Here is a 144,179-nt window from a genome sequence, read left to right as displayed (position 1 = left end):
TGCAGCTAATAGCACTTGTTTTTTTGGATTGCAGTAGGCAATTCATTCTGATGGCATTGCTGAAGTTGATAATGAAGTCCAAACACAAAGCTCTTGAGGAAGAAAAACCAACCCAACAACTATTTATCAGTTGTTAGTCATTGTAGACTTCACCATAGTCCAAAGTATAGCAGTAACCTGCCCAAAGGACTGCTACGTTCCTCCTTACACCAGTTCAGGGTCTCTTGATCTGTTAGTAACACTTCCTCTGTTCTATTTTCATTCTCTTCGTATCAGTTGTGCTGTAATAGCACTGTATGAGAGTTGGTTGAAATGTAGGAAAACTTAAATATGAAAAAATGTAACCTGTTTATTTTTTGTTTTCTTTGCTCAACAGTAAAATGTATTCAGTATCTTACTGTCACTTGGGGTTTTTTGCAAAATATTTTTGGAGGTTTTGCTTCCTGTTAAAAATATGTTGTTAGAAGGATGGTAAACTACGTGTTTCATTCATCTCGATTAGCCCATGAGATATACCAACCCTTGATGGTGATTCAGCCAGCAAGCAGCAGTGATTTCCTCGAAAGTATTCAAGGAATATTTTTTTTAATTATTTTTCAAAAGCCTTAAGTCACTGTGCCTCTTTTTTCTTTAGCCTTGATCAGACCTTGCTCCTGAAATAAATACATCTACACAAACTTACTTGACTGAGGAGCAAAAGCCTTGGCCTATTGGAACTTACCAGAAGGAACGGATAGTTGAATATGTACTTTCTTCTACAGACCCAACTATAAATAATAGGTTACATCTATTCATGTTATTCCATTACATATATATACACACACACACAGTGAAATAGCAATAAACTAGCATTGCTGCTTGATGACGAAGTAGGCAATACAGATTCATGCCACATACCGGTTTTACCCAGACAGTCAGGAGTGCAAGGTGGAGCAATGCTACATAATGATGTGCTCTTCCCACAGCAGGCTATGTAAGTGATCTGTCTACAGCAACTGTTCCCCTAATTTTGGGCCCAGGAGAGGGAACAAAAGCAATCTTGATTGGCTCTGAACCAAAACCTGTGTGGTTTCCTTAGATTTACAAAGAAGTGCTTTGGACACGAGAACTCAAATCCCAGTCTCCAGTATCAGTGCCACCATCCCATTTTGTGTTTATGATGAAATCGGAATTAAGATATCCTTTGGGTAATGATGATGTAGCCTAACAAATCCTGTGTGGTGGTTAATTATTCAAAATTACAACTTTCTTGTATTTCCTCAGCCCTGTGTCTGTTAAAATCATTGCCAGTTTCATTTTTTGACAGCTTGGAGCTATATCTGAACACCTGCTCTTCAAGCCCCAGGGAAAATGTCAGAAATGAGGAACATCGTTTAAATAAATATAGATGACAACAGTAGTGTGAAAAAGAAGCGTAAACAGAATTTGTTAAGCTTTTCTGTTTTAGAATGCTACAATTGATAAATTGCTGAAAGGAAGAGCAAATCTGGGCAAACACCACAGATCCTTCATTAATCTGGTACAACTAACACTTACAGATTGATGCTTAACCTCCTGGCATCTGAATTACTATAATCCCCATGCCCTGAAGTGCATTCTCCTGTATGCAAGTAACATTTACCATATTTTCCTTTTTCTTACTTTTTTTTTTTCAGAATTTAAACTTGCAGCTGATGGTGATGACTCACAAAAAGATTTTGTAGTGCTTTTTAAAGGCAAGTTGCATTTTCTTCCTGAGTGCACTGTTTGATGGGCTTTGTTCTGCAAAAAGGATGTATAAACATGGATTCTCAGTCCAGTCTGGAATTTGAAAAGCAATGCTCATTCATGTCAGTCCGTTGCAATTTTTAAATACAATCCCGAAAAATATGTGTTGATGTATATGTAATCCCAGATACTGCTGTTGTAGTGGACATTGTGATTGACATGGTACTTCTTCCTACCCCTCACGCTGGATGTGTGTTGGAGTTTGGAGTAGGTATTAAGTCATTTACTTCTAGTCCTTACTGAAAGTACACTCCAGTATTCTTATGCTGGCTGTCATGTACTGCTACATGGACGGGGAATATGGGAAACCAGTACAGCCACCCTGTTCTGAGAGTCTTCAGAGAGAGCATCCATTTATTCCAGAAAGTTTCCAAATTGAGGAGAAATTGAAAAAGCATCAGAGGAAGAGTATCTAATTCCTCTCACTACTTTGGGCACATGCATCTGCTTGAAACCTTGAGAAGTATGACATGATAAATAAAAGGTGAAGTAGTCAAGGAAGGAGCTGTATCTTGGTTTTGTCTAAGCTGCACATTGAAAAAGCAAGATAGACAGATTTTGTGCTCAATCAATTTTCACTGAGATTTACCTTCCATTAACTGTATCACTTTGGAAATATATCTGAAGTCCCTTAGTCACGTAGATGCCATCTTATAGCAGTCTCACCCCACGGATGATAAAGCTTGCAGATACAGAACGTTAAAACAGGAATATGCCTCCTTTTTAAAATTCTCCTTGGAATTATTTACTGTAATTGAAAATACAATGTTGTTTTCGTTAATCCCTGGAAAACTCAAGAATGTGTGGAAAAGCCACCCCATGTTTGCAGGAGATTCACTGGCAAGAATCATAGAATATCTTGAGTTGGAATGGACCCATAAGGATCATCAAGTCCAACTCCCTGCTCCTTGCAGGACTCCCTAACACTAAACCATATGACTAAGAGTGTCATCTAGACACTCCTTGAACTCTGACGGGCTTGGTGCTGTGACCACTGCCCTGGGGAGCCTGTTTCAGTGACCAAAATGAACTTGCTCACTCTGTAATGTCTCTTCAACTCTGTCCCTGTTTGTCTTCAGTACTACCCTTGTAGTATTTGAGCACTTTACTGTCTTTCTGTATATTTATCATAAAAGAAGTCATGTAAAATAGGTTGGTCCTATTGCCATTAAACACAGGGATGACTAAGGTCCAAAATGATCACATTTGTGACTCCAGCTGTAATAACTGTGATCTGTCTAAAACCAAAAGAAACTAAAAAAGCAACATGAAATTATGCATCAAAGCAGTTTGCCAATGTTTAGACCAGGCAGATTTACTTATTTTGATCTACTCACAGATCAAAATAGAGCTGGGACAAACTGGTATTGAAGATAGAAGCTTTCCTCTTTGTGATAAAAACAAGAACATTTATAACTCAGAAGTAGTTTCTCCTTGAACTTCATTTTGAATGAGTCAGAGAGGACAACAAGAGCCAGTGCTGTGGAACACAGGATGTGGTGTCTTCTCATGTGCTTCTGAGCTCTACCAAAGTGAGTTACTATTGCATAGAGCTGAGAAACTACAGTATGTGGTTTCTGAGCTCTACCAAAATGAGTTAGTATTGCATAGAGATGAGAAGCTACAGTATGTGGCATGACACAGAGTGTATTTCAGGTGATATTCATGTGTTTTGGCATAAATTGCAGGGTTTGACTTTTTTATATGAATGACAGTAAAAACTTTCAATGATCACCTCGCGCGGTATTGAAACAAGGATATTTGCTGTATGTACTGCTCAGATGACATGAGCAGTGGGAAGTTGCATACAATTAAAAAGCACTTTATTGTTTTGTGACATGCTCTACTTATACTTTAAAGAATTTTCTAAATAAGTTACTTTGCAGTTTGATTGTAATGTAATACACATTAAAATTTTGTTTGTATTGTGTAGTATTTCCAAAGTATTTTAAGAAACAGAGTTCAAGTCCTCAGGAACATTTTAAAAGGTTGAATTTTACATCAACATCCTTGGGACTCTATAGACTCTTCTCTAAAAGAAAGTCAAGGGAAAGAGAATTTTTTCAAGGTCTGCTGCTGTTGTTTTTAACTAGACTGCATAAATATAGCACAATTTACATCATCTTCACATGCTCTCATTGCTTCGACATAGCAGCATGCTAGTGGCTCTGATAGCATGCAAGATTCTTGCCTTAGAGCTCATACTACTGGGGAAGAGAGGACCTTGCAACTTCTGTTTTCTGGGCTGTATATAATTTAGTAGTAGAAATGTGGAATTGGAAAGTCATATAATCAAAACTCTTCCAAGCAAGATGGAGCAGGGAAAGACAGCAGTGAGTCAGATGGGAGTAAGAACAAGATTTTTTTTTCCCTCCCATTTGGGCTTGACCAACCCCACTTTATTTTCCAAGACTGATTTCCAAATCTCAACATCCAGGTTGTACCCAATCATATACTGACCCATCAGCACAGAAGAAACACACAAGATTTGTAGCCACAAGATTTGTCTTGTTAGCAGTGTAATGTGCAATCTTCTGGTTTGTCAGCAGACCTGGGCATATCAAAAAACCATCTGGCTAAAGTGAAGCCTTCCAGTTTGGCTATTGCTGGTTGGTCATTGTATCGTAGAATGGTTTGGGTTGGAAGGGACCTCAAAGATCATCTAGTTCCAACCCCCCTGCCATGGGCAGGGACACCCTCCACTAGACCACGTTGCCCAAAGCCCCATCCAACCTGACCTTAAATGTTTCCAGGGATGGGGAATCCACAACCTCTCTGGGCAACCTGTTCCAGTGCCTCACCACCCTCACAGTGAAGAGTTTCTTTCTAACAGCTAATCTAAATCGACCCTCCTTCAGCTTGAACCCATTACCCCTCGTCCTGTCACTACACTCCCTGATAAACAGTCCCTCTCCAGCTTTCCTGTAGGCCCCTTCAGGTACTGGTAAGCCGCAATTAGATCTCCCCAGGAGCCTTCTCTTCTCCAGGCTGAACAACCCCAACTCTCTCAGCCTGTCCTCACAGGAGAGGTGCTCCAGCCCTCTGATCAGCTTCGTGGCCCTCCTCTGGACTCGCTCCAACAGCTCCATGTCTCTCCTGTACTGGGGCCCCCAGAGCTGGACGCAGTACTCCAGGTGGGGTCTCACGAGAGCAGAGTAGAGGGGCAGAATCACCTCCCTCGGCCTGCTGGCAAATCCATTCTCAGTCCTCAGCTTCCTGTCACTCTAGGAAGTATTACAGATTGACAGCATTTTGTATTTTGCAAGCAGAATTAAGAATATTAGGCCAAATAATCTTTAATGTGTTTGTGACTCAATATTCCCAACTCCATCTCTGCTGGTTGAATAGGGGCCAGATTTCTTTTCCACACAGAGTAGTGTTCAATGTTGTGGTTCAGGTCCCATTAACTTCTCTTTTAAAGTATATCTGAACTTGCAAAGAATAAAGGAAAAATGCAGTCATCTTCCAGTTGGATTAGATGCTATCTCTTGGGTGAAAATCTCATGACTAGGTTACAGTGCACTCTACCAGAAGGCAGTCAATTTCCAAGATTTTTCTTTGAAGTGTTGCCACTGCCAAAATCCAGGGAGCCGTACATGTGCTTATTGAAGCATCTGTTTTTTTGGTAGAGTTTTCTAGATCTGAGTCATGCTTTAGCAAAACAGGATTGCAGTCTTTCGCTAATGAAGCATTCTTGTCTTTTGCATTAGGTTACTGCTTATGAATCATCAGGAATGGGAGAGGTGCACAGATAAGCCTTTGAAGAAAATAAAATGCTAATTTATAATACTAGACTCTTTAGGCTAGGTGTTTGAAATACGCCCACAGTGCATCCTCCTTCCTGAGGACAGGCTGCAGGTAGCTGTCTGGAGGAATGAAACCTTTCCTTCCTTGCTTTGCTCAGCGTGCTTTGAAAAGGTTTCAGGAGGGCGATGTTAGGGCACTCAGATTTGAATACCTTCCCTGTGACAGTACTGTAAGTTCTTTCTCCTGTAAGAAAGCACTGATACTAAGTAAAATTATGCAGTTATCTGAAATCTCAAATGAAACGTGATTCCATTTCCTATTTGTTATCACTTCCAGCAGCACAGCAGCCATTCTAGACACTTGCAATTGTACGTTCTTCAGTGACTTTCTGCAAGTCTTCCAACCACATCTGCTCTGATCAGGGCTTTATTTTATGTTGCTGCAGCTATTTCTCAGCTGGAGGTAGTGTCTGCTTCACTCACAAGCACCTTTTTCTCCTGGCCCAGAACATGGCGACAGCTGATATCCAGGCACTCACAAAACCAAACACAGCTAAGCTGGGTGCTTTTTGGGCTGGTACCAGAGGCAGTCTGGCAGCATAGGAAATTTTTCTCCAAAACAATCTTGTGTTGGCCATCTTGTATTTCGTATAATTATTTTAAGTCCATCAGTCCTACTTCGAATTGTACCAGCGCTACTCCAACTGACTGTTGCTTTTATGTGTGTTGGGCTTTGACAGGGGATCTGTGGCCTGGGACTAAACTGTGAAACATAAATTTAAACAACTGTGAGGAAAAAAGGTTTCTCATATAGTAACAATGACTGATGAACATGTGCTAAGCCAAAAAATGGTTCCTTCTCCAAGTAAAAGTAATAAAATATTCAAACATATGTCTTCTAGACCTTGGAAGAAAAGGAGGCTCATAACACATTCAGAGCAGCTTTGCCTGAAGTTTGCGGTCAATAGCCAACACAGAGTTACAAATTCTTTGTTTCAAAGAGTTTGAAATCAGCCAGCTTTCACCACAGCCTTGAAGGGGATGGTCTGCTCAGCCCTCAGAGCACCCCAGCCACCCTCCTGCATGGCCCATAGAGCTGTGACAGCTGGATCAGATAACTCCCTGAACTTCTAATTGAAGAAACAGATTAAAATATTTGTAATCTTGGTTTCACTGGTTTATTTTGAGCATGTTTTGTAAAATTTGGTTTGTTTGAAGAAAAAAGTGTAACCAAGAGGTGGAATAGCCTGCTGATGCTAGTTTGAACTGGAACAGGTTGCCCAGAGAAGTTGTGGATGCCCCATCCCTGGAAGCATCCAAGGCCAGGTTGGATGGGGCTTTGGGCAACGTGGTCTAGGGGAGGGTGTCCCTGCCCATGGCAGGGGGGTTGGAACTAGATGGTCTTTGAGGTCCCTTCCAACCCAAACCATTCTACCATTCTATGAAAACCACTAAAGTGGTGTCCAGTGAGAGACAGACTGGAGGAAAGGACCTGCCCTGCAAGCCAATGACTCAGGGAATGGAGTCATTGATGAACCTTTTGTTTTCATCTGCCTCACCTAAAACTTCTTCCTCTTCTGTTTATGTTGTAATAAACCAATAGAGACTGAAAATCCTGAAAACAGTGGTTCTTGGTATAGTGGCCATACGGAGAAGACATACATATATTGATGTCAAAGCTCTGGGTGATTTGGTATTCAGTCCTGAGATGCGACATGACTTAAGCACAGTGCAAGAGAGACTCCTACTTGGAGTCTACAGGTATTTTTCCAAGCACTGCTTTGCCTGCATGTGTGAAATTTCCATTTGAAAGATACCCATTAGCTGATGTGCTGGTCTGGCCCCTGCTTATCAATGACCATTGGCCAGGAGTAGGTGCCACATGTTTGATTGCCTGGTGCAGGACCGAAGCAGAGGCCTCTGAACTTGCACAGGTCGGGCACAGAAGTGACAGACGCCTTCTTATGTTTGCTGTGTGCAAGCGTAAAGTAGCTTCACTGTCCTCCTGGAGCAAATGAAACACCCTCCAGGAAGCAGTAGTCTCAAAATGTGGAAATTGCTTTGGTAGCCAAACTGAAAATTGCTTTGAACCATGTTGTGAAAATGTTGTCTTGACTAGCAAAGTCACCCATAAGTCATGTCTGTGTAATAATAATATATATGAATGCCCTTGCAGGTAAATTTGGTGGCTCTCAAAGCAAAATACGTGTTAGGGGTTCTCAACCATGTCCATAAATACAAGGATCTTTCTTGCCAACCTGTTTGGGCCAGCAGGCAGGAGACCTGGCTTATGCTGCTCTGAAAACACAGCCTGGCTTAACCAGAGGGATAGCTGCTCTTGTGTTGTCTCCCAAATAAATTTCAGTCTGGAAGTGCGATGATGCTTCAAATACAGCTCTGTCATGCCAGCAAAAATGGCCTTCACACATTTATAACACTAGACAACTTTTAGGCTGAATAGTGAATTGACTCCCCGAGAAGTAAAAGGAAAAATAGGGGAATATTTAGTGATCAAATCGCCAGTTTTGTCAGTATTTCCCTGACATCAGCAAATAGGCTAGCTAGATACAAAGCCTGTTTGTAGAGGACTACAATTTTGGTTGCAATGTATCAGCTAAGGAAAAATAAGTCATCCAAAAACTTTAAGTACTGCAAATTGGATTGACACAGGATACTTCTACCTATGTCAGCTAAAACGAAAATAGTAGTAACTACTAGTAACTACCAGAGCTGGTTGTGCCTATACTCATGCTATTCATGTCCAGCTACTGATATGAATGGAAGTTTTCAATTTTAAAATAAATTAAAATTAAAAAAGCTGCACTTGTTGAAAAGATATATATGCCTGAAACTGATGCTCTTCATTACTTACTTGGTACCAAAAAGTAATTTCAACCATCTTCTTTGAACTGATGACGAAAACTGCACACAAATTATATTTCAAGTTTTTTATTCTATATTAAAATATTAATTTAAATATTTTTTAGTTAAAATTTGTTGAGTAAATTTTCTAAATGGGTGTATTTATCCTCCAGGAAATGTACAGAGTTCTGCAACATGAAAATGAGTTGCAAACTCTCTATCTAGAGACATACCTTTTTGGTGTAGGGATCTGTATTTTCTTCAAGGCTAGGGATATGTTGTGCTCTTCCTTCTGACAGGGTTTCCTTCCAGAATATATCTGAAATCTCATAGCACACTCTGCCAGAAGCTGCGGGAGAAACTGGTAGACAGTTCCCAATATAGTTTGCTACACAGTGCTGGAGGATAGTGGAGTAAAAATATTATTGATTTAGAGAAAATATTTGATCGGTATAAGTTGGTATGTTGCTAGCATTTAGAACTGAAGGGCCCTGGGTAAAAGTGGTACTCCAGGAGTTCTTGAAGGGTGGAAAACAATTTTAGGTTATTGAATGTAAAGGACTTGAATTGTGTAGAAGCTGAAACAAAAAAAAAATAAGCAGCTCTGTCGCATGGCTCTCACCGAAGGGACACTTGGTGATGCTGGAGCAAAGGGCTGGCACACACGCTGCAGGCTGCCAAGAAGGACGGGGGCAAATGGCACTGGTGGCATCTTTGCTGGCCACGTCTGACTCAGGAGGCAGAAGGCAGTGTGGAACAAGGAGCCCAGCAGAAGCCAGGCAGGGGTTTGCCTGCAATCTCTTTTCTAATAGCTCTGCATCAGACTTACGTAAATTGTACTGTAATTGCTAGTTATGATTACCCTCACATGTTGAGGGTGATCAAACATATCAGCTTAAAAATACAAGGCTGACATTACAAGGAAGTGATTTATGCTGCCTCAATAAGCTAGTGCCTGTTGGAAGAAGGGAGCGGTTCCAGATCATTATGTCACATCTAATATTGCTGCTGTAGTGAAAAGCAACAATTTTCCCAAATCCATGCTGAAAAGAATCTGAACTGCCCTAACAGATCTGCTTTGCAACCTGATTGTACGGGAAAAACAACAACAGAAAAAGACTTAAATCTTAGTAAATAAAACAAAAAAGACAAGATTGAGCTCTACTGATACCGTATCTTAGAAACATTGAATGTAGATATTGCATATAATAGCCATTTTATGACCACAAATGAGGAAATATTTTTGCAGGTGATGAAGTTTTCATGCAGTGAAGTAGAAGCTCCCAGTTTTAGTCCTCCTCAGTTCCCATTCCCACAAGGCTGGTAAACGACTGGGACTACACTTACACATACACCAGTAATATAATGATGTCTAGTCATCTGTCAGCACAAATCAGAGATTTCTTGGCTGTGGATAAGCACTATTCATAATTTATAACAATCGTGATGCTCCTGAGTGCAGACCTGCTTATTCTTCAGTGTGAGACTGAAAACTCTGGTATGATGGAAGAACTGTTGGGTCTCCCATTGCTCAGCGCTCTGACCTCAGGCTCTGACATGTTTGAAGAACGGGAAAAATCTCTCGAAGGCATGACAGCCAGTAATATTATTTAACTTGATTGATCTAAATTAGGCAGATGGGATTTGCACAGATGGGATACCCAGCATCATTGGCAAAAAGTGATTCAGTTGCTTTGTTGGAAATGTTTTAAACCCAAAACAGAGCAGTACTCTTGCAATATCCACCAGGAGACTCCTTGTGCCAAGCAAGTGAGTTTCGCGGATGTTTTAAATACTGCTCTCTGCCGTATCAACAAAGTCTGTGTGAATGCATTTCATTTCAGAGAGATTTTTAAAAACGACAAGCTGGGGAAGAGAGTGCTCCTTTGCAATGCTTGTTGACTGTCAAAGAAAAAAGCCCTTGCAAAGTCTAGAAACTAAGAAAACCAGTGCTAAAGTTTCTGATGGAGAGTGAACGTGCTGAAGGCTGCAAGCTGCTTGAAGATGAAGAGTGGATAAGCAAGCTGTCTTTCCTCACAGATATTTGTTTTTTTCTTTGTGAGCTCAGTATGAGTCTCCAGGGGAAAGATTGCCTTTTGCCATGCTGCGTAAGGTACTTTCTTCTCTTGTGAAAAACATGCAGACTTCCACATAGCAATATAAACCACTTTCTTTTTTTACAACAGGTAATGACGGGAGGCATAAACTCTAGGAAATGAAACTTTTTCTCTCTTAAATTCATGTAGATCCGAGCCTGGGGACTTTGAGGCAGAAAAGAAAAAAAAAAGAAAAAGTTTCTGATCACTGCCTCAGATGCTGATGCTGACAAATGCACGGTGCTGGGATGGAGGGACCATTCCTGAGAGATGGGGTTACAACGTTAGGCACAAGTACGCGCAGGTTTTACTGTGTGGAAAGTTACACACCAGCAAAGGCGCTGGTCTTCGGTCTACAGAGACCATATTAAATTCCCTCCTCCACTCAAGAGGGCCTTCAGTTCCTCTGGCCTTTCTGTGCATCCACGCGGAGGGGAGACTGGTGATTCCCTGTTGCAGGAGCGGGGGGGATCGATACGTAAGGACTGAGCCACTCGTGGGCTGTGGTAAAGCACACACCTCCGTGGGCATGCTGAGGCGCAGAAATCTGGCTGCAAATAAGGAAGAAAGAATAAATGCCCTTCATGGGGGCTGCATGCAGCATGGACCCTGCTGGCCCTCGAGCCATGGGGAGGCGCAGGACGCGTGTCCCAGGGGGCAGGAGGGCAGCCGTCCCCTCCTGGCAGCCCCCAAGCAGCAGAGCAGGAAGCGCAGGGGCAATGGATGTTCCCTTCCCCTCGCAGGGTTGCACATTTTGAGGCGGCTTTCATCCTCTGTGCCACGGAGTCTGCCCCAGGGAAAGCATCTTCTGGATGTTTTTGTGCTATTTCAGCTTTTTGGAATGCAGCATGCCCTTACCCATAGGCTCCTTTTTTCTTCCTGAGAGAAAATTTTTAAGATTTCTGAAGTAACTGCTCAACTTATTGTGTCCTCTTCTCATGGTGTATGCATCTGTATAGGTTTTAGACCTGACATTGTGGTGGGTTGACCCTGGCTGGGGGCCAGGTGCCCACCAGAGCCGTTCTCTCACTCCCCTCATTCACTAGACAGGGGAGAAAAGGTATAACGAAAAGCTTGTGGGTCGAGATAAGGACAGGGAGAGATCACTCACTAATTGTTGTCACGAGCAAAACAGACCGAACTCAGAGAGGGAATTCATCTAATTTATTACTAAGCAAAGCAGAGTAGAGGAATGAGAAATAAAATCAACTCTTAAAACACCTCCCCCCACCCCTCCCATCTTCCCGGGCTCAACTTCACTCCCGGCTTCAAAACTTCCCCCCCTCAGCGGCACAGGGGGACGGGGAATGGGGGTTACGGTCAGTTCATCACATGTTGTTTCTGCTGCTTCTTCATCCTCAGGGGGAGGACTCCTCTCATCGTTCCCCTGCTCCAGCATGGAGTCCCTCTCATGGGAGAAAGTCCTTCATGAACTTCTCCAATGTGAATCTCTCCCACGGGCTACAGTCCTTCACGAACTGCTCCAGCGTGGGTCTCTCCCACAGGGTGCTTCCCATGGGGTCACAGCCTTCTTCGGGTGCCTCCACCTGCTCCGGCGTGGGGTCCTCCACGGGCTGCAGGTGGAATCTCTACACCCCCTCATCCTTCCTCCATGGGCTGCAGGGGGACAGCCTGCTTCACCATGGTCTTCACCACAGGCTGCAGGGGGATCTCTGCTCCGGCGCCTGGAGCACCTCCTCCCCCTCCTTCTGCACTGACCTTGGTGTCTGCAGAGTTTCTTACATCTTCTCACTCCTCTCTCTGGCTGCAAAAGCTCTCTCTCTCTCTAAGTGTTTTTCTTCTTCTTAAATATGTTATCACAGAGGCGCTGATTGGCTTGGCCTTGGCCAGCAGCGGGCCCGTCTTGGAGCCGGCTGGCTTTGGCTCTATCAGACACAGGGGAAGCTTCTAGCAGCTTCTCACAGAAGCCACCCCTGTAGCCCCCCCGCTACCAAAACCTTGCCACGCAAACCCAACACGCTTATCCATAAAAACAAACCCTTGCAAGCAATGTTTTTGGTATCTGTAGGTATCTATCTTCCCTTAGGGTAAGTGTAGAACCAGGTACTGTTTGCCTGTGTAAGCGAAGTAATTGAGACTTAACGAAAACATTCGAGACTGTCAATCAACCTTATTTGAGAGAGTGCTAGAGAGCACAGACCTTTAAGGTTCAGAGAGGAGAAGCTGAGGGTAAAATGTAGTCCATGCAAGATAGCTTTGCACAGTCAGCTGATTTCCATGTTTTAACAGGGGTACAAATAGCATGATTTATTTTCTTTACCATATTTATTTGCACCACTCTTGGCCATAACACTCCATCTCTGCACACTATCACAAGGCCCAAATGGTATTACCTGGAGTTTTGCTGCTGGAGAATTTGGGTTTACTCAAGTGAATGTGTATCAACAACAAACTTGAGTCGATGAAAAAATAATAATAACTTGCTGCAGTTGATTAGAAACTAAAATTCAATTACTGAAAGAAAGCACCTGTTTTCTTTGTCTTTAGGAGACTTATATACCTGGGCAGAGCTGGATACACCATGGTATGGATGCACCAGCTGTGGTATTAGACTGTTGCCATGTTGTACAACCCGCACTTTGCACAAGCCCAAGGCCATGCTCCTCTCACAGTGCCTTCGAATGGCAGGAGCAGCCTTTGCCTCTGCCAGCAGCTCCAGCGGGGGCTCACTGGGGAGGAGGAGCTGCAGCAATGGAGGGACACAGCTCTCAGTTGAGGCTGCCCCGCTCAGTGACTGACACCGACGGGCAGTGTTGTTGCCATCGTGCTCAGACGTGCTTTTGGAGGTGTTCCTCATGGCCAGGTACCACGCGTGAGTCCCACCCTAAACTCACGGGAGATCACTGCACCTCTTCCCATGTCAGACATCGCCTGTGCTCCTGGTGGAGACAGGAGGCAAGAGGGAGCTCCCATTTCTTCTGCAAACAGCATCCCCTGTGCCCAGCTCCGCGGGTGCCTGTGCCAGGACAAAGCAGCACATGGAGGTCTTCAGGCCCAGGATGGAGCCTGATGTATCTCAGCATGCTTTGTTGCCACTGGAACTGGGAGCGCTCAGCACCTCCAAGCAATTCCGCTTACCCTGTCTTACATTTGTCACCTGAGGAGTCTCCTTCCCCACCAAACCCCCAAAAAACCTGCTGTTCTCGCATCAACGCATTGTTTTCCAGAAATCAAGAGTAACATCTAGGCTGTTACATACATGCTGTTCATGATCATACACGCACATATGCATACATCTGTCTGTCTGTCTATCTGATTATCTTTCTGTCTATCTATCCACTTATCTATACACTTCTATTTGCGTAAGTACTTTATTTTTACCCATTTCACCAGACTCTGCAGCAGTGATTTCTGGCATTGTCTTTCAGCAGAGAAAGAAAAGTTGGGAAATGGCAGTCTCTCTGTATATGCTTTTGCCATGACACTACTCTCTGCTGCTGTTATTTGGGAAAAGCATTCAAATCCCTTTTTAAGAGACTCATCATCATGACTCACATTAGCTTGCTGCTGTCTGAGGTGCAGAAATATGCAAAGTGCACCAGACACAAAACATGATCTTTTCTCGCTCCTCTCAGATGTAAACCAGCCTCTCCCCAAGCAGCTGGAGAGCTTTGTAGACCAGCTCAGAAACAAGCGTCACCAGCTCCAGCAGGTTTCTGCTGTGTCTGTGCTCAGTGTTTCCCCTGGGAGCCTGCATGGAGGCTGGTGGGAACGGGTCCCCTCAGCGTTTTAGTGGTTATAGGGTTGCAGTGATGCCAGAGGGTCACGCGATGCCAGGGCCTTTGGGGACAGTTGTGATTCTCCACTCGTAACAGGCTTGTGCCTGCAGTTGAATCTCTGTATTGCATGACCTGCTGTTTCGAGAGGCAGCAAGCACCATCTGAGCACAAGGGAGAGAAATACTGTTAGCAGAATGACTTTAGCAATGAGACAAGGTCAAAGGCATGGGGGGGCTTTAAGTGAAGGTGAAAATACTTTCTTTTCAAAGAATGAGATGGTGGACAGGGTGGGGAGAGGAAATTGAGGCAGGAGCAGTAGCCAAGGAGTCCAGCCCAGGAAGCAGTCAATGGTGAGGCTCTTTTGGACACAGGGATGCAGGCTGAGACCGGCAGCTCCTCAGCTGGAAGGAGGATAAAAGAGGTACCTTGAAAAATATCTGTGGGGAAAAACTGGCCAAGAAGAAAAATGACTGAGGGAAATACAAGAGCAGGGCTGGTCAAGGGTTGGATATAACGACGGACCTTCCTTTGAGATTCATGGTTGCTGCCAGTATTATTATGGCTGTTGCTGGGAAACCTGATGCGACCAGCAGAAAAACATATGCTACTGAATTAGTGGCTGCTTTTGAATTAGTGATTTCTCTCTGAATTTCACCTTCCAGAGGGATTTTTGCATTGGCCAGATAGCTGTAAATGTGCTGGAGTCGATCCCTCCTGTCTCTCTGGCAGACCACCAGCCTCCAGCCCACCTGTGCACCCAGGTCCTTGCACCATCACCGCTGCTGACCCGTCTTTCCTGCAGGCGGTCCTGATTCTGGGTGCATCCCTCCATGAACACATCAGCACCACACACATGGGAGAAGTAGCTCGTGTCTCACATCATAAACAATTCTGGGGACATTTCTCCCTATTTTATAACTCTTCTACCAACAAATGCAGTCCTACAGCATCAAATCCATTGTTACCTAAACTGCTTTGCCTCAGATACAGTATAGAAATGCCCAGAAAAAGGTACCACACAACCATACACATGTCATTCCTTTACACATGTCGTTTCTTTACCAGTCTGATTTCCAAAATGTGCCTAGCACTGTGGGTATCGGCAGGCCTTTAAAATGAGAATGCAAAGGCAGTAATGCAGCCTCAGGGCAGCCGTTTTAAATTACAGAGCCACTGAAAAGAAGGAGACCACTGTTCCTTTCACAATGTGGATATTATTTTGAATGCTGCCCCTTGAGAAATAATGCCAGTGTTTTATACTATGGGCTCATCTTGCAGTGATTTGCAAGGATGGTTTGATGGGACTCTTCAGTGCAGGAGGGCTAGCCATCGAGGCTGTGGACACAAAATGACTCCTCCCTTGTGTAAAGTGTACTGAGTTAGCATTCTGCATTTTTTGGCTTGGCTTTAAAATAAAGAATCCCATATGACTGGAGCACCTACGGTCTTTTTTATTACTACTGCTACTGCCTGACCCCTTAAAATCAATAGTGCAACACAACTGGTAGGCTGTTTTTCCTTAGTTTGATAAACACACAACAAAGGGGCTGTCAGTGATGCCTGTTTTAACTGTAACAGCTCCTCCAACTCTGCTGGGGCATTCATAGCTCAGAGATTTCCTCTCGAGCCCACAGAGGTAAGGTTAGGTAAGGTCGAGAGAGGTTCCCCAAGGAACCTGCAGAGTTTGTGCTTTCCAAAAGGCTCTGAGACAACGAGGAAGATTTGTTCATCCTTCTCCAAAATTTTGGAACACTCCAAATTCTCATTTCTCAAACTGTAATGCAGGTTGTCACATGTCTGCAGTCAGCCTTAAAAAAAATAATCTCACTACTTAAGGTGAATATAAATATAATCTTTGCTAGTGGCTTCCTGAAAGAAGAAGAAATGTGTCCACCTGTCACAAGGTATCAATTTGCTTTAAAAATAGCAAATTAAACCTTCTTCTTGTAAGGTTGTTGGATGTTCTGGATGCTTTCTTTTCCCCTACCCCTCAGATAAAGGCATTGTTCTTATTTAACAACGAGGAAAACTGAGAAGCAGGATTACTAATGGACACTGCCAGACTGGCATAAAGCAACAATGCATGCATCCATCCATCCATCCATCTTCCTCAGTGTTTCTTCCACATCCTTCCCTCTAGTAATGGTCACTATTCTCCCACTTGATACTATAACCACACTCGAGCCCTGTGGTGCTTTGCCCCTGTGTCAGGACAGGTGACTGTGACTTTCCTGTGCTGCCAAGACACAGTGCCTCGGTGAGCGAGAGGATGCAGGGTGCTGGGGAGGAGATGCAGCTGTCACTGTGTCACTCCGACCTGGGGAGCAAGTGCATGTGCTGGGCTGGTACTGCCAGGTCCAAGCAGTGAGAGCATAGCAGCAGGTCTGTATTGAGGGTCACACGCGGTATAACCCACCATGATTGCAAAGACGCTGGCTGTAGAACACCATGCTCTGGTGTGTGACCACGGTTCCAGTCTTGCAGTATTTTCCTTCCCTCCCCCTGCAAAAACCCAAAGTAACATTGACAAGGAGTCTGCCCTGGTTGTGCAGAGGGTGACAGTGGCAATCCAGCCAGATATACAGGTCCTTGGTTAATCAAACTGATGGAGAGATCAGTGGTGGGAACAGTCACTTCTGAAGCATGGAAGGCTGCAAAGTTGCCCACTTCCACTGTTACAGATGGCGTACGTGATGCACAATACAACATTTGTGATCAACAGACCGTATACAGCTAATCCAATGAAGTCAGAACTGCACTAAACTTCAGCCCTCAACCCATGCCTGTCTCTCTCATCCCCTTCTCCTCCCTGTATATATATAAAAGATCAGGGAGTTTCTTCACGCTGCTGCAGGCTTTGCTGCCTTGCCATGGACAGCTGCCCATGGCATGGTTGGCTCCTCCCAGAGCTGGCAGGGGCTGAAACCTTGCGGGGCGGGCAGGCGGCTGTGAGACAGGAACCAAGAATTAGTGAGCAGTGGAAAAGAGCCTGGAAAATTCTCATTTTGAATTAGAACGCTAGTTTAGGTCAATAAATCAGTCTAGTGCGTAAAGATGAGCGCAAGTGTGGGGTTTTCTTTCCACAGGAGGACCCCAAACCAGTTACAGAAGAAGAATGCAGCAAGTTCAAATACCATATGAAGAAAGGCCTGAGCAACAGAGAGTGTCTTCACATTAGTATGTGTTACAAATAGTACTGAACATTTTGTCTCATTTGAGAGGTGTTTCAAATTCCCTTATTTCAATACCTCAGACATGACACTTATATGATATCATTTCTTTCCAGCTGCATGGATTCATTTATAATTTAGGTTTTCATCAAATTGAAATATCATCCAAGTTCATACAAATTTAATAACAGTGTTGAGGCAAAATAAAAATCAAAACATTGAGAAAGGGAAATATTGTGGTTCTAGGGGTTATGATCTCTTCTCTGACAACTTGACATCATTATTTACAAAGCCATGCACATCCTATTATCTGAATGTATTTGGATGCTATGGTTACTTGACAGTCTTAATCAGACAGAAGTGGCTTCAAGCAGCAACTTCAAACATACATAAAACCAGTCAACCAAGCAAAGAAAACCAACCTGTTTTTTCCATAATCTATAACAAATTAGTATTAAGGCATCCAGTTGATTATTAAAAATAACAAATGAAAAAAACACATTCATATCTTGACTTCCTTATTCTGTGTTGGCTTGGTATGTTCTTATTAAATTTACATGAGAGAGTAGAAATAACAAGGCTAATTGGTTGGAAAGAAAGTAGTGCCCATCGTTTACTGGAAAGACCATTGCTTTTTCCATATGGTTTTGCAGAATATGGGAGGCACAGGACAGACCACCAGCAACTCTTACACAGGCTACTACAAAGCCAGTTTCTGAAGGCAGTTAGTCATTTTATGCCCTTCAGAAGTAACCAGAGATGCAGGTTAAAAACAATGTTTGTTAGTATGTTGTCTCCATCTAAGGCTAAGGTTTGAGTGAGCTAAGTGATTCAGAGTGAAATAACAAATCTGAAGATGAAGGGCACGTCCAGCCAGAGCTTAACACAACCAGTATTGCCTGCCAAAATGTAAACCAGTGAATTTGTTATTTCATTTTAGACTTTGAATCTAAATACAGATGTAGAAATGCATTTAGAGTATTAGTGATCCTGGCCAACGGTAGTCAAAAGCACGAGAGGAGCTGGAGATCTATGAAAGCTGCCAGAAGCCAGGCCAGGCACAGGGTTAGGTGAGCCCTGGGCTACTGCAGAGGACCTCTGCATACTGAATTGCTTTTCCAAGGCCCTGCTGCAGAAGAGAGATTGGGTCAGCCTTCATGAGTGAATCCACGAGCATCCCTTGGAAGGACCCCGAGTAGTTGGCCGTATGAGCTGGCAGCACCTGACCATGGCACGGCACCTGACCATGGCACGGCACACCCCCCCCCACACTGATTCAGAGCAGGACAGAGCAGGTGGGGGAATTCACACCCATCACTGTAGTCTGCCTCTGAGTGTGATATTCATGTGGCCTCCTGGCTTTTCCCTAGCATAGCTCCCAAGGTACTTACAGGAGTCCTTCCTGCCCTATTCGTGCCAAATGGAATTACCTTCCCCAGCATGGGTTCATACAATATGGAAGAGGATGTCCCACACCCTCCCTTTCTCTTTCCTGTGCAGCATCTGCTATACTCAAAGAATTTCTCTGATGAAGTTTTTAATCCTAAGATTTCACTACTCAGCTTATATCTTTTATTCATTATTCCATGAATATACTCTTGGCCAGTTAGTTACTTAAAAAATTAGTAAAGTACTTCTGAAAAGAATCGGCAGAGGAAATAGTAAAACTATTGCTCAAGCTAGAGCATTAAAGACTTGTTCAGGCTGTTGCATTAAGTAGGTAAGAGTAAGTTTCTGGTAATATTAATGGCACTAAAGCAACATGAAGGTTCTCTCACTGACATGACTTCATTTTGATCTCAGAGTCCCAGCAAGCTTGTGAGATTTCAGGAGAATGGTCTTCATATTGCTGTTTGCTATGACACAAGCAGCTTTCTAGTAAAAATTCAACTCACTCTCACCTTATATCATTAACTCAAGCCAAGAGGCCTTCCTTGCACTGTGTGTAGCACTCAGACACACAGAGCCTTAAAAAGCCTTCAAAGATGAGCAGAGACAAAGCTAGGGAGAGCATGAAAAGCATTCTGCTTTCCTTCTTCAACAGAGATGAGTGCTGAACTCCTCAAGTTTCAAGATTTGTTTTCTATCTTTCTTCCTCCTTGTCCTCCCCTCACCATTGCCAGCACAGAAGTAAGAAGACTTCATATGTTGGAGATGTACTGGGGAAATGTGAGCAGCTTCTTCCAAACCTCTCCGCAAGGTTTTTAGTCTAGAACACAAAGATCAGGTATTATAGCTGGCCACTTTCACTGAACAGCAATGCTGCACCCTTGGTAATGTTGCTATTACACCACTGCTCCCTCTTCTTGTATTAAAATCCTAGCACTGCTACCAGCAGAAATTATGAAGGAATGGGAATGTAACAGATATGTGCAGAAACAGATATGTGAGCTTTGCTCTTTTGTTTCAGAAAAGCAAGAAAGCTCAAGATAACTTTGGGAAGGATTTCAAGTGCTGCCTCCCAGGCCCACAGCCATCAGGGCAGGATAGATGACGTGTGTGGTGTCTCCCTAGCAAAGGGATGACCTTCATTTGACAGGAGTCAGCAGTGGCCTCATAGCCAGAAACCCCAAATCTCATAAAAGTTGCTCTGATATCAGTAGAAGCTCAGAGTAAGTGCAATAGCGGTTCTCCCTTTTGAATGAAGCTGGAAGTCATGCCATGTGTACCTTGTTTTTATTCTGCCAACTGAATGGGATGTGTCTTTTTTTTTTCTTCTGTGATTCCATATGGTTTGGAGATATGTACATATCATGTATGCTGCATTTTAGCTGCACTTTGGTGATGATTTTTGCAATATAAAATCCATGACTTTTTCCAGCCTGGAACTTCATCAAGCAGGCTGCTTCACTCCCTAGAGAATATTCTGATCAGGGCTTTTGCCCAAATGTGTCTTAACACAGCAGGAAGTTGTATTTTGACCAAATCTGATTTAGAAAGACATGACATGATTGAGCCTATCTTGCTTATGTAGCCTAGACAGGCTCACGACTTTTCTCGCTCTGATTGTCCTGCTATGTTTTGCCCTTGGTTGGTTGGTAAGATACTTTGAGAAGAGTGCATCCAGCTAAAACCAAACTGAATACAAGCTATGATTTCCTCTGCCTCCTTGTGTATTTTTCTCTTAAAGGTTGTGTTCAAGACTGTTTCTTAAACAGAAGTGGTTATAACTGCATAATGACCCTGTCTAAGCCTGGCAAAGGGTGGGAAAATTACAGCACAGTCCTTTGCACTGATGCTTGGAAGTTATTTCACATCACTGTTCTGCTGGATTCTTTATCACTTGGAAGCTCAGGAAAATAAGGTTCATTTTCTTTAGGAATGGCTTCCAGGGTCCTTGTCAGCTATTTGCTGCTACCTGGCGATCTTTAATCTTTGTTAGACAGACTTTCTTTTGAGCTAGGCTTCAGAAGACCTTGCTCCTACTGACAGATATCCAGCTACTTACTGGTCTTTTAAAAATCTTTATAATTCTTCAATGAGGTTTTTTTCTCTTGCTTGCTGTAATAATAAAAGTTCCTGTCTGATAGCACTTTTCGGTGAAATTTGTGACCACTGAATATATTTTTTGCATTGCTTTTGTTTTCCTTTTACAATCCCATTATTGTTCTCTTCTGGATAAGGCAGTCACAGCATTATCACTATAGTCATTAATTTCACCTCCTAAAGTGAGGATTTACTGGGAAACACCGAGCATCAAATATCGGAACTGAACACAGAAAGCCTGTCAACTGAAGAGCTGTTTTCCGTATGGTGCTGGACCTTATCAGCCTTTCCTCAGGTTTGACTCCAGCGTCAGAGGTGCAGAGCCTGGCTGCTCGGAGGAGAACATTTCACTGCAGACAGAAGGATGCTGTGGGAAGCGGTCTGAGACAGAGGAGGAGTCACAAGCAAAGTGCTAGGCCACCTGGGATGAAACAAGTGTAACTGGAAAATATTTTTACTATGAATGCGGACAAAACACAGTAGAGCAGCTAGGGCGGCAGAAGCCGCGGGAAGGCAATGGATACGGCCAGAACTGCCTCCTGCATCCTCCAGCCGGGTCGGGAGGGAGACGGAGCACTGAACTGACACCTCACAGAGCAGCCATCAATAAAATCAGTCCCTTGTGGGTCTGGATACGGCTTTCACCGGCGCTTCCCTGCATTTAACACTGAATTTTTTATAGTGAAAATGAAATAGGGGGTGTTAAATGGCTCCCAATTTAGCTCTTATAATAGAAGTGTCAGACTTCAAAGGAGCCATTAAAAGCACTGCTAAAAGCAGCCGCTGGGCTCAGAGTTGATGGGGAAAGGAGAAAGGAAAAGAAATATAAAAGGGGTGTGTGTGTGTTGGGAAGCACTGCAGAATGACAACTGTGTCAAATGCAGTGGGGATAAGGACAGTCATTTCCTTGCTGATACTCATCATGAGGCAGAATTTGATGCTGATGAAGGAAAATAAAGTGTATTTAATTTTCTATTCAGAAATATTTGTCACTCACAAAAATTAAATTCATAAAAAAAGACATAGAAAGTATCTATTGCATAAGAAGAATATTTTAAACTTGAATTTTAACATAAAGACACAATTGTGATGCTTATTTGAGCTTTTTTGTAATGATACTTTTAACGATCATTTTAATGATCCTTCTGTATTTGTATTGGCTGGCTGACAGCCTGTGACTTGTATTTACACAACTAAGTCTGACAGTGTATTGCTTTTCTTTGGTGTCCACATTTTGCTCAGGCAGAAATCACAGATAGCAGGAGCTATTAGCAAGCTAGTGGCTAAAGGAGAGCCACACTCTACTAAAATGGGGCTTCAAAAGGAGTAAAGTGATGTAAATCATGTAATACACTTACATTTTCTTTTTTTTTTTTGATAAAATTGTGGGAAATTCCATATCCTGATGCATATAACTCATGCTTCAGACATCTCACAGCCTTTTGAAAGTACTGGTTTTGATGCAAGTTGTCAGGTAACAAATACAAAATCAGAAGTGAATAACAGGAGAAAAAGGGATGCCAACAAGGGAAAGGGGGCTATGGGATAAACATCTTGTTATCACATAGACATGTGTATAGGCCCTTCTGGTCATGAAAAGTGGGGGGAAAGAGTAGTCCAGGTACCCTACACACTGCATGTGTGGAAATATACAAATTGATTAAACATTTTAATCATGCATAATTATGTGCAGAATTAGAGGAAGATTAGGAAAGAAATGGTTTACAAGGCTCGCATTTGCCAATGATACAAGGTCTGGACTACCAATACAAATATGCAGTTGACATTACTAGCCCAGACAGCATTATAGGTTGGGGCAACACTACTCAGACAAATAGTTAGGACAGTTTTACACACCGTTTTTAAAAATAACAGGGGAAAACTGAGGAAAAACTCATTGGGCATGGGGTAACAGCACTCTTGTAAAAAAAAAGAATAGACATTGGGTATCAGTAAGGCTTTGTCTTGTGTTCCTGTCTTAATTTTAATTGATTTGTGTAGGACACGATAGTTTTCAATTTTAGAAGAGAAGGAACTCATAGGGCTCTTTGAAAATGACATTGGGTCAGGAAAGATGAAGGCAATGTCATCAAGAGATCAGACCGGAGTGCTGCACATCAGGAACCTCTGCATCTATTACCTTGTGTCCTGTGAGACTTCACTGAGGTTATTTCATCTTTGTGTTCCGGCTCCCATCTTTCCCGGATATCACCTTTGTCACTAGACTTTTTTGAAACCTTTTGAAAAGTCCAAAGCTTTAATCGATTGAAACTTGATAAGAATTCCTCTCTTTTAGGAAACACATTTGTAAGAGATGGTGAAGTCAGGTCTTTGCATGATGAGAAATTGTGAGCATTTAGTCTACTCAGTCAATATGGTCAGAAGGTTTATTTCAAGTTGTTGAGATCTTCCAAGGAGGGCCCCCAAATTCATGTGGCACCAGAGAAAGTTCTCTTGTCATACCAAGAGTGTCTATCATCTCCAACTTTGTAGTACAAAAACAGAGGAGAAACATCTCCAAACTCTTTGCCAGCAGCTTGATGGTGAAAGCACTGTGGCGAGCCCTTCTCCTGACTTCTCCAGGGAGGAGACTGGGCTATGGGCTCTGGTCTACAAACTGCTTAGGCATTTTACAGTCATTGGTGATTTTTAGATTCACAAGCTTGAAGTCAGAGTGTAATTTAAAGCTGAACTCCATTGTCAGTGCATAACTGGAGGTGAATCTCCCAGTCTTTTCTGATTATACCGGTCTCGTCCACAGTCCTGTTGGCATGAAGGATGTTCTGCTGACTCTGGTGAGTGATAAAGTAACACGAAGTCTATCTAACCTTGAAACAAGTAAAGTGATAGTTGTGCAAAGTATTTTTATGACATTCTAAAATCTTTAAGATGAAAATAAATTCAAAACTTCAAAATGTAGGAACTGCAATATTATGTATGGTGGCAATAATGCAGTCTTCAAACACTGAGTAAAAGATGGCAGAAAGTAAAATCTAGGCTTGCTGACTTATTTGCACCACAGTAAAAAGCATATTAAAGACAGCCAACATCAGCTCTGCTCTCCTTTATTAGGTGTGTTTACCCATAACGGGATGGTTGCTGTAAAAGATGCTGCAACTGCTTGGTAAAAGACCCTAACTCAGATAATTCAGCTATCTTAACAGAACAGAACAGAATAGATTATTTCAGCTGGAAGGGACCTACAATGATCATCTAGTTCAACTGCCTGACCACTTCAGGGCTGACTGAAAGTTAAAAGCATGTTGAGGGCATTGTCCAAATGCCTCTGAAACACTGACGGGCTTGGGGCATCAACCACCTTTCTAGGACGCCTTTTTCAGTGTTTGACTACATTCTCGGTAAAGAAATGTTTCATAATGACAAGTCTGAGCCTCCTCTGACTGATGCAGCTTTGAATCATTCCCACAAGTCCTGTCACTGGATCCCAGGGAGAAGAGCTCAGCACCTCCCTCTCCACTTCCCCTCCTCAGGAAGCTGTAGAGAGCCATGAGGTTGCCACTCAGCCTCTCCAAACCAGACAAACCCAAAGTCCTCAGCCACTCCTCACAGGACATCCCTTTCAGTCCTTTCACTAGCTTTGTTGCCCTCCTCTGGATGCATTCAAGGACCTTCACACCCTTCTTAAATTTTGGGGCCCAGAACTGCACACAGTACTCCAGGTGAGGTCGCACCAAGGCAGGACAATCACCTCTTTTGATGGTTATGCTGTGTTTGATGTCCCCCAGGATGCAGTTTGCCCTCTTGGCAATACAGGAGAAAAGGGTTGAGAAAAGCCTAGACATGTGATGTCCCAGATGAAAGGAAGAGGCAGGAACAGTCTCTAGGAGATGGACGCTTACAGACTATCACAGCCAATGTAGCTGCAGTTATTTGCTGCCTCTAACCACCTGCCCCACAGATCCCTGGTTCCCAGACTAGAGTCATGTTCACCGCCTTATTCTGAATACCAGGCAGCTGTTGCCTTTCATGGTTTACACAGAAAAGTAATTGGTTCAATGTCTTCTACAATGACAGGCCAAAAGGCAGACTTGTAATCTGAAAATACAAGCATATATAAGGATCAGCCATTTTATTTCAGATAATGGCATAGAAAGGCATGTTTCAAAGCTTAAAATTTTACCCTTTGTTTATTAGCTACATTGTGAAAAATGCCATAATTTCTTCTTTGTATTTTCTTACCCTTTGTGACTTGTTGCTTGGAGATATCCTCTGTCCTACATCTGGATGAATCTCTGTTTACTGAGATTCACAATAAATCTTTGACAGTATTGCAAATCAAGGAACTGCGTTTATTATTACGAAGGATATTAATTTTTGTAGTATTGAGAGATGACAAAGGAGCAAGCTAATCTGTGCTGCTATGGAGTTATCTAGCTCACAAACCATAAACAGCATCACAACTGGAAGTGAAAACCTTCTGGAGCAGAAACAGTGCGCAAGGTGCAGAACAAAGGTTGCAACCTGTACTCGTTACAGGCACGCAATCTCTTTGGAAAACAGAGATAATATATTTCTTCATGGAAATTGTTTCATAATGGAATTTTTTACAGAGTGAGATTTTGTAATACAGGTGGTGAGGTACTTGCACAAATCTTGAGCAAGGCAGTTGGCTTTGTTAATCACAAAGGCTAGGAGGCATGCTGGATATTTTGGAGAGTATCATTCCTTCTCCTTGACAACTGAACATAAATAGTTATATCACTTCATTATTTTGTTGTATAACTAGTAATAAGAACACCAAATAACCCATGGTAACATAAACAGAAACTTTGCTGCTTTCCACATTTTAGCTGTCATGCAGTTTTAACTCTGTGAAAATCTGTTTATCCCCTAAAGAAAAAAACAGGATTTGACATCAGCAATAAAAGCTGCATTTCCCAATATTTCTACTCAAGATGCCTGATCTTAGACTTGTCAATAACTGTCCTTAGGTATAGTATCAACATTAGTTAAATTTTCCATCTCAACTTTTTTTTTTCCCTAAGATTTTCTTTCCCTTATGTGCTAGTTTGTGGCTGACAGTCATCCCTGACATTGATTGTCAGATTGATTTATATTAACAGGATCAGAGAAAGAGTTTTCCTAGGCAGTTCCCTGTGGGATATGTCACTGACTTCTGCAACAACAACTGCTATCATTTTTAGGAGCTGCTTTCACCAGGCCTACAGCAGAGATGGTAAATAACAATGACTGCACACTGTAATGTCAGTGTTTCTTCACTGCAGGTCTTTGTCATCACAAAACTATGCCTGCAAAAAGCCTTAATGACTTGAGTGAAAACACCTTCAAGTAACTTTGTCCAGTGTTAATAAAGGAGAGAGAGAGAGAAGAACAAACTTTGTGAAACTTTGGGCTAGATTAATTAACTTGTCAATGACTCATATGTAGTAACAAAGAACTTATATCAATTTCATTTCTAATATAAAGTATTGGAAATTGCATGCACTGCTCATCACATCACTGTGCATCTAAGTGCTAAGCATAATTAATTGTCTATATACTGATCTCTTAAAAAAAAAATCCAGACAGTCATTACATGAACTTAATTTGAGAATGGAGAGACAAATGTCTCACCCATTCCTGGCTCCTTAATAGTCCTGAGAATAAGATTAGATGTTACACACACTCAAAAAAGTATTATAAGTACTTTGATCCTGAGGGATCAGACAGACCATAGTTCATTGGCAGCATGCAATGGTAGACACGTATTACATGTCTAGTGGAAGTAATCTCTGAAAATTTTGTAATATTGGATATTTCCCCCAACAATGTGCAGACGTGAAGTCATGGTAAGGAAAGTAGAAAACACATATGAGAATGAACTATTGGACTTGAGAAAAATGACTGGAAACTTTTGTAACAGGAAGCTCACCCAAAGGCAAAATTGCAACTTGTGGTAAAGGCATATTTACAGTTTTGAAAAATAACATCATAGGATATTTTTTAAAATATCCATGTAACTGTATTGCCATTGCTTTTAAAGGAATTCATCTTAAATGATTTACATTTACCCTTAGACCATCACAAGTCTAACCACACTATTGCTACTTGTTTGGGTTTTTTAAATTTATTTAGTTTGTTAATATATATTACAATGATGCTTTGGTTTTGATTGTGTTGTGAGGTGAAACACAGACACGTGCTGAAAACCAGTTTGAAGTGCTCTTGTGTAATTGGTGCATGGACGATGAGGTGCACAGATGATGGGGCAGCGTTGCAAGCCACCCTGCTCTGCCTGGCCCCTGGTCCCCGTGCCCTTGGTGGGAAAGCGCAGCTGGTCAGGGGGAGCTGGGGCTCCGGCATGGCTGCCTGGCATGCAAGCAACATTTTGAAGGCAGCACGAGGCAAGGCTGTGCAGCCAGGCAAGCATGGCCATCTAAGGAGGCTGGGTCTCACCTCCATGAGTGGCAGAGCTACCCAGCATGGCTGGGCTGTGATCCTGGCAGCATCTGCTGCTCATGGCTGTAGTATCACCACCCAAGGGCACCAAACAGTTGGCGAGAGTCCATTGCCTACATGGAGATGACTGGTGCCATTGGAGATGAGCCATGGTATCCAGGATTTTGTGGCATGAAATGGGGAGACATGACATGGGACATGAGGGACACCCGTGTCCTCATGGATAAAGAGCTGAGTGTCAGGCAGGGATCCCCTCAAGGCCCATGTTTTGACAACTAAATTGCATCCTGTGTATCAGGATATAGATTTCAAGCACTATGAATCAGAGTAGTGGATTTGGTCAAGTAGCTGAAGATATACATGAGAAATTATGTCCTGTTATGGGCCAGCTGACTCCCTGAGTCTCCATCTGCATAGGATTTTGCAAGGAGGGAGGAGGAGAAATGGTCTTATAAAAATACATAAAACCCACACACATTAAGTGTCTTTTGAAACTGTAATAGCATGCTCATGCTTGCATAACAAGAGTTCTCTGTGGCAGACATCCATTGACACCCTGTAATAACTAGGAACAATAAGATACCATGGTGATTAAGTGGAAACATTAGGACTGAGTCTCACTGCTCTTTTCTTGGAAGGCTTTGTTCATTTACAGGCTCATGCCTTCTCTAATATTTCCTATACCAGAAGACGTTTGAATATTGCTAGGCTCTTGTGCTGGTTTTTATGGGCATGACCCATTAACTAAGCATATAAAGCTGGGGAAGAAGACTCTCAACCCAACTCTCTCAGCTTGTTCATAGCAGAGGTGCTCCAGCCCTCTGATCAGCTTTGTGGCCCTCCTCTGGACTCTCTCCAACAGCTCCATGTCTCTCCTGTACTGGGGCCCCCAGAGCTGGACGCAGTACTCCAGGTGGGGTCTCACGAGAGCGGAGTAGAGGGGCAGGATCACCTCCCTCGACCTGCTGGTCACACCTCTTTTGATGCAGCCCAGGACACGGTTGGCTTTCTGGGCTGCAAGCGCACACCGCCGGCTCATGTTGAGCTTTTCATCAACCAACACCACCAAGTCCTTCTCCTCGGGGCTGCTCTCAATCCATTCTCTGCCCAGCCTGTTGTGCTCGGGATTGCACTGACCCATATGCAGGACCTTGCACTTGGCCTTGTTGAACCTCATGCAGTTCGCACAGGCCCAGCTCTCCAGCCTGTCAAGGTTCCTCTGGATGGCATCCCTTCCCTCCAGCGTGTTGACCATGCCACACAACTTGGTGTTGTTAGCAAACTTGCTGAGGGTGCACTCGATCCCACTGTCCATGTCGCCAGCAAAGATGTTGAACAGTGCTGGTCCCAGTACCGACCCCTGAGGAACACCACTCTTCACTGATCTCCACTTGGACATTGAGCCATTGACTGCAATTCTTTGAGTGCGACCATCCAGCCAATTCCCTATCCACTGAGTGATGGAGTGGTCCATCCGTCAAATCTATGTCTCTCCAATTTAGAGACAAGGATGTCGTGTGGGACAGTGTCAAATGCTTTGCACAAGTCCCAGTAGATGAGGTATTGTGGTTTTTACCCCAGCCGGCAGCTGAGCACCATGAGCTGCTCGCTCGCTCCCCTGCAGTGGGATGGGGAGAGAATCAGAAGAGTAAAAGTGAGAAAACTCGTGGGTTGAGATAAAGACAGTTTAATAGGTAAAGCAAAAGCCGCACACACAAGCAAAGCAAATCAAGGAATTCATTCACCACTTCCCATGGGCAGGCAGGTGTTCAGCCATCCCCAGGACAGCAGGGCTCCATCACGCCTAACGGGGACTTGGGAAGACAAACACCATCACTTCGAACGCTGCCGCCCCCCCCCCCTCTTCCCCCAAGCTCCTTATAAACTGAGCATGATGTCATATGGTATGGAATATCCCTTTGGTCAGTTTGGGTCACCTGTCCTGTCTGTGTCTCCTCCCAACTTCTTGTGCACCCCCAGCCATCCCGCTGGCAGGGCATTGTGAGAAGCAGCAAAGGCCTTGGCTCTGTGTGAGCGCTGCTCAACAATAAGTCCATAGAACAAAAACATCTCTGTATTATCAACACTGTTTTCAGCACAAATCCAAAACATATCCCCATACTAGCTACTTTGAAGAAAATTAACCCTCTCAGCTGAAACCAGGACATGAGGTCAGTCACTCTTCCCTTATCCACCTGTAACTCCATTGTAGAAGGCCACCAAATTCGTTAGGCACAATTTGCCCTTAGTGAAGCCATATTGGCTTTCACCAGTCACCTCCTTACTTCCCATGTGTCTTAGCATAGTTTCCAGGAGGATCTGCTCCATGACCTTGCTGGGCCCAGAGGTGAGACTGACCAGTCTGTAGTTATATATGTGTATTATATCAAAGGATAGGAAGAGGGGTGGTGGTTAATGAGGTTATATTGGGTAGTGCTGGACACGAGCATGATGTAAATGGTATGGAATAAGGGGTGGAGAATGCACTGGTTTTGGCTAGGATAGAGCTAATTTTCTTGATAGTAGCTGGTACAGTGCTCTGTTTTGTATTTGTGCTGGACACAGTGTTGCTAACACAGGGATGTTTTCGTTCCTGCTGAGCAGTGCTCACACAGAGCCAAGGCCTTTGCTGCTTCTCACACCACCCCACCAGCGAGTGGGCTGGGGGTGCACAAGGAGCTGGGAGGGGACACAGCCGGGACAGCTGGCCCCAACTGACCAAAGGGATGTGCCATACCATACGACATCATGCTCAGCATAGAAAGCTGGGGAAGAAGGAAAGGACATTTGGAGTGATGGCATTTGTCTTCCCAAGTCACCATTAGGCGTGATGGAGCCCTGCTTTCCTGGGGACGGCTGAACACCTGCCTGCCCATGGGAAGTGGTGAATGGATTCCTTGATTTGCTTTGCTTGTGTGCACGGCTTTTGCTTTACCTATTAAACTGTCTTTATCTCAACCCACGAGTTTTCTTAGTTTTACCCTTCCGATTCTCTCCCCTATCCTACTGCGGGGGAGTGAGAGACCAGCTGTGTGGGGCTGAGCTGCCGGCTGGGGTAAAACCACAGCAGCAGTTCAGCGAGAGAAGCAGTATAGCCAGGGAAGCAACAAATAAATGTTATCAGCCAACAGAAGCTTTTCCACTAGTGGGAGCAGACCGCGATGCCCCCAGAGGAGTGCAGAGGGCACACAGCAATGCTCTGAGCTCTCACCTCCAGCTATGCATATTGGCACGCACTGGCTTCCTCGCTTCCCTCCCTCTTCCCCCCCCCCCTCCACCTCCAGCTGTTTTGGAGAGCTGGTAGGTTGTCGTCACATTTGCTCATCACTTATTACAGACATGTACCAATTCTCATCAGTTATTATCCTCTTCAGCCATGCTATTATTAGTATACACACCAATAAACTTCATCTGAAGGTTAGCTAAAGTAATGAATTTGAGTGAAATGTTCTGGGGATGTGCTTAAATATGCATGCCTTCACCTAAGTATCCAGGTAACGGTAAGTCCAGAAAAGCTGGGGTGTGGATAATGCCTGATCATGCACAGGAAATGTTCCTATTTCTGAATGTGTCCCTATTATAAAGTGGTTAATAACTCTGGTCAGTTGTCCTAATCATAGAAATGTCATTAAATTAATTCATTGTCTTGAGAGAACTATGTTGGACTGAGTCCTCAATGATGATGTCATCTGTGGAGTTTTGAAGACTCTAAATAATTTCAAAACAGTATTTGACGTCTGCATAGTGGGATTGGTGCATATAAGTGGAAAATGTCTAAACCAGACTGCAGACAGTTTGTGACTTGATGACTAAATGACAGTAGTTAGTATGGTAATAAGCTGCCTTCTGGTAATTCTTTACAATAAGTGGCAAAACATTCCTAATTTCTCCTCTGTAGTGTAACAGTTGCATTAGTCACAATTAATTACACAGTTTCTCCCATTAGTGTCAGACTTACATTAATTGTATAATGATTTATTTGGCTTCCAACCACGCAGTAGCTGAGGTGGTGTGCAACAGTATAAAACCACCAGTAGAAAAAGGCACTACAATTTGTCTATAAAGTGCTTTTGTCTTAATTAGCAGAGACACGGGGGGGGCGGGGTGGTGGTGGTGGTATACGGCTCGTGCCTCCTGGCTTCCCCGAGAAAGGCACACGCTTCCACGAACCGGGTGCACGTGAAGTGTGTGCACGTACAGTTTGTCACCGTAACAACAGGCGGTACAGCAGCAGCCCTTACCATCCACGCGCATTAGCACACAGAGTCTGCTATGGAAAGGACATATGCCCTGTACCACAACGGGGGAGGAGGATGTCTTGTCTTCCAGAGAGATTTCCTCTGACTCTTCGTTTCACAAGGAATATTATCTCCCATTTTAGATACGCAGAACAAAACACAGCTTTGGTTTCAAGGTCATAATGTTGGCAAACAAAAAGAAGATGCAAAGCATCTCAAGGGAAAGGAGATAGCCACCTGGAACCCTTCTGCATATGAACTGAAGTAAAAGTGGTATGTGCCTTGTTTTACAGTTACCACGTGCAGTGATAGTTTTCACTTGTAAGATACAGTACACAGAAAAGCAGTCTCCTTTTGGTACCATACGTATCCTTCGGAACCCAAAGGGTACCACGCACTCCAGCCACAACCATCCACCTGGTCCCCAATCCACAGGGGCTCCCACTGGGCTTTTAAAAGTTGTCCAGAGCGAGAGTACTTAAGCAGCTTTTTCTTGAATATTCTCCACATTAGCTATGCAGCAGTCATTTGTCACAAACGACTGGATAAGAAAGATGAAAACTGAAATCTTGTTTTACTAAACCATGCATTTATTGATTTACCATATTTGGGAAATATTCAACAACCAAGTATCCAGTGCAGGGCTTTTTTACTTCTGTAATATGGATCAATGTTGCTAGGGTTAGCGAGTTGCCTTACCATTGCTGAGCTCTCTCACTCTCTCTTCACATTGGGGTTGCAGGAACCGTCTCTTTGTTGCATGAGATGTTTGGAGCCCTAGGCCTTTTCCACATCTCTCATTAAGCTGTGTGAACAATGATTCAACTTCTTATTTACCTGGGAAGCACGTATCTAGTCTAAATATATAGCAGTGGCACAAATCCACCACAGCTTTATTTACATACTTGAACTGGTTCCCCTCCAGTTTAAAGTCAAAGAGCTTTCTTAGGCATTAACTAACAGGATGCTTACAGCAGGATCCCCAAATCTATTCCTGCTTCGGTCCTAAGGGACTGACTGTACATAGATTTTTGCAGTGCAAATTATGTGTTGGGGAAGGAGTATCGAAAGGAAAGGTTTGGTGCTGGTTACACATACAGAATAAGGAAGTAAGGATTTTTAAAGTGGTGTAGTACAAAGAAGCCAACAGACCTTTTGTGGAATTCAAGACTCAGCTGTTACCGAAAGCGGACCAACAGAAAGTTTTCAGGTATTCTCACTGGAAAGGCTGTTTGTTTTAGGGAATCTAACCTAGGCTTTGCACCAACCCTCATCCAAAATCCTCTCACCTTTGACATGATTTAACATCATTTTTTCTCTTTTCATCTTCTGCCCTTCCCAACTATGAATTAACTCACGTACAGCAAGGACGATGCTGTTAATTGCAGCCATCTAACACTAGCTGAAATAATACATCTGAGCAAGGTGTGCAGCAGGGTTTATGTAGCTTCTCTCCCCGTTCCGTCATGGGAGAAAGAATAATGTGTCCAAAATAATGCGGCCAGCCTTGTTCAAGTTGTTGCAGTGTGGAAGTGCCCACTGGTTTCACCTCACATTTTTCGATATGAGCATAAGACAGAACTGAGCTGAGACATCCAAGTGTCAATGAACCAATGACATCCAGGTGATTTTTGCTTCTTCTCATCCTTCACCTTTCTTCTCCCATCCTGCCCTTCACTATATTACCTGGAGCTAATGTGGGATGCTGAGGCTTCTGCACTGTATGTCATATTTGCACCCATTCAGATACTGAGTTGTTCCTCAGAGGCTGGACTCTGTGTCTATCCCAACATCCAATCCTTTAGGTTTTTTGTAAGGCAGAAAGAAAGTATGGTTTCCAAGAGAACTAGGCACTGAAAAATAACTGGAGCTTAAACAGGGCCAGGACTACCAGAGAGGTAGAAAGCTCTGAGGTTACTTCTGAATGTTTTTTTGGTTATAGATCTGGACATCCTGGATCCCGGTTCATCTATATACAGCATTTGTCCACAGTCTGTTTTTGGCTGTCTATCCCACATTTCCACAGATAGAGAAGGAGAAAAAGGGGGAATAATGAGCACGTGTCAAAATCTAGCTTTGATATGAAATACTAATGTATCCAGAGCAGCACTCAAGGATCTATTGCATATGTGAGGTGGGTTAGGTTTAGGGTTGGGCTTAGTATTGAGAGTAACAATACCAGACAACTGATGGGTTCAGGAAGTCCTGTAAAGCCAGGGTGAAGTTTGGTGCTGGAAGGGAAGAATGGCTGATGGGAGGCTCTGCAACAGATGGGGATCTGTAGGGATCTTGTGACTGAACCATCCTTGGGATTAGGACTAAGTTTAAGACAGCGAGGTGTAAGAGCTAGCCTGATTTTTAGACTTTGCAGGTGGGAAGGGAATGAGCTATAACAGCAAGAGAAATTTTAAATCGTATTGCTTTAACGGCCCAGGCCTGCAATTCCTCTGGACAGTGGTTAATGTTAGGTTTAGGGGTAGCATTCAGGAGCTTATCCTTCGAGATCATCAGGGCAGTATGTGACATGATGTCATCAAGGGCCAGTAGCGTACCTCAAACCTAAGCTCCAAATCAAAACCTAACCGCAAAATCACAGATTACAGTCAATGCCAGGTTACTAAAACATAGATAGAATCATAGAATCATAGAATCACAGAATGGTTTGGGCTGGAAGGGACCTCAAAGCTCATCTAGTTCCAACCCCCCTGCCATGAGCAGGGACACCCTCCACTAGACCAGGTTGCCCAAAGCCCCATCCAGCCTGGCCTTGAACACTTCCAGGGAGGGGGCCTCCACAACCTCTCTGGGCAATCTGCCACCACTCGCCCTTCACCTTAGCTTAGGAGACTGAATAATGCTGCAAAAAATATTCACGTATCTTGTTTAAAGAAAAACAAGTCTAAGTATGAATCTAAAATCTGCCTGATTCTAAAATAGTGCTTCCATTATGAGCCATAGGAAACTCACCCCCTGGCCTGCCCTAATGGACTGAACAATTTTGAACCATCAGAATTGCTTTTCTGTGTATATTCTCTCAAAATATGCCCTTAACCACAGCCTTCAGCTACAGACCCTAATCTGGCTAAGTACCATGTTATTTAACCCTGTTTCCCCATTTTTGAATCTTGCAACATTACTGTTTGGTTTATGTAACAAACTCGCAAGTCCAACACTATGCCATTTGTTATGTTGCTGAAATTTATGAGGAGTCACCAAGGAAATTGCTCTTCAAGTCCTTTTATCCTGAATACTGACCAAAATGCCACAAAAATCAAGACATATTTCCCATGCCTGTTGACAGAAGTACTAGTTTCAAAAGATCCCATAAAAAAAGCAGTGCTATAATCTCCATGGACTGAAATGAGAAAAGTAGCCATAAATCATTGAAGGCTTAATGCCCAGTATCTTTGAAATACTATTGAAAAAAAAAAAAGCTGCTGTCATAGCTCAACCAGCCTTCCAGAACGCAGCCAAAAATAACAACAAAATGCCCTCTCAGACTTGATGGTCTAAGATCTTTTTAAAAGCCTCAATACTTGAAGGCTTAGAGTAACTCTCTGAACATTCTGGGTAAAGATCTAATGAGTCTTTAGACTCCAACCACAGTCAGGATAGGGGGTGAGAGGGATCAACTAGGTTAGTTAGCAGGGTCCCACAATTAGACTTAGGGGAGTGTTATTTGGGATTACAGCCTTTGCATAGCTTGAGGGACTCAGCACACACTGAAACATCTTGCTTTTCAACCTCAGTTGTCATGAGCCTATTCCTAACCCTAATGAATGCTCTAGCCACACCTACCAACAATAAAACTGAATCCTAGCCTTTTTTCCAAATGTTAAAACTAACTTCAAAGCTGTAGTCCAGTGACTCTAACAGATGAAAAATTATTCCTACACAGTTGATCCTTCTGCAATTAGTCATAATTTTATCCCAGTGGTCTTCGTATCATAGTCCAGTGGGCTCTGTCAAACTATGGATGTTTATTTGACTCTCTGTCATCAACATTTATCACCCAGCTTTGCCCCATGGTGCTTGCTGCATTGTGGATGGAAACCTAACTCTTTAGCCCCTTTCTGTTAACTATGAGTTTAACTGTACCTCTGACTATGCCCTAGCCCTAAGCTTATCCATAATAGTCAAAGAGGATAAAAAGTCCCAAATAGCCACCAGCCTCTTTGCCCTGCCTAACCTTGCATGATCAGGTAATGAAACTGCCTCTTCAGACAATTTGGTCCCAGAACTGAATCCTAGCCTAACACCATAAACACATGATCCTTAACAACCACAAAATTATCCATAAGCCTTGATTTCTGACCAGCTGCTAACTATATTCTTCCTCCTGGCCATGTGATGTTTCAGATGCAGCAATAAAACTCATCAGTAAAATATTCTCAGCTTAAGCAGTTCTAACCAATATTAGCATACCACTTCTTTGACACAGTGAAAATCAAAACACATGCCATACTCCCTTTTACCAGCCCCTTTTACTAGTTCAGCTGGCAATGCAGGATCTTTGCTTCCTGCTTTCCCACAGCCTAAACCCTTCTTTAACCCATGCTTCAGCACTGTAGCACAACATCTCAACATCTTTGGTCTGCCTGTCCTTTGCTCCTTGCTAATCCCAGCCCTCATTCTGGTTGCATGGGACTGAGAGTGTTTCACAATTCACCTAATGACAATAACCCTTCTGGCAGGTCTTCACCCTGAACCAACCTATCCTTAACACTCTGGTGACTATCATCAATGCTGAGCAGATGCCATTTTCCCTCGTCAGCATCTGCCATGCCAGGTAACAATGTAAATCTAGCTTCTTGACTCTTGCTCTCCCAAAATCTCACATCACCCTGCAGTGACTTTCTGTGAGGTCATTCACCTTGAAAGAATCTCACCACATTCCATCACTTCTCCTGAGAGCAAGCTATAAACTGTATTCTTCAATTTCTGCTGTCTAAACCTTTATTTTTAAAGCTAAATCTAACCTTTCCTCTAGCATCAGAGGAATGAAATCCTTGCAAAAAATGAAAGTAACATTGTATCATAAAATTTTATCACAACCAGACATTCTGAGGGACAACGTAGAGTCCAGAAATAACCCTGCATCTTCTTCCTTTGTCATAAAAAAAGTTGTCCCTCTAGTCCCAACTTTAAATGTAAATATATGAGCATGACCTTTCATTAAACTAACCTAACACAAACCTCTTTTCATCTGTCACTGGAAAACCCAGTGATGAATCCAGCTTGTCAGCCATTTTATTGCTACATATGCTCTTAAATGCATTCTCTGACATGATCTTTAACACTCCAGTGACTCCTGTTAACACCATTTAATTTGCCCGCATCAAACCTCAGCCTGGCTTTGCTAACCTTCCATTTCCCATGCTAATCTGGCTGTAAACCTAGCTTTTAAGCTTCTGTAGCCCAGAGCCTAATCTAGTCACAAATCCAAATCTACCTATAGTACTAGAGACCAGTGACAGCCACCTCCAAAAACCTAAGTCATTCATCACATTGGCATGACCTGCCAACAAGCCTCCTTCTTCAGGTTCTACTGTTCGGAAGCTCAGTGGTGATGCTGGTGTAGCCCCAGCTCCAGACTTAGCCATAGCACGTCTTGAAATCAGCCAGAAGTCACTTGTATTTTTCACTGCCCATCATCACCTTAACACTGCAGGCCTTGCAAAATCTATCAGAATTTTTTTTCTGACCCCATTGCCCCTAATGCTAAACTAAGTTAAGCTCTAATTCAAACACCATCTAACTCCAGCATTACCACTATTGCACATGTGACTTCTTCACCAGATATCTAAATGCAAGTAATTTGTTCTTCTTGGAAATAATCCCTTCCAACCATACTAAGCTTTTGATGATTGGTCAACAAACTTATGTCATCCATTCATGGTAGCTTAAACCCTAATTCTGACACCTGTCACTGCCCTAGCTCCATCCCCTTCCTAAGGCTAAATGCAACATTTACACTACTGGCAGTAGCTCTTATAGTAGGCCTGCAGGCCATACAGGGTCCAGGAACAATATTACATTTTCAGCTTTTTCCGTCCATCATCCTTACCTTCCCAACCTTCACTTTGGGTGTAGCAATGGTACAGAGTCCCTGAACTGCTCTAACCGTGGCCACAGGCCAGAAGCTGTTCACCATTTCCAACATTATGTCTTTCAAGGTCTAACAATGAGCTGAACTCCCCCACCTGTGATGTCCAAGCCCTAACTAATGCTAGTACTAACAGCAAGGGCCTTTGGTTCTTACTAATTCTCTGGGACTATAAAGAAAATATTGGACCTTCTAAACACAAATTCAAATGTCATCAGTTCTTGCCTTGATAGCAGCAGTGGCTGAAACAATACCTAGAATTTAGGATCTAGTCTTATGTAGGTGATCCAGACACCTACCATCAGTTGGGAGAACTGGTGTCTCTCTAGGGTGACACTGAAGCCTTTCATGCCTATATGTAAGTATGCTGGTATGCCCAGGTCACCATCTGCGACAGCTAGGTCCTCAGGATCCAGAACAGGTGAAAGGGGAAAAAGTGATCACCTGTGATAAATCTGTGTTATCAGTGATCTCTTGCATAATACCCCATTGACTGCAGGATTTGTCCAGACATATGATACTATGACCAAGGTCATCCTTAACCAAAGGAGACTCAGATCCCACACCCAGAAGATCAGTTTACAGGCTTTGGGCTTTTGGGACAGTGGGGACTCTTCACATGAACTTGGGCCATGAGGCACCCAGGGCTGCAAGACAGACTGACGAATGACTCTGTGTGTGTGTGTACCCATGATGCAAACACAGTGGTTAAAGGAGTGCATTTTGGTCAGTTTGGAAAGATGCCTGGGGCCTAGATGCCTAAATTCTGCCTAAGCCTCACTGCATGGGGAAATTTTGTTAAGCAAGATCTTACCCACTGTGCCTAAAGCTATGTCTCTCATCCACACTAGAAAAACAGGTTTATTTCCTTTTTGTCAGCACTACAGTGTCTCCTCCCGATAGTTTTGATTTACCTCCACCATAGCTGACACATGCGTTTTCACCTTTCCTTCCCTGGGACCGCAGAAGCTTTGTTGCCATATGCCAGGTGTCAATGTGCATCACCCCCACCCGGAGGAGGATGTCTATTTGAACTGGCAGTGTAGATAATTGACATCGGGCACAAGTAATCTATGTGTCATGACTTTGGCGTGTCACCTGTCAGATGATGGTCCTTAACGAAGCCCATTCATTCTTACCAGATGGGCCACTGAGGCAGACATCAGCCTCTTCTGCAGATGTGGCTTGATGTTCACAACCAGTGATCACCTGGGAGAAGGGGGATTTTTAATATCTGAGAATGAACAAAACAGCTAATCCCAGTTCTTGCTGAAGTCTGTGGCAGTCTGCAATGACCCTGGAGTCTGGACTGAAACCAGTGTTATTACCTTTTTAAAAATAAATAAAAATAAATACAATGTGTCATTCAAACAGTTTTAGAAAACTCTGGAACTCATTAAATCAAAATAGTGCTGTGGAAATAAGGGATTTTTGTCTTCATGACAGCAGGAAGCTTCTGTTGAATGTTGGAGATATTTGCCAGGGTGAAGTGGGTTATTTTTATCATAACTCTATTGCCATTAGTACATTCCCTGCTGGCTTGGAGGATTATATCTATTTTGGCTTGGAGGATTACACCAATTTGTTTTGCTACAAAATCAATGAAAATAAAAGCTAAAATGACAATTAAATCCAAGAAAGCCCAGCTGGAAAGCATGCAAAATTCCTCTTTTCTAATTAAGGTCTGTACAAACCACAGCTTTACAGAGGCATTAGGGAGGGAAGGAATAAAAGGAGCATGTTCCCACTAACAAATTTACTGTAACTGCTTTTCAGGCCAAACAAATTACCTCAGAATGTTAACCCAGCACTTTAACAAGCAGCAAGGCCTGCAGGGTCTCCCTTATTTTGGGAAGGGGAAGGGAAAGGTGAGATTGAGTATGTAGGGGGCATATGTACACCATCTCTTGCCGTTGGGTGTGAAAATCTTGCCGTGTGCCCTGAAGACCAATGAAGTTAGTAGGAGCTGACTTCAATGGGCTTTGGATGACATCTATAATGTGATTAAGAAGGTGCAGTATGTGGCAGTTAATGTCTCCCTCTTTGGTCTGCGCAGCAGCAACTGACTGCCAGAACTTCTGTTTTGGAGTCAAGACGCAAGAAAATGGGTGTCAGAATAGGAAAAAACGCAACGGCTTTCGGCAAAAACACCATGGCAGGCTGCTGCCTTCATCTTGTCATGTTGCTTCCCCTGCAGCCACTGAGGAAAGCTGCTAGCACTCTTAAAAAGCCAAACAAATAAGGAAAACCTCCAACAACCACAACAAAACTGAAGAAATCTCACAGCACAAGAGAGTAAAATAGAGATAGGCACAACTGTGAGACAAGAAGAGGAAATAAAATGTGATGCGTGGAAAAAGAATGAACTACACAGACAAATCGTTCAACTACTGCAAATTAATTGTGAAAGGAGAAAGATCAAAAGAGGATAAAGGACCTATACTCTCATGAAACTTCTTGCAAAACTGAATCTATGGACAAAAGAAGCCACAGGCCATCCTTCCATATCGGTACCTTATGGTAGGTACTGATACGCCAGTGAGCAATGCCAGATTGCTTTCCCTCACCTTAGACCCAACGTTACCTCTTGTTTCAGCACCAAAGCACAGTGTCTTGACTGTTGGCTGCCACCAGTCTTACATGGTAAGAAGACACCATTATTAATGTTAGGCACTATTGCTAAAGCAACTCTTCACCTTTGGCAGACAGGCAGAATGAGATGCAGTTTCCATATGGTTAATGCATTTTATATATGCTCTCAAGTGCCGGACTGGAGCTGCAAGTCATGAAGTGAATGCAGAGTGCCTGTCTGTGATGCTGCTGCCCTTTGAATAGTCGACGTTTTTTATCAATGAATTGAATGGATCCACTTGAAAGTTAGCCCTACAGATTACAAAAGTTGTCACCTCAGTCAGCGAGGTATTATGCGCTAGTAATTTTACAATGTTCCAAGCACAGCACAAATAACATTTTCCCACTGGAAACGTTAGGTCTTGATAGCCCCTGAAAATCAGGATTTTGGCCTCTAAAATAAGGACTAAGCACACTTGTTCATTCTGACATGGGCTATTAAACTGCATGCACTGACGCCACCACGCCTGACCACTCATGCCTGGAGACGAGGGAACCAAAGCTAAGCCTACTCCAGAAGGACACAGCTATCAATGGCGCGGGCTTGTCTCTCAGGCATGTCCTCTCCATTGGACATGCAGCTCTGCTGGGTAACGCTACCTTGGTGGTCACAGGAGAAGCTCCCTAAATTGGTAGAGGTAAAGCTGTCTCTCAGAACAAGGTTATTTAAACTGACAGAAGTACTCTTCTGTCAGCATAATTAGATATACACTGGGGGGTTTGCTGACATCACTGTCATGATGGGGAGAAGGAAGATTTTTTTTCCTACTGTTTTCATTGATATTGAGCTGTAGGCAAATTTCACAGTGAAGACCACATTTAGGATAGCAAGTGTACACTTTGCTTGAGAGATCCTCAAAAAGGAATGCCTCAGGCATAATATTGGGATTGATGCTGATTAGCTAGTTGAGACAAAAATTGTAATGAACCCTGTGAGCTCCAATGGAGTGCATTTGCTGCTCATCCTTCTCTAATAATGTTCTGGCACAAACCACCTCTCCCCAATCCAATATGCTGGTCTATGCATAACTCCAGTAGTTAACCTTGACGGTCTGAAGAACATGGCTTTAAATTTGATAGCATGTTCGTTTCTATCCTTTGCTGTCGAAAAATATTAAATCTTCCCTCAGCCACTTGCTTTGCATGGTGAAAGACAGATGGTTGTGCTGGATCATTCCACAGCAGAGCAGATGTTGTAATCGAGGACCCAAGAATTCTGCCAAATTAATTAGACTCTTCCAATGATCTGGACTAGAAAAAAATCAGTGTACTGGCATTTCAAAGGGGTCTTGGTCCTAATTTATACCACCCTGCCAGGTTATCTCCTGTGAAATATAAGTATGATGGGGTACTCTTCTAGGGCATTGTATCAGATGACTTTGAAATAGGGTAGAAAGGTGGTAGGCAGATATCAACTCTTTAATACACTATCCTAAAACGTATATAAAAAAATAACCCTGAACTAGTAGGGTAGAAAGATCTGTGACATATATGCTCCCATATCCAACATATTTTTGTATCTTGGAGAACAAAATTGCCTTGTGTCTAGTATTTTAACTTAATTCTTTGTCAGCTAAACTTCCCACACACAAATCCATGAAATACAAAATATGTGCATTTTTGGCAGCATTTCACAATCTTATTCATAAGGCTCATAAGTAGTGCTCAGGGTTTGTATATCTTTTTTTTTGCCTGATTAGAGCCCTTTTTCAGAATTTCTTGATTCTTGGTATAGGGGGAACACATGTGTGAGGAACATTGCAAGTTTTTAAAAAGAAGATTTTGGATGGAGCCAGTAAGGTAAGGACAAGTATGGTATTGCTGAGCTGCACACTATAAAATAGCGTTCCTCTTTGTGGACTATACTTCTCTTTGGTGCAACACCAAAGCAAATTCCCTCTGCAAAGCATCAGTACCCTCAGAAACATACCAACAGAGTCTGAAAAAAACATGGTTCTGAAAATATATCTCTTCAATAAGAAACTCACTGAGAAAGAGTCCCTATGGTTTCTCTGATTAGCTCCTTGCACTGTTAAAAAGGATCTCTGCACACAGATAAGATTAAAAATGCATCTACTATGGCAAACAGAAGGACTTTATTGTAAAATTGGACTTGCATGTTTTCTTTAATGTATTTTTCTTCCTTAAGACTTAGACACCTATTTTGACTACTATAGAAAAAACTACATTGTCCAGTACTGTCTTAATGTTTAATGCTAGAGTACAGAAACAATGTTGGTTATTCTATAACACACTTTTTCCTTACCGTATTATTCTAAAATAGTAGAAAGCAATATGTAAAAAGCTGACATTCTTTTGTACTAGAGCACCGCTCTTTTAATTTAAAAATTGAAACTAATGGGCTACATCTTCAACTGGTGCAAAGCTGTGCAGCTCAATTAATTTTAATGGAAAGATGTCAATTTATACAAATTAAAATCTGACACCATGACTCTTTGTCAAGCTGCATAACAGTCTAAGTATGTCTGTTATTATGGCAGCCAGTGCTTAGGTAGTTTCAGAAGCTGTGGCATCAAAGGCATGTCTAGAAAACACAAAAGCTAGTATTGTAAGGGTTGCTAAAATGCACAAACTTTACCAAGTTTTATGATGCTGCAGCTTATCAACTTTTCTTGTTTATTCAGTATGTATGTCCTGGCTGATTCTTTAAAGAAGGTAAGAGCAGTCAGGTATTTCTTGAGAATGTAAATTATTTAGCAAAAGATATCCTTTTCCCTGAGTGTGGCAGAACTAAGCAGGCACAGTTTCCTTGCTCCTCAGGTCTGAGCCAGCCTCTGCAGCCAGCGCCTGGAAGAGCTTCATTGTGCCGTCCCCTTTGGCTCCTCTCCCAGTGCTTTGCCCATCCTCTCTCGGTGATCCGTCTGCTTCCCTGCACGTGGCTTTATCCGCACAGTTCCCAACCCCTGCCTTTGCAGTTGGTGCTTGGGGAAGTTCCTGCCCTTCTCCCCAAGATACTTTGTGCTCAGACCTTCATGGCTGCAGTACTGTTCTTCAGTTCAGACTCCATAAGGGAAAAAGTACTTAATTGCTTTGTAATTCAGCAGAAGGAAAGCTCTTGCTTCCATCAGCTTGTGTCTAAGGCCTGCTATAGCCCAGGGATCAAGGCACACTTGCTGACTACTGCTAAAGCTTTCAGGATCATGGTGCTGGTTTACTTGAGAGACTGTGTGGTGTCCATGGTAGAGTCCATTTCTCTGCCTACGCTTTGGCCATCTGTACAGAGGCACCGTGCTGTGCCTTTTGTCCAACAACAGAGAGACCTCAGCCGGCTGCGCATTGAAATTTGCCTCCATCCATAAATTCAGGTTAAACTGGACGCTGAATCCACAGTTGCTTCATATTCTCCCAACATACCAGTGACCAGTTATGATTTGGTGCTGAAGCCAGGACAGGTGCTAAGCAGGTCTAGTGATGAGATTATTCCCCTCTCCTCCCTCTGGTAAAAAAGCTGTGTGCCAGCCATCATCCAGGCTGCCGCTGTACACATGAGTGAGGTCCTAGCATCTTCTGTCTTAGTTCTTCCTAACAAAAGACACTTGCCATTTCCTCAGCCTTGGGGAACGTGTGCCTTCAAACCCACTTCCAGCTTGAAGGAAGAGGGCCAGAGCTGAATCTTACAGAGGTGTATTTTTATTTTTGAGAAAATAGGTCTAGTTCCTGTGCTATTCCTCAGGTTATTCCTCAGCAGCATGAGATCAGCATGACATCAGCATGCAATCCAATATGGGTTATTTTAGGATGAGTTAACAATTTCCCGGCTACTCATCATGTGTCTTAGTCATTAAAGCAACCCTCTGGGCAGCTGATTGGTCTCCTTGATATATTTGTGGTCCTCTTCAGAGGAAAGCCTCCTACGAAAACAGTTCAACAAAGTTAGTTGCTCTGTCCCACTGACCTTTATATATATGTGTGTGTGTGTATAGAAATATATATATATATATAAACAGCTGGTGGATTTTAGCACTTAATATGAATGAACCCAGCAGAAAACTTAGCTGCTGACATCTGCCTAGAGCTGAAAGGCTCCAAAACTAAAGTCTCCAGTACAGCAAGCAAACAAGGCAGAGGGAAGGTTTGTTGGCCTGGGCAAGAAGCCGGTGGCAGGATAAGGTGATGCTGCTTAAGCCATCACATCCCGGCACTTCAGACAAGTAAAAGGCATCCACCTCACTGGTGAAAGGTAGCTGTTCAGTGTCGGCAACCACAAGGACAAGTCATTTTATCTTGTTGCCCACCGTGTTGTCTGTTAAAAACAGTCTGAGTGTACCGATCATGAACTGTTCGTATATAAAGCAATGGATTTTTTTCATATATGGGCATGCAATGTTCCTTTAACTCCTTACTTTGCTGTAAAATAAATGAACAATGCCAACTAAGAGCAATAACATGTTTTCTTCCCTGACTTGGCTCTGTTATATGATTATTATATCTTCAGGGAAACTGGCAGCTTCTGGAGGCTTGCTAGAAATAGCAACTTGCTTTAAACATATATCAGAAAATATTAGCATGACACAAGGGACTTTCTTCCTCCCATATTTTCAATTGTACCTAGCACATCCTTCCTGGTATCATATTTTTGAGCAATATATCACACCTTCATTTTCATGAAGGAAAATCTGCACTTAAGCACTGGTGACTTACAGTACTAATCCAATATCAGAATGCCATGGTGCTGATAATGTCCTGGTGTTGTGGCATAATCTATCACTGGAGCACATGCACTGTCAAAGTTTTTCTACAAGGTCCCTCAATAAGCAGAGAGGATTTCTGCCTTTCAAAAGCAAATAATTTTTACATTTTACAAGAAAACATGCTTTTTTAACTGAAATTATAAAATATTTCAGGGAGATGCAGAATTTATATTACATCACTCTTTATTTTATGAGGTAATTTCAGGCTTATTTGAAAATAAGCTATTTCAAAATCCTGATCTGGCATTAAAGATTAACATAAATACTTGGGAAACAAATAATTAAAAACGTAGTGGAAAATGTCAGAGCTTTGTATAGTGAAAGATGTGAGAAGCTGTGTTCTCTCTCTTTTTCTCTTACTTCATATATTATTATCCTCATCTGAATGCCTGAGAATATAGATACTTTCAACCCAACCACAGTCTTGTGCAGTGGGGATTGTTAGCCCTATTTTATTCTTTTTCACTTTCTAGGTCAGAAGAAACACTGGCAGAAGCTTTAAAACAGATACCCTAAAGACTGGAATGTGCTTTGTCTCATCATTCATTCTGGATACATTTATAAAACTGAAAAAATATTAGCCAAGTCTTGAATCCCAGCTTGGAGAGGAGGTTACTTCACTTCCCCTCACGGTTCCCAGCAGCGGCTCGTGCAGGGCTCCCCCAGCCTGCTCCCAGCAAGGTCACCCACTACCAGAAACAGCCCCGCCAGCGCAGCGCAGGGCTCCCTTCTGCTCAATTTGCTCTGCTTGAGTAAGCTGCTCCCGCCACCCGAACCAGTTGGGGTTATCTCTGCATTGTACTTCGTCCCGTATTAGTTTTTACACCTGACACATCCGTCTGCTCCCTCGGCTAGTGAGTCACGCTGTTTTGCATTCTGCACTTGGTTTTGCTTATGCTGGTTTTACGCAGTTGCAATTCAATTGACTTCAGCGGCATTACTCCTGAGGCTAACGAGGGACAGAGATAAAGGCGTCTTTACTTCAAGATGAATACAGATATGGATCCACAGCCTCCTAATAAGGCAGCTCTGGAAATGTCATAAATTAGACTGAATATTCTCAAACCATGCTTATGAAAAGTGCTGAGGAATCCATAAAGAATGTTTGGTTCCTCAACTTCTTAAGGAGAAAGATACACTCACAGAGGTGTGCTGCTTCCCTGGATAACTTCAATTAAACAGCATATCCAGCTGCTCCAAATTCCTATCACTGACAGGGGATTTTAAGACTGCTTAACTGAGTCTAGTACTGAGCTTCTAGCATGCCAGGGATAAGGGATGCCCTCCAGTACAAAGGTTTCTGTTGGCACGTGGGGTTTTCTGAACTGGTGAAAGCAGTGTCTGCATTTCTGTTGTGTCCAAGCCAGAGAACACTAAGCTGTGTGTGCACAGGACATCCTCAATCCTCCAGCACTGACGAGCAGATACTAAAATCTGGTACGATAATGGCTTCCTGGGTATAGAGGCTTAATGGTTCCTGTACAGAAGGAGAAAAGGAAACAAATCCACTGGCCCAAGTTTGTGCCTGTCAGGGGGCTGCGGAAGGGTGCAACGAGCCAGGCATCCCTCTGCAGGTCCCTGGTCCTGAGGGCTGTGAGGGCAGGTGGCTGCAGGCATGGAGATGTGTTTCAGCATTGAGAGGTGATGTTGAGCTTTTGTAATATGACAGCAGCTCTGGGTTCCTGCAATGGAAAGGTTTATTTTGCTGAACATTGAACTGACATGTTAGAGTTGGTTCCTACCCAGAGAAAATTCCCACTGGAGGTGAGCAGAAGTGAGACTGCGGGAGGCAAAGGGCAGGACGGGGGTGAGGAGTGACTCTGTGGCACAGCCTGGGTTAGGACTCAGGCGACCTAAACTCCTGTCCCCATTCACTATGGCAAATAGTCAGTTTTCTTTATGTGACTCTTCCAAACAGGTAGTGTTGCAGCACAAACCAGACACCAGTGGTTTGACTCTTCTTCCTCTAAAAAACTGGATAGCTTTAAAAATATTCATTGTTTGCACCGTAACATGTAGCACATTGCCAAAATAATTATCTTCTGATTTAAAAGCAAAGACGACCCTTTATCATTCTGTTCTTCTGGCAGCCAGAGCTAGGAACTGACATGTTACTATTCTGCAAGAAGAACTGAGGAAACTAGGAGAATATTTGCAATTTCAAAGAAGCCTCAAAAAGACTTCTTGCCTCTCCCCCACCCCCCAGGCCTATAAGTGCTTGCAATAATCAAAAGTGCATTTTATCACTTGTGTTATCTTCTCTCAAAAGAGGACAAACATCATGTATGCTGCTTGGCCTCCTTTTTGTGACAATGTTTACCATTGTGTATGCAGGAGGGTTTAACCCCAGCTGGTAACTGAGCACAATACAACCCCTCCCTCACCTCTCCCTCCCCAAGGAGATGGGGAGGAGAATGGAAAAAAAAACCAACCAGAACCTGTGGGTTGATATAAAGACAGTTTAATAGGGTAACAAAATAAGATAATAATAATAACAACAACAAAAATAATAGTAACAACAGCAACAACAACAATAATAATAATAGTAACAACAACAATTAATAATATGTATAAAACAAGTGATGCACAAATGCAATTGCTCACCACATGCAGAAGGGAAAAAAACCAACCCAATGCCCAGTCTGTTTCTGAGCAGCGATCCCACCTCCTGGCTCACTTCCCCAGTTCTGTAGGGAGCATGACGCTATACAACAGGGAATATACCTGTGGCCAGCCTGGGCCAGCTGTCCTGGCTGTGCTCTCCCAGCTTCTGCTGCACCTGGCAGGGCGTGAGAAGCTGAAAAGTCCTTCACTTAGTGCAGGCACTACAACTGCCCAGCAACAACTGAACACATCAGTGTGTTATCATCAACATGATTCTCATCCTAAATCCAAACCACAGCACTGTAGCAGCTACTAGAAAGAAAATTAACTCTATCTCAGCTGAAACCAGAGTGTAGAGACTGGCTGGTTTATTGACAGTACGAGGGAAAGATGAGCTTCATTGCTGAGCTCCCAGCAAGCTACTGGCTGGCACTGGGAATTTATTTCTCCTCTCTAGTTCTTCTTTTTCACCTCAAAGCCTCATCTAGATAGAGAAATTAATGATTATTTAATGATGAGTATTTTCAAACCCAGTGGTTCATCATTTAATCTCCAGAGCAAAATCATACCTTATATCAAGAACAACTCCAATAAGGACCAATAGACTCAGTGAGCTCCAAACATCAAGAGTTAACCAACGTGTTAACATTTTGTCCAAAGTGGAGTATTCTGTGTAAATAGCACACAACAGGAAAATTCAGCAATTTTTTGACAATGGCTTCAGGCAAATGTGAAACTTGGGTGATTTGTGACCTACCTGAGGCCAGGTGAGGGACCTGGGACCACCTTCCCAGAGCCCGTGTGTTGTGCCTTGGGGATTTCCACACCAGTGACAAACTCTTTCCCTTTTAACCAAAATGCCTAATTTCTATAGATTGTATACATAATTTTCCATAGCATCAGAAAAAATAGGCTTTGTACCACTTGTCTCTTTCTCACAAACTCTAAGTTCTTTTTTCCATTCTTTTCTCCTATGAAGATTTTTTCAGCTGAGGTCTCCAAAAATTCAATTTAATTTTATCTAAGTGAATTTCTTCCTTTGGATCCATCTGTCCTGCACACTGCAGTGCAGTGTACAGATAGCTAGACTAGCTTTGTGTCAGCTATGCCCAGTACAGCAGTTTAGCCACTGGAACAAACAATGCTGCACAAATTTACTCCGCTGAAAGTCTGAGTCAGTATGGCTATGTCACACTGAAGTTTATTTCAGACACATTTTTTCCTGGCATGTCTTTCCCTGTGCATTTTGGTTTTGCTTTGTCAGATCCCGTTAGCTGTTACTACAGAAATCATATTAATTTATGCTGAAATTTAGGCTCTTGTAGAGCCAGAACTTCCCAGCACCACGCACATTATACCACCAGCAATACTAAGAAAATTGCCTGCAAGCATAACACTAAACAGCAACATTATTCTACTTGTAAAACTAGATTCAGATAGATCAGATAGATGATAGATTCAGAGTTTTTACAGCCATGTTAACACTGGATGAATCCTCTTGTGTGGCAACACAGTACATAAACCAGTCAATTTATTTTCCCTGGAAAAGCTCTCCTGAACCTACATTATTTGAGTTAGAGAGTGTTAGTAATGACTGTCCTTAATTTGAAGTTGAAATACCTTTGATCATACAACAAAATGAGATCCTCAAAGATGAAAGATCTCTGCTGCTAGATAACTGGCAGAGCCTGTGAAAATAATGATCACTTGCATTTAGCTACAGAAAAGGGACTCCAGGCTTGGAGTGAATAAATAACGATATCCATAAAATTCACACAAAAGCCTCTAAAGACCTCTGTGATTTCCAACATGAAGTATCTTTTGAGAAGATGGAGATAGGTTGGCACAATGGCTGGGCAGGAAGGACTCCCTGCAAACTGTCCACTGTCTGTTTGACTTGGTGGGCCCTTCAGACTCAGCAGGAGGACACAGGTGAGGAGGGGAGCAGAAAGCCAAAGCGGCTGCCCACAGGGGATTTACGTCAATAGGCTTACAGTTTTTACCACCTCATTTACTGATAACCTGGAAATATTTGCTTTGCAATAGTATTAAGGTAGTTAGGCCTTCAACTTGTGGATCTGCTAACAGCACAGCCACCTGGAAAACATCTCTGCTGTTCCACTGGGCAAACCTTCCCTCCTTGCACGCGACCACTCTCTTCCCTGTTACTGCCTCTTGGCGAAGGCATGCTGTTGGTGAGGCGGGGACGCTGGCCCTAGTGCCAGGAGAGCACCGCTGCCAAGCACACCGGTCTGAGGCACGGCATGGCTCACCCTGCCTCGGCCATCGCACCCGTGCCTGCTGAGCTCCTGGGGCAGTGCAGCCTGGCACGTGGGCTCTCATGTAGCTGCCCCGGATGTTTGAAGCTGTGCTGTGAACTGGAAACTGTTTACAATGAAGATATCTTCCTGCTTTTAATGAAACAATCACAGTTTTCCTCTCCTTTGCTGATATTTGAGTAGAAAGTCCTCTCCAGACCTGGGACAACTGGATGCTGTGCATGCAGGTATTTGTGCCCACTGCAGGGTTTCATCGCACTCTGATAGGAAACATTTTGCTCAAGAATTCATCCATTCCTCTTGTTTATTTCCCCTGCATCATCATAATCCTTTATTTATGATATTTTTGTTTTCCTCTGAGATGCCCAGCACAGAACTTGCAGTTCATGACTATGGACAAAAAGAGAGAGCTTGTAGCCAGATTTGTGACCTAGCCTTTGAGGACTATAGCCTTTCTTTTGGTGTCATTTTGGTAATCCCCAGGGTCCCGTGAGATGTTGTATCTTTTCTCTAACATACCAGAGGCTCCAAGTCCAACTTATGGCAATGTCTGGGAGGAGGCCTTGTGACAGCAGCTTTGCTGGTATTTTTTGTAGTTGCTGCACTGGAAGAGTGTCCCCTGGGATAAATTAGAGGATTTTACAATACTTTTACTGTCTTCAGCCCATCTACTGGCAAATGAAATGTAGTATGAACCTAATGCTAGCAATCCAGAAAAGTAATGGGAAAGGGCAGAAGACTTATAAAGGCAAGGACCTTCTTGTCCTGAAAACACCCTTGTTGATCTGTAACAAAGACAGACAAAGTGAAAGCTGCAGAGGAACCAAAAGGATAGGTGATTTCTGGATTTCCATGACACCTCCCGGAATATCCCTGAAAGGACAGAAGTACCGCATCACCCTTTTTTGTCTGTCAGAGGCAACTGATTTCTAGTACTCCTCTTGCACTCGCTTCAGTATCCTGTCTCTGCCATAGAACTATGTGGATCCACACACACTGGCTGAATATACCAATATATACCAATATAGCATATATAAACACATGTACCATGTGGTATACAACATGGAATACTCAGAATACCCAAAATCAGATATGCCTGGGGAGTGGCACAAGGGATTCCCTCCCAAGAGCTGGACCCTGATGCTGCTGAAGGCTCCACCATCCCAGGAAGGCTCAGGCTAGAGACTTTGCCCACCAGCTCTTACATGCTGAAGGATTAAAGGCCTAGTAGCACTATTTAATGTGCTATCAATGCAAGATGGTTTTGGCATTGACTTCTGTCTCACCCAACAATACTTTATTTAGTAGTGGCAGCCCCCCTCCATTAGTATAGGCAACCATGGCAAATGAATTGCGAGTCTCTACATGAATATATTTATAATTTCTGGTCTTTAATAATTAAAAATAGATGGGCATGTTTTGTATTCCACAGGCACGAAGTAGGTAGATGATGACTGAATGCAGCTGGGAATTCATCTCACCTAGTTCAAGCAAGATGTATTATTCATGTGTAGTCAATGAGAAGGATGAGTAGTCAAGCTTGAGAGTCCATTAAAAAAACAAACGCAGATCCGTGCAAGCTAAATTGGTTGGAGCTACTTTGTGTTTTTCCAGACTGTGGCTACAATGAGTGGCTCTGACTGAAGTCAAAACTCGTGATCCTTCTGAGGAGCCTTTGGGACTGGAAGGCTGGTGACAGTGGGAGACAGAGAGTCCTTGCACATAGCAAAAACTGTAAAGAGAGTAAGGCATGACTTCCCATGGTTGCCTGAAGCCATTAAATTTAAATGAAGTGTAAATAAAGTTAAACCTAAAGGATTAAAGAAGGTCAAGGACTGTCAATTCAATACTGGCAACAGAGCAGACACGTTCAGGCGGTGTCAGGTTTTGAAGCTCTCTATGAGGATCGGGAGTCACAGAAAATCCACACCAGCGGCAACGACTGTTTTTCTTCTCTCTGGCTTTCAACTGAGATTCATTTTGCACAAGTCTGAGCTTTCCTGGCATCTCTGACAAATGTCCACTGGCACAGAGATGCAAACACCGACTTCTGGGTAATGCACTCTTCCAGGCCCCGTTGCAGGAGGCAGTGGCTGCTTGACTCCTGGAAGGGGCTGTAGGTGGTCGCTGAGATGCCGGGTTAGGCCTGTTGTCTACCTGGAATGGTCAGCACTAACAGAGCATGAGGTTCCCCTTGCCTGCCTTCAGCTGCCTGAATGTTGGACACCCAGGGCTCAGTTTGGGCACTGCTGAGCAGGTGTTGGGTGCCTCTGTGTACCTCTGGTGGAACCTGCTCACGTGTGACACCTGTGTAAATGCTGTGGTCTGTGAGTTGTGTGCCATCCAGGATGAGATTAAGCTGCCTACACAAAGGTGTCCAACGCCACCTGAGATGCTGTAGCATGTCCTGACTGGCCTCTGGCTGCTGCTCCAGGAGATCACAGGCAACCTGTAGGTCCTGTGCCATATCTGCTAACCTAGCAGAGATGTCTCACATGCCATAGAGTGCCTGAATTAGATGCCTAGGTGTAGGTAGTTGACCCACTCCCTTCTATCTACGCTAGTTACTCTGGGATCCTTCCTCTGTGCTCTGCAGCAATTTCCAGGACATGCTTTATCCCATCCAAAGACAGGATGGGATGGGTCATATCTGTGAGGTAGGTGCCATGTACAGAGACTGGACTGACCCATAAAAGATCACCTTTTCCAGCTGAATGGCAATTATCACTTAGTTCACTCTCAGGACACAGAAAGGGGGCATATCTGCCAGGAGTTGCAGAGAAGCACAGCAAGCCTTGAAAAAAAGCCAAAGATTACAAGTCAGGAAATCTTTAAGCTTTTCTATATCCATGATATACCAAAGGTCAGAGCTGGATCTCGCTGCAGGTCAATTCCTGTGTTAATTTTGTGTGGAGGGAGTTTAGTCTGAGAATAGATCTGGCAGATGGGTGCATATTGTCATCAGTCTACTTTAATGATTAAATTCAGATTAGCAGATGAAAAAAAAAATCCCTCTCTGATTTGTTAAAAGACCTGAATTTTGTTCATTATATTATGGCTTTCTGTATATTCTTCTATCAGCAGTTAATAGTTTTCCGTCTCTTTCCCTCCTTAGAAAACTACAAATCCTGAATAAATGCCTGGACCCAGAGTCACCCTGTGTCATGACAGCTGGCCCATATAGGAAACATAATTGGATTCACTTTACACTCCCTTGAGGAGGTAAGAAATTCAGAATATAATTAAACCGAATTAATCTGTTTGGTATTAACAGCACCAGATTTAGCTTTAGCTGAAATAGGATGTTATGTCTCATCAGATAGACTCTAGGCTGTCTCAAATCAGCCACCTGTTGTGTTGAGTAAATGATAGACTCTGAAATCCCCAGTAGGCTGGATGCTGTGCTTAGCACACACTCTGGTTAGGACACCCTTCGGGGACAAGGGATGTGCTTTTCACAGGGGTCCCGTGATGGCTGCAGAGTGAACACGAACACCACGTGTGCCATGTGCCAGCTCATTGCTGCAGACCTCCAATCGTTCTAGCCACAAACCCAATGCAACTCCTCACCTACTGCACAAGTTCCCATTATCCAGGCAGTAGGGCAAAGAAAAAGGCATTAACACAACCATATTGTTGGCCACAAACAACAAGGGGGGCTTCATTCTCCAGCAGCAGGAACCCGAGGTGCCCTCACCACATTGCCTTTCTATGCAATATCTGTACCTTGTCAAACTGGATGGAGACCCACAGCAGGCTGGCTGGGAACTGGAGCACATGATGTGTGTGAGAAGAGGCTGAGGGAAATGGGTTTTTTGTAGCCTGGAAAAGAGCAGACTGAGGGGGGAAACTGGTTGCAGTCTTCTGCCTCTTGAAGGGGAACGATGGTGGTGCATGGGGAAGAGGTAACAGTCACAGGCTGCAGCAGGAGAAAACCCTGCTTGGGTATAAGGAGAAAAGTGTTTACAATGGCTTAGCACTGGAACAGCTTACACAGAGGAGTCGTGTCATCTCCATCCCTGAAGATGTGCATACCTCACTTGGACAAGGCCCTGAGCAGCCTGACGTAACTGAAGTTGGCCCTGCTTTAAGCAGGCGGCTGGACTTGTTCACCTCAGGAGGTTCCTTTCAAAATGAATCTTTCTCTAACTTTATGATTTATTTATGCACACCCACACATACACTCAGTGAAAGGGTTACATATATTCTAAATGATTTCACTGACTGTTTCATGATTTAATGCATAGCGATGTCTTAAATACCCACTTACCTGTATAACCGCCCATATCCTCATCATGGGTTTGCCATTCCCAGAGCTATACCAGTTTGCAAATGCTCCCTGATCTTTCTGATAAGTTGCAAAAATATGTATGGCCATCTGCAGAGCAGACTTGATTCAGCTGAATGATAGGCTTCTTGTCTGTCTTAGCCTGCTGGCATCAGCAGTATCCAGCACTGCTCCATAACAATCAGCCCAGCTGAGCAGTGGCAGCAGCCTCCCTGTTACTCATCACGTATTTACTTTGTGATCAGTATTCACAGACGTAAAGCATGAACATGCAGCTGAAATGGGCTCTATCAGCTGTTCTGTGGGTGACTGGATGGGAACGTGCATCATGAGACCTGACATTCACCTTCAGCAATGCCTTTTGGTGACTGCAATGCTCAAGTGGTGAAATACTTACGGAAGACTTACCCTTTGACCTTCCTTGTTAGCTGAGATGATAGATTTTGGCATCTCCCTGTCTGTGAATAGTTACTTGTAAAATATCTATTTACTTTGTGTTTTGAGAGGCAGAGAGAGCAGGATGGGATGGCAATTTCACACATCCTTTGTGTGCTAGTAATGAAATATCAGGAAGATTGTCTGCTGGCAGATACTAGCAATTAATCTGGAGTAAGACATTATCAAGAAATATGAAAGAAATGTTTCAAAGAAAATGCCTGTGGCTACTTCTGAGGTAACTGCATGGATCCAGGTAAAACACTTGCTCAATAGGAACAATACCCAGCTCAAATGTCTGTTCACCCACTTGAGAATGTGAAGCAAAATACTCTCAAGAGTCATACAGTGATGTGTTAAAAGATTTTTTTTCTCAGTAAATTTTTTAAGTAAAAAAAGCTTAGGTGAAACATATTAAAATTCCTAAAAAGAAAGAAGAGAGTAGTAGCCACAGCTTGCTTCTTTGCAAAATGGATGAATATAAGAAGCAAAGTTTTATTTTGTTTGTTTTCCTCTAAAGTATGGCTACAGTGTATTCCAGTACTTAAAGTGGCTACAAAGAGGACAGAGGCCCTCTCTACACAAGGAGCTACACGGAGAAGAGAAAGGGCAACAGGTACAAGTTGCACAGAGAGAGGTTTCACCTTGATATAAGAAAGAATTATTTTACAGTGAGAACAATCATTGACTGGAACAACCTCCTCAGGGAGATGGTAGAGTCCCCATCACTGGAGGTTTTCAAGATGTTATTGGACAGGGCACTAGATAATCTCATCTAGTCTTCCTTTCCCATGAAAGGTTGGATCAGATGATCTTTCAAGGTCCGTTCAAGCCTGGGCTGTTCTATGATTTTACAACTCTACTAACTCAGAGGAAAGTAAGTCAGCAGGAGTGTGTACCTACTGAGGCTAAGGATACTAAAATACACTCTTCATTGTGAAGGAAAGTCTCATAAAACAAGGCATAACTTTCTTCTAGTGAGCAGTATTCTGTTTATCAAACACAACATGTTTGATCCTCTCTGCTCACTGAATTTAGGAAAATAAAAAGATGAGGATTAGATGAGCAACTGTTGAGACAGAAATTGGTAACAGCAGGGCACTTGAGTATAGAACCTCATTTTGATGTAGGTGATGCATTTTCATTGGAATAAAAACTGCTTAAATACACGTATTTGTATTCTCAGAAAAAAAAGAACAGTCAATACAGAAAATTAATTCCAGCAAGATAATTTACTTCTAGGGAATAATGAAATTATTGAATTTCTAGTGAAGAGATGTAATTATTTTTTCAAGAACTTCTCCTGGATATAAATCATGTTTTGTAGCTTACTGGTAGTCTGATCTCTAGCCCTCAACTGTAGACTTGCCTTCACATGCCTGAATAACATCTCCAGTGTTTGTCTCTCTGATCATTTGGAGGTTCAGTTATTAGCTCTTGCTCAACATGGCTAAAACCATCCTCAGTCCTCTTCCTCTGAAGTCCTCCTCCACAATTCCTTTTCTCAGTTATCTATTTCTCAGATACTCCTGTTACCTGCTGTGCTGGTTTTGCCTGAGATAGACTTAATTTTCTCCATAGTAGCTAGTACAGGGCTATGTTTTGAGTTTGTGCTGCAAACAGCATTGCTAACAGAGGGACGTTTTCGTTACTGCTGAGCAGTGCTCACACAGAGCCAAGGCCTTTGCTGCTTCTCACACCACCCCACCAGCGAGTGGGCTGGGGGTGCACAAGGAGTTGGGAGGGGACACAGACAGGACAGCTGACCCCAACTGACCAAAGGGATGTGCCATACCATATGACATCATGCTCAGCACATAAACTGGAGGAAGAAGGAAGAGGGTAAAGTTTGGAGTGATGGCATTTGTCTTCCCAAGTCACTGTTAGGCGTGACAGAGCCCTGCTTTCCTGGGGATGGCTGAACACCTGCCTGCCCATGGGAAGTGCTGAATGAATTCCTTGTCTTGCTTTGCTTGTGTGCACGGCTTTTGCTTTACCTATTAAACTGTCTTTATCTCAACCCACAAGTTTTCTCACTTTTACCCTTCTGACTTCCTTGCCCATCCCCCTGGGGGAGGAGTGAGAGAGCAGCTGTGTGGGGCTGAGCTGCCAGCTGGGGTTAAACCACGACACCTGCTAACTTCTCCAAGCCAAATCTCACCCGAGGCTCTCATTCCCAGCTTTATTACAGCATCATGGGCTCTTGTTGCAGAATATATCTGAGTCTGGCTGCTGCCTACATCCATACGACTAATGCTGCTCTCCTTTCTCAACATCTGCAATATGCTACACTCACTGGACCTGGGTGAGGGCCAGAACCAAATCACAGCTCCTGCACAGGAGGCCATGCCCCATTTCCTGCAGCTTTTTCTCAGACATAGAGAACAGCATTTTTGTCCACAAGATCAAGGTCCCTTCTGGCCTACCTCACTCCTGTATTATCTCTCACTGAGAACTAAGAAGCTGATTTCCATACCTGAGCTTCTATAATTCAGTTATTATTATTATTATATTTTCCAACAATACTTTTTGCTTTTACATACACAACTCTCCAGGCATGGGATGCTCTCAATGTGTCAAGCCACACCGTGTTCTCCTAGAAATCCCTCCTTATTTCTCTGTTGTGTCCTGAACTATACAGAAATGCTTGATGGATTTTTGATTACCAGTGTGCTAGCATCACTGTCTGATATGCTGACCAATATTGAATTATTTTATCTTAGTATTCTCCAGACTGTCTACATTTCTATATCATCAGTCATCCCACGCTATAAAGTCCTTGGGCTAGATCTAAGCTCTTTCCTATCTTTGTTTGGATAGCATTTATCACAGTGGAGTCCTTCTCTGTGATCAGTGTTCCTAAACACTTGAGCTCCATAAATAATAATGCTTTATTGCAAATGCTAGCAAAGCAGCTCTTTGAATGAAAGCCAGGTGTGAAACACAGGCAAGTCATTCTCAGCGATCCAGCTCTGACTGTCAGCTTTCCTGTTTCAAACAGGTAATGCTCAGGTATGGGTTGTATGCTTGTGATTCTTCAAAGCAACATGACTGTGGAGATTTATACACCTCTTAGTCCTACTTCTCTTCCAATCTGATGATCATGGAGCAGTAGCTGAAAACATTGATAGCACCTGGGAAGCCCAGCTGAGATTGGGTCAAGTGTCAAATAGATACATTGACTGAAATCCTGCTGTCTGCACATCAAAAAAATTGTCTTTGAGTACAGCAAAGCCAAGATTTCGCATACAGAAATTCAAGGCAGCGATGTCATGAAAAATTGCAGAAGAGAAGGAATGAATTAGCTAAAGGTGTGACTGAAAAGAGGATTACATCAGCTGCCCTTTTGGAACCTAATTAGAAAAACTAAATTTCCAAATACCTTGTGCCAAGGAGTGCCTGGGAGCCATTTGGAGGTTGGAGATGAGATAATGGAGGAAAATATGTTTAAAATAATATGTTTTGAAGTATTTAAAGTGTTTAAAAGTTGAGTGAAATCAAAGTCTCACTTTCCAAATGCTCAGGACCTCAGGTGCCTAACTTCCATAGACATCCTGGAGAGTTTGGAGTGTAGGCACTTTTGAAAATCTTGTTGTCTGCCTACTTAAAAACGTAGCCCTTTGCTAGACAGTCCTCACTGAAAATTTCTATTACAGCATTTTGGAAAAGTTCTCCCTAGATTGCTTTATAGCCTGAAAGAGGGGGAAAAACCCAATACAGAGGATGACTGTCAGGATTATTTTGCCCAGACATTCAGAGATCAGTGCCACCGGTCACAAAAAGAGAAGTGCCAAAGGGTGAGTCCAGCACCTGCAGTGACCAGGACTGCATCTTTGTTAGGCATGGAAGATCAGCCTGGAAGGCAGATATTGGTATTCCTGCACTTGGATGGGACATAGTTCCATTCCTGGCTATGTTAACCCATTGTATTAATTTGATGATAATTCAGCCTTGATGATAATATACTCAATTCACTTTACTGTTCCTCATGGCATAAAATCTAGATGCACGCTGCAGCAGAGCAGTGCAGTAATGAGAGATCTTTGCAGTTACAGGTAATTTCATACTCTCCCATGTAAGGGAATTACTGTCTTGGGGTTTTATGCTCATTTCATACTCTTTAAATCTAGTATTTATTATAGTATCTAGTTTAAAATAAGACAGTAAAAGGTTACATGTTTGATTAAGGAAGTGATGCAAAGTTTAGGGGAAAATCAGATTTGAAGATCTGGAGATTTAAGATTTAAGGTCTTCAGATACTTTGTCACTGGCTATATGGAATTCACTCATGAAAATGTCAGCAAAACACATTGTCTCACTCTTGTTATTCATTGCTTGACAGGAATTCAGACCTGAATAAAGGCTAGCTAGAAACTGAAAAAAGCATGAAATCAACCCCTCCCATTTCACATTAAGGCCCTGTAGACAAACTTTCAAGAGAAAGCAATAGGTGAAACCCTTGCTAAAATTTAAAGTGGAAGAGGCCTGACTCCCGGCCTGCTGATGGTGCCGGGGAGCAGCAGGGCCCGCAGGCTCCTGGCCGTGGGGCAGAGGCGACCAGCGCTGCTGGGGCCGAGAGGGACAGCCTGAGAGCAATGGGCTGCTGCCGGACATGGACCCAGACGGGCGTCCAGGAGGGTGAAGGATGCTCGTGATGCTCCCTCTGGACATCACTCGAGAGGTTTTAGCACTGAGTTAACTTGCTTGGTTATTAGTATTAAAAGGCTTTTAGTGCTATCACTATTAAAATAGCTGCTTCTCAGTACTGAATGTCAAATATACAGTGCAGGCTCCTTCTTCCAGCCGTGTAAGGAGGCAAGGGCCTCCTTTGCCAGCTGTATAAGCCCATGGAGAATGGTATTGATTCCCTGACAGACATAGTTTTCTCTACATTAAAGGCAGCAACTATTAGTGATGTAAAAGAAAAGAGAGATGACTGCATTTCCCCTGCATGGGCTTTCTGAGGTGAGCAGGCACTGGTTTAACTGGCTGCTGTGCCAACCCCTCATTTTCCTTCTCCAGCAGCTTCAGACTCCAGACAGAGCTGAGGCACAGAGCAGCCATCATCTGTGTCCACAGGTACAAACATAAGCACAGCCTGAGTACCAAGAAATCATTACTGGATTTCTGACTGCCTCAACTCCTTGCCCTTGCCGTGCCTGGGGAAGAAAATAGGGCAGAAAATCTGACAAGCGTGTGTATGGGTTTGAACAGGAAAGCCAAAGGTATCCCTGCGTTTGCCAGTGCTCTAATCTATCAACTTTTTCCTGCACAACAGTGGATGCACTGATAAACATTCACAGCTGGGCTATGGATGCACCTGGTCTGGGAGGCGTCTATCTATTCAGGCAAACCCCAGCTATGCTTTTACTCCACCCCCCCCTTCACTACAAGACATATACATCTAAGCTGTAACCACTTGGGCAGACTTGGGCCTGAAGCATTGACCTGATAGAGATCTCAGCTGGAATTGGATGATGTCCAATGGCAGCTGGATATTTCTTTTTTATTTATACCTGCTTTTTATCTTGTTTTGTTGCCTTTTTTTTCTTTTTTTTTTTTTCCTCTCAGCTGAATTATTTCCACTTTCCATCCTCTGGAGAAACATCCATTGACTGCAATGACAACTTGCTTAAAGGGAGGTGGTGCTGAGCAGAAATTACTGCTGCTGTGGGGAACGGTATGTTAGTGTGCCCAGCTGCTGATTGCACCCAACAAGTTATTTCAGTGCAGGTTTCTGTTTTTAGGCCAGTGGGAACCTGTGATTATCAGAGATGCTGAGAGAGCTGGTTTTGCTCAGTTTTAATAAGAGAAGAGGAAGGGGTGCAGGAAGATCTTATTGTTGTCTTCAGCCATCTAATGGGAGGTTATAGAGAAGACTGGGCCAGGCTCTGCTTGGAGGTGGGTGGTGGTAGGACAAGGGGCATTGAGCACAAGTTGCAGCAAGGAAAATTCTGATTCTGTAGGAAGATGTATTTTGCACCACAAGTTTTTCCAGATGCTGGAACAGGTTGCCTAGATAGTTTGCGGGGATCTCCACCCACGGAGACTGTCAAAACTTGAATGGACAAGCCCCTCAGCAACCTGATTTAAGTTTGCAGAGGGCTGGACTAAACAGCCTTCAGAGTCCCTCCCAACATAAATGATTCTGTGAATTGCTCCTTACAATTTTCCTTGTGTTTATTCAGCCAGAGATGATCAGTCCTGAAGAGGGAAAAGAGAAGATAAATCTTCTTCCAGTAAAGCTGTACAGGCACAGATACACCTCAGGTGAGTGTCCAAGATAGCACTGAGGGGATTTTTATACAGGCAAATGCTTTTTGACTTGGCAGGTATAGTTTCTCAGGATGCCCCTCTCAGTGACATATTCGTCACAATCACCTCTGACTTGCAAGAGCCTTTTGCAATCAGCTGCTGCTGGGAGCCATGAGACCTTCACCTGGGAAACACCACTGCCAGGAAAAAAACTGTGTATTTTCCAGCTTCCAGGTCTGAAATTACTGCGTACGCACCAAACCACTGCATGCCTCCCTGTGCGCATCTCAGGGAAAATGTATGGTAATTGGAGGCTAAACCTTTCACTGGAGGCTAAACTAGATCAAGAAACCAGGCATTGGCTTTGGGCATGGAAAGTGAACAAGAGTTACTGCAGCTCAAATGTACGTGTGACAAATGTGTGGTTGGTGACTCCGAGGCCAATATTCATACCTCTTTACATGCTTCTGAGGTGTCTGTGCCAAGATTCTGTGGAAAGATTATTTTAAAACAAATTTATTCTATATTTGATTGTTTCGGTTTTTTATAACTTGGTAAGAATTGTAGAGCCCCTGAATTTTAAAGTAGACTTTTTAGGTGATTGAGCTTTTTTATATAATTTCCATACCACTGTCATACTGCTACAGGTTGGCGGTTGTAGACATGGCAGGTTAAGTTGCTTGAAAAGCCATTTTTGTTCTCACAGGTTTGAACAGTTGACTGTGGCCAGCATATGCCATACAGGATAACTGGCTTCATCCTGTTCTCTAAAACAGATTTTAATCTTTTATTGGAAGGGTACCAAATAAAATGAAATAGAGTACCGGAAGTTTTCATACTTAATTTTAATGTTCATCTTAACAATTTCCATTTACTTCTCAATTTCTATGCGGTTTTGGGGTTTTTTTTGGTCAAAACGTCAAAAGATCAAACTGTAGTTACCTTGCTGTGATCTGACATAACAAAGAAATCCCCAGTTAATGGACTGCTAGGACAACTTGACTAGAAAGTATAATTTTTAATCTCTTCAGGCTAAAGATAAAAACAACCTGACCTTTTGAGAAATTTATTTAATCCTCCCAATAGCACATATTTAAAGCCAAATTCCTCTACAGAATATATGATTAAACCTCTGCCTAAATTCACACTTCCTCTTTTTCAGGTCAATTAACTTGGAGCTACCTGTTTCTCTCTGCTGGCTGCATAGAGGGCTGGAGATGATCACCTTTCCACCTGAGGTGCCGAAACTCAGTGGGAATGGATCTGGACATTGGTCCTCTGTCTCTGTAGACTTTGCCTCCATTTCTTGCACCACCTACCCAGAGGAACAGCAGAAACCATAGGGCCAGGTGGAAGTGCCCGCAGGTGCTCCCCTGGGAGGGCAGGAGGCAAGGTTAAAGGAGTGACGTGGGGAGGGGACCCCAGAAAGCACTGCGGAGAGGGGGCACGTCTGAAATGGTGGAGTTGAGAGGGGGAGTGGGGTGTCTGTCATGGGCTGCCAAATGTCACACTGCAGCTCCATTCGCGCATGGTGGACATGGTTAAACCTGTGTATCTAGGCTGGACTTATCCAGTTCTGCACTCGAGTAAAGTACAAAGCATGGTTTCAGTGGCACATGATGCTCAACATCTATGTGCATGTAGTAATGTGGAATTTCATGGGAACAGAATTGCCTCATGACCCAACAACATGAGCTAACGCCACACCACGGACTGTCAGTGTGAACTGTATAGTGCTTTAAAGGGTTACCTCTGGAATCGGCAACTTTTACAAATAGAATCACTATTACACAGATTCAGGTTTATATTTTTTTATTATTTTTATTTCCCTCAGACAGTGGAAAAAAAAATCAGATGAAGTGATAGCATCCACTAGATTGTGATTGCAGTCTCTCCCTTCTCCTCTCTCAAGTCTTGGGGAAAAAACCAAAACACAGCATTCAAGCAGAACAGCTTTCTCATCAACCAAAGTCTTTTGTCTATAACACACTTTCCATGTTATAGATTTTACTTTTTTCTGTCGTGTTTGAAACAGCTGGAAAACAGGTGACTGATATAACGTGCCTTAGGAACTTGGCAAGTTAATGAATTCAGAGAACTTAATGATTTTATGTGTTTGGGTGTTTTTAATTTTAAGTCTAATGCTGCTAGATTCCCCCAGACATAATTAGGAAATATTTGGCTTCAGGATTCTGCATTTTACTTTGAATAGATCATGAAAAGTAATCTTAAGACAGTGCAGTAACTTTGCATTGTGGTAATGGCTTAAGGTGAGGCTGAGCAATAAGATGGAAGATGCATATAACATAAGCTGCAGAGCTCATACGGTCTAAGCCTCCAAAGGTTTATCAGTGGCAGAAATAACTTTGCAAACCTAGGAGGGGTGTCTGCAAATGGATACATCAATACTGTGTTCCAGATAGTGCACCGGATAATTTGAAAGTCACAACAGCTTTCTGAAATTCTGTGCATTCACAAGCTACACCTCATTAATATTTATATTGGAGTCTGATAAGACCTGCAAATATTTAGGGTTTAATTAGGAAACATTTTAATTAAGGAAATGTGTTTTTAAGTGCTATTTTGAGTTCAGCTGGCACAGAATGGACAAAGGTTGATGTTTCTAATTATTCAGGCTGAATAAGCACACTGATTCACACAGAATTTCAGAGGAGTGCCGTATAAACCTAGCTGATTGCTCATGGATGCCACAGTAGATGAATGTCACTCAAAAATGACATCTGAAATCTTTTTCATGCCTAGAATTTGCATTTAATCATTGTATCAATGTCCCAATATCAACTATGCCTGAGGAACGAGTATCCAAAATTGTCTTTTGCATGGCATGAGCTAATCAAGGAAGGCCCATAACGTGGTTTTGCAAGGTAAAGTCTACCCAAAGTGCTGTTCCTAAGAATAGTCTCAAATCCAGCAGTGCTGTTAAGAGCAACAGGTCACTGACAGCCAGGATTGTCACAGCTATCAAGGTGATGGCCATTACCCACACTTCCTGTGTGTGGCAGTCCTCATAATGCCTAATTACTGCCTTTTCTGTGGTAACAAATAAGAGCATCTGTAGGAAATGGGCTTGTGGGAGGTGACTGAGAACAAGAATGTCTTTGGCCTTTGATGTTGGAGAACTCTGAAAGAAGCAAGCCCATGCGAATGGGGTCTTCTGTGTCTAATTCTGGACACTGTAGGACATGGATTTCCCCTTTGCCTCTACACGCTTCTCCCAGGTCTATGTCAGATCGATAAATATACAAAAGTAGTGGATTCCTGTTTCTTTTTCTGATCCGTGGTTAAATTAATGGAGAGTAGGGCATAAATATCTTCTGTGGATCTCGTCGGGATCTTCTCTGATGTATTGAACATATGTAGAAAGCACATTAGAAAAGAAGAATGTACTTATTCCTTCTAGTTAATTCCCTTGGTAATGAGGTACCCAAAATTACATTTACTGGGTTCTATTAGAAAACTTACCTCTTTTCTTCATTTTTAGTCACAACAGAAAACTGATAAAGAGTGGTAATATCTGCAGTTTTCCAAAAAGGTTAAACCAGAAGCAATTAGGGACCTTGTAAGATGCCTACTAACTGCAAAGCAGCATATTATGGTTGCATTATATCCTACAGCTCCTATTTGAAATGTGCTAGAACATCCACTGAGCTGAATACGTTGAGCATAAGAATATAAATCTCACAGATCTCTGTGTAGTATGAACTTTCCTGTTGAGAAATGAAGGTTAGATGCATGCCATGAAATACAATACTTCCACAGGTAGGAGTAGCTCTTTCAATGAAGTCCATCTCACAGAGTAAGAAGTGGTGAAGATTGCTGCTAATTCTTTTTTAAGGTAAAGGCAGCATAAGAGGATATTTAAATTGACAATAAGGAATAAGCAATTCTGATTTAATAATAATATTATAATTTAACACAGGTGAACATGTCTCCAAATTGGTGGCTGAAATGAAAAATGTTTGCTTGGACAACTTCCCAAACACTTTATAAGAGTCAAATGAAAAAGAGTAGTATCCCAAATTGTAGTTAGAATAAGCATACAAGAACATGCCAGCGTTAGGGGCCATTGAGTTATTAACATGAGGATGGCCCCATTAACATTATCAGACAGAGAATGGCCATCAGATAGAAGGCGTAGCAGGAGTGGTGTGTTGGAAACACCTTGTGTTGGCAGTGATGCTGCTGTTATTTGTGTTCTTGCAATGAGGTACTCCTCTTTTAATAACTGGAGTCCTCACTCTGTGTTTAAAGATAAGGAAAGCAAACTTCCAACAAAGCAATTACTGAATGCTTATAGACTCAGAAAGTTCAGCTGAATGTTTACTGAGGATTGCCACCTGCAACACAAGAGCAGAAAACTTGTGAATTATGGCTTAAATGCATTCAACACCCACAGCATACACCAGAGTAAGAGGTACAAATCTCCTTGTTTTCCATGAGATTGTGATCAGCCCCTCGATCTCTGGTCCTCCAAGCTGTGAAGGGAAGGAACGGTCACAGACTAAAAACCAGTCCTGTCAGCCAGGCTTATCCTATTCAGTACCCTGGAAGAGTGTATTTTGCAACTTTTTTTTATTACCGGGTCCTGAAACACAGTTTCATGGAGGTATGGAATCCCACATAGAAGGTATGAGCACATTGCCTAACCAATTTTTCTCAGGAAACCCTGACCACAGCAAGACACACAAGGACAAAGAAATTCTTATCAGCCTGCTCCACATCCCAGCCCAGGCATCACAGCCTGACCTCCCTGTTACAGATGTAAATAGAGATGACACCCGCTCTTTCTCCAGAAGAACATGGGACTAGATGCTTTCGACCTTTCAAAAAAAGTAGCAGGGACTCCCCTTCCCATTGAGCAGTGAGGTGGCAGGTTTTATCTGGAAATCCTTTCCCAGCTGCACAGCAAGTCGCCCACAGCCCTGTGACTTGCTCATGCAGTAGCTGAGGTGTAACTGCTCGTCGGCGAGGTGTTATCCTTACAAATCAAATCCCATTGTAAGCTTTCACACCGTGCTGCATATGTAATAAGAAGCAGATAGCCATCAGTGATTATCCATGCTCTGTACATCCCACTGGCAAGCTGCCTTTGGGAAAAGCTGTTCTAGTAGAGAAGTATATTAAAGATAGGGAACTCTAAAGAAGACATACAGTTAATTCTTTTTCCATAAATCACTGCTATAAAATTTGGAGATTGGCAAATGTGCCATGTATGTGTGTGCTAAGAAACTAAGAAACATTTAGTTTTCTGTGTTCTGCACCTTTACATTTCCTGGGTCTGAAGCCATTTGAGATAGCCACCATTTCACCATCTGGCTGAGCTAAATCATTAGCATGTAGAGAAAACAAACATTGCTCTCTCTTGGACACTTGACTCTTGCCTTTGATGTTTTGTTGCTTTTCTTTCATCCAAAATAAGTTATTTGGGCATAGATCAGTGGGGGTTTTGAGCATGCAAAAATACATTGGCAAGAATGAACATTCTTACTGGAGAGTGAATATGTTTTACTTACATGTTGGCAGTGCTAAGGACGTGAAAGGGACATGTAACACAGAGAAAGAACTCATAAATAGTATACATTAATCACTTGAAACGCTGAAGCACATGTTTTAGAGGTCATGCCAATATATTCATCTCCACTGAGGCACAAGACTATTCATTAACCACTCTATTAGACAAACTGCAGTAGTGGTAAATTCTATTAATACCCACTTTCTTATTTATTTATGTGACCTAAACTTTCATTGCCCCACCTGAGACTCACAGGTGCCTCAAAAGTACGGTGTATATATTCAGCATCCCTATTTAGAGCTCGCATGTTTAATGCATGGAATTGCCCATGCCCTGTCTCTTCTGTTTTATTAACAAGACATGAAGCGAGAGTAGCCAGAGTGCCTGTCTAGGAGAGGTGAGATCTGGAGTCCAGCCCTGGCTAAGATAAATATTTAGTATGCAATAGACTCATCTAATATTCATGTCTTAATCATATCATCTTTAAAGGAGAGAGGGAGTGTAAACCAGGTCTCCCATGTGAGTCTTCTAGCAGCCAGGCTTCAGGATCGGCATGTTCCTTCTCTGACCCATATAGCAACTAACTACAGCAGAGGCTCAACATTAGCAGGGAAAGTTTTGGACTAGCCCGCCCCGAATGCCTGGCCACTAGGATTGCATCTATACTGACAAACTGAACAGGGACAGGGAGTTGATCCTCCAAGGACCTTTTTCACGGGCAGTTTAGATGTAGCACCTCAGTCTTTGGAAAGGTTGGAGAGCGTAGCTGTGACCTCAGGAGCTGTGCCGTGCCAAGTGTTGGACCCATTTTATTCATTAGTAAAGTCACAGCCACTGGACCCTGGGCTCCCTTATGGGTGAGGGTGAGGTTCTAATCCTGCCGGTTATTTTCTAGACATCCTGCAGGTTCCCTCACATCTTGGGTTAATGCTGTGACATCTTCTTGCCTTTCAGCTGTGTTTTGTGAACAGGTCCTGCATAATGTGCAGATTCCTGTTGTGTTGCAAAGCCCTGAGTTCCCATAGCTGGGCTCCAAACCCTGGGGAGCCACATCCCTCCCTGCAACTTGTCTTGCTTCAGTCAGTTTTCTCATTCATTTTGTTAACCGCTAGCTAAGACAGACCCTACTCGTAGGACACCAGATATACTCATGGTTTGCCTGTGAGCTCTGGACACCCAGTGCAGGGCTGTGGGCTCCCTGAGGTACTGAGATAGGCAGTGCCAGGCAGCGCAGTGCAAATGCTCTGGTAGACCGAGCTTAAGGGATTGCTATGGACACACCATATCAAGATAAAAAAGCATGAAATATGTGTATCCGTGATGGAGCTGCTTCTTAGTTTCCTCATGAAGAACCACATGGACCTGTGGCTCAACAGAGTCCAGTCTGCACTTGGGATATGATACTAACACACAATTTCTTTCTACTTCACTTATAGCATAATCTGCTGTAAACCATTTGCCATGATGTCATGGTAATGCAAGACCTTGTCATTTTGGTAGACCATCCCCTTTCAGGGAGCGACTCTCTAGACTTTAAACAGAGCAGTTCTGGCCTATCAGCTAGGCAGATAACAAAACACAGACCACAGGTAGGAGAACAAACCCTTATCTTATTTAAAACTGAGCTAAAGAAATAGTCTCAGAGATGCACGCTGAAAGCTTGAGTGGTGCTTAAAGCTGCGAGTTCACTGGTATAATGTGAAGGTGCCTGGATGGAGTTTCTGACATCTCATTATCTCAACATAATGTCGCATTACTCTAGTGCACAATCTGTTGTTGTTAAGATAACTCTTCGTGATGTAAGCTGCTTTTTTTTTTTTAATAATGCTGCAGTTGCAGATGCTACTGGTATATTAAAATACCACAAGGTCACAAAACCTGCTCACATGAACAGACATAATCTAAACATACATCAAGCACTCTCAAAATTGGTACAAAATGATAGCTGGCGTCATTACATTTGCAGCCTTTTGGACAACTAACCAGGTAATGCTATCTAACAGGCTGACTGTGTGTGTCATCAAGAGGAAAACTTGATTTATTCTAATTAGCACTGCAGGAGAAAAACAGAAAGCAGAATGAGAAGCAGCATTTTTAAAGGGAAATGGCAATCTTCTGGTGTATACTCATCACTGTGCAAACTCTGTCTTAAAAATCTCACTATAAAAGTTTCCTACTTATAGTGGGAAATTAGGATTTATAGTTTATGTATAATTATGATTTATTATTCATAATGTCAAATATTAAAGAAATGAGAGTGTTTCTGAACTCTTAATCTTTTTAGCCATTCGATTGGGAAGTTTTCCTAATACATAGTATCGATTGATGTTGTTTGTCTATTCGATGATTAACTCCTGAAATCAATTTGGAGCTAGCTCAGTGCAAATTGGTTTTGAAAGTAGATCAAAGAAGGATTTCAGAATTACTTTCTTCTATTTCCTATCATGCTTGTCCAGTAATCTGAATAAAAAGGATTTCAGAAGACGGGGATGATTTAAAGTGGATCATTGGAAAGATACTACACAATGTTCACATATAATAGATAGAAATAAGTTGATCCTGAATCTCATTTGGACTCTGAGGAAAAGATCCATTTTCATCATAGATTCTACACATAACAACAAGATAGAGACCACATTTCACAGCAAGAAAGTGTGATGCATCTAATTTGTGGGATTTTTTTTCTGCTTCTGAAGAGTGGGAGTTAAAAAAAGTAGTGATAATTGCGATTAAAGATGCACTAAGTACTACTAATGACATTACACAATCTGAGAAGAGTAAGGGTTTTCCAGACAAAAGTGCATTTAGAATAATGCGTTGGCTGTAATTATACAGATCCTTTTCCTAATGCAGTGCTCCCGCCGACATCGTAACATCATTATGCACTGACGCACTTAACGAATGTACCTATTGCACACACAAACCATCACTTTGATGCTGAGCCCCGTGGAACTGGTTTGAAAACCTACCTCTGTGTGGCTTGAATGATCCTGAAAGACAGTGGGGGTTCATGCCCTGGTGTGCTTAAAAGGAGGCCAGCTGTCAATCTGAACTTTAAGTCATGGGCTCTTGTAAGCCAGGAGTGCGGTGGAGGGTGATGAAACTCTGCATTTCAGATGACACTTTTATATAAAAGGAACACCTATAAATAGTTTATGGAGGGTTAATTAATGTTACCGGCATGTTACAGATATAAATAGATAGATACACGCACCCCAACAGAAAGCAGTAGGTGGGGATGAGCTATTGTTTTAGACAGCCTGTTCACCTGATGGACTTACTCCAGCTGGCTACAGCAATTTATTAAAATGTCTATTAATAATGCAGATAGATGTAAGCTAAATTTATATACTCCAGGTGACTACAGCATCCCCTACAGAGGTTTGGGTATATGTTTGGATCACCTCAGCATGAGCTGGGAGTAAAAGTGAGGTCTCTCAACAGGGGTGCCGGGGCTGCTGCTGTAAAAGCAGAGGGCTAGTGCAGGTGCATTGCAGAAACGGGCTGTGCTGTAAGAGCTCAGCTGCATGAACACAAATGTCTTTCAGTGCCCTCATCTGCAGTGAGGCCGTGGAGGAGCACTGGCTGCTGGGCTCTGGACTGCTGCAGTGTTTTAGCTGATAAAAGTGCATGGGCAATTCACGGAGCTATGACTAGAGGGACTTCAGTCAGACCCTGCACCACTAAACTGCAGACATGTTCTTCCTCTCTGACCCAGGAGATCTGTGGGGGTGGTACAACAGGAGAGAGGGAGCGTGCACTCACCCCAAAATAGTCTCTGGCTTCCTCCTCCTCTGTAGACAGGAGATACGGATGTGAACAGCCTGAGGGTTAGGATGAAACTGAACCCAGTTTTTCTGGCGTATGTAAGGACAGACTACCTTGCAGGCCATTTGTAACAGGCAAGCATTGTTTTTTTTCCAAAAGAAGAGCAAAGTCTTATCTGGTTTTCATTTGCTTTGGGAGACATTTATAGTCAGGGTTTACTGTCTTCATCCCTGTACCTCCACACTGGAGAAGACTGGTGTTTCAAACTCCTTTCAGCCACATCTTAAAGATGAGCACGATGCAGCTCTCCCTGTCCCCTGGGCTGCTCCAGATCTCCATCCTCCAGCACCCACAGTATCGGGTCAGCAGTAGTGCTGCTTGACATGTAATTCCCTCTCTAGATTAAATCCAGTTCCTTGGTCTCAAGGTATACTCATTTCCTACACGTTACAGCGCAAGCGGAGGTGGGTCTGTGTGTGTCTATGGGGTAGGGAGGGAAGGGGGATGCAGACAGAGGAGAACAGGCTGTGCTAGCTCGGGTCACACTTACTCTCCCAGCTCCTGGTTCTCTGGCTTTTCAGCAAAGCTGAGGTGAATACGTTTAGAAATCTTTTTTTCTAATGGAACAGGGAGTAACTAGAAAAGTATACTTTTAAATGAATAAGATTTTACTCTTTCACAATAGGGTTTTTTCTGGATATTGCTAAAAGTGGTCCTGTGATGTCTACCTACATAATTAACCTCTTGCCCACTTCAGTTTTCCTTTTTTAACCCTGCATCTGCTGCTGATACACATGGGTAGGATTAATCCCATTAAAAATGTTATGCTAATTAGAATTTTGCCATTGACCTTTCATTTTCACATAGATCGTGGCTTGCAGGAATCTTTTTCACTTATTTAATTATAATCTGCTTAGTGATGGCTGCACCATTCCCTTCAACAAACCATCTGAAAGGTTGTCTCTCCTTGTCTCCTCTGCTCTAAGGGGGGCTCTGACCAATCTTTCATTCTTTTCAGAGGATTACAGAGAGGCTAGAGATAAGATTTTCCTGAGTCTGTGTTTTCTGTGTGCTACACTGTTAGAGACAAATGTAAAGAGAACAAATCCAAATCACAAACACACCTGGCATCATCCCATTCCCTGATCTGTCTTGTGTGTGTCTTCCCCCCTTCTCTTATCACTGGGGCATCTCTATAGCTTCTGTGAATGTACTTCTTCCTGGAAAAACCTTAAAGCTCCATCTACAGTATATGTTTGGATTTACAATGGAAATTTACAGTAGGAGTTGTAGAAAAAGGCCCAGTGGCAGAGGAAAAATGCACAGGTTGGGGGGAATAAAAGAGGGGTTTTTTTATTATTACTATTTCTTTGCTTCAGTAATAAAAAGGAGGTGCCAATATTTCAAATTGAGAATCAACAGGCAATTTAGCACTCAGCACAATGTAAAAAACCCCCACGGTATCAAAGCACAACAAATAAAAGGGCAGACACTATTCAGAGAAGCAAGTTACTGTGCAATATGTCTGTAAAGCATAAATGTAGTCCACAAAGCATGAGTGACTGCTGCTTAAAAAAAGCAGGAGGAATTTTTATCTTTCTTATTATACTACACCCTGCTTCACTAGGTGCTACACTAGTTTGTTTTTATTACACATCCTCTGTGTGGGGGAGTTCATATATGTGGAGAGATTGTAGCACTCTACCAGACTTGATTAAGTGATGCAAGGTACCTTGCTAGTATAAATGAAAAAAAGGAATTGTCCCAGGGAAAGTCTGGTTTTGGGGGGAAACAGGGAAAAAAGGAAATATATTTTGAAGAAAAATCAATCAACCAAAATTCAAGATACAGTTGCTAGGAACCAGATTTTCAGCTCATCATCAACAATGTGAGTTAGGAATAACAGTGTTTTCAATAATAAATCCTGGTGACATTGAAGAGTTGCTGTAGATTTTTATGCCACCACTACTGAGATCACAAATTGACTACTCATGTTAAAATCTTTAGAAATAGGAGAGGCCTCGGTTCTCTTCACAATCACAGTAAGTGTCCTGCCCAGACACACTGTGCTAATTAAGGAAGAGAGCCCTTGTGATAACATTTTCAAACAAGTTGTGTCAAGTTGATCACAGACAACACAGAGCTTGTTCCCTAGCAAAGGAATATCTATTTAGTTTTGCCAGTGTATGCAATCATTCTGTAAGTACAGCAACTTCCTTGTCTTCCAAGAACAATAAATAACTTGCACTCATTTGATGGTTAGGCAAAACGTGGCAAACTTTAACTACTTTGTGATTATCTAAAAACTAACTATCCTTAATAGACCTTTAAGGTTTCTCTGGGCAGACTGACTACTCGGCAATAGCACCAGAATACTCAGTGCAGAGGACATCGTGATATAAGAAACCCTATACTTTAGAGGACATAATCAAGATTCCCTCTATACTTAAAATTTTGTTAAGAACTCTCTTGCAGGTAATGAGCCATTCTGCACATGTTCATCGCTATTCTAATTCTTGCTTTTGTTTCATTTTTAATGGCTAACAAAACAATTTGGCTCTCTTCTTCGTATTATTGGTGTGAGCCTTAAGAAATTCCAGAATTAGACCAGCTCACATCAGCATAAACATAAAGAACTCAACCCTTAACATCAGAAAATTTATGGCAAGTAATTCAGCTGTCATCAAATGGTATTACTTAATGAATTTGATGAATTCAGGAATATGTCCACATACACATGATTTCCACAAATGTTTGGATTGTCAAACCTTACATTTCCTTATTTGCTAGTATTAATATCTTGTATCAAATAAATTTACTGTTTGTTCAATCTTTTGTTGTATTTAAATTTCAGTGTGTATTATGGAAATGCTTATTAAAAACACAGGGGTGAACTTCATTCTCAATAGAAGAAGTGGTTTAAAGTATGTCCCATTTTGATTCCAAGGAGTTAAATTAGAGGCTCTGAATAAAATTTGCAAAGGTGACTAGATGGCTTAGGAATTTACACCTCACTTTTATTCAAAAAAATAAAATAATATTTGCACCCTTGATATGCATCCTGTGGCATTCATGTAGGCACTTTGAAAATCCTTGACCTTAGGTCATTCTGACTAAGATTCTGCTGACAGACCTCCGTGGTATTTGCAGTCCAGTGAAAAAGGTGTGTAGGATAAGACTGAAAATAGTGTCAAAAATACTGAAGAGCCAAAGAAATACAAAAGTAAGACTTGCACCATCTCTGTGAAACAAGACCACTGTTTCCTGGGCAGCTGAAATGTGGAGAGTGGAGTATTTAGAAAGTGGAAAATCAAAAAAGAAAGGTTCTCATGGGTGAGATTTTCTCGCACAAAATGGTCTGTGCAGTGAAATAGTAGGAGATTTGCTGTGTTAGCCCAGCAGCACCACCTTGTGTACGAGTGCTCACTTTACTCCAGGTATTACCTACAAAGGCCCAGCAGGTTTTAGTGTACATAACGCTGTAGCAGCATATTATATCTTGCATATAAAAAATGAAGCATATGTCAGCCCTAGAGGAACTGATGTCCTTCCTAAAGCCAGTAACCTCTACATGCACACAGTATTGATACATGCATTTTTCATACCATCTCCAATACTGTGTTAGTGATAGGCCTCCGTGGGGCTCGGAAAAGCTTTTCACAGGGGTAGTATAAGCATCTCTGAAAAGTTCTGTGATATACTTACAATGAAAGCCAAAACTACTTCTGCTGAGAGTCAGTAATCACAGAGTAAGTTTGATCCATAAACAATTCATGAACCACTGTATGAAACTTGTTCCAAATTTCGGTAAGGCTGGAGCGATTTACCTCGTGAGGACAGACCTGAGTGTCCATGCAGGTTAGAAGGTGTTTCTAGATCAAGACTTAAAACTTTATCTAAATACTGTCCTCCTTTATTTTTCCATTTTCAGTACTCGTCTAAGCCCAGCTTGCACTCTCTATCTTCAGAGCTGGATTAAAGAAGCCAAATGCAGACTGAGGACATACCTTACAGTCCTGTCAAAACCATGTTTTCGGTTCATTGGAAAATAGAAGTTCCTAAAAGGTACAAGACTGAGAACACAAAGTGTGATGAGAACTCACACACATTCAAACTGAGAAACATCTTTGCTCCTGTTTCTGCAATGTGAAATATCTCTGGTTACTATGTGCTCAGTTACTCTTTTTTAAGGTGTTTCTCCTCTGAAGAGGAATCCAGGGTCAGGATTTTGACCTGACAGGGACATCTCTGAGTCAGCTGCAAAAGGTAAGAGATATATTCCTGAGCTTGACATCTCTTATTGCCTGCATCTAGGTGAATTCTGAGCAGTCTCTGGCCTGTAGGGTTTATAACTTACTCAGCAAAAGCCTCTACTTGCTTTGAGGGACAGCAGGGTGACAAAGCTGCTTAATGCACGTTATTGTATTCTGTTCGCGTGGCAAGGTTTAGGTAGCAGGGGTGCTGCAGGGGTGGCGTCTGTGAGAAGCTGCCAGAAGCTTCCCCCATGTCTGATAGAGCCAATGTCATCTGGCTCCAAGATGGACCCACTGCTGGCCAAGGCCAAGCCCATCTGCAACAGTGGTAGCATCTCTGGGGTAACATAGTTAAAAAGAGGGAGGAAAAAAAAAAACCACCAGAAGAAACTGCAGCCAGAGAGAGGAGTGAGAAAATGTGAAAGAACAAACTGTGCAGACACCCAGGCCAGTGCAGAAGGAGGGGCAGGAGGTGCTCCAGGCGCCGGAGCAGAGATTCCCCTGCAGCCTCTGGAGAAGACCATGGTGAGGCAGGCTGTCCCCCTGCAGCCCATGGAGGTTGATGGTGGAGCAGATATCCACCTGCAGCCCATGGAGGACCCCATGCCAGAGCAGGTGGAGGCACCTGAAGGAAGTTGTGACCCTGTGGGAAGCCCATGCTGGAGCAGGCTACTGGCAGGACCTGTGGCCCCATGAAGAGAGGAGCGCACACCGAAGCAGGTTTGCTGGCAGGACTTGTGACCCCGTGGGGGACCCATGCTGGAGCAGTCTGCTCCTGAACTTCTGCACCCCGTGGAAGGGACCCACGGTGGAGCTGTTCATGAAGAACTGCAGCTTGTGGGAAGGACTCATGTTGGAGAGGTTGATGGAGGACTGTCTCCTGTGAGAGGGACCCCATGCTGGAGCAGGGGCAGTGTGTGAGGAGTCCTCCCCCTGCGGAGGAAGGAGAAGCAGAGACAACAATGAACTGACCACAACCCCCGTTCCTCGTCCCCCTGTGCTACTGGGGGGAGGAGAGAGAGAATTCAGACGTGAAGTTGAGCCCAGGAATAAGGGAGGGGTGGGGGGGAAGGTGTTTTAAGATTTGTTTTCATTTCTTATTATCCTACTCTGATTTGATTGGTAAGAAATGAATTTTCCCAAGTCGAGTCTGTTTTTCCCATGGCGGTAACTGGTGAGTGATCTCTCCCTGTCCCTACCTCTACCCAGGAGCCTTTTGTTGTATTTTCTCTCCCCAGCCCAGCTGAGGAGGGCAGTGACAGAGCAGCTTTCGGGGGGCACCTGGCCTCCTACCTGGGTCAGCCCACCACAGTTGTCTAATATATTTGGCCATCTATAAAGATATACTTTGTAAATGTTGCACCCCTTCACTTTGGTACCCAGAATTAGCAGTCCTGAACATACCCTGCATGCCTGCCTTTGTTGCTCGGGGTAGAGGTAACTCTGGAAAAAACACTGTTTAAACTGTGTTCAGAATCATGAAAGTATAAAAGGCATGAAAGTAAGCCCTGCTGCGTACAGATCTTCTCTGTAGAAAAATTATTTTGGGTGATGTAACTACAAAAAATATATTTAAAAGAGGCTTTCTTCAAGTAAGCACGTAGCCAGTAAGTGGCTGATTTTCTACTATGATGTAGTTCTCTACAAATTAGAGTAACATACTACTGGCTCCATCACAAACACGCATTCTGAATATTCTGCCAAATTTTCAATAGTATACAGTGCTGCCTGCTGCTGAATCAGTATTTGCTATTGTGTGATACACTTTCTTCTTCACATTCAGACTAGAAACAGATAATGTCTCCCTGCATGACTGTTTCATTCAGATACTCTGCATAAACAAAACTCTACATATTTCTGTGGTGTTTTCACAAGGCATCTCCAGGGCTCACAGCTCTGAAGGGAATTAAGTCACACAAAAGCTGGTGTGTAGCAGCAAATTCCATCTCTGCTTTGGACATGTGGAAATGGAGGTCTTGGAGAAACCATCCCAGCTCCCAGACCAGAAGGTAGTTTGTGTGGCTCCCAGCCCTACCATACCCTGGCAATAATTCTTTCATGACTTCTGTGTTAAGGAAGTTAATCTTGTTTCAATCCAAAGGCCTCTGCTGTTGAACCAAACTTTTACGGTCTGTATTCATGTGCTTTATGGAGTGCTAATGTTAAACCTGTGCCAATCGTGAGCCGGGAAAATTTAGCCTGGAGAAGAGAAGACTGAGAGGGGATCTGATCAACACTTATAAATATCTAAAGGGTGGGTGCCAAGAGGAAGGGGCCAGACTCTTTTCAGTGGTGCCCAGTGACAGGACAAGGGGCAACGGACACAAACTGGAACACAGGAAGTTCCACCTCAATGAGGAAAAACTTCTTCACTGTGAGAGTGACCGAGCACTGGAACAGGCTGCCCAGAGAGGCTGTGGAGTCTCCTTCTCTGGAGATATTCAAAACCCACCTGGACGTGATCCTGTGCAACCTGCTGTAGGTGATCCTGCTTTAGCAGGGGGGTTGGACTAGATGATCTCCAGAGGTCCCTTCCAACCCCTACCATTCTGTGAACCTGTGATTCTGTGAAATGGCTATGTTAGGCTGTGCTCTTACCCCTGCTGCAACTGCACCTCATTTGAACATATCTGAATTGGCTTAAGCTAGCTGTCTGGAGTGGTGGTAGTCAGGGAGCTGCAGTGATTTGGTAAATATTAAGTACATCCTGAGCAAGCACTTGGGCAGTTAGACCATGCTGGAGCCTACACAGCCACACTGATGGCTTTAGCTGACTGTATCTAGCTAATTATTAGCTCTGGTTGTACCACTTGTAGTCACAGAGCTGACTGCCGAACAGACATACCTTAGACAACATAGTTTAACATTTACCTAGTGAAGGTGGCAGTTTCCTACAGAGTCTTCTGTCAGCAAACTCAAGCCAATTAGACCTAAAAACTCTTCCAAGCCAGTTCATTTTGTCTTTCTTGTTATTGAATTAACTCCATAGTGTTATCACTGCAAGAAAATTACAACCACTTGCTATTACGGAAAGTGATTAGATTAAATCTACATAAGTCACTGGAGAGGTGGACATTTGTGTCTGAAATCAAATACTAGTAATTTCTAGTGAGAGGCAGGTGGTTACCACAAATTTACAAAAGATGTCTCCTTTTATGTTGATATAGCTTGCATTTCTTCTTCTTTCCTGAGCTGCACTGTTGGTGAGAATTGAAAATGGGCAGTTGCCGGTGACAGATTGAAATTACTATTCTTTCTGTATTGACATTAGAGACTTCTGACATGAGAGATTAAAGCATCAGTACTGTTCCTCTGATCAAAAATAAACTCAATAGGAAGAAAATCTGTGCATCCTTGTTTCTGTGTTATCACTCAAAACCCAGCGCACACTGTTTACTCATGCCATTTAAACATTGAAAATCACACCCCCTTAAGCATGTCTGTCTGCCTAAAGTCTGCACCCCACTTTATATGAGGAAACTGAGTAGCCATATAATTAAAAGCTATTCAGAGTCAGCAACAGAAGATAAAAGAGAACTCTGGAGGGCATGGGAAGCAGGTATGCTTCAACTATTGCTGTGCATAGCAAGAAGCCTGCTTAGCAAGCGCTGCTGCATTTCTTGCATTCGCTTCCTGTGTTGCTGTGGCTGTCAGAGCACTAACTGCTATCTCACCACTGCTTGGGTTGGCCTCGACAAGATTTCGGATTAAAAGCACTGTGACTGCTAGCATTTCCCAGGGTGCGTAAGGAAACTCAGAAGCACCCACTCCTGCGAGGTTTTCTAGCTGGTTTTCAGGGACCACGTGATGGTTTTATAACAGAAAACATATAATGCTGTTGCAAGTGTTGAGAATTGGCTTTCCTGAGTCAAGGACTCCATAAATGGCGTATTCCTGAACCTCCATAAGTCCACAGCAGTTGTGATACTCTTGACCAAAATCAGTTTGTGATCCTTACTTCATTGATCCCCTTCTTTCAGGAAGCATTGCTAGATGCAGAAAACAATATCATTCTGCAACAGTTGCAAATGTAGGTAAATTTTGAAACTATTTCCAAAGGTATGAAAGCCAAGAAGGTAGTAGTTACTGTACCTTTACAAAGGCTGAATCACACCTGACCAACCTGATAGACTCCTATGGCAAACCGACTGACTTGGTGGACGAGAGGAGAGCAGTGTTGTTTATCTTGACTTTAGCAAGGCTTTCAACACTGTTTCCCGTAACATCCTCATATACAAACTAATGAAGTACAGACTAGGTACATGGACAGTGAGATAGACTGAAAACTGGCTGAACTGCTGGGCTCAGAGGTTTGTGATCAACAGCACCAAGTTCAACAAGAGACTAGTCGCTATTGGTGCCTCCCAGGGGTCAACATTAGGACCAGTACTGGTTAACAACTTCATTAATGACCTGGATGAAGGGACAGAGTGCATCTCAAAAAGTTTGCAGATGATACAAAATTGGGAGGAGTGTTCATTCACCAGATGGGTGTGCTGCCATTCAAAGGCACCTTGACAGGCTGGAGAACTGGCCAGTGAGGATCTCATGAAGTTCAACAAAGGCAAACGGCAAGAAACACCCCAGGCACCCATACATGCTGGGGGCTGATCAGCTGCTGCTCAGTGTTCCAGAAAAAAGCTCTGGGGTCCTGGTGGAGATCAGGTTGACCATGAGCCAGCAATGCATCCGTGCAAGAATTTTACTGTAGAGAATTACACATCCCAGGAATCTTTCTAGGCTCTGCTTAATTTATCAGAAGACAGGTAGTCCATTATGCCAAACACACCACATCTAGTGAAATATATGTTCTCGTGCTCGTGGCTGATAATTTACTTGAAGTATCCTCTAGTAAAACTGTTTTAGGGAAGAGAGAAAAATAATTTAATATAAACTCATAGTTTTCTAAAAGCAAAAACAAATGGACAGCTGCAGTTTTGCAAAGGGACTTTTTACCTTCACTGCTAATATGTCTTCTTTGGATTAATTTCATATGTTCTTTTGTGCATAAGAGAAAAGCCTGAGTTCCTTCCACAACATTCCTTTTTCAAATGAGATGGTGTGAGACATTTATAGGCCACATCTTAATTTTTTCCAGTCCCCAACTTTCTGTTCCTCTCCTCAACACACTTTTCTATGGCAAATTAGAAATCATCGTCCTGTGGCCTTACAGAAAAAAAGAAAAAAAATATCTAATACTGGGTGCTCTTTTACAGAAGGGCAAAAAAGCTAGAAATACACTCTCCCAGTGACCTCAACAGGTAGCTCTGAGTACTACTTATATGGATGGGTGTAAGCAGCTACACATCCACTTCACATTTGTACCAAGGCAGACCTGAGTTGAATAGATGCTCGCAGTGAGGGAGTACAGTCCTGGAGGCATTGCCGTGAATCGCTTTGTTTCTGCAGATTGTGCAAGACAACTGTATTAGTCATACACAGTAGTACATAGACGAAGGGGAAGCCAGAAGGAAGAAAGAGAACAGATAAGAGCTGCCACCAGGACACTTTATATGCCTACAGTCCTTTGCTTTGCTCTGAATTAAGGCCAGGAACAAAAACCAAGATACTGAAGGCTAAATTAGTAGTCCTGATGGCCAATTGCACCCCACAAGGCACAGACCCAATATCCCTTTGGTAGAGCAAAGAAAAAGCCAGACTGAACAGAGGGTCCATAGAAGATCAATCCTTCTTGGTCAAACAGTAGGACTGCTGCTAAAAGAGGGTGACAAAGAAACCTAGGAGCTATAAGACACAGTGGGTAGGAGGATTTGGTTTGGACTTTAGGACAATTAAATGTATGATGTCATGAGTTTTGTGTCTAAGCTCCCATTTTAGTCAACTCAGAGCAATTTGAATGTAGTTGTGTAAAGTTGATTGGGCAGTAGGCCATTTCTGCCTGAGCTCCTGCTGCCTCTCCAGAAGGGCACGAGTCTACCTTACTATCATACCTACCTTCTTGTGATACCCTAGACCATATCTGGTGGCATTGGATATCTATGTTTCAGCACCTGAATTGCTTTCTGGGTGCAGACTGTTACAGGAGTCAAGAGAGACGTTCAGCTGAGCCAGTGCAGGTGTCTACCTAAGGGTGAGTTGTGCTGATTGGCAGTAGTAGAGGGGTGAACCAGCTGCTCCTAAACAAGATCTGGTGCCATCCGAGATGGCCTCAGGTGTCTGAAACACCTGCATAGGCTGGTAGGTTTGTCACAGGACCTATGGAAGATACATGCTTCCTTAGAAGGGCAGCTGTAGCTCAGCTGGGATACTCTAGGGCATCTCAAACACATGTATGGACTACTGGATCCTACTCCCAGTATTAGTCTCAGAGAGAGAGTGCTATTGGCAAGCATAGAGTTGGTTGCACAATGAAAATTCTCTTTCTTTTTCTCTGCTGTAATCCTTCTTCAGCTAGTGGTGTCTCTACAGGTAATATTTGCATGAACATGTGTCATCCTCCAGGGCATCTGCAAAATCTTTGCTTTGGCTCTTCTCTTCTGTCACTTGGTTACAGGTAGCCTTTTCTATTCCCCACCAGCTGGCTGGAGACCTTCTGGGAAAGACAAGAGGGAATAGAGAAAAGAGCAAAGTTGTGTATTTGTGGTATAAATTGTTATGAATTGCCAGATGAAAAAACATGCACTCTGGAACTGCAGAAAGACCATGTGTTTGCTCACAAATGCCTCATGACTGAGCTCATGGATAACGAGTGTCACTGTGCTGCCAGCCACTCAAATGGAAACTGGGATTTAGAGTACAAAGAAAAAGAATTAAAAAAATAATTACAATAAAAAAGAGTTGACCCCCAAGAGTGGCACATGGGGGAGCACGGACGCAGAGTGTTGCTCTGAGGGACAGAGTGCTCCCTTGCAGCCTCCCCCGCCATATTGTGGTTCAATCAAGTCAGGCTTTTCAATGTGTTGGAGATTTGTACTTGTTCCTTTTTTGTCAGTTGCACATACTTGGAGAAGATACATGGAAGTGAGGTGCTGTTCTGTGGAGCAGGCAGAAAATTCAGTAAGTGAACACCTCAGACCCCAAACCATGAATGCAGAAATTGGTGACCTCATGTCTTACCTCTTCCTTTCTGGTCATCTCTATTTCATCTGCAACGTATGATTTGCTACTTCTCTTTTTCACTTCCAGGGTCTCCTGTCCTAACCTAATGAAATGAGAACAACAGGTGCCTTTCAGTCTACATAAGTGGTACTTGAAGCTGCATTTTAAAGAAAAAGACCCTAAATTTTGGTCAAAACTGCTATAATGATTATATTTTAATCTAGGAAATTGCCTTCTGTGGTAATTTACTCTATGCTTTGACATTGTACTTTAGATGTGAAACAGTTTACATTGCCAAATGAAAAATGTTGTTGAATACTTACTCTTTTCTTGGATTCTTTTTTTAACTAAATCTTGCTTTTAATTTAGATTCATTTTGCATTGATGTTTTAAAGTGTAAGATGCTTGGAGACCAGTTTTAGTACTACAGCTGTAATTTATTCTGGATGATGTTACAGCCTCTCTATGTTCATGAAACTTCATTTCCAGAAAATACTTCAGGGCTTTACGTCTGCTGTGCAGATGGATGGTAGGCTTCATGCCTGTGCAAGGGTTACTGACACCTGTAAGACTCCACACCATGCAGATGTGCACTCACAAACACACCACTGCTTGGGAAACCAGTAACAGCCACAAGTCTTGCTGTTTGGCATGAGAAAAGTAAAATTTTGTTTGTTTCTTCATTTTTGCAATTCACCTCATGGTTTCTATTATTCCAGACCTTTCACATAAGCTGCACTCAAATCCTCAAAAAAAAAAAAAAAAAAACCTTATTCACAACTCAAATCAAGGGATTTTTCTCTGAGGACTATGCTCAAGTTACGGTAGAACTGAGGAAAAAATGTATTGATATTTAACCTCTGGAGCCACTCAGTGTTATTGCTGACCTTATCTCTTGCAGATTTCTGCTGTGCAAAACCCTACTGGCTACTTTCGTTCTTTGTTGGCATAAAAAAATGCTGCAGAGGTTTTTAACTTCCCTGTCATTTGTCATCTCCCGCCTCCTTTCCACCCCCTGAAATCCATCCTTTCCCTATCTGTCCAAACCAGTAAAATGCCTATTCATCTCCTTTCTCAAGGGCACTAGATTTTCAAATAGCCTTTTCCTGCCTTCCCCTAGACCTGGACAAAAAGGAATAGCTTAATTTAATGAAAAAAATTGAAATTTCAGCATTCATTTCATTCCACATTTGAATGAATAAAAGATGTACATCTGATAAAACCTGAAAGTGGCACATTTGTCAGGCGACAGCCCTGCTAGCAGCATACCCACCTTCTCAGGAAAAGCCTGTACTTGTTTGACAGCATTAGATGCTCATCCTATAATAACAGAGTTGGTTTGCTGGAAACTCTGGCTGGAGTTTGGGTATCTGTATGTGATTACAATTCTTTGTCTTCTAGTGTGTTAGGCTTTTTGAACTGGATAGAGGAAGGCTAAGGAGGTTGGTCTTAGTGCCTGAAGTTAAATGGGATGAACATAGGTCACACGTTAGATACATGGTTTGAGAAAGAGGCCAGTCTGATGTGTGTTTGAGCAGTGCCTAACAACTTATTTAAGTCCTGTGCAAGACTGGACAGAGGTCTGCAAGTGCTGTGGTAGCACAGATTACAGGAATGCATACACGTGCTGACATCAACATACCACATTTATGTTTTGAGATCTCTCTTGGGGTATATATGGCACAGTATCTAAGAAGGAATATTAATCTGTGACAATTTCAAAACATTTTACACTACTGAAATGCAAGATGATCTTCCTAACTTCTCATTACGTGCTCTTCTATCCACACCCACAATCATATTATACTCCTCACATATGTCTAAATCACACTACTTTGAATAGATTTGTGATTTATATGTGATGTGTATACACAAACAATTCATCTTTCCTTTCAATCTGAGTTCTCAAAAGAGTTAGGTGTCTTTTACTGGGAGCTCAAACTTGGTTTTAGTATACTGATTTGTACAAGCACTTCTGCTAACAGAAGATGAGCTAGTGATTTAGATTTATTTTCACATTCATCATGAATATTTTGTAAAGCTCTCTCTTTAGGAATTCTCTGCAAATGCAGCTGCTTTTCATAAGAAAAAGTATAACAACTATTTGAATGTCCATAAAAATGTCTTTGAATGGAGCTGAAACCACAGTGACATAAACCTGACTGTAAGTAATTGATTACAAATATGACAAGTGCCCTATCCAAGACTGCTTGCCAGCAAGCGCTTAGACAAGGGAGATATATATCTATTTTTTTCCTGGTACTGTAAATCAGTGGTTCCATCACTCAAGACCAGAGTACACTTTTTATTTTCACAGAAAGTTAGAGTTAAAATGCTATAATGAGGTTGTTGGAAAGAGTTCTGTTAACTTCAGTGGACTTTGGGTCAAGTCCCTTGGCCCCAGACCAACAAAGCATTTCAAGGAGACTTTTCATATGTTCAGATACATATTGTACTTGAAGGGATTTATTAGATTTAGTTTTCCAAAGGCTATTCTATAATTCATATTTATTTATGTTATGTTACTGCCTCAGAGTTCTTGTAAAGAAACAGGTTTTGACTGATCAAGAGACTCTATGTATGCAGAACAAAAAGTTATCACTGAATTGCGACCAAAGGCCAAGAACATATCCCACTAAATAAGCTCATTGATTGGCTGAATTCTTCACTCTGTAACATTTTCTTTTGCCCAAGTATCTAAAGTTTCAGTCTGTGTGTAAGGGAAGGCTATCTAGGGTTTGGGAAAAGTAGACAGCATCCATAGCCCTGTGCCAATTCTTCTATATGGTCATATGCCACAGAGTAAACCCACTAAAATGGCTGTCCCTCCACGTTGTTAAATTGATGGATTTCATTAAAAATCAAAGGAAATCTAAATTTACTTTGCAAAGGGAGATAATCTGCAAAAAGCAGCAAAACAGAATTGATCATAAACTCTAAGCCTCCTTGTAATTTGATCAGCCCTAGTTACTGGTAATATGAGCTTGGTTTCATTTTTTCAGTAGTTCAGTGCCATCAGACAACACAGAAAATACTAGCAAAGCCCAAACACATCTCTGCACTGGTCAAGAAGCAAAATCACTTAGGTAGCAGAGACCTGCCTCATTTCTGTTTCCAGTTGTTAAGCTCAAAACTGAGAATCTCAGCCTCATATTCAGCCATGACCTGGAAAGCTGAAATCACCCCAAATCCATAAGCATGTAAACATATGTGAGGTGAGATACATCGCTCAGTGCATTCATAGGGTGCTTGGTTGTGTATCACATATGATGTGATAGCACACGTTTACATTACTTCCAGTGTTGCCATCTTGGCTATAAGGCAATAGCTTCCTAAATCACCTCTTACTGCTGGTTTTACATGTGTTTGTGCTCCTAGTCAGTCTTAGGACAAAACCAAGATGGTGAGACTCCACAAAAGGATGGTTTTCAGCCAAGAAATGAGGATATTCACTCTTGCATTGATATACAAGAGCTCCTGTCCAACTTCTCCTTCTGGGGTTTGAACAGGCACTGTCACCTACCTATCTGACTTTGCTAACCCAGCAGTGAGGCTTTTATCGACCCATCCTATTCATCATTACTCCACTCTCCTCTTCTAGGGGATTTCAAGCATATTATATTAAAGTGCTGTTAGATCAGAGAATGTAAATTGCCTTCCTATTTATTTTTTTCTTCAGGTGTCCTATACACTAATCCCACACTTTAATTGATGTGTTTTTTTGAAGAAGGAGCAGGTCACAGAGAGCTTCCTCTAACAGAAAGCCAGACTACAAGAAGACATGGAATGCTTGACTGCAATGAGGTGTGTGCTACTGAGAGATATTGCACTGGATGTAGAATTGCATACACTAACAATCTGTCCTTGGCCCAATAAAATAAAATGCAATAACTTTGGTTGGAGGTATTCAGAGGTACATCACACTTAGATCATGATGTATCCTAATGCTTAAGGCATGTAAAAATGAGTTTAAATCCCCTCTAGCAGAAGAGGAATTCTACCCATATTGCTTAGAAATACTGGATAAACTTTCTGCTGCATTATGAAACAAAAACTAGAGGCAATGTGACTGCATTGTTACTCTGTAGATGAGATTCTGTTACCTCCACATAAGCTTCTGGTGCTATATCAAATGCTTGGGGTTATTCTACATGCTTCCCGGGTGGTACACCAGAAAAGTCCAGGTCTCCCAGAGATCCATTGTCAAATTTGGTCCTATGTGGATGTCTCACATATCACTGGACATATAAAATGGCACTTGGGCCTGTGTTGAGGCAATTGAAGAATATCCTCTTGTCTTCTGAGATTAGAATGTTGTAGTTGTCTAATAACATGAGAGTTTTCAGGTTATAAATATGAATGGATGTAAGTTCTTTATCAGCATGAGGAAGGAAACAGGCTTGTCCCAAAACTTGGCATCAGTTTTGGTAAGTTCTGCCCGTAAGTATTTGACTTGGAGCTGGGAGTTTCATCAGGTGACAGGGTACACAAACAGAAGCATAGGTGCTGTGATAGTCCTGATGTGTAAATCAAAGCAAGCTTGAACTCAACTCAAAACAATCCCCAGGAGTGGCAGGTAAGACATTATTCTTATTGATGACTATTAATTTTAGCCTGCTGCATTCATTTAAGGGCAAATGATGCCTGGGTATACATACATCATATGCCCAGGCAAGCACTCACAAATGCACAATCAGGGAGCTGTTATTGATGGGAAGATTAAATGTAAGGTATAGTCTTATTCCTTCCGATGATTTTTTTTTTCCAGAGCCTGACTTTTTTTACTTTCTAATGTTAACTTTTAAGGACAGTGGGCCTAATTCTGAGCACATTAAAGAAGATGTAAATGAGAAAGAATTTCACTAGGTTGATTTTTTTCACTTACACATCAAAGCGGACATTTCTTCTGAAGGTCTTGCTGTCAGCTTCACATTCAATTGAACACGTGTAGCCTTTGAAATATAGAGGAGCCGAACAAGGCTTTTAAGCAAATCCAGAAATTAGTGAAAGGGTCATTAGACTGTATCCATATTTATAAATTTCTTTTTTCTATGAAGACAAATTCTAAATTACTAAAATTAATACAAGGTGTTCACAGGCTTCTCTAGTCACAACATAATGAGTCATACACCAGCAACTCACTTGGTGCGTCTAAGTTAACTGCCCTTCATTACTGTGGCACTGTTATTACATGTCATTGTAATAAGATATCCAGATTGGCACCAGTGTTTGCTACAGATAAGAATTTCAGCTGATGAGTTAGATATGCTTCAAAGAGCATAATCGCTGCCCTCGGGTTACTTTAATCTTCACATCTTTGTGTGTATATGAAATATGCCATGACTGTCTTCTCACTTCTACTGTGTGAAATTTGTAAGTCATTTCAGTCTTAGAGTACACTTTACATGTACATAGCACCAATTTAAATGTTTCTGAAATTCTGTAACATTAAATGGAAACATGTTCTCATCAGTCAATTAGTCCTTGAGCTGGATTCTCAGTTTCTTCACCATTTTTTGCAGGGTAAATTAGCCCTTCGAGAAGTGGATGGGGAGAGGCATGGGCAGTGGCTCACTATTGCCTGATGTCTTTTATATCCCCTGATGAAGGGAATGACACTGCAGTTGTGTTAGGCTGACACCATCTAACCAGATGGGCAGGATATAAAAGCAGCCTGGATTTGGCAACTCCTGTTGGGGAGCAGCAACACAAACTAAGGAGACTAAAAAGGGGTTGGTTCAAACTTTTCCAGCAGAAAGCCTGGATGTTGCTGCCTCAGGGAGGAGGGATAAATGAACTGTTTGATTTTGCCCCAGTGCCAAACACCATGCACCTGAGCTATTCGGAGACCACTTGAACCTCGGAGATGAACATCCATGCCTGAGCTCTGCTCCTCTTTGCCCTTGCCCCCTTGGCTTACACAAAGCATAGGTACTGAGCCCCAGTAAGTACCCCTGGCTGCAGAGGAAAGAGGAGAGGGAAGCGAGCCAGGCTCCAGCCCTCCCCTTCCCTAGGACTGCCATGGTGCCCACGCAGCCTCTCCCTCCGTGCTGGGAGCAGAAGGGCGTGTGGGTGAGCAGCTAGGAGCACAGCACTGGGTCGCGTGGTGTGTTAGCAATGATGATGCACTGGCTTCATCCCAGCACACCAAGTGTCTCTTGGGATAGTATGGGGGGGCTGCTCTGTCAGTGCTGGGGAGCAGGGACTGCCTGGGTGTAGAGGCACACCGAGTGCTAAGACATCTAGAAGCGCCTCTCGTTCTCACTTATCTTTCTCGCCACCACCAGGGCTGGGTGTGAACGTGGAGGGAAGAAAGAAAATGCCCAGTGAAGGAAGGGGAAGATTTTGGTATTTAGAAGCAAAGCTAGAGGCATGCTGGAACTTACTATGGACTGAAATACTGAGCCCAGCAAAGGGAGATGGAAGACTGCAGTCCTATTAACTGATACTAAAACCTACTCAAATAAGAAACAGTGTTTGAAAAACATGAGATATTGTGATTTTATTTGATGTGAGGTGAAGGAGAGATGCGAACAAAGTTTTTACAAGCATTTAGGTACAGGATTTGTGATGCTGAAGCTTTGAAAGTGCGCAGCAGCTTGCTTGGTACTAATAACACACTCAGTTAAACACCAAAATACAATTGCCTCGCTCAGATGTCTTGGTGTGGTATGTCCTAAACATGCTAGTCTTTCTCCATTGCACAACGAAGTGAGAAGCATACACCGGTTTTAAGGCTGGTGTTTTGCTGCCAGTATAGCCTTACAGAAAGGTCCAAAAATAAATGCAGAGAAATTTACTTTCCCTGTGTGTAATGGGTCACTATGGTAACTTGTTACTGACTTACTGCAGTAGTCCTCTGTTGTAGGAAAGCTAAGAAGCTCACATTCGTTTGTAGTTATCTATATAAAAAGTATTCTTGAGACTGAGTCTGCCTGACCTGTTAGCAAGGTTTACCAATGCAAAGCCTATTAATTTGTGCATCTCCAGCTCTTCAGGTACAGGGAACTGCAAAAAAGGTATTTATTGCTTTATCTGTCATACAGGTTTAGCAGGTGTTGTCATTCATGACTGTGTATCAATGTGCTGCACTTGACTGTGTACAGCAACTGTGTGCTGCTGCACTGTGTGAATGTGGGTTTCAGAAGAACAGAACAAATTTTAGGGAGCCATTTGAATAATTTTTCCTTGGACAGTTAGTAAGATGAATATACGGAAACATGAAAACTATAACAATGGAACTAATTTTGTATCAAGTATCAAACTAATAACTCGGGTTTGGGACTTTGCTCTGCTGGATGCTTTCTCTGTGTCTGTAGAGTTTAATGTAACATACATGCATCTATGTTAACAGTTTAGATTTTCAAGTAGTTTTCTGCTTTTCTGCCATGAGACATTTTGCTTGGGGGATAATGTCAGTATGGCATCATATGACAGACGAGAGATAAACAGCTTTTTCATGAAGCTGATTTTTGATTGCCTTTTATCCATGTATCTAAAATGATAGCAATTTGACTGGAAAGTGTAGATCTGCTAATTGCCTCTCCATATGTCATCTGTTTTCTCAGAGCAAAACAAATATGTTTATTTTTAGTGAGAAATGTGAATGTCGGCCCATAATAGTGACAGCAAGTGGGACAGGGGTTTAGGTAGAGTACCAGGTCTCTTATAAACATCCTAAACTTCAGGCTGTGTTCAGTCTTCTGTTGGGTCTGAGAACACAAAATTATCTTTAAAAATTATAGCAGCTATGGCAGAGGAATTGAGAGCTCTTGAACCTGGGCTTTCAAACTTCCATTTCACCTCCCTGTCTTGGGATAAGGCAAAGTCCTGGCCGTGCAGCAGAGCACCGCAGTCAAGTTAGTTGAGTGGACACATCTGCACAGCACAGCACCACAGAGAGGTGCTACCTCAGCTCTCAGACACGCCACAGCAAGAGGACTTCTGTGGCCCCTATCCAATGGGTTCATACAGCTTCTAGCTGCAGAGCTGGATCATTCAGTTCTACCTTGGAGATCCCTCATGATGGTCTCAGTGTGTCTAGTCCTGTCTATCTGAGTGAGGACACAAGCCCAGTTTCTGGGACTTCCCTAGTGGAAGCTGCACCTAATGTCCTTCTGTACAGCAAGGAAGTTTTGATTCACAAATCTTCCAGGAAAAAAACAAACAAACAACAAAAAAGCCCCAGTTCTCTGTCAGCTCGCTCAGTATCTGCTCTGATTAGTACAGAAATTCTCCTTGTTCAAGCTGAGGTTTAATTTCCTTTCCACACTTTTTTTTATCTGTTCAATGCCCTCCTTTCCATAGTTGGCCCATGATGCCCATGCAGCTTCACTGTTCAATTATCTTTAGGGTCCTTACACGTATCTGCATAAGTATCTCAAGGGCATTCACTTCCAACAGAGACTAGTGGAATCATTTGTCTGCTACATTACACAGCAATAAATGCTGAAAAACCCAATTTAACATTATTTTGGCTGACCCTTAAATGCAGAGACTGCCTCTGCTTTATAAGAGATGAAAAGCGAATTGTCTGAAATAAATGATTTGCAGGAAAAGGTTTGGAACAGATCAGACCACTTGTGGCAGTCTTCATCCTGAGGGATGTCTGTCAGTTGTCTTACAGATGATGTGCTTTTAGAAAGCAAAAAATATTTGGCACCAAGCCTCAAGTTACAAGCTCTGAGTTGAAAAAGCTTCCAATAGCAGAAAAACATTAAAGCAAAATCTGTGAATTAATTACAGCAAGAAAAGAAGGCTACAGATGTAAAGCTTTCTCTCCTACCAGTGTGTTACAGAATACACTAATAGAAGAGTGTTTAGACACAGTTGGGGAAGAGATTGACTTTTTATTCTATGTTTGTGCATAACTGGCACAGTAGGGTTTAATCCATGGTATATTCTCCTAGGCTGCATCTAGACTCATCTGCTAGGAAGCCCTATGGGATCCTAGTCCTCTGATTTTCTAGGTCAAGGAACTGGTAGAACTCATTTTAACATCCTTCTGGCCTGTTTTCCAGGACCTCTTTTTCCTGGAAATGTAGGTGCAAGAAGGAGAGAGTTGGACAACAAAGATGGATGAACATGTGATATGGGATTCGGATGAGTCCTGGATACGTCTTTGCACCATGGATTAATCCTAATGTACACACAGCTGGTACTGCAATACAGACATCCACTGAACATGGAGTTTGAAAAGTGAGTTTCCAAGGCCATTACAGAATGGGGTTTCAGTAATGAAAATTTCAGAAACATAAAAAAAGCTACTATGGAATGTCAGGAAATGCCCATCCATGGAAGAGGACAGAAGGTCAGGCTGGCACTTTGGCAGGGCTTGTAAATTGTTTTCAGGGATAGGACACTGGTAGGACACACGCATTGCTACAGCAACAGAAGACAAGTAAATTCCGTGTGCCAGACACGAAATCTGGAGGCGTCTGTAGCCCCTGTAGACTGAAGGCAGGTGGTGGGTGTCATATACCTTCTCAGGAGTCTAGGGAGCCATGGCTTAGAAGAAGCTTCTGTTGCATAGGTACAAAACACTACCTATGCAGTAATTCTCAGTGGTACAATGTCAAATACAGGGCAGCAGTGGCCTGTCTTGGCTGTCTTGGATCTGGTACTATTTAATATGTTCACTAATGACCCAGATGATGAAAGACAATAAGTTTATTAAATCTACAGATGGCACCAATCTGTGAGGGATAGTACACGCAGGGAAGGACAGAACAGACTGCGATTTTATTCTGTATTTCAGGAGTCACCACATGAGCAATCCTGTCATCATGCAGTGCTGCTATCATACATGTGTGGAGACCCTGAGGCAGGTTTTATCCTCTCACTAGCAGTAGCAGTAGGAGTGGCAGTAGGGAGTATACGATATAGCTGGTGGGATGCTGACATGGTCATGGCTGCTATAGCCTCTTATACCTTGGGAAGTCATGGGGATTTGAGACAGCATATGCACTTAAGGTGACCCTGTAAAGGCTTGGTCATCTGAAAGAGATTTAGCAATGTACAGTGTGCAAGTAAATCACAAACTGAGGTGTGCATATGAAGGCTTCTAGCTCAGTCACGACCTGCAAGGACTTCCACAGCACTCCAGTACTTCTGATTTTATTTTATTGTTTAACTCAGTAAATTGTGCTGTAATTCACTTCAGGAACAATGGAAAAAGGACTACCTGCCTGAGTTCTCTCTTATTTTTATATCTCCCAGAAATGTCTAGAAAGCAATGAAACTGATGCTTTAATATGCGTGGAAATTTATGAAAACAACAGGATTTCATTTCCTAATATAATTGCTGAATTGATTTGCGTATGCACCAAAATGCTCTGATTTTCTTAGTGGCAATAATAAAGTAGTGTCTGCAGTAATTTAGCAGGTGTTCACAGCTATTCCAAGTGGATGTAAAAGGTTATCACTTTGATTTAAAAGGTTCATTCAAACTCTTCTTTCACTTTGTCGAAGTCTAATAGAAGATGAAAGGTTCAAGGTAATGAGAACAAAGCCCATTTGAATCCAGGATATAATTTCTTCCCAGAGAGTCTGGGGTTTTTTTCATGTCTTTAGGACATTCTGATAAGGGCTTCTCTTTTCTTCTTTCTTTTTCTTCCCCCGCCCCATATCTAACTTTGCATATCTTGAAAATGAAATTTACATTTACAACTGTAGTATTTTTCAACTGTATTATATCTAAGTCTTATTTTTGTTCAAGAGAGACAAAATACATTAACTTCAGCATGAAACAGTTGTATCCCATTCTTCCATTCCCATTTTTAAGTAATTCTAATGGCAGAGCTATGCCAGATTGATAAATATAGGTGAATGAAGCTGTTAAGCTCCACATTTCTTGCTAGATTAAGACATACTTTTCCTGCGTGCTTTATAATGTGAAGCTGAGGGCACAATTTATGATAATACAGTGAGTCATACTGAAGGCGAATGAGAGGGGAAGTTAGATACTGACACCTCTCCACAGACTTGTCTGGGGTTTCTCTCTGATGAACAGTTAAAATCCTTGTGGTGAGAGCTGTGTGAAATGCTTCTGGCAAGCCTCACTTCTCTGTTAAAGATTTCGTGACTTTTGTAAATTTTAGCCCGTGGTTATCAAAGCAGAGAGGACTCCTCACACAGGTGGATAGGCAGGAAATCTCCTTCCAACAACCTTCTCCCTCATCACAGCAGAAACATAAGCTATTTTATCTTCAATTCCATGCCTGCAGGACAGCAAGGTATAAATGCTGGCAGAGAAGGGTGTGATATGAGTTAGGAACTATAAAAGGAGAAGAGCAATTACTTAGAAATCCTTGGAGGTGTGGGTTTCTTTAGGGAATGAAATATTTTGGTTAAGAACACAGCCAGTCTTTACGATTCCTCAGATTGGTTCCTGGGCTTCTAAAGGCTTCTTGTATGGTACTGGAAGAGATGCTCAGATTCAGACTGTATTTAGTTTCCTAATTTCTCATTCATTATGAGGACCTGAATTTCAAAGGAGCCTTTAGAAGGGGCATTTACTCTTTGTGCTTAATTTTTCATGTTTATCAAATTGGGAGCAGCTTATCCTGCCTTCTTCCGCGGGAATGATGTGCAGTTAATAGCTTCCATTTCTCCAAATGCTTAGGTATGACAAGGAGAGTTATTACAGGTAGGCAAAGAGAGAAAACACTGGAGTCACTTTAGTCCATCAACTTCTAAATATGTCCCAGAGATCTTATTGTTGTGTACATTAAAGCTTTAGAAGTAAAATCTCCCTTTGTTTGCTGAGCACAGTATACGTGACAGAGATGTTAGCTCATGAAGTTCACTCTTCAAACATACAATTTGCTCTGCTGAGTCTCTAATGATTTGCTTTCTGCAATCTGCTGGGGATTTTTCATTGTAAGAGTTAACTTGATTCAATCAAGTTAAAAGCAATCATGAATTTACCTCTGTTTCAAACCAAGTTATTCCTCCTCCAATTTCTTTCTGTCAGCTAAGACAGTAGACTGCAGTCATATTTTGGCATTTCACAGGGAATCAAACCTTGCTCTGCCTTCTGCCTTCTGTTCTGCCAGCCTTTCAGGAATAAATAGTGGAGAAAAGGGCATACCAGGAGGTCGCAATGGAGAGAACCACACAAAGAGACTAAGAGGACACTGTGTTTGTGGTCTGAAAAGGGCACAGGGATGAGATTTCTGGGACAGCAGGCACAACAAGGCTGTAAGTAGTAATGTAGGGAAAGAGATGGGAATTCAGGACTGAAGTAGGATGCCTGAGTCCTCCATCTAGCCAAAGATCCTAGGTAGAAGAACTCAGCTGTTACGTAAAAAATGGGGTTTGAAGGGGAAATCTATTTCTGCTGATGGGTGAAATGACTCCTACCAACAGTAGTAGGAGCTGGGCAGAAGGGTTTCATTCAGAACACGCTGGAGTCCCAGGTACCTTCCCTCTGAATTACAAGTGAGACCAGAGAACTTGTAGAGATTCAGTTGTTAAGGGCATTGTTTCTGATGGAAAATTTACTGAAATGTTCTTTGCTACCCAACTTGGCTAGATGAATATCAGAGGAACCTGAAGAGACTTTTTCAAAGCTGTAAGGCTTCACCTTTTGGGTGGACCTGTAATTCTCTCAATTCATTTGCAATTCTGTTGGTTCATGTGGGACTTAACATATCTGCAGTTTCTCACTGTTGGCCTCTCTGAGGACTGCAAGGGTTTCTTCAATAATGAAGAATATAATTCCAGGAAGGAGAGGGCTTTTTCGAATTATTGGGGTTGCTTACTTTTTTCTCCTCAAGCCTCTTTGCTTTGAAAATGCCATTTAACATAATAACACAAGATCAGAGTGAGTAGGCTGCAGAGTCACAGGCTGACTGTCTTTAGCAGAGCAGTAGATATGGTCTGTGTTTCTCAACTTCAGGCCAAGTACATGGTTGTGCTGAAACATTTGATGTGATGTAGCTTTTTAGGCATTTTGAGTCTCTCACTTTCTTTGCACTTTATAAAATCCTGTGTTGTTACTCAGTCAGGGCTTGTGTTTATTCACAAAAATTATATCTTTGCAATGGAAATTTATTTGAACCTTTGAAATCATTTCCGCATTCAGTGGAACTTGGTCCCAACGATCCCAAATTATGGAAGTAGTCTTAACATGAAGTTTTTTATTTGTTTGGAAGCTTTTTTTGTACCATAAACTGTTTCATTCCAGCAGACAGCTTTCTGGAGCATTACTTATCTTTCCAGAAACATCAGTTTTGTCTAGAACAAACCAGATTTGTTGTAGAGAGGATATATAGCTACACTGAAATATAGGGCACAAAGCAAATGATCTTTCTTCTGATATGTCTCTTTATATAACCAGTGTTGTCATGACAACTGCAGAGCAGAGTTGCCTCTTCAGTAGCAGACGTATGACTAAGGACCTTTGTCTTACTGATGAGCATGTCTGCAATCCTCAGTCTCTCAGCAACAGAAAACACAAATGCCATCACACTCAATTTATTCCTACTCACAGAACTTTCTATGTAAATGGCACATTACTTATAAACAGGGCAAACTTTTGATTCTGCCAGCACTTTGCACTTCACAGCCAAAGCAGCTCTGCAGACTAAACATGTATGCAGAAACAGCGATGGAGGGAGGACCGGAGGAGCTGCCTAAAACCTCCTCCCTTGTATGGTATAGCAGATACCACAATGCATGGCACTTATGGGGTGAGGGAACCTTTAGATTCTCACTGAGTCTGCTCCAATTTTTAGGTGACACCTTGTAGTGAGGATGTGACTAAAACAATAGGTGTACTAATATAGAAATAACAGTCCAGAGATTTAGGTTCTTTCTTCATCTCAAAGAAAGAACTTATACCTGGTGCCTGCATACCTTGTGTCGCAGTTGTGGGGGGCAATATGCCTTCCTCACTCTCACAGCTACTATGATCAATATTTTACTGATGTCTGCGAGATGTTTCTCCTATGAAAAGAAGCAGAGAGTGGGATCAGCATTAGCCAGTGACAGAGAAGGAACAGGGAATGAGCATATGCTGCATTTAACTCAGCTACTGTGGTGCCCTGCTTTAGTGGACAGGGGCTAGGTTTGACATAGGCCTGGGAGAAATGGTGCGTTTATAAGCTCATGAGTCAACTAGGCTTCCAAATTTCTGGTAGACTCACATTAGTAGCTACCCTTCTGGCTGAACTTGACAGGGTCTCACAAATTCCCTTGGACATCCCAGCCTACATGAGGGTAAGCAGCATATACATCGGTTAAAAGGTTAGGAAACATCTGAGTCAGAAAACAGGGAATAGCTGGATAAAACTACACACCTCCAAGAAAATAACAATGTTAAATACCTCAAAATGAGACCAGTAATCTTTGGGAGCTTTGTCTAATCTTCCTCTGACTATGTAAAAAGTCATAGAAGTATGAAAGAACAGGTAATGAAACTGAGTAACCACTTCTTCCTGTTCTCATGTAATTGTCCAGCGTTGCAGTGCAATACCCAGCTCTGTCTTCCCTGCCAAGAAACTGAGCTTGAAATAGAGAAATACCTTTCTATAATATTCACTGTGTGGAGAATTGAACTTAAATAGCCAAAGTGTATTGAGGCCTTCTCTGATTACAGGGTTTCTTGATATTGGGTTTCCATCAAACAGAGCTCAGCCTCTGGTGCATGGCCTGTCGCAGTAGGATGTGATGGTCTGGGTCCCGGTGCAATACAGGCAAAAACACATGCTCAGAAATGGATTCCAATCAGCTATCCCACAAAGCCTTTTTCTGTTTCACAGTTTCCTGCTAGCATGCTCAATATTGCAATATGACACTGATGATTACTACCATATAATCTTTTTGAATAGCAGTCTAGAAATTTTTAAGACATGTAGTCACTGCTGACCCTCAGCTGTCATTGCATGTGACTTCACTGTAGTTGTACTAGTTTGTACATTTCACTGTTTCATATTGCCTTGCTGTTGGTTTGCAGGCAGTTTGCCATGGCTGTGTGGACTGCTAACTTGAGAATTGCTGCACTGTATTTCACGTGAGTGTTGACTAATTCAGCTTTTGATTTTAGCAAGCATAGGTACCTGCATCTGAGACGGTCGTATTAGTCTCCTTCAACAATCAACAGAGAGAAATAGGCACCTCTTGCTTTCCACAGACTGTAAAGGGAGCCAACGGTGACTAGCTGTGTGTATCGGCACCACATACATGAGGTTAACTCCATCCATGGCATCACAGTACCGCAAAGAAAAGGATCTGGGAAAGAGCTGCGAGGGCAGAAGCAGCAAAGTATTACATGTCAGCCAAACTCTGCATGTGTTCACTATTTGATAAAAAAGAACGGCTTGCATTTTCACATTTGCCACTTAAAAAAAAAAAAAAAGAATCTCTGCCAAAGTAGGCATTTTATTCTGTATCATTTGGAATGAGTTCCACACTTTTGTAATGCTTCCTCCACACTTTTGTGGCTGGAAAGCATTAGCCTAAGTAATTACGTGAAGTGCATAGCTGGGGTAGGTGTGCCAGGAAACAGTCTTTCTGGGCTTGTCTGGCTGCAAGGGCCATGCCTTGTCCCACAAGGACCAGCTCTCATGAAAACTCGTAAGGATGACACCTGAAGTGCCGAAATCAGGAGCAGAGGTGCCTCTATTCTAAGCAGAGCTGTAGTTTCCCTCAGTTTACACAGATTTAATGAATCCTGAACCTTGTGTGAACTGTGCAGGGAAAAGTGCCAACGACAGCTTTGAGGATCCCATGGCACCTTAAGAATATTATATCTGGCAGGATGAAATAGCTTTGAGATCATTTATATTGTTATGTTGACTTATTTATCTGTCATAAACACTGAAAGGAAATATTTCTAAGTTTAGATCTTTACAAAAAGCCTCCAGCATCCCTCTTAGAAGTGTATGTAAATGAAGATGCATATTTTGGATAGGCTGTTTGATCATGCTGCAAAGAAATATAATGTTCATCCACTTCAGGAAAGTAGTGGCAAACTTTTCAGAGTTTGAAAAGTCCCACATTACGTGTATACATGTCAGATGTGTGGTCTTCTACAAAAAAAAGGACTAGCTGACTCCTACCCCCTTTTCTGACTGGCCTGGCAAGGCCTCTAAAGGGAGATAAAATGCGGGACACCATCTGAGGAGTCACCGGCTAGCTTTTTACTCAGGCAACGTTTTCTTAAGCAGTCCTTTGCATTTTGTGCTTCACTTTGAGTTGTTTCTGTTTGTTGATCAACCACTGCTGCCCATGATACTTTATTAATCTGCTGCTGGGGAAACTATACATCAGACACACTCCGAATCCGGACAGATCAGGGTGGCTACAGACGGAAAACGCAGGAGCGTATGGCCACCCGATGGTGTTGAAATGTAATTAAAATCATTCCTCTGTTTTCAGCTGTGAGGCGAGGCACTGTTTGGGAGTACAGGGTGGGGGATCATGCTGTGCCAGGATGCTGCAAATACTCCCATTTGCCTCCATGCCGCTTCTGACACCAGAAGGCAGCTTCGGCAAGGCACGTGCTGGCAGGGCACCGAAAGGCTCACGCAGCTGCTTTCCATTGGTATTACGTTGTAATAAGGGCCAACGTGAACTCTTGGGAACTGGTTACTCTGGGCTTTATTCCCATTTGCTTTTTCCCCCTCAGATGATAAAATGGCCACAGCCTGCTGCCCAGGGCCTGCAGGCTGGACAGCCAGCAGGGAAACCCCCCCAGGAAGGCTTTTTTTTCCACTTGCAATGCCAGTTTGCAGAAAAAAGTTGCTGAGGGTGGGCAGGACCCCAATTTCCACCCCGGCAGCCCACCAGCCAGGCAGTGGCAGCATACCCAGTCACTGTGGAAATGGCCGCTGTGCCCAGCCTCACTGGCCTCTGCCTCTCCCTTTCCCCTCCTTGCAGCCCTCCCCTTCAGGGGCCTTGAAATACAAAATACAGTTGTTAGAAGGGATCTGTCTGAAGCAAATGGTACCATACACAGTCAAGAAGAGGCTCAAGGGAGAAGTTGTAATTGATTTCTTATTTAACCCGACCTAATTACAGCGATTATATGTGGCTGGATACTGGTGAATGCCGTGAAAGGTAATGGGGAGATGGCGCCCGGTGGTTGCGCAGGCTGAGGCAGGATTGCTGGCGTGCCTGATGGCAGGAGAAATTTTAACTGCACTTCCATTGAACCTGCACTGTATAAAACAGGGCTTTGTAAGGCTCACTGCCATATCTATGTGCCATATCTACATGGCTGTATCATTTACTGCCATATTTATACGGTCAGAACACATCAGGAACTAGAATTTATTTGGGGTTTTTTTTCCCCTCTAGTTTAGGAAATATGTTTTCATTTATATACAGTATTTTCTTTGAACTAGTCAGAAGATACAAGAAATCTTGCTTTCAGTGCAAATTTGTACAGGGACACTGCTCAGCACAAAGTATGGAAATGGCCTTGTCAAATGCTGGGGCTCCTCTTCCTCTTCATTTCTGAGATATGGAGGGCTCTGGCTACCTCAGTTTCCATGTCTAATTGGCTTCAAATTACTGGTTCGTTTGTGCAACCTGGTGGACAACTGAGCTCTCTGTGTGCCAGGCAGAGAGAGAAAAGTTTCTGCAAAAGGAGCAGCTATAATTAAAGATTTTCCCTGTTTTATGTAGCTCCTTGATGACAAATATCTAAAGCTACACGCATGTGATTTCACGTGTAATTTCGATTGCAGGTATTGCTTGTGCGGTGTGATCACATGGAAAAAGATGTTTCAGTGTACCAACACTGCCAGTATGCAATTAACAGAACAAATTAGGTATGCCGGTCTGAAAGCAGAGCCAGTCAGGCCAAAATCTGCTCTTAAACACTGTATTATCTCCTTCCCCTCCCAACCAGCTTCTCCTCCTCAGTTTTAATAAGAACCTCATTGGCATGGGAAACCAGTGATGGGAGCAAAACTTGGAGCAAGACTGGAATTTGTCATAGGTTTTTATGGAAATCAATGGCCCCATATAAAAGAGGGGTTCAAGAAGTGCCCACTTTGCAATCTTTCCTCTGCCTGAATTGGCTGGGTTTTCTTTGCAAACTTACAAACAAGAAGTCTAAAATGTTCTGGCACCTGCTGATAAATGACACTGCTGCTTCTCATCGGATGAGCCTTAGGAGGTCACTTACATGTTGGGAGCTTAGCTGAGGAGTGTTTTCTGCCTTAATGGAAAACAGCTGCAGAGGCAAACCTGCCAAAGCTGAGTACGACAGCAGCAAAACTGCACTATATAGGGTAATTATTCACTTCTAGAGGAAGCCAACAAATAGAAACCTCTTCCTTAAATGCCCCCAGAGCCTCAAAGAAAATGATGTAAACTCAAAAGCAGATGACTAGATTTTCCAATCCCACCTCCTGTAGCACAAGCCCAGCAGGGAGAAAACAAAACAGTTTCTCAGGTGTGAGGCTATGGGGTATGTGGGAATATTTATCTACACTGCAGAAATACACGCCAGGTGTAAAGTGTCCCACTGAGCCGCACACTGAGTAAGGCAGCTCTGTTACCGAAGCATTAACCTCAAGCAGAGGAGCAGCAGGAAATACATGGGGAGGTAATGTGATCAAAACTTAATCAGCTACAGCTACCACTCAGTGATCATCTGCCTGCTGTCTCTGAGTACGTTTGTGCCAGCTTGCAGCAGCTCAGGAGGAGCCCAGTAGCAGGAGTCACTCCAGTGAGCTTTGGCCAGCGTGCCTGGGTGGAAGTCGCTGTTTGACAGTGGGAGATGTGGCGAGCCAGCCACAGCGGGGAAGGCCAGCTGGAGCAGCAAGCTATGCCTAGGAGCAACTAAGGGACACTGTTGGAGGGAATAGCAGGGTGAAAGAAGACAAAAGTTTCTCCCCTTAATTTCTTTGAAGACTTTTACAACTTTCAGTGAGTGATGCAGACTGTCTTAGTAGCTATCCCATGGCTAAAGATGCATATCAGGACTTTCTTCTCTTAAAACTAATATCCTGACTGGATGAACATGGTCATGCCATGTCTCATATGGTCAAGTACTCCTGTCCAGAGAGTGGCAGCTCTCCCCGTGTTCCCTTGCCTGCTGTGAGCCGCTCCACAGGGTGACCTCAGGGGAGGCTGAGCCCCCAGCGCACCCTGCAGCAGATGTGGAAATCACTTTGTTCTCAGCATCGCAGTCACACCTCAGGGTAGTTCTGTAAGCAACAAAAAGCTGAATTTAAAGGACTTTTCTTAGTTCATTCTCTCGTAAGCATGGAGTAACTGTGTGACTGGAAAAACAGTCAATAAAAACTCTTCTCACTCCCTGCCAAGAGAAACGTCAGTGGGAACCAATTTTCTTCGCTGTGAGAATTGTTAGTGCTGTCCACCCAAACGCCACACCAGCAGCAATACACTAAAAACATTTAAAATCTCTTCCAGTGTTGTAAGAGTCACAGTGATCCTATGACAAAAGTCAATTGTACGTAATGCTTGCCACTGTGAAGTGTAAGATAGCACAACGGAAAATAACTGCTACTGCCAAAGGTCAACACGACCCCTGACTGGAAACAACTGACTTGTAATTTTAAGGGCTAAAGCTAAAATATTGTTCTGCAGTAATTCCTCAGCATATATGATGAAGTATAGTCAAGTGCAGACAATTATGGCCTCAGTATAGGCTGTTTAGAAGTATCAAGCATAATAAAGAGTAAGATTTGTTTTGGTGAACAGATCCATGATAAACTTTTGCAAATTCATCCATAACACCCCGAGTATGAAATAAGAAAATTCAGATAAATCAGTACTTGCAATCTCATGCTCCCTTTGCCTGATACCTCTTACAAATTGTTAGTAGCTTCACTTGTCTGGTTACAATATCTCATCATCTATGTAATCTATATTAGCCTACAGGCTCCTTAGTGCAAAAGAATAACCTTCAGAAAGATACTGAGTCTGGAAGCACGCTTATTTTCATGCATTGTCTTTTAGATGCTGTGGCAAATTCATAAGATGTCATCTGAAAGAGAACTCAGCTTGCTTCCTGTTATACAAATGCCTGCAGACCTATTTCCATAGAATCTGATCCCCTTTAATTTAATTTGAAGTAGTAGCATCCTCTGCAACTGGCAGGCGTACCTAGAAGGGGATGATTTTTTTACAATCATTTTGTAAAGGAGTTTTTGAAAACAGATTGGATTCAGTTAATGAAGGTTCTTAAACTAATTTTTAGCAAAGGGATAAATATTTTAGTTTGTTGGATGGATTGATCGCCTCCTCTTGACAAGTGTGTCCTGCTTTCCCACTTGCTGTTAGCTTTTAATGTGCAGTTGCAGACATTCAGGCCAGCTAGGCTGATGCCTCAGAGGAAGAAAAATCAGCAATGCAATCAAGTATATTCCAAGTGCAATTTTGTTTTATTGCTCACATACTTCAGTCCTGGAATAAAGGTGGTTTAACAGATGCTTCCAGAATGCAGCTCTGTCTCAAAAATGACTGCAGGACAGAGATCAGACTGTCCTTGTCTTCATTACCCTGGAACAGTCACAGCCTATATACAGGACGCTGCATAAAAAAACCCAGAACCTAATTTACCAACACTGCCTAGAATATCTTTCCATTTCTCCCTAGACTAAGAAATTTGTAAAACCATGATTACCAGTACTATCTGGTGTTACAGGCTATAACCAAGTGCTAAATACTGTGCTTCTGGTCTGCTGCTGTGACTGGTTTCAATCAGAATGCAACTAAATAGCAAGTTTGTGGGACTGACATCTGTGCAAAGAAATCCCTGTCCTCTCTTTTTAGAAACTGATTCTGAGCTGATTTAGTTTTGCAGAGGTGATAGACTTCTTCCTCCCCTTTTTTGCTGTCTCTACAATTTGATGGTGATAACCAAGGTTTGTCGAAAAAAGCAATGTGTTTGTTTAGGTCAAGGGTACGTGATGGGGAGCAGAAGCACAACAGCTTTTTTCCAACTCTGTTTCAGAAACAAGAGATGACTATTTGTTCTGTGTCTTCTGGGTGACATAACTCAGCATTCAGGTGTGGTGCAACAGATGCTGAGTGTGCAGGTGCACTTGCAGGCATCCCACTCTGCAGACTGACTGTAATCTCCTACTGGAAACTACTTCACATCTCCTCTGACAAACTGCCAGTGAAGTGAGTGAGAAAAGATTGCGGGACAGAGTTGAATTGAGCTCTCGATTAGCCTGCATGTTCCCTTTGCACTTTGAAGTGATATCTAAAAGAGAAAAAAGCCAGATAATGCTTCTCTGAGCAGCACTAACTGGCTGATGCACAGTGGTCTATGATTTCCTGCTGACTTTGCAGCCCAGAGGAGGATCCAGTGCCCAGGGGAGCACTGGGCTTTCCTCTGAAATTGTAAGGCTGGGGGATGGACTCTGCCACCCTCTCTGACCTTCTTATTCTCAAGAATTCAGGCAAGGGAGGAAAATGTGCTCTCACTTTGGCTCTGTGTAAGCAATTGGTCCTTTCTTACCATCATCTTTCACTTTGTACAAAATGTTTGCTTCAGCCAAAATATAAAGGATCATTCCTTCCTATCTACGCCGAGTGAAATATCATGGAAACTCTTTTTATACATTTGGTTTAATAGTGCTGGGACACAAACATACAAATCCCCAAACCTATATATTGTTCTTTGCGCTTCTACTTCATTAACAATGGGAACTGATTTTAATGCAGATAAAAAGAGAGACAATATGTTTATAAGGCTAATATCCCTGAGGGCGAAGAAAAGCACACCCAGCCTTGCATCGGGTCAGGCTGCCCCTGCTCAAAGCCTGCTCTGGCACAGGCAGATGGTGGACCCCAGATCTGGCCCCAGTGGGCAGCCCCCTTGCTGTGCCCTGAAAATGCACATACATCTTTATGAATATACAAGTAGCTTAGAGGGTAATTGTCTCATGGTGTCAGATCCAACATCTTTAGTGCAATCAGGAGTCCCTCATATGCACCCATCAGTCTGCATTGTCCTCCCAAAGTGAAGTTTTACTTGCAGATAGGTTCAGCCACTCTACAGGTGCTGTTTTTGCAGTTTTACTGAGTAAAAATCAGGAGTAGAAGCTGCATCACTGACACTGAGTAGAAGAGCAAGAAATAGTTGCCGTGTGCCCATATCAGGAGTTGGCTGGGTTTCTGTGTTACTCAGGCATAATGTGAATAGAAAATAAGCATTTTTCATTCATGCTATGGTAGAAAATCCTCACTCTAGTTCCCCCCAAACTTCTGTTCCTTTCACGTCATTCACAGAAAGACAGAACAGCTGCCAAATCTAAACCAGCATAATTACAAAAAACAAAACCTAAATTAATATCTGGACAAAGCCTGGGTCCTTAAAGGTACTAAGGCATTTAATTCAGTGCTTGAGTGCCTACATTTCTGTAAAGTTTATCATAAAGCTAGGTATCAAATAGGTCTCAGGCTCCAGGATAGCTTTTCAGTTTGGCCCCATGCTGCTCTTCTGTGGTATCTCAAAGTGTCTTCTATGGTGGAAACATTGAATTTTCTAGACAAAACCATGTAGTTAATCAAATATAGTGCATTTGATTGTGCACCCAGAAATTTTAAGATTTGACATTACATTTGGTTCTGCTTCTTCAGACCCTATGGCCCAAATCATCTTAAGGAAACCAAATGGGTCATATTAGGATACTAAGGATAATTATCCCAATTAGAAAGTCAGTGGGCACTTCTTTGTTGTCCCTTGATTGTCCACACAGGAAATCAAGCAGGGGTGGTGAATTGCATGCAGATACATTGGAGAACAGTGCATGTTCAGGTATGATCCCTACTTATGGTACAGTTTGAGCTATGGTCTATCAGTTGTTTGGGAGACCGTGGAACTCATTCGAATACCACTGCTAAAGACAGTATTGGCATAGCTAATGGGAATTCTGCAAATATAAGAATAAAAGACTAAATAATGTATGTAAAAATAAGTATTCTAATGGCACTGATGAAATGATTCTGTTGAAGAAATATTTTTACCTGGTTGCAATGCAATGGCATAGTTGAAATGAAATGAGAAAACCCGTGTATGCATTAAGCTTTTGAAAAACTTGATGTGTTTCCCTGAAATGTCTTTGTTCCAACAAAATGATGCCTTCTAATAAAAAAAAAGTGCCATGAGATTTTCCCATCACTTCTCATTTCATGCTTCTAACTCTCCCATGCCTTTTTGAAAATTTCACTTGTATTGTTCTATTACAGAAATATTTTTGTGCTCCAAAAGATATAAAGAAAGGATTGTCTCCTTTTTCATGAAGCAAATTCTTAAAATACATTCTGAGGTTTAATTTAAGGAAGAACTCATGAGGAAGAACTCCATCGTTATGCAGGTTGTGTATGTGCCATGCAGTAATTAGCAACATGATACATGAAAAGTGTTTCCTAAGAAAAATAAAAACTAAAGTGACAAATTCTTGTGGATTTTATTTGTAGTTCCTTGCAGACAATGATATTTATTTGCTTACATAACCGAGATATCCAAGTTTGCCAATAATAATTTAAATCCTCGGTTGCTGAAATCTTCCTGGTGCGTGTTGAGCCAATACCAAATGTTCATGTCAGCCAGACCTGACAGAGGCTTGAGCAAGCCTGTCTCCTAATTCTAGACCCTGAGTGGCATGACTCCCAAGTTTAATGGAGAACCTTATATTAATTTGCTCCTCCTGCCCTGACTCAGGTGTTGTTTTGTACGGTCCAATGACTTTCGTTATTGACTCTAATTCTGTCTTAATCCATTTGCAATGGAAAAAAAAGAGTTTTGGGGAAAGAAAGTTCACTCTGTCTTTCTACTGAAATATTCTATAATGGCTACAGCAGTGCCTTCAGCAGGACATCTGTGGAAGGGGACTTTGGGATGGTGAAGCAGAACCTTAATGACTTCATGAAAGACGTGTTCTCAGCACTGCTCTTGCTGCTCCTGAAACATAGCAAAAGTCATGCAATTTAGCATCCAAGCTCATTTGCAACTTTAGTGCTGGTAGAGACTGGAAAATAACCTAATTTCCCTAAAGCTAACTCTGGGCTTGTGGCCAAAAGGTAACAAGTAGTGAAGTCTTTGAGAGCTTGAAGAGTAGCTAAAATCAACAGCTGGATCTTCAGCTGGTGCAAACAAGAATGGAACGATGGAGTTTGATGGACCAGCTTTGTAGTCTGATGTAATTCTCTTCTTATAGCTGCTTTTTGTTCTGAAATGATCTGCTTAAAATGATTAAACAGCAGACAATAAAGATGGGAAACTCCATTAGCAGTCAACTAATTCTTAATTCTTGCATGTAAGTTGTGGTTACTCATGTGTGCAGTCATCTGCCCAGCTTTTAATCACAAAAGCAAACTATGACCTGTATTTATAACCATTTTCCTGTGCAAAATAGCAAAAGTCTGGTTTTGACAATGAGCTAATAAAGTCAGCTGTAAACAAGAACAGTGCACTCTAAATAATTTTATTGAAAATTACCTTAAAAATTAAAGATATTTTAAAAGCATAAACCCCAGACTTTGTCATTATTGTGTTTATTTCTGCACCTGCACTCATTGCATTTCTGATTGTCTCCCTTTTCTTCAGCACAGTAATAGCTTTAAGTTTCCTGTTTCTTTAAAGAAGCGTTATTGGCAGCAGCCCTGTACTCAAGAGTTGCAAAATAATGGACTGGTCTGTTCATGCAGCAGGGAGAAACATTTCTGTCTTGACAGAAATTCTAGTTCTAAGCTTTCTGAGGGATAAGGAAGAAGGGAAATATTCCCTGTTCTCTGCTTGGTGAGGTAGCTGGACACCGAACAATTAATCAATTCTGGAATTCTTTTCCTCCAGTTAGGCTATCTGGCTGCCTTACAAAGACCTTGTTATATTTTAATGTAAATAAGAACAAGTTGAGAAACTTTAAATATGCAATCCAGTGCTGTTGAATACTTCAGTGTTAGTACACTAAGTAATTTTAGAAGTGATGGAGATGTTTGAAATGAAAATTACTGGCTCCTGGTTCTGTAAGTGTCATTTTAAAAACTGGAGTTGATGCCAACAAGATATGTGACTTTCGATGGAGATGACTTGTCTTCCCAATAATGTTTCTGGATTCATTCTTTCATGTAAATTTAGGACAAATTTAGGTTAATTGGATCTTCAAATATGCTTAAATATGAAAACTATTTTTCTGCTTCAGAGACACTGTTAAAATACATTTTAATCAGCATACATACTATTATTCTGTGTTTCAGGTAAGAAGTTAAAAAACTTTTTAAAACAAATTCCATCAAACCAAGCCCTCAGCACTCTGCAGTGCATGCAGGACTTCACACCAGTTTATTAAAGAGGAAGTAAATATTCAGAGCTGTGTCAGGATTTGGCTGATGTCATTATCTCTGTCTGAAAGTGATGGAGAGACTGTGCCTGGATATCGTTCAAGCTTCAAATATGTCACCTAATTTTAAGAAAAGAAGTAGCACCTCATTTAATTGCCTCAGTAAGCAGTAGCTGGCATGACAGCCAGACCATATTCAGAGATGGTATAACGATTCTCTTCTACATGTACTTCACGTCAGCATCTTTATAACTGATCTCAAGGCAAGAATAAGGGAGCAGAGAATATGAGCAGCCTCCTGCCACACAGCAGGGAAACTTAACTACTATGGAAACAAGAGCCGCTTAGCGAAAGGAAAAAATACTGGGTAGGTTTCTACAATCTGCTTGACATTTTACAGATGTATGGGGAAAAGAAGAAGTTAAAAATCACTGAAGCGTTACCACATCTTCTTCTGCATTTATCTGTTGACGGCCTAGTTAGGAATGGGTTTGCACACAATAAAATGACCTTGACACTGAGTTCTTGGTCTTGTTTTGTGAAGCAGCATTGTTGTGTCAGGCATTGTTCAGGACTGGGTCCCAGCCCACTATCTTACGAGCCAAATAAACTTTGCCTGACATTTACTAAAAAAAAAAAAAAAATAATAAATTATTAGCGCTTTAAGGAAAAATTGGTGAGCTTTGCATTTAACATTTGGCTGTGCTTTGGCTTCATCTGGGACTGTAAGTTTGAAGAAAGCACTATTTCTGCCTTTTCTCCACAGATAAAATTGAGAAGCACCAGCCACCTGGAAAGAAACTTCATTTTCATGATTTCCAGAGCAGAGCTGCAGAAGTGCTTGGATAACCTTCAGAGAAACAGTGACTCTCCTGCATGCTGGTGTGAAACACATTTCTAAACTCTGAGGTTTGTCACCAGCATTTGGCAGGCTGGATTATCTGTGGACTAGTTATTACATTATTCACCTCTCTGCACCATCAGCTGCCTCCATCTCTTTACAATGATGTAAAGTGAAAATGTGCTGTCATGTTTATCGTAACGTAAATAGATTTATAAAGAAAATAAAGTTGGGAAAGACTTAAATACTTGTGCTTGTGCTCATCATAATTGATCAGATTTAGTTTTCTGCCCTTCTTGTTTATGCACAATTCTGAAAGAGACCTGGCCAATAATATGAAGTACTTGCCATCTTAAATGCCATATTCAAAAGATACTGGACACCCAGACCTGCTTCCTATGTAGTATTACACACATTGCTCTCTATTAACATTTTTTAAAATCAGAAGAGAAAATTTCATAAAGAAAAGAAAAATTAATAACCATTGATGAAATAAACATGAAGTACCAAAAATATTCATTTTCATTTGTGCAGGCAATACAAGTAAATAGTTCATATCGTGAGCAGAGGAACCTGCCCCAATGCATACACAACGTGAGAGAGAATGGGTAATCTGATATAACAAATGAAGCTGCTGCTAAGTGGGGAGGAAGATATGAAATATGTATATGGCACTTCAAACAGTTAGGGCGCAATTCAGGTGTGTGAACACAAGATCCTGATACTGTTTGAGTTACCTTATGATATCCTGGTCATGCTCAGTTTTAGGTAAGTAAGCGGCTTTTAGCTATCTAGAGTTAGGTAAAATGTTTTCTACACCTGTAAATCCCAGGAAGATGAACACATGTGGACTTCTGATAAAATCACATGTATCTGAGACAGCTTATGGGAAGAGGGGAACACTTGTACAAAAGATCACTAAATCTCATGTATTTCCAAGCTAGATAGCATCAAATTCTCAAATAATTTGATGTGGCAGATTATTTCTACTTGTTTTTCATATTTCTGTCTAGGCACTGCTACTGAAACGATAGTGCCCTCAAAACCTACGTGGAGAGTACGTGGATATTGTTTGGCTATGTTCCTTGTATTTGCACAGCTAGCTCTAGAATTACTTTTAGGCTTCTGCTTTTGAAAAATTATGTGTGCAGCTAGTTCTGAACTTACGTAGTTTTCTACTCACAGAAAAACACTAACAAATCAGACTCCACCACAGTCTTTGAAGCGGAGCTCTAATCTTATCTCCATTTTACAGAGAGTTAAAACCAGAGGCATAATATTGGATAATAACCTGTCAAGTTTAATCTTGCAACTTGAGACGCATCCCCTGTGAACACCCTTTTCTCCCACAGATTTCTATTCTGAAGCCCAGGAATCTTCTGGCTACAGTGAAGCTGCTGCTGCATGACTTCTGCTGGCCATTTTGCAGATGAGTGTTGTCTCATTTACTTATGCATCCAATCTGCCTGTTGGTCCTCCCTTGCACACTGCTAGCACTAGGAGCTCTCTGAGGCAAAGGCTGTTATTTTTGTGCTGCGATCCTCCAGCAAGCAGTACAAAGGGACTCTGGTTCATGGCTGAGACTACAGGGAGCACAGTACTACAAGCAGAAGTAAAGATGATATGAATCACACGTTCAGAATAGCGGAATAACCAAGAGCACGTTGCAGACCTTTCTGCCAAGCCCTGAACTGTGTCCACTCATCTGTCTACTTTTCTTAGTGATATGCTTGCTGGAATATGAAAGTTGCTTTTGATACAGAACTTCCTGGATGCTATTGATGGCATATTTAGTTCCCTGATGATTATTTTTTATGTTGTCCTTAACCTGTAGTGCTTTTCACCTAAGTGTGATTAAACATGATTCTCTGAAAAGGAACAACGCTATTGAGCCTCAAAACAGTTTTGCTTCTGTACGGCCAGACGCTGTCTGACATAAGCTTAAGGGAATTTAGCTGTCAAATTTGGTTCATGACACAGATGTGGATTCAAAAACAGCTCCGATATTGTCTGAACCACTGTTGGTCTTTTTAAGGGCCAACTGCCTGGTATTATTTGATTTGGATCATTATTAAGTACCAATATTTATGGGTTTTGTCTGTTTGTTTGTTTTATGAGTTATCCAATGGTACTGACTTTATGATTACCTTAGACTAAGTTGCAGCACAGCCTGGAAGGGTCCCATGAAAGTCCATGACATAGTATTTTCTTTGGAGTTTCTGTGTATGTGGATTCCTACCATCTTGTCACCAGCCCAGCCATTAGCCCTGGGTCCAGTCCAGATCCCCAGTGTTACGGGATGTCATGTGTGATTTGGTTCTCTCTGGGCTGCTTGCACACCACCTCAGTCAGTCAGCTGCTTAAAACAACTTCTCACTCAGCGTCAAAGACGAGACAAGCACTTAGATTCATAGGCAAAGTAAAGAAGGACAAATGATTTCCTGTGTCACTGTAAAAATATTGAGGTCAGACTCATTTCCCAAGTGTCACTGTAGTTAATAGGGACACGTGAACGTGACTATGACTACATATGAGGAATAAGACATACAGGGAACCTCCTTTGTGTCCTTATCTATGATAGGAAGCCAGATGCTAAATTACTATGCAAGTATCTGAGAATGTGCAGAACCTTATCTTTATCTACCCCTCTGATATGCCAGGCAGGATGCAATGTAGGAAGGCCTTCTTTGTTGTTTAGTGATAAGGCACTTCCTAACATATAATCAAGACTGAAGTGAGAGTTGGGTGTCAGAATACCTTTGGATCTGACCCAGAAGCCCCTTCACTGAAATGTCTTAAAACTACAGCATTAAAACTATCTAACCATAACGAAGCCAGCTACTTTGACAAAGCTCTGAAATACAGACGTGGACTTGAAAGCACCAGATTGTTTGTCTCGGAGGCAGGTGCGCACTCAGGATATATTTACACGGTACATGCCAGGTAAGCATGAGCCAACCTTGCCTGGGCTGAAGCCTGACCAAAAGCTGTATTGCTCTGATTAGTATGGTGCAAAGCCCAGGTCTGAGAGGCTTAATGAGAAGCATAAGACATTGTCACAGGCCCAGTCCTAAAAAAGTATCTTGGTACAGCACTTTTCTTGGAGTATGGACAGAGCTTGCTCATGTTTGTTTGTGACTCACATGTGCCATGTGGACACCTGCAGATGGACTGACCTTTGAGACAATGTGACAGACTGATGTTTGTGGGTTCATTTCCCATGCCTCTCAAATATTTGCCTTGTAAGACAAATGACTATTTTTTGTCTGCAGTGCTCCACTGTGCTTTGTAATGCCCATGTTGAGCAGCAGGACTGTAACTGTAAAGACTGAACAAAGAATTTTAACCTCCGATTTCCACTGTTGAAATTCATTAGGAAACAGCATGCAAATTATGGAAGTCAAATTTGAAAATTTCATAATAAATGTGAAAAGCAGTGAGTTTCAAGACCCTGCTCTGCCTTCTTGGTCACTCATAAATATTAGAAATAAAATGGGAGTACTGCTGTAGTTGAGGATGGCACTTAAAACTTTGGGAGCTATATGCAGAAGTAATTCCCCGAGCTCTCCCTGTAGCCTGTATGGAGAGAATGACTCCTGGGCTAAAGGGGTGTTGAGAGTACCTACAGTTAGATGTATTCTCTTGTTCTCAGGTGCAATCACCTGGTGGCTATTTAGGGAACCTAAGGAAACTGGATCTTCTGGCTTAAGTCAGTCTTTATGAATAATCTCTTACACTTGCCTGGTCACTCAAGTGAGGCAGGTAAGCTACGTACTCTTCATTTGAATCTTGCTTCTCATCCTTAGTGGGTAGAAGGCAATGGGTTTATTTGTGTAGTTTTGAGTTTCCTGTAACTCCTTCTTATTAACTTTTTTTAGCTTTACTCTTGCATGGGCAATATTCTGTGCTTGAGCTTTATGGGATCAAGCCCCAGGAGCAACTGTGCTTAAAATATTGTTTAAGTGTTTCAGTCTGAGCCAACTTGCTAGAATATGAATGCCACTGAGAAGCTGCTACTTAGCAAGTTTATGAGATGTCATGGCTTTAAACATTAAGGCAAAAGAAACATAACTTGCAGTTGTCAACAGGCCCTGGAGAAACTTGACAATACTGTCCTTGTCTGTTAATGAACTGTTCTTCACTCTCCTTCCCATCATTACAGAATGAGAATGAATAATCGAGGGAAGCAGATAATGCATACCAGAGCTTGCCTGCCATGAGTTTCAAATTAATAGTTTATAGTAAAGAACAAGCTAAGGGATGCTGTTCTTAGCTGTGCTGCAGTGGGACTTGTGAATGTAAACCCTCTGCCTGGTTAATCAGCTTGCTATGCATCATACTCCTACCATCTGTACTACTGAGCTTAACAAGGCTTCTCTGTGCTGAGTATGACCTTCACGTCCTCTCTCAAGCAAGGACAAAGAAATAAGCAAAGCAGAACAAGAAGGTCCAGTGAGATTAGAGGCCTGTGTGAGATTTACATCTCTCATATGTCAATGCATACACCTTAGTGGAGAGTAGCATGGCATGACATGTTCTCTATCACTGTGCTCACTTTTCTTCACAATATCTCTAGGGGTCCCCAAGTGACTATTGTCTTACCATGAGCTAGATTTTCTTTTATGAATTTATATACCTTCTTCATAATAGGACATTTTCAGTGTTAGTTTTCTGTGTCAAAGTCTGAAGAATTATGCTGCGTATTCTGGATTGAAGTATAGGCTTATACCCTGCTAGTATTTAAGCAAAGACACAAATAAAATTAGTAGTATTATGCACATATAAAAACTTTGCAGCATTGGGTCAATAATTCACATTTGTCTCTTTCATGCAGTGTATTTCATATTTAAAATCTAACAGAGCTCTGAATATGAAAGTACAGGATGAGATTTTCAAAAACGCATGGCACAGGATGAAAGAATTCAGAGGTGTTTTGCTCAGTATGTTGAAGTGCAAGTTTGCCATGAGTCTCAAATAGAGGTATTCAGCTTTTCTGCTCTGCGAACAAATCAGAACCCTGTTTAGTTAAGTGAAATACATATCTCCTAACTTTAACCATTTAAAACAGTTTGAGAGTTAATCAAATTAGGCACATATCATTCACTAAAGGCACCAAGTAGTCATTCAAGAAAATGCAGTAATCAGTGAAGAACTATAGGGACCTCTAAAAGGTGATTCATCTCACCTTTACGTTAGGAGTGGGAGAGTAATGCATATAGGATGAATCATCTTTTGCAGAGGTCTGTTAATGGACAGCTGAGAAGTTCAGACTTTACACAGCTCATATTAGGTGAAATGAAACACTGTTCATCCAAAGCTGGTTCCTGGCTCATCCCTTTCTCACGTAAAGAATTAAGACCGGCTGTGCACCTCGCCGGGATCATCACACTGAGCTTACAGTCAGCAGCACTGAGCTAACAGCGCTTGCTAGTGGAAAGGAAGGGGGGGGTCAGAGCTGCCCCAGTCCTTACTCTGGGCCAGGTATGAGCACTGATCCTAAGTTAAATCCCTGGACTGACAGTGGACAGAAAATTGATGTCATGATTTTTTCTAATGCTTCTGGGCAGTTAGGGCTTTAAAAGAGAAATATAAATTATCCCACGACACCTCCACACCATATTGGGGAGTTGAATTTTTATTCCTCACACACACAAGCTTACATCTAGTCAAGACTAATCTCATTTTGTTGTTTTCTGCCCAATGTTTTAAGTTCTGGTTTCCTTTATATTATTCCTAATACAGCTGGTACTGTACTCCTCTTATTTGAAGTTAATTCCATTAATAAACTGCTCTCTTTGGCAGATTAATAAGAAACAAAACACATCTTTGGCATGCTCCTGTGGTTGTTTCCTTCAACTTGATGTTTGATCATACGTGGTTACTCTGTATGGAATTTAGGACGGTTTTCCATGAATGTGGTAAGTCCATTGGAAAATAAGTCTTCAAATAAGACTTTGAAAGCCTATTGATCAAATTAAAATCTAAATAAATCATACAGACTTTATTCTGCATATTCACTCTGTTCTTTTGACTAATCATATATGCCCTAATTCAGCCTATCATACTTCATTGTGGAGTAATAAGGTACCAATATGTATTCAAGAACCAGTTAATTTAATTTGTAGCTGGAAAAATCAAGTCTGCTCAGTAAAATTGCAGATCAAGTTGATTACACGGTTGCAGAGTCAATGGCTGTATGTTGTGATGGTTACAGCAGTAATAGACAGTCAGTGTGTCACTCGTGTGCCTAAAGTGACATGTATGCAACAAAGCTATACGCACCTCAGACAGAATGCCTCTCAAAGAACTGACAGCTGTTAGATTTAGTGTGAATCTTCCATCTTTGGGACATCTGCAAATGGCAGTGCTATGTGTTGAAGACATTTATTTTAACATCAAAACTCCTAGTTTGATTCTGGTGTGGTTAAATATGTTAAGTGATAGGAGCTGGTTCCGAATCAGTCAACTCACCAAGACATAAGGGGAGAGTTCTCTTTGCAGTGATTTGCAGGAGTGGAAAATGAACCTCTCCCTGACCAAAAACCCAGATGTGTCCAAAATAGGAAATTCAGGTTTCTGACCCCTCCTCAAAGAACCTCTGCACCATTGAAATGTAGAAATAAAATGCCTGTTTTCATTAATTTTGATTTTTGACCTCATGGCAAGGGATTCAGAAGTAAAGGAAGCAGAGAAGACAAAGGACACTGTTCCCTTCTTAACTAGAAGGCAAGTGTCATTGCAAAATTAATGTACACAGCTCCAATCCTGGCACCTGTGGCTGAAGCATCTGGGAGGTGTACTGGCGGGAATTTGTGACCTGAGCTGTAATGCTTCAATGCAAATGCCATGGAGCTATTCGTCAACCTGTCTTGCTCTTAGAGAGGCTGCAAACATCCAAATTCTGTTACAGTGCAGACAGAGCTGCAGAGAGAGAGGGAGAGACTGGCCTTGACAGGTCAGCCATGGGGACGGTGGCTTCATCAGCCATCACTGCCAGGGAGCACATTGCAGCAGGTATAATAGCAATAACTTTTAAAAAGTCGACAGCAGCTGCCATCAGTTTAAATGAGAATTAAAAAAAAAAAAAGAAGGAAGCGAGCAGCACAGAAAACATAGACCATCTTTACAGACCTTTGCAGGTGTACAAAGATTCATGTATTGTGGGTGCATGAGCTTTGAAGTATGTCTTTATGGGTATGTACTTAGCTTACAGGGAGAACCTGATATTAGGGGACGAAACTGGCAACAAATGGGTGAATATTCCTACTCTTGGTATCTATGCTAATGATCAGGCAATGTCCTTGTTGCTGTACAAAAGGAAAAACAAATGAAAGAAAAAAGGCAGTTCTTTTTCCAACTATCACATCCAGCTTTACAGCACAGCAGTCCAAACAAAATAGTGTGAAGAAAGCGATGGATTTGTCTTACAGCACCTGGTACCCTGCAGTCACTGGCTGTGAACACAGCAAAGTCCAAAATAGCTTAACTCATTTCACTGAGCAATTAACTTATCTGTACAGCAAAGGAAGATAACAGACCAGCTCCTAAAGGCTAGTTACCAGACTAGCTAAAGTGCTTTGGCTCAACTCAGAAAACATGTTTCTAGAGCTGTACATTTAAAGCTCAATAATACAGGACATTCAGCAAGATTTGGTGGGTGGTAGAGTTCTTTCAGGAATATGAATAAATCTGTATTTATTAGGTATAAACATGCCTGCACTCGATTGCTGGAGGCCTACTGTTTTTCTGCCTCACAAGATGTTCTTTCATAGTAATATGAACGTCACTAGCAACAGTATTTTTGATACTGACAAACAAAGCAATAGATTAGCTTTTTGTAAGTTTATACGCACATCTAGTTATGCAACTACTTCTTGTGAATAGAAGACTTGACCTTTTCATTTATTAAAAGCTAATTTCTGTGCTGATAATTTCATCCATGTAAAAAATATTTTAGGAATCCAACAAAGGTATGTTGGGGTTTTTTAATGATAAAATGAACCCTGCACACCAGGGCTGCATGTAGAATATAGTCTCTAGTGCCCTGCTTCTTTTTAGCATTCATCTGCTTCATAAGAACCCTCAGTTGCATGCATGAGAGAATTTAGGACTACAGTTTCTTTACAAAACCAGAGATACATAAAGGAGATGAAAATAAAACAAGTTACTTTGTTACTGCCAGTTTAAATTAGCCTATTACTCCTGATGTGATTAAATCAGAATAAGCAACAAAGGATAATAAAAAATTAAAAGTTAATGCATGTTTTATAAAATCATTAATCATTTTACTACATATCATAGATATCCCTCTGTGTTACTGCAAGAGAAGGTTCTGATCCAGACATGATTTTTGCTAAAAATCCTCAGTAGATACCTGTCCAATATAATACTACTACAATATTACCTAGAATCAATAATTCTATAACAATAATTATTATAATACTTATCCTCTTGAGGCTCAGTTTAAGCATCCATTTCAATGTTTTCTGGGCTTCAGCATTTGACAAAGTGGTCTTACAGCAGGCTTATGCAGTGGGTTCAGAATCTGACAGTGGAGGATGACAGCAGCAAAATTCAGGCATATTCCCTGGTTTAATAGGCAGATTTTAAAATTACCTTAAAACAGCTCCTGTCACCTTGGAGGAGAATTGTCACATATTAAAATTTAACTCTGTTGCCATCAAAGGAAAAGGGGTCTAGCTCACGTAAGTGGGAGACATTAGGGCCTGCCTGTGTAACCTTTAACGGTGAAATAAGAAGTCTTCTGAGTTGAGCTAAATGTTGTTGAAGTTGCTTCATGTAAGAGCTGCCTTTCATTCAAGATGAATGTAAAGGGGACATTCAACTGCTCTGTGCAACCAGGTAGCAGAAACGACAGGAAAACTGTCACAAGCACTGGCTTGCACGCTGCAAAGGCTGGGGATAAGATGAATCATTTGGTCGTGGAGAAGGGCAGGACAAATGCAGGCATGTTAGAACTGATTGCTGAAACTGTGATTGCTCCCATCTGTGACAGAAATAGGGAAGGGCACCTGCCACTGAGGAAAATGGTAGGGAAAAGGACAGGGTGCATTAACAGAAATGTTAGCGGTGGAGTCTGAGAAAGAGCTAAGGGATAATTTCTATGGGAGGCTGGGATCAGAGAACTTCTTGTTTGATTGCTGCTGTGGCCAGAGAAAACAGGTCCCAGCACTACTTCTTTTTTTTCAGCTAAACATCTCTGATCACATCAGCAATGCCTAAATTCACTGTCAGCATTTCTTCATGGGAAGAACTCCCCACTGAGCTTCAGCCTATTAACTAAGGTCAAAAAGGACGCAGAAGAGTTAACAAGGCTGCTTTTTTTTTTTTTTTTTTGAAAATTGTACTGTTGCGGGTACCAAAGTAACGGCTCTGATACCCAATGTTTTTAAGATAACTCACTTTAATTTATCAACCTATCCTTTACCCTATTATCTTTCTATGCAGTCTATTAGTGAGTTTTCCTGGAGGATTTGGTTTAGTGTGTTTGCATACAAAACAATGAGCTTGTTGCATCTCTGTCTGGAACAGCCACAGCACAGTCTGTTTTGTTTCATTGCAGAGTGAAACCTCATGGGTTCATGTCTGACAGAAAAAACAATCATTCTCTTAGAGCTACCTACTGCTTTTGCCTCTCTGGAGGCTTCTGGCTTCCTCCGCTCCCATTCTCAGCTGCTCCTATCTGACATGCCATGCACTGGCAAGCATCTCATTTGGCAATGTGCTGACTGGAGATTTACTTAATCCATATCTCTATTTTTAAATTGTATTTAAACTGGTAGCGGAATGGTACCATTCAATGGCAAAAATGGATGTATTTTTGAAGTAACCTAGACATCCTTGCAAAGGCAGAGTGCTCTATTAGGATAAGAGAACTATAAATACAACAAGATAATGAGATATTCTGGCTTCACAATGTATCAGATTAATTGTGTGAGCTTCACTTAAGGAACACAAGCCAAAATAAAAGGAGTCCAAAAGAAAAGCAATATACATCAAAGTATAGCTGGAATGATCTTAAAGTCAACTTGGCAAATGAAGTGAAGATATTTTCCAAGCTGAACTGAGAGGAATGTCAAGAAGGTGAGTGAGTGATCTGAGAATGAATGAAGGAATGCGGATGAACAATGCAAGACTAATCCATTAATTCTCATCCTATTTCTTTGGTTAGATTCATCCTCTGCAGTGAAAGCCATAAATTCAGAATTGTGATTGACTAAAAAGGGCACTGCTTTTAAATCTAAGGTGCTCATCAAGAGTATTGAATATATAAAGTTTTTTCACATGTAGAGACCAAGTTGCCAGGTGCTGAATTATAGCTACAATGTCTTCTTCCTTCCTTAAGCAATTTAGGGATTGATGCATTAGGCCTTTCATTATATGGATCACTGAAAGGAACAATCATTAAAAATGTAAGAAGTCCTATGTTCTTGAAATATGACCTCTGCTTTCTTTGATTATCCAGTGAAGCCCATACTGTGTCTTGAAGCACTAACAAAGCCTATCTTTCACTGTCAAGTTAATTGCAGTAGTGGTGAGCTATATTACTGCTAAATACCAGACCTGGTGCATCTCAGTGTTTCTAGGAGAAACATAATCCAGGCAGAGTCCAGTTTTCACCTGAGAGTCCAGCTGAAGAGGTTTCAGCTCCTCCCTGACTCAGGTGGTGTGCATAGAAGACACGCACACGCTCCAGCTGCCCCAGTTCCTCGCAAGTGTAACTACAGATAGTAAGTTTAAAGGGGTTTTTTATGATACTAACCTTTTCTACCTAAAAAGATCTATCTGCTGCAGAAGTGCCATGTCTTTCAGTGGGACAGCTTGCAGTTTGATTTATTTCTGAGGCTAAATAAGAACATCAAAATCTGACGCTACACATGAGTAACTTGTTTAGCCATCTGTGGTCCTCTCACATAATTAAGATCTTCAGTGTCTCTGGGGAACTGTTTTCTCCACACGTTTCTTCCACCAAGCCTCTTACAGCACAAGTGCCATCCTATTATAAGCTTTCCATGTGTCTACAACCAAATAAAGACGTGAGGTTTGTCTCAACCGCTGATGTTTGCAATATGGATACCTACCGTTAATGTGGTCACAAGCTGAAGACCCTGGTTCCTCACATCCTGAAGCAGATGTCATGTCTGTCAGCTGGATTGCTCCTAAAAGATCACCCTCATTTTACTGTACTTTTTAAAGTGTAGCTGAGCATGAGAGTATGAATTTCTATTCACATGATAGAAATAGCTTAGCCTTACAGATACGCTGTGTGGATAGAGTTCAACGGTTAGTGATGTTTACATCAGGAGACACCAAGATGCTGGCTGGCTATGTCCTTGTCAGCACCAGAGCTAAAGCATGAGGGGATGCAGTAATAAAATACCTACTGGTGAAGAATCATGGATGGGAATTTAAGTTAATAATGTCTGCAGAAATTGCCTGAATGTCTTTGTCTGGGAAATGAAGGGAAACAGAGGGAGGAATATCAGAGAAGGATAGTTATATGTACTGTAGATTATCTCCTTTATATAAATCTGAAGAAAAATACCAGTCCTTGCTCTTTGGCATCTTTCATGTGTCTGTTTGATCTGTCAACACTGAATGGCATTACTCCTAATTACCATAGGAGAGGAAAAGAATTGGAAAAAGTGGTCTTTTATCTCAATTAAAGGTGTCATATGTGCCAGTCTAACAGGTGATCAATGCTAATGCACATTTAGGGGATACTGCTGTCATCAAGCCTATAGCAGCCTGTGAAAGGGCATGCACATGACTGGAATTCATATTATGCTGTTCTTCAAAGCTTTTCTGATACCAGGGAACTCTTTTTCACTAGCTCTAATCAATACTTCAAATTCTGACAATAAAATCAGTCCCTGGACTGCATAGCATACTAAAATGAGAGAATCTGCAGCGTGCTAGCCCAGAGAAAAACAGCAACAAAGGAAACCTGCCGTTCTTAATACTAAATCTTTGTTTTTCTTATATTATTGCTATAAATTGCCTTAAAAAAAGACTGCTACTATTATCAAATCCAATGGCTTCTCTCAGGATATATTCTGTCTACTGTCATAAAAGCACCTATGTACTTCTTCATCCTTGAGTTCTAAAGACTTCATTTGATATAAAAGCAATCAAGGGAATAGAGTCGATGTGGCCAAATATAAATACTATGCTTAGTAGCAGAGTCTGTTGCACTGTTATCTTGGGTGCCAAGACGAATGCGTTGCCATGAAAACAAATACGCGCGTAAGCTGTCCTTGCTGTGCCACACTGCTATTCAGAAACCTGCCCAAGAGTTAGATGCTCCCACTATTGTGTTTCTCTTCCTACCTTCCTTGCGGTGCAGCAGTGTCCCAGCCCCTCTCTGCTTCTGACGAAAGGTCTGAGTATTTATATACATTCTGAAGGCAAGCCCAGATGATTGTGGCAGCGTGCTGCTTTTGCAGCAGAAATGCACATACTTAGTAACCCTACTGATGGCTTTTCTTAGGAGTAACAGCACTTATTGATTCATGGGAGTTGCCACCCTGGGAAGCTCTGGGCTGGCTGTGCTGGGACACCATCCCCATACGCCTCTCAGAAAGTCACCCTCCAGTCAGGGCCTGATGGGGTGATGAGCCTGGGAGGGATGTGTGGAAACCAGCACCTCTGGGTGAGGAGGAGAGGCTCAAACACCACGGAGCCTCACAGAGATGGCAGCTGTATTGCAAGGCAAAGGGAAGGACACAGTACTGAGAAGCAGCTGCATAGGAGAGCTGAGGAGAAAAAATCAGATCACCCCTAGTCCTCTATCTCTTATCAGCAGAGCCAAAGATGTGATTTCTTCCAAAGAACACAAGCGGCTGAGCTCAGGCACTTGGTTGCTAACAGCACGTGAACAGCAATCATGTCTTGTTCAGTCTCTCCCAGACTTACGGCAAGACCCTGGGGAGGACAGGGTGTAGGTGGAAGGTAGACAGACAAGGGTGAGCAGTGGGCTAGAACACCAACCAACTATTTGTCCTGTGAAAAGGACAGGTATTTTTCACTTCTTATTTCCGATAGGTTTGGTACGTCTGGGGTTTTGTAGTTGATGGTTTTCATATTTTGTCTCCCTTGGAGTGGTAAGCACTGCTGGGCACGTTTAAATTGCTTTCTCCCAGTGAGATCCCACCACTCCAGGGAGGGTCACATGAGGCAGCATTTTCAGGTTTTCCCAGAACCTAAATAGGAACCTGGAGTAATGCAAAGATCTCTTGAGGAGACAGCCAGGGAATGTCTGAATTTAGGTTTCTTTCCCCTTCCCACTGGGCTGCAACACCATCTGGCATGTCTACACCCACTACCTACATTCTGCTGTATGGAAAATCATGCTGAAAATTCAGGGATTTTTTTTTGAGGCCCTCAAATATCCTTCTGTTCTCCACCTTCCCTTGACATCAAGGTTTCCTGAGCAGCCCTGGAGAGAGAGCCTTACAGTTTTCACTAGATACCGGAGCTGAAGACACCTTCACATGTGTGCTAGTGCTTTAAGACAGGCAGTTTTTGTCTTGCCTAAAGTCAACAAAGCAAAATTGAAGACCTAACTTTATGTTTATGCCCTTTCTAGTGCTAGAAGACTTCGTTCTTGAGTTACATCCTTATGTGCTTCCATTGTACAAATGCTATATGTCAGTAAGCAAGCACTGATCATTGGCATTCAAGGTACCTGGGTATACTCAAACCGCCTTTCATCTTAGTAAAAAGTAGATTTGACACACCACTACTAACAACCGTATGCCCCTGTGTTGTTCTTTTTGCTTCTTCTCTTCAATAGGTGATGGCAATGTTAAAATTAAAAATGAAAAAATACTATGCAGACTCTGCAATCCTGCTGGCAAAGTGCCAGTCTTGGGAATCCAAATGAGAAATTGGCCTAGGAGGGATTCTGGTATGGAACTTACAAGATGTCTGCAGCTGTTTTAATGAGGCTGATATTTTAAATAACCATTTGGAAAAAAAGAAACAGTGGATGCTATCATCATCTTTATATAGCTCTCGCTCATCATAAAATTTCTGAAATTAAAGCAGTCTTGTCAGAACGCTGTTATGAGGTCTTTAATACTCTTGACTCTTTAACAGTTCTTCTTCCATTAAAGAGGGGGATAAGGATGAACTTGTCATGGATTCTTCAGAGACTAGATAACGAGAGCTACTAAAATGTTCTGGTTCTTGGGAGGTTACCAGGTTCCCAGTTACTGCCTGTGGTTAATTTTTGTCTAATCCTAATGTTTTATTTTAGTCCTAATATAATCCTTATATTATATTTGTTTAAAAAATGACAGAATCACAGAATCACACAGAATCACAGAATGGTAGGGTTTTGAAGGGACCTCTAGAGATCATCTAGTCAACCCCCCTGCTAAAGCAGGAGATGACAGAGTATATCACAGTACTAAGCTGGTATGAGCTACATTTCCTTCCTGTTTTGCCTGTGCTAATGTTTTAAAGACATACTTACTCAAGTGGAGTCCCTGCTTAGCATCAAGTGATTTACTGTCTCCTTTATGACTTTGAAATGATAAATTTAACAATTTAAAGCTGTTTGATAACTAGTCTACTGCTTTTGTGTCAGCACACCCTGCAGGGACTGCAGAGCCTCTCGACAGAGCTGAATACCACAGGATGATAGGAGACACTACCCTAAAATGCCACTTGACAGATGAGCACATACATAGTAGCTGCCCATACTCATGTTCTCAACTTTTCCCCCCCCGATTTAGGATACACAGTTAAAATGCCTCCCTGGCATGCAGATTAGATTGCTCAGCTGATGGATAGGGTGGAATTCAGTTCCAAGTTTGGACATTGAAGTGGAGGTGCCTTATCACAGCTTACAGGTGACCCTGGTGCCTCTGGGGAGATGGGGTAGGTGCCCTCAGCTGCGTCGCTTGATCCCCCTCCTCTGCAGGTCCCGTTTCAGAAGGGCACACATCCTTGCCCCACGTGCTAGCCCATGGGAATATAGCATGGCCTGACAAATACCCCTGCACACCTGTGAGTGGGCACCAAACTGAACCCCTAGGTAACGCACCCAGGGGAGTCAGGAGGGTTATTCAGCTGCCGAGGCACAGGGGCGTGATTCAGTTAACCCCGCATAGTTGTCTAGTGCCATTTGAGGTGCCCTAGAGTGCTTGAAATGCCCTCAGTTGACTGTCAAGCATAGCACAGGGCCAAGAGGATGATCCAACGTGTTTGGTCCAGCAGCTAAGCCAGGCAGGATACCCAGGGGAGGGGACCTCGCACAGTGCGAGGTGACAACATCTGGGCTGCTGAACCAAGGCTGGGTGTGAGCTGAAGAGCTCGGCACGCTCCAGCTGACTACACCGACTGTAAGAGGAGCTGAAACACCGGACTCACACATGGACACCTAAATTCAGGTGTCAGAATGAATCCAACCTAAGGTCATCTGCTGTACCCCACTGCTGGTACCTGGGTGGTACCTCTGAGCTCTTCGCTCCCAGCTCTGCCAATGTCTCCTTGAATTCAAGTCAGAGCAACCACGAGTGGGGTTAAATTCAAAGTTGACAGGCGGAAGAGGGTATAAAATGATGCAATCGGGATGGCAGGTGTTTTGATGGAAGTTTGTATTTCGGCAAAATAGAATCCTTTTGGTCCAGCTCTGAATGTAACCTAAGCTGAACATTTTTCTTCACCTATCCTTTGCCTTATATATCTGCAGATGAACTATGATTATCCTTACCCTCTCACCAGTATAAATGATGGGAAGCTCCAGGGAAAACAGTGAAGTTATGTTGGTATAAAATAGTATAAGCAAGAAAAAAGGGGGAAAAAAGGATCTGCAGTATGTACTCTCTTACTCTTTTATATTCTTTAATCTGAACTTTTAGATACAGCTGGAAAAGGAAGAGGTAGTTGCTTTAAAGACCTGCAGTAATTTGAAGTGCTGTACCTAAGAGATTTGATTCAGGCTTAAACTTAAAGTGTTCTGCAATTAGGGTGAATTACTGAGGTTTAAACTAAGGGACAATTGAATATATATAAAAAAAATTTCTCCCTGCTACCTTTTGAATTGAAACCAGAGGCAAAAGTGCTGCTTTTTAAAGTGTGCATAGCTTGATCTATAGCTTTCAGTTGGGCAAACTCCTGGGAAAATGAATACCTTCCTCTCTGATGTACAGTGGAATTCATCCAAAGGACAAGATCCCCAAGCTGATACAAATCAGCATAAAGCCTCCGAATATCACCACCTCCAGATCTAACTCACAATATCATATCTATAAATACTGTTATGAAGTAGCTTTTAGATAATCTGACTCCTCTGATACATTCACAGTTTATGCTTATTAATTCATTAGGATGACACCCATTAACATAAGACTTTGCTGAAATGCCTTTTTTTTTTTTTCTGGAAAAAATTAATGTTATCTGGTATGAATAACACACTCTTTACCCACTGCTAAAATGCAACTTATCTGTGGAAACCCAACACAGCCACTGAATGCCTCATGCCTGGATTCTGAAGTAAGGAGTGATGCCTTCTTCACTTGCATGTATGTGAGCATGGGAGGTCAAGGGGGGCAAAATCATTAATTGCCTAAACTACAAGTAGACCACAGCACAGTCCAATAACCCCCCTCTGCTGTGAAACATGATGGTATGAAAAATGAGTCCAACAACAAGGCTGATCTATGGGTCTGGAGTCTCCCAGGGCTCAAAATTTTTCTTACCAGCATTACAGTGAGGCAAGTCACACATGCTCTGTTATAGCTTGGGCTCTTAACATCATCTGTAATACTTATGAGGTGTTTCATAAGGAAAATAGGACATATGAGCACCCAAATGGTCTTGGTTTTGATCAAACTGTAACTGAACTTTTGAACTGAGAACATATTTTTGTGATCGAGTCTTTCCTCCTAGGTTTTTACAAAAAAAATTGTCAAAAGCACAGCCTATAAAAGTACTATCCCTTTTCATTTAAATATCTGGTTTGAAGAAGTTTCAATAAGACTAGAAATACTCGAGTATAAAAAAAGGATTGTTTAAGGTACCAGTTCATCCTTTATTAATTTATTTTTCTTTATAGCCACTTTCAATTAAAAAGTAATTCTAATTTTCTTTCTACTTTATTATGAAAAATGATTTCATATAATACAATGAGGTATATAAAAAGAGCGTGCATCTACATTTCTGTGGGCATCTTTACAGAGTACTGAATATTTAAAAGATCTTATAAATAGAAGCAGGATCCATATGGCAAGATAATAAATATTCATAAAAGTATGCATAGTCTGATTCTGTGACTCATTTTTTACAATTGCAGCGCTGTAGGAAACAAATATGCCGTTCCTTCATTCAAATGCTGGATAACACATCGATCTGCCTGCCAGTTCAGTCTAGGCACCTTGCATAAGAATATTTTTTTCTCATTGCATCTCATAAACAGCAATGTCTTTTAGCCTTTTACTTTTTGAATATTAAGCTGTAAATTTTCCTATTCCTTGGTTGGATGTGACTGTATGTGTAATGTACAACTTGGAAGGGGTATTTTTTTCAGATTTCTTGAAGAGTGTACTGCATTAAAATGTATACATTTTGCACAACTAACAGAAAAAAGAAATTCTATGTTGAGCATCAGGTGGGCCATGTGAAATTAATAATTTCTCATTTGGTTCATTTCCCAGTGGAAACATACCTACTATACAGAAACTCCAACTTGGCATTAATTGCCACACTTGTTTAAAATCTCAGTTCCACAAATAGGCACTTTCTTTAAATATGCACTCAAGTTTCTATTAAGGCAGCTTGCGAACTGGGCCAGGGAAGCTCCTGTGGGGTGGTGGGCTGCCTCTGCAAAAGTAGGCTTGTAGTCTAAAGCTCTCCATAAGGAAAGCGGTCTCCTTCACCCAGTGGGCAGCAGAGTGCAGAGCACGCTCCTTCAGCAGAGACTTGGGCTGCAGAAGGGCACTCTACCACCGGCACACACCCTGGTGCCTCACTCCAGAGAGGAGTAATTAAGTACTTGCTATTTTTGCTAGATTTGCTTCTGAAAAGTCCATCCAAAACTAGCACTGGAGCCCACAGGTTTAACTCAGCAGAAGCAGTCCTGGGGAAAGGTTTCCTACTCATCTCAAACAGTTTTTTCTTTATAAAGGCCCAATTTACAGCAAAGGAGAAAGACAAGTCATAATTGCTATCCTGCAACAGGGTCCTGGGACAGTGCTTCAGAGTCCTCTCCTCTGCTTGAGCATGCCTTCAACTCATATTTTATGTATGTACTTTACTCATTTGTCACTGCTCTCCAATCTGCATTTGGCAAATTCATTAGGGTGTCTAATTCTTATTGGCTGCTCATGCCATTCATTTATGATTACATCAAACCTATATCCATCCTAATTGTTTTATCATCATGTTTCTGTTGTTATTACAACCTAATGTTGCTTTTGATTATTAGTGAGAAAACAGGAGTTTTAATTTGATAGATTATTATGCCTTTGCTTTTCTAATGGAAAAGCACAGTATAACTGCCTCTGAGTAACAACGTATTACATACATTTCATGTTCATAAGTGTTTTGCTGATACTAGGCAAATATTTTCAGGCTAAATTTTCCCTGCATACATTTTGGCAACAGTACTGAGCCCTGAGGATGCATAGCCCTCTATTATTAACCTTTAAGGACTGGGAAATAATTATGGTTATCTTTTGTTGCAATTCAGTTATTGTTAATTCAATATTTGTGCCCACCTTCTCGGTCCGTACAAGACGTAGAGTAAGATGGATTTCTAATGCATTATATAATTGAAATACATATGAAAAATGAATTAGGGAATGTTGCCATAAAGTCTTTTTGGTTATTACATGCTGTGGTGGGTTGACCCTGGCTGGAGGCCAGGTGCCCACCAGAGCCACTCTCTCACTCCCCTCATTCACTAAACAGGGGAGAAAAGGCATAACGAAATGCTTGTGGGTCGAGATAAGGACAGGGAGAGATCACTCACTAATTGTTGTCACGAGCAAAACAGACCAAACTTAGAGAGGGAATTCATCTGATTTATTACTAAGCAAAACAGAGTAGAGCAATGAGAAATGAAATCAACTCTTAAAACACCTCCCCCCACCCCTCCCATCTTCACGGGCTCAACTTCACTCCCGGCTTCAACCTTCCCCCCCTCAGCGGCACGGGGGGACGGGGAATGGGGGTTATGGTCAGTTCATCTCACGTTGTTTCTGCCGCTTCTTCATCCTCAGGGGGAGGACTCCTCTCATCGTTCCCCTGCTCCAGCATGGAGTCCCTCTCACGGGGTGCAGACCTTCAGGAGCAAACTGCTCCAGCGTGGGGTCCCCCACGGGGTCACAAGTCCTGCCAGCAAACCTGCCCTGGCGTGGGCTCCCCTCTTCACGGGTCCACAGGTCCGGCCTGGAACTTGCTCCAGCGTGGGCTTCCCACGGGGTCACAGCCTCCTTCAGGTGCCTCCACCTGCTCCGGCGTGGGGTCCTCCACGGGCTGCAGGTGGAATCTCTACACCCCCTCATCCTTCCTCCATGGGCTGCAGGGGGACAGCCTGCTTCACCATGGTCTTCACCACGGGCTGCAGGGGGATCTCTGCTCCGGCGCCTGGAGCACCTCCTGCCCCTCCATCTGCACTGACCTTGGTGTCTGCAGAGTTTCTTACATCTTCTCACTCCTCTCTCTGGCTGCAAAAGCTCTCTCTCTCTCTAAGTGTTTTTCTTCTTCTTAAATATGTTATCACAGAGGCGCTGATGGGCTTGGCCTTGGCCAGCGGCGGGCCTGTCTTGGAGCCGGCTGGCATTGGCTCTATCAGACACAGGGGGAGCTTCTAGCAGCTTCTCACAGAAGCCACCCCTGTAGCACCCCCCGCCACCAAAACCCTGCCACGCAAACCCAACACATTCCACCCCGCGCCTCTGTGAATCACATATTTAAGAATTATTAAAATATACATTCAACACAAAAGCTACACACACTAATCACATCAACAAGGAAAAAGAAAAAAGAATTCCCCCCACCAGAATCAAAGCAACACTATCACAACACCAAACAAGACTGGACAGTACACACAGAATCCACCTCTCGTCCTTTCACCAATATTTTGCTCTCAAGCTAAGTTCAGTCAATGTTTTGCCCGTTACCTCCTCCAATTACTGTCCTTATCTCAATTTTCTCGTGCCCCACGTTGGGCGCCAAAAAGGACTGTGGTGGGTTGAGCCTGGCTGGGGGCCAGGTGCCCACCAGAGCCGCTCTATCACTCCCCTCTTCAGTAAGGCAGGGAGGGGAGAAAGGAGGATGGAAAAAAAAAACAACCCCAAACTCCTGGGTTGAGATAAAGGCAGTTTAATGTAGCTAAAGCAAAAAAGCCGCGCGCGGAAGCAAAGCAAAAAGCAAAAGATTATTCTCTGCTTCCCATCAGCAGGCGATGTCCGGCCACTTCCTGGGAAGTAGGGCTTCAGTATGCGTACCCCTTACTCCGGAAGACAAACATTGTAAAAAAAAAACAACGAATGCCCCCGCCCTGTTCCTCCCCCTATTCTCAGTTTCTTATTGCTGAGCAGACGTCATATGGTATGGAATATCTCTTTGGTCAGTTTGGGTCAGCTGTCCTAGCTGTGTCCCCTCCCAAGATCTTGCCTACCCCCAGCCTGCTGCTGGGGAAAAAGAAATGTTGGAAAGACAGCCTTGATGTGTGCTGGCACTACTCAGTAGCAGCCAAAACACTGGTGTGTTATCAACAGTTTGCTAGCTACCAATACACAGCACAGCACCATGAGGGCTGCTGTGGGGAGAATTAACTCCATCTCAGCCAGACCCAATACACATGCACACTCCAAAGTGATACAGTTAAACTACTTCTCAGTTGAAAAGATGTTTTGAAGATGAATAAGCAGCTTGTTTGAAAAGAAATGACATTCCAGGTATCATTTTTCATTGCTCTTTTTTGGGAAGTTTTGTCACTAGCATCAGCTAATTTTTTAGCATTCCTCTCACTGCCATGGGCTAGGGGGCTAAAATTAGTTGGAATATATCATTTGTACTGATTCAAACTTAGCTCCTTTGTCTTTCAAACTGAAGGAAAGCTGTATGCTTTGATCATATCACTGGAAGATGATGCTCATCTTCTCTCTGCCCTTTCTTTTCCCATTATTTTCAACAGGGGAAGTATAATGTGATGGAAATCAAACCTCCCAGTCCCCTTCTGGCCACTTTCCAAATATGTGAGAAAAAAAGGTACCCTTTTTTAATCTAGTTTTGAAAATTAAATAGAAAAGGGAGAGGTGAATATATATATATATGTATTCATATTTCTACCCTTAAGAGTGAAATTTCTACAGAATCCCCATCATTTTCCTTCATGCTTGTTAAGGTCTTTATCTCACTTCTGTGTGGATGAATAGCATCTTATTTTGAACCAGTCTGTTAGAGTGAGTAGAAGGACTTTGGCAGCTCTCCAGTATGGACCCTTGTCCTTTTCTCTTTAGTGTCCCTGCAGGGGAATGGCTCTCAACAGCAAGCTAAAGCTACTGATGGATGGCATGAAAAGGGCAGAAATGTTTTAGCGTCTTTTTTTCTCCATGCTTCACCAGAAAATGTGGCTGTAACTGGATTACTGACTGAATTTACTCCAGCATCAAAAGGACAAGAACTCATGTTAGAATACAAAAGGAAAAGTTTAGGAAAGACAGTGTAGCTGCATTTTTTTCAGCCCAGCTGGGCCTGATGAAAATTGTTGTAAGATATTTAAAGAACGGGCTGAAATAATTTCAGAACAATTAGAGGTTGTCTTTGAGAATGCCTGCTGAGGACAGATGTAATTTCAGAAGGTGGAAGATGAATGATTATAGCACTGTCTTCCAACAGGAGACGCAGGAATTGCTGGGGAGCTAGAAGATACTTTGTTCAATTTCAGAGCCAGGAAAATGATTGGAATGAATTTCCTAACAAACAACTGCAGATGTTGGGAGAACAGCAAGAGTTTAAGAAAGAGACGATGGATTTCTACATAACAGATCATATCAAACTATTAATTTCCTCCCTTGATAGTGTAACAAGTCTAAAGAAAAATGAAGAATCATTAGTGTCACGTTACTAGACTCCATTAAGCTTATACACACTGTTTTGCAGGACTTTCTTGCAAGTTAAGTAAGAAACACAGTCTAGATTAAGCTAATATAAGAGGGTTCAAAACTGTTTGTATAAACATACTTAGGGAAGAGATTTTGACAGGTCACTGTGGCACTAAACAGAAGTATTGGGCAGGGTTTTACAGAGTTCTTGTGAACTCTTCAGTGTTTTCATTAATTATGTAGAAGAAGAAAACATGAATGATGAAATAAGAAACACTCTTCTTAAACTTTAAGAGTACTCTGAACTGACCTTATATTGAAGAACAGGATTAGAATTTAAAATAATGTTGATCAGTTTGAGTTATGGCCCCAAAATACTGGGTGAAACCCAGTTCTGACTTAGGCAGGAATAATCAGCTGTGCAAAGAGAGGGTAGGAGAAGGGCACCCTGCAGAAAAGGAGCTGCTGCTTCTAGTAGATCAGAAGCTGAACATGAGCTGACAGTGCCACGTACATCCTAAAAAGGCAAGCTTTCTTATGGAATGTATATGTCCAAGCACACAGTGTGCAAAGCACACAGAAGTAATCCTGTAACTGGCTAGTACTGGGTACACATCAGCCAAAACCCTTTGGGCACTCGGGCTTCAGAAAAGAGATAATCAAGGGAAAAGCAACAAATACAAGCTCAGATCTACAACTTAGGATTTCTGAGGGCCGATAGGAGAAATGGAGGTTGTGCATGGGAAGTGGACTGAAGGGAGACACCAAGTCAGTCTTACTGTATAAAAAAGCTGCTGCAGAGGGGAATACAGTGAACTGGTTTCCATGTCCCATGTGGATGAAACAAAAAGTCATGAGCTTAAAGTACAGGATAAGAGATTTTCTTTAGACAACAGGAAAAGTTAATTTACAGGAAGAAGAATTAAATAGGGCCTGGAGCAGATTTCCTGGAAAGGTACGAGGTTTTCCTCATTGGAAGTTTCTGAGACAATGCTGGATATACCTTTGTCAAGAGTCACATTCACTTTCAGACCTGTTTTTCTAATATTCTGTGACAGTGGGGCATCCAGTATGCAAAAAAAGGCGCAGGGCAATGGCCAGAACTTCTGCTCAGGCTTTTGCTGCTCACCTCCCTGTCACTGGGACTCACACTTTGCTTTCACCTGCTGCCCAGAGTGTTAAAGGTGTGATAATAGACCAAAATGTAATTTATTAGTTAGCTGAATAGCATTTTGAGCTGACATAATAGAAGTGCTAATTGACATCTTTAATGAGAATTCATGAAATAGGGTAGGTTAATGAGACAGGTTGTCGTGGGGATCCTGTGAAGGTTTTCTCTTTTCTATAAAGTACACACTACAATTTCATGATCAATATTATTGTCTCTTCATATACTTCGATTTTTTTAAATGATCGATGGTATATCAGTGAGTTTTATCAGGGTCTAATAGATGTTACAGTTCTTCCTCTGGGTGGACACAGATCTTCTATATCTGCTATATTTTCTAGCATTTTTTCCATCTAAACCAGTACCTGTGTGTAATCAGATGCAGCAAGCAGACTTTTGCCCTATCGAGTCCTTCTTTCACGTTATTGGAGAAAAAAATGGGGACAAGAGGTTGTTTCAGACCAGAGGTCATTTCATATATAGGTTCATTTCATTGGAGGATCAAATGCAATTAATCAAACTCATTTTCAGTTTGTGCTTGAAAACCTTTCAGAAATAATTTCTGACATAATCACCTAACACGTATACAGTAATAGCGATCTTGATTATAAATAATTATTATTTTTTTTATGTTGCCAGGTTTTTTATTTACTAGTTATTATATTCCCCAAATACATTAGCCATTAGGGGCATGGCATAGTATGGTAAGGAAGACTCTAACTTGGAATCATGTAGCCAACCAGGATGAAACTCTTGGAAAGCAACCGAGACAGGGGACACTTTTACCAGTCCCCATGATGGTCTTAATAACACAAATATAAGCTGTGTTTTCATCTTAAAGCTACTTTGCTTTGCGTCAGCCAGTTTTGAGACTCCCCATTTCTCTCCAGTGACTCTAGTGGGACCAGTGATAAGCACTACACCAATGCCATGGCAGTATCCAGTTCCTGAACCTTGGCGATGCCAACATAGTGCGATGGGTGAGCAACTGGCTGACGGGTCGGACCCAAAGAGTTATGGTAAACAGGGTTACATCAGGCTGGCGGCCAGTCACTAGTGGGGTTCCCCAGCTCTCCATTTTAGGGCCAGTTCTTTTTAACATTTTCATAAACGACTTGGGTGTAGGACTAAAAGGTGTTGTAAGCAAGTTTGCGGATGATGCCAAATTGGGAGGAGCTGTTGATTCCGTTGAGGGTGGAGAGGCCTTGCAGAGACATCTGGACAGATTGGAGAACTGGACAATCACCAACCGCATGAGGTTTAACAAGGGCAACTGCCGGATTCTGCACCTGAGAAGGGACAACCCTGGCTATACATACAGACTGGGCAATGAGACGCTGGAGACCAGCCATGATGAAAGGGACTTGGGGGTCTTGGTCGACAACAAGTTGAACATGAGTCAACAGTGTGCCCAGGCTGCCAGGAAGGCCAACCATATCCTTGGGTGCATCAAGCACGGCATTGCTACCCGGTCTAGGGAAGTGATTGTCCCACTCTACACTGCGCTCATGTGGCCTCACCTCGAGTACTGCGTGCAGTTTTGGGTGCCACAGTACAAAAAGGACATAAAACTATTGGAGAGTGTCCAAAGGAGGGCAACAAAGATGGTGAAGTGTCTAGAGGGGAAGACGTATGAGGAGAGGCTGAAGTCCCTTGGTTTGTTCAGCCTAGAGAAGAGGAGACTGAGGGGAGACCTCATCATGGCCTACAGCTTCCTCGCGAGGGGGAGCGAGGGGGCAGGCGCTGATCTCCTCCCTCTGGTGACCAGTGATAGAACCTGAGGGAACGGAATGAAGCTGCGACGGGGGAGGTTTAGGTTGGATATCAGGAAAAGGTTCTTCACTGAGAGGGTGGTTGGGCACTGGGACAGGCTCCCCAGGGAAGTGGTCACAGCACCGAGCTTGACTGAGTTAAAGAAGCATCTGGATAATGCTCTCAGTCTTATGCTCAGTCACATTCGGCTGGTCCTGCATGGAACCAGGAGTTGGACTCGATGATCCTTATAGGTCCCTTCCAACTCAGGATATTCTATGATTCTGTGATGCCACTGGATCCCGAAGTGATCAGGAGCCACAGTTATCCTGGAAGATGCAATAAGAATTTTGTATTCCTCTCTGCTGCTCTTTGCAGAGCTTAGCCCTGTCCTGCACCATCCTGCATCCCTACCCTGTTCCATCCCTTCCCCACACCCTTTCCTGCTCCAGCTGTTCCTTCCCTACAGCTGTGCTACCACAGGAGGAAGTACCACCAGGACACACAAGTACCACAAGGACACTACCTACCCTCTTGGCCTGATCAGAATGCCTGGGGAACTCAGGACCACCAAAAGTGGTCTTTAACCTGGAGAAGAGAAGACTGAGAGGGGATCTGATCAATACTTATCAATATCTAAAGGGTGGATGTCAAGAGGATGAGGCCAGACTCTTTTCAGTGGTGGCTAGCAACAGATCAAGGGGCAATGGGCACAAACTGGAACACTCCTTTCCAATATGAGTAAAAACTTCTTCACTTTGAGGGTGAGAGCGCACTGGAGAGGCTGCCCAGAGAGGCTGTGAAGTCTCCTTCTCTGGAGATACTCAAACCCACCTGGACACAATCCTGTGCAACCTGCTCTAGGTGACCCTCCTCTAGCAAGGGCGTTGGACTAGATGATCTCCAGAGGTCCCTTCCAACCCCTGCCGCTCTGTGATGCTGTGATTCTGTGAAAGGGCTTGGAAGAGGGAGACTCACAGTCCCGTGAAACCCTATCGAGGCTCTGTCCAAAAGTTCAGTAAGATGCTGAGTGGCATTTTGATACAATTTTGGTTTAGTAGAGTGGCAGAAAATTTAGACTAAATTTAGACTTTTAAAGTCACCAAAGAATGCAGCAGGCCACATGACTGACTGGTTTTCAGCCATCCCTAAATGACATCTATACAGATAAAAATCATACTGTTTAAACAAATAGCTGGATACACAAAAGCTGTTTTTTATATCCGTGCTATGGACATCATCCACAAATTATTTCCTGATGAAATAACATATCCTATGGACTAACATGTATTAGTCCTGAATTATGAGTTTATCAGCCTTTAGTCGCCCAGAAAGTCAGGTGCTGAGCAGATGGACTAATGTCCTTTCTTTCTTAGCTAGAAAGCTACAGCCATGAAGCTTCTGAGTCAGCTGTTTAAAAACACACATACCCACATCACTATGGAAAGGCTGGTGCAACTCTTCCGATTACAGCTCTCCGTAGCCTGCTCCATAGCGCCTCAATACTTTGTCCAAGAGAGACCCAAATAAGAAAGAGCGTGGCTAGGCCACTGTTGCAAACTTGCACATCAATTCCCCACCAAGAAAATTGGGAAGAGGACACCTTCTTACAGTGCTAGAGGTACTGTGAGGCTAAAAATCACTTAGGGATCTTGACAGATCCATACAGCCTTATGGCAAGACCATAACTTTGTACATAGCAATGAGTAGTCACTGCTACATTGGTATAATGAACTGAGCAGTTTTACAAGGCTTTTGAATTACTATTTTAATTGCATTCGCCTTTTTAAGAAAGGAGATATAAGCAAAACTGGAGTTCCCTTTGCCAGTGACTTGTTCTTGTCTATATTTTGTGCTCCAGTTTTCCTCCTTCAATTATGCAGCATCATGCATTATACAATGCTCGTCAACACGCGGGGTCAGTCTGTAAATGGAGAGCATTAGTTCACCGTGTCAGATAATGGGCACTTCCTCCTGCAGAGTGGGAGCTTCAGAAATGGTCTCATCAGAAGTATTGCCGAACGTGTGAAGCATTTGTTATGGGGCAGTAATGATGGTGTCTGTGTTTGCTGGCTGTTCTGTGTGAATACATGTAAAGGTGAAGCATCACTTTCTAGGGAGAACCTTTATCATGCTCGGCCACTTGTATTAAATTTTAAAAATTCAGCTTCCACAGCTGACTCGAAACAGTAAATATCTGGATGCAAGATGCAAGTAGCATACATTAGATAAGCACAACTCATATGTACGTGTGTTTGCAGTGACAGTATGGATTAGGGGGACACAACCTAAAATATATTTTTGTGCAAGGGAAATATCAACGCTTTCAACTAAACTGAACACAGCAGCTTTACTTTGACCTTTTAATGTGAGCAGTGATGTTTTCTGCAAAGCTCAGCAGTTAGGTAAAAATGTGAAAGCTTGGCACGAGCCAAGAAAAGTATCTTAGAGATCAAGTATGCAGATTTTTTTCTGAGATATAAATATCTCTGGTGTTTCAGCATCTTACCTAGATATGACAGTCTCATGTCATTATACTTTGTGTCTATCTGTCATTCTTAAATCAACAATATCTCATTTGAAAAAAAAACTTGAAAGAAAGATGGGAATTTTACATCTATGGGAAAGATTAAATCTGTAACAAAATCCCAAAGCAACAGAAGATGTATTTTTTATCAGGAAAATCTCATCTCCTGCACCCATGATTTTGCTTTCACTCAAGTTGTCTCACACAACATTGGCATGCTTATACGTTACTGAAAGTTATTGCTTGGGGCGTGTGCTGTCGTTGTGCATAGATTAATTTGTCTTAGCAGGTTGAAAATTGACCAGACCGTTGAAAAAGAACAGCCAAAGCCATCTAATAAATTGGGCAGGAATTACTCTTGGTTCCTCCATTTAATTTGATAACAGATGTGCATTATACACTGTCACTGCAGAAAAATAAGAGACTTCGTTTTGTAATGGATTATTGAATAGATTTGCAGTGATGGTAAAGCCATAAATTAAAAAAAAGACCAGCCATTTTTTAATTAGATTTATATGCTCTACTCACCAGCTTTGTATATAAAGGGAAGAAAGTGAGACTATTTCACAGGGAGGGCTTTTTACAGCATTTAGTCCAGGGCGAGCTGGTTGCGTTGGTCACAACTGAGACCCAAGCACAGTTCACTGGCTGTATAAAATGTGTGTCTATAAAATACATGAGGCCAGCAGGTGCTCTGATAACCCTTCCCATGGAAACTGTTAGTCAAATTCATCCTACATGTAAGTTCATGAAGCCAGTGAGTTTAACACGATGGATAATTTTCCCCCAGAGCATTAATGGCAAGGCGGCAGTCTTTCAGAGACAGTCATCACACCTGCACCGAGGAGGGGAGGGAGGGAAGGAAAACTCTTTGCCCTAACAGACATGCTGCTGTCCCAAGGATGGGAACAAATGAAGTGTAAAAGCCAATTTGGGTCCTTCTACCAGACACTAAGTCTCTCTTTTAAAAACATCGGTCAATCAGACTGACGTTTCCACTTAACCTTGTGAAACAGAACGGATTTTCTCCTCATTGACATTTAAGCAGGGTCATCATGTGTGCACTCTTCTGTAGCGGTGGCACGGCTGTCATGTACATCACTGAAAGATTGAAATCCCTGTCTGTTTCCAAACTATTTCTGTTTTTAGGTGGTGACATTTCGTTCATGCTGGAGGAAGACCCCGTAGCCCATTCTGGCACCTCTATGGCTCCTGATGTAGGGCACAAATAAACAAGCATGTTCCAGGCTAGAAGCCAGCTGCTGGCAGGCTCTGGGTCAGCATCCAGCTTGGAAAGAAGGAGGTGTTGCTAACATACTTCCTGAATTAAATCATTCAGTCAGTTCAGGATGCTAACATCCATGTCGTCAAACTGGAAAAGCAAGCCATCAGTTGGGCTAAAAATACAAACTTCTCTAAGGTTAATGTCTTGATTTTAAACCTTAGACTACATAAAAAAAAAGGCCACCAAACCTAGTGAAATACAAGAGAGGAGTCTCTAAATACTTTACATCATTAGGGCAAATATTTTTTCCATGTGAAGAAGAAATCTCTATTTCTTTGACATTTTAAATTTTTAAGGAATCACCACTCTTAGTTTCTGTTTTTCCCATAGTCACAGGCAATCTGCCTACTGGATTCTGTCATATGTTTTAACTACAACTATACGAACAACTGCTTTGTTTATTTTTTGTTGACTTTTTTTTTTTAAATATTTATTTCCTGCCTGGTCAGAACCTGTGGAAAAAAAATAAAGCTTTTGCTCAGCAATTTCAATAATCCTAAATGAAAGAAAGAGTGTGTTGGGTTTGCATGGCAAGGTTTTGGTAGCGGGGGTGGCTACAGGGGTGGCTTCTGTGAGAAGCTGCTAGAAGCTCCCCCTGTGTCTGATAGAGCCAATCCCAGCCGGCTCCAAGACGGGCCCGCCGCTGGCCTAGGCCAAGCCAATCAGTGCCTCTGTGATAACATATTTAAGAAGGAAAAAAAAACAAGCTAGAGAGAGCTTTTGCAGCCAGAGAGAGGAGTGAGAAGATGTAAGAAACTCTGCAGACACCAAGGTCAGTGCAGATGGAGGGGCAGGAGGTGCTCCAGGCGCCGGAGCAGAGATCCCCCTGCAGCCCGTGGTGAAGACCATGGTGAAGCAGGCTGTCCCCCTGCAGCCCATGGAGGAAGGATGAGGGGGTGTAGAGATTCCACCTGCAGCCCGTGGAGGACCCCACGCCGGAGCAGGTGGAGGCACCTGAAGGAGGCTGTGGCCCCGTGGGAAGCCCACGCTGGAGCAAGCTCCTGGCACCTGTGGACCCGTGAAGAGGGGAGCCCACGCCAGGGCAGGTTTGCTGGCAGGACTTGTGACCCCGTGGGAGACCCCACGCTGGAGCAGTTTGCTCCTGAAGGTCTGCACCCCGTGAGAGGGACTCCATGCTGGAGCAGGGGAACGATGAGAGGAGTCCTCCCCCTGAGGATGAAGAAGCGGCAGAAACACCGTGAGATGAACTGACCGTAACCCCCATTCCCCGTCCCCCTGTGCCGCTGAGGGGGGGAAGGTTGAAGCCGGGAGTGAAGTTGAGCCCGGGAAGATGGGAGGGGTTGGGGGAGGTGTTTTAAGAGTTGATTTTATTTCTCATTCCTCTACTCTGTTTTGCCTAGTAATAACTTAGATGAATTCCCTCTCTAAGTTCGGTCTGTTTTGCTCGTGACAACAATTAGAGAGTGATCTCTCCCTGTCCTTATCTCGACCCACAAGCGTTTCGTTATGCCTTTTCTCCCCTGTCTAGTGAACGAGGGGAGTGAGAGAGCGGCTCTGGTGGGCACCAGGCTCCCAGCCAGGGTTAACCCACCACAAAGAGTTAAAGGTGTTGAACAATATTTATTCTTAACATCTTTTCACATCTTTTGAACTGTTTTAACCTCATGATTTTTCTTTACTAAAATTTACTAAGACTGAAACTCATTTTAGAAAGAAAAATGAAAAGGGTTTCTTTTGAAAATGCTGAAAGGGGGTGTTTTGGTATCTGTAATTCCTAATTAAGAAGTTTTGTTTGCAGGGGAGAAAGGCTGAGTTTGTAGAAACAATTTATTGAAATATTTTGAACAACCTCACTCTGTATAATTCCGTAAAAGTTAAAAAAGTTTTGTTTACAACATGAAGAGCACATGCCATCACCTCATGCCTGGAAGGGGCACCACATGCAAGCAAGATAAGCAAGGAAATAAGCATCCATAAGATCACCAAAATACAAGCATGCAATGACCTACTTCAATCTCCTGCTAGAGTTCAGAAAGATTTTAAAGTAATCGATGTTCTATATAACATCTGCATGATTAAATTCCCCAAAAGGAAATAATTTCTGAAGGATTTTGAAAGAATATATAATTTTAGATCAATAATTATATCCCCCCTCCAAATATTTTTATGATATATTTGCTAAGCTATAGCTGAAGTCCTGATAGTTGTTTCTAAGTCTTAAAAGAACCCTGAAGGATGTGCTGGAACTGAAGGGATTTCATCATCCCAGTCTCTGAGCACCATAAGGAAAAAGCCTATCAGCAGAGTAAGTAGGCTAGAAAAGCCAAACCTGTTTCGTCCCCTCCTTTTCTCCCCAGCCACGGGTAATGTAGTGTCATCCAGCGTCTGCTGAAAATGTTCACTGCTTGCTCTAATTTGTATTAAAGGAAGCATAGCTCCGGTAAGTAATGAACCTTCAGTAATTATGTGATGATAAGGGCTGAAAAGCTTCTGTGTCTCTTTTTTTCTTAACAACTTCAAAACTAATTGCCACATTCTCCACTAGCTGAAAAAGCGATCTTTGAAGAACTTCTAACAGAATCATGCCATTTTTTAAACACTTATCTGTTCCTGTGACCTGCCTATACAATTCACGTCTGCTTAACAAAGAATTGCACCGGTGCAATTTTTCCACCTGGCAAGGTGCTATGCAGTTAGAATTAAAGTTGCCACCAAAACCAGTCCTGGAGTTGGAAAGATTTCTAGAGCTCCTGAGCTCTATTCCTCTTTCTGAGGTGGGAAGCCTGTAACAGAAAACCTCAGCTCTTACACATCATTCCTACCTACAGCACCCGGAAGACTGCTGTCGTGTCACTGTTTCAAGGAGTCCCAGCCAGGCACCCACGGCAGCAGGATTGAGAACCAAAGTGCATCCCACTATTGGATTTTCTCCATCCTCACCCACAGAGGGACAGAGATGGACAGTGAATAGTTGCTGTTCTTATTAAATGTATATTTTCTGGTGTTCAGGAGAAAGGGAAAGGCTGTACAGTCCACATGCCAATACCCAGCCAGACTGAATGTAGCCTGGATCGTGGAAGAAACCCGCCTGATGCGTCATTCCTCCTGGGTTAACTTACTGGTTTTGAGATCACAGAGACACTGCGATTACACCATTGCTGTCCTCCTGGTAGCCAAACTAGCTCGTACAAAGCTGGTTGAGCTATACCTATGTGGTATGAGACTGTTCTCTATCAACATGGGCTTTAAGACTTACAGGTGCTCACCTTTCCCAGCATTAACTCCTATCAATTTTTGTCCCACTCCTGCAAGCATCTCTGCTGCAAGTAGTGTTGCAGCTCCAGCTACTAAGTCACAAGCCTCACAATATTATGACATCTGGTTTGTTTCTTAAAGAATTCTTAAATGAGACAAAGTTGTTTGAAAGGAAAAGTTTTTTCTCTCTTGTGAGTAAGGAGAAAAGTTTCAAAAAATTACTCAAGAGAAACCCCATGGCTCAAAACCATTGAAAAAGCCCAGCTGAGCCTGTGGTTTCTGAACACAAAGGAAGTGTCAGCACTGCTTGTCTGAAAAATACAGTTCACTTGCTCATTTTTTTCAGCCTTTGCTCTGTCACAGCAAAGGGAGGCTGTCTCCCATTGAGCAGTGTAAGTACACACCTGCATCGATCACAAAATACACACTAATTTGGTGTGCTTAAGAAGAAAAGCCAGGTCAGAACAAAGTGACATTGCAATTCTGCACGTGCAAGAGCTCGGTGGGTTTAAAAAACAGACCCTTGTACCCTATGAACCCATAATTAGGGTTCAAAATCAGAGTTTAAATTGGACTGGAAAACATGTTGCTTTATACCCTGGACATAACTGTATTGCAGTCTATGTTGTGTTACCAGACATTTCTAACCAGGCTTCACTCTGCTGTTGTGTTGACCTGGTCCATCTCCCCAGTTCACAGAGGGCTCCCCACCATAGATCCACACTGGCACAGCGAGAACCTCCCGGGCCCTTCTCCCTACGTGCTGCTTCAAACCCAGACAACGTCAAATTCAGAATCCGCACAGGCTGTGGAGACAGAGAGACCATCCCTCTGGTGCAGCGCCCTCACTCCCTTCCAGTGTTCAAGGAGGTAAGCTCTCATTTTCATGTCCCTTCCCAAAAGTCCAACAGGCACAGCGAGCCAGCTGGACTGTGCCTTCCAGCATTTCCTAAAATCTCCTACTTTTTCCAAATTTAAAAGATTTAGCAAACTTAACTTGCAGTTGACACAAGCACGTGAAGGAGTTAAGAGAATGGCAATATATTTATAGGATTCTCCTATTCACAGTTAAATCAATGAAGTATTTCCCTCACTCTTAGGTTTGCATCTGGCTATCTTTATTAACTCTTCTAGAGTCCAACTTCATTTACAGTGGTAAAAGGGAAAAAAAGGAAAAATAGGTGAAAAACAAAGACATCAGATCCCTTGTACTAGCATTTATATACTGGATTGCAAAGCCTTTGAAATTTGAGGGATTGTAAAAATCTAAATAATGCCAAACCAATTGTTCTTCACAGATTAACAAGAAATTTCATGCATTTCATTGCACTCAGATTTCACACTGTTCGTAAACCAGAGCAGGATATGTGTTTAGAGAACCGAAAGAGATAATTAACATAAAATGTTTTTCAAGTTTCCAGTCACATGAACTGAGACTCTAAAACACTTTCCAAAAGGGCCTCTCCTTGATCTTGTTTGTTGTATGAAAATGAGAAACTGAGCTCTTGAGGCGAAGGATTCTGCACGTCCACATCCAGGGGCGCAGCCACTTCTGGCAGCCCACGCAGCCTGAACCTTCAGGGCGAGGGGGAAATCACAGCAGGGCCCAGACACGGGAAATACTGAGGGCATTCATGGTATTGTACTGATAATGTAATTTATGAAAGGCCTCACAGAAAGTACATGCAAGAGACAAAAGAAGAGCCTACTATCGGTTGTTCATATCTCATATTAATTAGTAGATGCTGCTGTCTCCCCTTGCTGTTATGTGCTCTCGGCTGATTGATTCATTCATTAGTGCTTGCACCTAGTTTCTTTTGTCTTCTGCTTCCTCAGTGCAAGGTTCAGTCCACTCTTCATACAGAAACTTTTGACTTAGAGCTGGTGTTTCAAGTAGAATTAAAACAACTGATGCATCAAACATTGCATTAAGGAAAAAGGTTAGGTTTGCCATAAATTGGAGTGAAAGAACCTATGTAGATCATCATTGCCTCCATAAAAAGCTGGTCTGTAAAAAAAAAAAATCTAAATCTACATATATCCTTATATATCTCACAGTCTGAGGCAAAGGAAAGGCTCTGCCTCTTTCTGCCTACCTCTCCATAAAATTATTGCTGAAGAAGAAACTGTACGATGCATGAACAAAGAAAAAATAAATGAAGGAATGTGTGTGTATGTGTGTGTGTGTATATATATATATATGTGCTTAGTCTTACACCCTTAGTCAGTGACAGTGTAAAACTGAGCTTACCTGTTCGTGTAGATACAGCAGGAACAACATAGTAGACCTTGTACGTGCCCAGCTCATGTGATGCTGCAATGCTCAGCAAGTAAGCGGAGGATTTTTATTTCAGCCAGTCTTCTGCAATGTGCAGTTCCCGTTGTCACCTCATCCATACCAGAGGAGAGGGATCCAAGAGGGTCTTGGCTTCTATTTTATCTCTGAGAAGGTTGGCAGGAGTTTAGTTTTACAAGCTCAAAAGCTGCAGAAAGGACACAGTCTGATAGCACACGCAAGAGCCTGGTGCTTAGCAGCAAGAGCATTAAACTTCCTCAGTACCAGTCATATAGGGAACAGATGAAGGAATATTTTTTAATCTACTATGACATGGTTGCTAATGACAGCTATAGGCAAAATACATTAAATTTTAAAATTCATTTTTAAACCCTCAGATTTACTGCATTTGTTGAAGGCTTAGATGTGAGTGGGACTGCTTGAAGCTCCATTCACTGCACATCTCGTGTTACAAATGCTTCCTCATGCACGCTTCAAACTGTGGCCACAATAACCTCTTTAAAATCAAGCATATAATGATGTGATAGTAGTATTTCACTGCTTACATGACAATCAGACTGCTGCTGACGGCATTATAGAATTCTGGAAAACCCCAGAGCGGGAGGTCAGGTCATCTTCTTGGAGAAATCAATGGAAAATGCTCCAGGGAGAATACATGAACATGCCATTGCCACCTCAGATGTTGTTTCTCAGGTGATAGGCTTTACAAGTGCAAATGCCAAAAACCTCTCTGGCACAACAGCTGAAAGGAAACGCACAGCAGATCATGGAGAAGTATCAACGCTGATTGCAGTAGGGGCTAAAGGCTCTGGTAATGAAATACAGCCTCAGGTACATAGTTTTATCAGAAGTGAATGAGAGCTCCCTTGAATCTTAATCATAACACTTTGGCTTAGACAGCTCAGCTAATTGGTCGCATCTGTATACTTTTCAGTGAGATGAGTACAACACATCAATCTTCAGAGTCCATTTTTAAGAAAGCCATAAAAAAGAAAAACCTAATCACAGTCCAGGCTGGTTAAACTAAACCTACACAATGAGACACCAGTGACGTCAAATAGGTCTTCCCTGTCCAGACAGAGCACAGGACAGACACATCCCATTTATTTGCTGCACCCTTAGCAGAAAATTATCACTTTTTTTAGCAGTAATTTATAAGATTAAGATAAAGATCACATGTCAGAGGGGGTTGAAAGATCTTGGATGGTAAATGCCTACCCCGCAAAACAGATGTGAAATTGTGCCATGGCTTTCAAGTTACTTTCTCTATAGATAGTTCTAATATTTTTTGAAGTACAGCTATTTGAAAAGAAATGGTGTTTCTTGTTGTAGAGCAGAGCCCTGTGTTTAACTGTAAAATGACATAAAATGTCTGAAGCTATTTTCCTTCTTCCCATATTTTACTGCTTTGACAGTTTTTATTGAAAATCAGCAGGACCAGAATCTCCTAGAAATGTCTTGCTTGGTCATGCAGAAAACTGCTTTTCTTTTGTTTCATTTTGTTGTGGGTTTGTTTTTTTTTTTTTTCCTATGCAGTTGTCCCCTAATTGTGACACAGCAAGTAAGCAGCATTAAGATCTATGGAGCAGGTATCCACAAAATCTCTAGATGAGAAGTGAGGAGGACAAAAGCTTTGAAGAGCATCTTTTTGCTTGGTTAGGGGAAGAGAGGTGTCACCAGTCTAGCACAGCAGCCAAGCAGAATCAGGGTACTTCATCCGTGCGGCTTTGCTGTCTGTCCAGCGCTGCTGCACTGCAAGGGACCCGCGGCAGGGAGATGTGCTGTATTTTGGGAGCATGCCTCCCATTACTGCCTCCTCACAACTTACTGCCGGTCACCTGAGCTGTGATCAGACTGGAAGAAGGCAGACTGGTGAAAGTCTATCATCTTTCAGCAGTTTTATGAAGAGTTCATGAGATGAAATCATGAAGACAAGCTGAAGATCTTCCAAACCCAAACACAACTTTTTGAGAAATGATGCCATTTTTCTCTTCAATGCTTCAGGAGGATTTTCCAAATTTATTGATCTTGAACAAACCTCAAGGAGGAAGCCATCAAGATGATGGCTTGTGTGATACAGAAAGCACAGGCTTAAGGATGGCTAGCAAGGTCCCTCTAAACTCGGTGGCAACTTTGCTTTTACCAAACACATGAGGGTGCTGGGCCCTGTTTCCAGAGGAATTAAAAAAACACTGGCTCAAATTTCTGTGAAAGTGGGTTAAGCAATTGCATTTTTTTTTTTTTTAAGATAATCAAGGTGGGTTAAAAGAAAGCCTAGGAGTCATTA

This window comes from Grus americana, chromosome 1 (assembly GCF_028858705.1).
Source record: "Grus americana isolate bGruAme1 chromosome 1, bGruAme1.mat, whole genome shotgun sequence".
Taxonomy (NCBI): domain Eukaryota; kingdom Metazoa; phylum Chordata; class Aves; order Gruiformes; family Gruidae; genus Grus; species Grus americana.
The sequence above is the reverse complement of the archived record's forward strand: the minus strand, read 5'-3'. Positions refer to the sequence as shown.